The sequence below is a fragment of the Sylvia atricapilla genome, chromosome 3, assembly GCF_009819655.1.
Source record: "Sylvia atricapilla isolate bSylAtr1 chromosome 3, bSylAtr1.pri, whole genome shotgun sequence".
In the NCBI taxonomy this organism is placed as follows: domain Eukaryota; kingdom Metazoa; phylum Chordata; class Aves; order Passeriformes; family Sylviidae; genus Sylvia; species Sylvia atricapilla.
The window spans coordinates 56681987-56825291 of NC_089142.1; the positions used below are offsets into that span (position 1 = coordinate 56681987).

The 143305-nt window shown below is 41.7% G+C and overlaps 4 protein-coding genes across 5 annotated transcripts in view; 1 reads left to right on the forward strand and 3 right to left on the reverse strand.

Moving 5' to 3' along the window:
• Positions 1–310: 310 nt before the first annotated feature.
• On the forward strand, positions 311–22234 carry LOC136359109 (plasminogen-like). Of its 2 annotated transcripts, none has more exons than XM_066315437.1 (19): positions 311–430; positions 3177–3312; positions 5492–5598; positions 8213–8327; positions 9225–9364; positions 9940–10060; positions 10192–10310; positions 11184–11346; positions 11969–12099; positions 12857–13022; positions 13781–13947; positions 14874–15022; positions 15715–15808; positions 17277–17403; positions 18132–18206; positions 18562–18702; positions 19787–19893; positions 20718–20863; positions 21616–22234. In XM_066315437.1, the coding sequence occupies exons 1-19, from the start codon at positions 382–384 to the stop codon at positions 21775–21777; spliced, it is 2415 nt and encodes an 804-aa protein (XP_066171534.1). In that variant the 5' UTR covers positions 311–381; the 3' UTR covers positions 21778–22234. The 2 variants fall into 2 exon arrangements, with proteins under 2 accessions (XP_066171534.1, XP_066171535.1); XM_066315438.1 differs by having other exon boundaries at positions 9943–10060.
• A 656-nt stretch (positions 22235–22890) lies between these two features.
• On the reverse strand, positions 22891–52858 carry SLC22A3 (solute carrier family 22 member 3). The gene is made up of 11 exons (XM_066315439.1): positions 52292–52858; positions 42737–42840; positions 40545–40699; positions 37925–38090; positions 36808–36925; positions 31738–31835; positions 31385–31599; positions 28927–29035; positions 28567–28679; positions 27297–27396; positions 22891–26548 (listed from the first exon to the last, which is right to left on the reverse strand). Exons 1-11 carry the CDS (start codon positions 52703–52705, stop codon positions 26491–26493), a joined length of 1650 nt encoding a protein of 549 aa, XP_066171536.1. The 5' UTR covers positions 52706–52858; the 3' UTR covers positions 22891–26490.
• A 27888-nt stretch (positions 52859–80746) lies between these two features.
• LOC136359111 (solute carrier family 22 member 2-like) lies at positions 80747–91213 on the reverse strand. Its single transcript, XM_066315440.1, has 11 exons — positions 90697–91213; positions 88343–88446; positions 87199–87353; positions 84990–85158; positions 83898–84012; positions 83687–83793; positions 83356–83570; positions 82991–83099; positions 82505–82617; positions 81390–81489; positions 80747–80896 (listed from the first exon to the last, which is right to left on the reverse strand). The coding sequence occupies exons 1-11, from the start codon at positions 91105–91107 to the stop codon at positions 80830–80832; spliced, it is 1665 nt and encodes a 554-aa protein (XP_066171537.1). The 5' UTR covers positions 91108–91213; the 3' UTR covers positions 80747–80829.
• Positions 91214–93697: 2484 nt separating this feature from the next.
• Positions 93698–143305, reverse strand: part of IGF2R (insulin like growth factor 2 receptor) — a 56922-nt gene continuing 7314 nt past the window's right edge. The window contains exons 2-48 of the mRNA XM_066315441.1: positions 142687–142820; positions 137248–137372; positions 135500–135598; positions 134963–135092; positions 133830–133950; positions 131746–131863; positions 131197–131359; positions 130865–131045; positions 130024–130127; positions 129468–129632; positions 128632–128772; positions 128117–128269; positions 127104–127235; positions 126552–126699; positions 124971–125148; positions 124298–124413; positions 123751–123913; positions 122075–122254; positions 120949–121050; positions 120014–120115; positions 119143–119317; positions 117671–117838; positions 116988–117131; positions 115573–115751; positions 115125–115212; positions 113446–113652; positions 112945–113075; positions 112186–112283; positions 111236–111372; positions 110456–110646; positions 109762–109888; positions 109272–109394; positions 108021–108283; positions 106177–106389; positions 105110–105259; positions 103928–104089; positions 103249–103450; positions 102703–102849; positions 102335–102569; positions 101227–101363; positions 100291–100405; positions 98844–98990; positions 98257–98441; positions 97669–97855; positions 96473–96637; positions 95793–95862; positions 93698–95395 (exon numbers count right to left, since the gene is read on the reverse strand). Of these exons, the coding sequence (XP_066171538.1) occupies positions 94994–95395; positions 95793–95862; positions 96473–96637; positions 97669–97855; positions 98257–98441; positions 98844–98990; positions 100291–100405; positions 101227–101363; positions 102335–102569; positions 102703–102849; positions 103249–103450; positions 103928–104089; positions 105110–105259; positions 106177–106389; positions 108021–108283; positions 109272–109394; positions 109762–109888; positions 110456–110646; positions 111236–111372; positions 112186–112283; positions 112945–113075; positions 113446–113652; positions 115125–115212; positions 115573–115751; positions 116988–117131; positions 117671–117838; positions 119143–119317; positions 120014–120115; positions 120949–121050; positions 122075–122254; positions 123751–123913; positions 124298–124413; positions 124971–125148; positions 126552–126699; positions 127104–127235; positions 128117–128269; positions 128632–128772; positions 129468–129632; positions 130024–130127; positions 130865–131045; positions 131197–131359; positions 131746–131863; positions 133830–133950; positions 134963–135092; positions 135500–135598; positions 137248–137372; positions 142687–142820 (7303 nt within the window). The 3' untranslated portion in view covers positions 93698–94993. The remainder of the gene's footprint in view (positions 95396–95792; positions 95863–96472; positions 96638–97668; positions 97856–98256; positions 98442–98843; positions 98991–100290; positions 100406–101226; positions 101364–102334; positions 102570–102702; positions 102850–103248; positions 103451–103927; positions 104090–105109; positions 105260–106176; positions 106390–108020; positions 108284–109271; positions 109395–109761; positions 109889–110455; positions 110647–111235; positions 111373–112185; positions 112284–112944; positions 113076–113445; positions 113653–115124; positions 115213–115572; positions 115752–116987; positions 117132–117670; positions 117839–119142; positions 119318–120013; positions 120116–120948; positions 121051–122074; positions 122255–123750; positions 123914–124297; positions 124414–124970; positions 125149–126551; positions 126700–127103; positions 127236–128116; positions 128270–128631; positions 128773–129467; positions 129633–130023; positions 130128–130864; positions 131046–131196; positions 131360–131745; positions 131864–133829; positions 133951–134962; positions 135093–135499; positions 135599–137247; positions 137373–142686; positions 142821–143305) is intronic.

A 143305-nucleotide genomic window follows, 5' to 3' on the forward strand; every position in this document is an offset into this window, starting at 1 on the left:
TACTATTGGGACTCTAATGTCAAGAAAAATTCAGATCCTGCCTGGACACATGATTTCCCATGCTTTCCAGCAACATTATTCCTGTCTCTTTCTCTAGTAGAGAAAGACCCTAGCCATTTGAGAACAAAACATATCCTGCAAAACAAGAAAGTGCCTTTGCATTTAATAGCATCCAGTAGAAATGATTGAATCTGATTTGGTAATCCATCCAATTCAAGGTTGTTTGAACGGCCACACCACGGCAAGGGGGGAGCAGCACGGGAGAATGATTAACTTAATCCTCCTGCCTTGTTTGTTTGATGCTGCCTCACTCCAGTGGGAGTCAATAAAACTTTGAGCACTGACACACACAACTTCCAGCACTCTCCAAGCTGGCCCAAAATGGGTATTAGCAAAGCTGCCTTTCTCCTTCTGCTCCTTCTCAGCTCAGGTAAGAGTCCTTTGCCTTCTGCTTTCCTAGGTGAGACTGGGGCAGACATTTGCAAGTTCCAGATGATGAAGGTAGGTCCCCAAATTCCTGTATCACAACTTCCCTGGATTATAATGGATTTGGGGCTTGCTGGCCAGCAAGAGCTGCTGCTGAATAGAGTGAGAGCTGTCACTGCCCCAGGGTTGTGTTCATTAGAGACACCAGAAAAGGCACAGCCTTGGTGTCTGCATGGGCAACTAACTAATGGTTCCCAGCAAACATTTCCCATGGCCAGAAACAGGGACACCCTTGGGAAGCAGCCTGTCAAAGGCTGGTACAAAGGCAGCGTTTCCTCTGGTTTCAGCAGCCTTTGATCTTAGGTTTGGAGATTTTTTTTTCTGTTATTGCCAGCTACCGTGATGCTTATGCTGATGGTTTTAAAGTTTGTTAATGCTTGTGCAAAACAAAATCACAAAGGAAAGTGAAGCTGCAGTTTCAGTCTTTTTCATAACCACATTCTTAACAGTGAATTTTTCATTCCATGTGATAGGGAGACTAAATCTGACCAGGGTTAGTTTCTGTAATATTTTTGGTATGATAAGATATTTTTCTGGAAGATGATACAAAAATATTTGAACACACAGGAACTGAATTGGGCTCTTTAGATATATTTATATGGGTTTCATACATATGAATATTGTCTGTCCTGAAAACCTTAAACTCCAGTGGACTGTGAGATTCAGACCACACATCTTCCAGGCATCTGTATAACCACGTAATATGTTGTGATTGCAGTAAAAAATACAGTTGTGAGTGGGCTAATGCATATATAAAGCTGCAATAAAATAAATGTTTTGCAAGTGCAGTTTTAAAACATAAGAAAAGGTAACAGTTAGGAAAATATATGGGTAGATTTTAGCTGGGAATATTATGGACATGCCCCAGCATTAAAAAAAATCTGTTAATGCTAAAAGTTTTTTTCTTAGTTTAAATTCTAGTTTGTAAGCTTTGTTTTTGCAAAAGAATAGCCTCAGTAAGATCAAATGCCATTCTTAATAAAGTAAGAATTTTATATGGGGGAGAAAAATATACAGTTTGGTCTTTTATCTGAAATACTCTACTTTTGCTTGCAAATTGTTTATCAAAAGGTAGTAAATATTTGCATTTCTGAATAGGATAGTAATACATCTTTCTGGGACTGTAAAACACCACAGATATAGGGAAAATGGTAGCATGAAAATTTACTGCTGTTTTTATGTGTATTTTCTTTTTTTTTTCTTAAAGTATTATACCCTGCCATGTAAATATAACAGAAAAGAGAAAAATATTTTTATGATCCAAGTCAATTATGACGCTGTCAATATTTCTAAAATCAAATGTTGTAGTAATAATGACAATGCAAAGTGTCAAAACAGAACAGACTTCAGTTTGAATGGATGCTGTACCATAATAGGAATTCTTTACTTGTTTTCCTTTTCCCTGTGGAGACCATTGCAGCATCCCTATGATATTGTCTTAACCTAGTTTAATGTTTTGTCTCAAAACTCATTTCTTCTCAATGTTTTTGTTTTGAAATGACTAGCGGAAATTTCATTGGACTCTTTTTCACTTATTCTTTTGTTTTCCAGCAGCTATCCTTGTCTTCCGTGCATACTGCTGAAGTAACTGTCAACCCTTAGGGACAAACTCTTCCCTTGTCTAAATGCAGAAAAACCCCTACAGTAACTTCTATGCTTTTGCAGTTGTATGAGAGGAAGCATAATTTGTCTCTTCTCCCTATTTCACCAACTTCAACTTGTAGATGCAAAATGATCTTTAAGAAAATACCCAATTGCAGGCTGAACTATCTCTCAGGTGAAGGAATTTAATGGCAGGACACATAGGAGCATGCTTCACACTAAGGAGTGTTACTCAGGAAAGGGAGAAGCTGTTGCCTTTCTCAGCTGCAAAGACATCACTGAACAGTCCGGAGGAGCCCCTGCTCACAGGCCGTGGGTCTGAGCAGGACAAGGAGGTTTTTTGTCCCTCCTGCTGGCAGGGGCCATGGCTGAGACTGACAGGGATTGGAGAAAGTGAAGAAGTTCCTCTCTGCAGCATGGCTGTTATTCCTGAGATTCCAGTCATGGTCTGGTTCATCTCCTGTCTGCCTTCTATTCAGCGATTGCGTAAGGCCAGGCACAAAAACACAGAGCCGGGCTGAGATGTCCTGCAGTGACCAGGGGCCAGGGTGTCTGTCTGGGGTTGAAACCCTATGGAACAGGTAACTCCCAGAGCCAAATGTTCGTCAGAAGAATCACATGCTCCACTGATAAAGAAGCTGTAAAAATCATAGGACTCATGCAACTCCATGACCCTGCAGCTGGAAGTCATGGAAGTCACTGTGCTATGCACTAATTCTGAGACTCCAGAGCTGTAACAGGAAAATGCTAAATACCAAAGTCCTTTACAAGGAGGACTGTTCTTGAACACTTTTTGAGTTTATCATTAAATATAGCTGTACTTTTTCATACCCTATGTATTTAACATGCAGCTGTAGCCCAGAGGTTGCTGGGTGAATTTCTCTTACACTGGGTTTTTACTGATGCTACCTTTTACCATATCAGGATGGCATTTTAGATTTACCCATATTTTGTCACATTATCCCAATTATTCCAGCAATTAAGTGATGATGTCACATGGCTAGGTGACAAAGAATTTAACATGAGAGTTTGAAATAAATCAAATCATCATTCCCATTTTCATTCCTTTCTCTCTTTTTTCCTTTCAGTGCAAGGAAGCATCCTGGATGGCTATGTGAGAACAGAGGGAGCTTGGTTGCTCAACCCAATGAAGCAAGTTTATAAAGCAAATAGTGAAGAAGAATGTGCAGAGAAATGTGAAAATGAAGATAAGTTTGCTTGCAGGTAATTTCTACTGGTTCCCACATATATCTTTCTCTGCAGGTGATGGAACAATAAGCCTTTTTTACCAGCAGTCTGAACTTCCACGGATTTAATTTATGACTATGTGGGGGTCTGAGGTTTGCTAGAAAAACAAACAAAAAAAAAGAGTAGAAACTGAATGCCTGGGACATATAGACAAAAACAGAAGAAATACGGAAATTAAGAAAGTTATGTTGAATTTTTATTGAAAAACATTACAATATCTTAATGCACAGCTTGAGATGCTGCAAACCACCTTGGCATGGTTTTATCAAGACTCTTGTACTCCTTCTGCAACAAGGAGTCATAATTAGTTTCTTGGAAATTTAGGACACCAATAATGGCATTGCTTATTTTCACTGCATTGGCTATCTTGCAGATAAATCCGTTATTTGGGATTTGACTAGAATTCAGACTTAGGTAACTTCTATTTACTTTGAGAAAGAGATAACCACCTAAACCTTAATGATTCTAAACACTTCTTTCAGCCACGTCCTCTCTCTGCACTTGCCTTAATCAGCCTCAAGGGGCTAGAAAGCATGAAAGATGTTGATGAGCCTGTATCACTGGTCTTTGCTCGATCTTCTGCCCCACTGAAGCCTATTGCTCTGAGCCTGAGGCTTCTGGATCTCCTGTCCCAAAGCCTTGCAGCCTGCTGAGCCCCAGCAGTACAGCGGGAAATTGGGGCAGTGAGGAGAGGAGTCCATTACTGCCACGGGAGGCAGTCCTCCATTATTGGGCAGAGGAGTTTTCTCTTCCAATCTGCCACTTCTGCAGCACACCTTTTGAACTCAGCAGAGTGATTGTCTGAAGTGCTGTTTCAAGCACTTGCTTCTACTTAATGCTTTTATTCAAGGCAGGGATACACTGGTGCTGACTTCTTAAAAGTGGTTTTTTTAACTATGTGTTTTAACTCAAAAGAGAAAATGACACTTACTGTAAAAAAGTGTAACCCTGAAGGATGACAGGAGTCTGCTGACTGAAAGAAATACTACCAATTCCCTTTGATCCATCTTCACTCTGAGAACCACAAAGAGGGCAGAGCTACTTCAGGAGAGTAGGGAAGGCAGAGAGGGCAAGTCTATATATTCAGGTTATATATTTTACCTACAGTTTGTAGGGAATTAATGCTCCCTTTTGAGGCATATTGAGACACAGTATCATTCCCTAGCTTCTGCCCCGTGGTCTAAGCCTGCCATCACTTGGCATTGGAATGACATCCGGTTAATGCCTCCTTAATTAATTATGTGAGATCTATTACAATCAAGCAAGGACAGGTGCTATCTGGCAGGAAGGATTTGAGGGAAGAGAGATAAATGTTAAGATCTTGAGACCAGGCCAGCATTGCAGCATGCTCACATTAATGCTTCAGACCAATCTGTTCAGATCAGTGCTTCAGACCTGTTATCCCACCTTAGAGGTGGATTGGGCCATGTTCCTTGGTTACTTCCCTATGTACAAATTTAACATTACTTACAGCTTAATTGGTTTAACTGGAGGTAAGAGCTTTCCTGGTATGGATCTACCCACTGAATGCCACACTGTTCTTTTTTTTTTTTTTTTGGTTCAAAAAAGCCAGCTGTAGGAATGACTTAGCCTGTCAGAAGGTTTTGTAGATGGTATTCTAAAGGCTACACCATCTGCTTCAGTTTTGCAATTTACAGCCTAGACACTTGCTGAAAAGACATTACTCTATGATTTATAAAGTGCTTACAAATGCTCAGAAGAGTTACCACAAGATAATTTAAGGTTGCAGACTGTGTTTTACCTGCTCCTTGGTAACTGCTGCATGTTGTGGAATGTCTCACTCTTTGAATGACCACTAATATATTTGAAATAAGGTCAAGGTGCTTTGTGTATATGTCCCCTTCAACATGAGGTCTCTTGAACCTCTGGCAGGTTATACACCTTTTATCCCTTATTACAATTTGTTCTTGTAGCTCCCTTTCAACTTTAGTTTGATATTCACACTTAGAAGTGAAAATCACCACTGAAAATGTGAGCTGCAATACTCATTAATTTGAAAATATTTCTCAGTCATAAGTATCACTGAACTGTAGTGTTTTATAAAATGACAACTGAATACTCAAAACGTTTTCAGGAAAATAAGCATATATTCAGTATTGTTTCTTACATTACTCTCTCCTCTTCATTTCAACAGGGCTTTCTTATTTACTAGTAAAGACCAACAGTGTTTAACATTGACTGAGAACACCAAAACAGCGATGATATTCAGAAGAGCAAATGCAGTTCTTTACGAAAAAAGAGGTATGTCTATATCTTTTTTATATTATTGGACTGTGGTTTAGATAAAATGTATCTATTTTTATAGTATTTGTTTATTGTTGTATGTTGGTTGTATTCTTCAGTTAATTAATTTGGTGACATTTTTATCCTATTCTTATTTTTATGGTGTAATTAGTTGACGTGGTGAATTTTTGTATTCCTCTTTTGTACGTATTTTATTTATGAATATTTTTCTCATAGATGAGAATTATTTGACAGATATGGTCTCTAATTCTTTCTGAAAATAGGAAGTATGTCTCTGAGAAATGGCAGCTCTCCAATTTTTCATCCTGTTTCAAAAATTATCACCTTATGCCAGGTGCAAGGAAACAATTTGGTTTAAAGGCTGTTTTTGAATTACATTATTGATCACGGAGCTCTTGCTACATACAGGGAAGAAGGAATGTGGTTTATTTTTAATGTAACATAAATTTCATTGTGTTGTTCCCAGACTTTAGTAATACATAAGGGAGAAAAGATCTCCTTAGGGATCATTCAGATGTAAGATAATGTGGTAAACTCTGAATAGAATTACTTCTGTTCTGTTTTAAAGGACTTCATGAACATTGTGTTCAACCGTTTGTAAGTTTGAAAAAAAATATTAATACATTTGAAAATATTCAGAAATTGGAAACTATATTATCTCAAGGCTTTGGTCTCCTTCAACAAAGAAAGGTGCATCACAAGCTAAAATGAACCAGGTTCTCAGCTGCTGAAAATCATTAAGTGGTTTTGCTGGGCCAGTTTCTAAGCAAAGGGCAAGAATCTCAATAACTTGACAGTAAATACCCATGGGCTCCAGGGAACTGCATCTTTACTTCTCTGTTGACCTGCCCTTATCCCTTCCTATGGAATTAGACAATGCTGTGTGTATAGCAGCTGCAAGGAGATTTTAGATAGTAGTTCAACAGCTTTAGCTGGATTGCAGCCAAACATCCAAATGAGATTCTATTCAGGCACTGTGAATATAAGGAAGTAATTTTTCACAGAAGTGTGGGTACGTACAGGGCTACATTGCCCAGAGAGGCTGTGGAGCCTTCACCCTCACAGATATTGACTGGACACAGCTCTGAGCAGTCTCACCCACCTTAGACCCTGAATGTGCTATTTCTGGGGCTATGGACCAAAGGCAACTGAGGGTCCTTTTCAACCTAGGGTTTTCTGAACCCTTTGGACAGCTGCATTTTTTCTGTAGGTAATTTAATGTTTAGAACATTAGGTCTTTCATTGTACACAGAAGCTGGTGGGAATTTCCATAAATCACGATTAAGTGACACTAAGAAATCTTCTGCAGTTCCTATTTAGAAAGAAAATCGAGTGGATCAATTAATAAGTAACAAAACTAAAGGACTGAATGAGTAAATTATAGATAAATCCTCGTATTGGTTTTGCTTGCTGTGATCAGGAGCTAGATTGCAATTTTGGTTTATTTTTGAGACATCCCTTGGATTAACTGAGGCTAGAACCTGGTCCTGCAATACTCATTGGCGATTTGTTGCTACATGTTTTGAGGCCATAGACGTGATTTAGTTTCTTGAAATAACACTACTAAAGGTGTGAAAAACTGTTTGACAAAACCCAAATTTCCAAAAATTGCACCCCTACTTGCAGAAACCAAAATATGGACCTTGGTATCATAAATGTCAAAACCACAACCTACTGGGTGTGTGTCAGATGGTGTCTTTGTTGGTCATCTTTTTATTTGCAGTAATTTTTTCAGTCAAGGCAATGACTTGAGACATAGTTGCTATTTATCACTGCATTCAACAAAAAGGGTGGCAATTACTATAAACTGACAGTTTCAGAAGTTACTTCTTCTATAGTATGTGCTATGAAAGAGAAAGTTAGTCTTCTCTGACTTATAGTAAAAGTAGCAAGAATTAAAGCTGCATTTTGGGAGTTGCTACCTACATATCTGTTTGTGAATAGTTAACCTAAGGGACACGGGTTGAGTTTGAGGATCAAAGTTAGTCATTTCTCATCAGAAAGGAAAAGTCCTAAAGGTTATATAAACGGTCAAAAGCTTACAAAACAAGAAGAGTCAACACTTGGCTGATTCAATGTTCAGTAATTGAGGGGTTTAATGTTATTTTATTGCAAAATTGTTTGAGGGATCCAAATGACTTCTAGCTAAAGTTTCTAGAGTAAACTTGCCTCTATATATACAACTTGAAATAAAACATGCCTCAAGGTCCATCTATAAATTCAGGTGCATAACTATAATAATCTCATAGGAGGTAAGAAAAATATAATGTGTTTCTATTTTGTTATAGTATCTATTTAAATGCTTAAAGCATATTTTAGTATTTAAATCTACTGTGGCATGTTTCCAAAATAATTTGGTTGTGTTACACCTATTCCTCTGGTATTCTGGTGTAGAACTTTTTTTGCTTTCACATACATTTTTCAGTCCCAATTAAGTCAACTTAGGCATCAGTTAACTAGCAGGTTTTTACAATGTAAATGTCCAGTTTTGAGAAAAGAAAGAAAGTCAAGTATGATCAAACATATTTAAGTGTGTTAGCATGAAAATGGATTTTGTATGTTAGAATCCAACGGATATGTCATGATACTGATTAAGCACATATCATTTCAGTTTATCTTCTAGAATGCAAGAAGGGAATAGGAGTGGATTACAGAGGAACAGAAGCCAAAACTCAGAAAGGTGTGCGCTGCCAGAAGTGGGCTGATATTTTCCCACATAAACCAAAGTAAGGTCTTTTCCTATCTGTTTATATGTTTTTCTGAATTTTTTTCAAGCCATACATATACGCTAATTTGTCTTGTAAGCAGTTTTTTTGGTGTTAGAAATCTCCTTATAAAATATTTTTCTATACTTACCTAGAATAAGATAATTCTCTAATCTGGATTGTTACTCAGAGACCTCTAAGTGGTGCTACATGATCAGAAGAGACACTGTCAGCCTTGGCAGTCGCATTTAAATTTTATGGTCTTTACATGAGCAAAACACTAGACAGGAGAACGTCTGCTTCTGCTGAAATCAGAATTTTTCAGTAATCTCACCAGAGCAAGAACAACTTCTCTTGTCCAAAGGTATAACCTGGGGCAGATGAGATAGAGGTGCATAATTTGATCAGTGAATCCACAATTGACGAGGCAGTATTTCTTGTATTCAATAACAAATACCTAACTGGGTTTATTTAGTACCCTTCTATTCAGAAGCTATAGCATTCAGGTTACAGAAGACTCTCACATTTCAGAAATACCATTCTCGTTGCATCTCCCAGGGAACGTATCCCAGAGGAAATAGTTCACTACATGCCCTGACTGAACAATAACTGCTGGAAACCAGTTATTGTTGGTTAAGAACTAAAGAACTAAAGAACTAAAGAACTAAGACTAACTAAGACTAAAAACTAAAGAAAATGCAAGTATTAAAGGCATAACTGGCCATAGAGGCACTATATTTCCTGAAGTCTGTAATTGTAGCACTTCTAACTTAGCAATGGCACACAGTAACAATTAGGGGCCTTCTAAAGACCAACATCTACACAATTGTCTTCAGATAAAGATTTTATTTTTAGAGCCCTCAGCTGAATAATTGAGACACTTTCCTTATTCTGTGATCCCATTTAATTCCGTTCTAGGTACACACCTGAAAAATATCCCAATGCAGGACTGGAGGAAAACTACTGCAGAAATCCTGATATGGATGAAAAGGGACCCTGGTGTTACACAACAGATCCTGATACCAGATTTGACTACTGTAACATCCCTGAGTGTGAAGGTCAGGATACACATCCTTCCATTTTTTGCAAGATATGTTCAAAAATGTGAAGTTATTCAAATATTTTTATTTTCCATTGAGCATTTATTTCTAACTTGAATTTAGTTCAACATGAAACTTTCCAAAACATTTTCAAATTCAACAAGGAAGATATCAAAAGAGCCTGAAGACAGCTATACATAGTCCTTTTTTTCCCCCTAGATAAAGAAAGGCATATGGGTGGATTCATATATCATAAAATTAGAATCAAGCCCATGAGAGTTGCTATTACAAAACTCAATAAAATATGACAGTAGCAAAGCACAGATTTTAAATGATATCTTAATAGATTCAATTTAGCTCTTTTAGAGTCTGTAGTATTCTTTTAATTGAATACTACAAATGTAGTCAACTGGTTAAAGTCATCTTACCAGGGAAAATAAGCTTTTACTTTTCAAAAAAAAAAAAAGACTGTACTTCAGCCTTGTGCTCTGATCAGGCTCCTGTGCTTCATGTGAGATGAGTGGGAATGTTTCTGGACTGGTTCATCAGGGGCTTTCTGTCTCTCTTGTACTTATTCTGCCTTGTTCCTACAGTAGAGTGCATGCACTGCAGTGGAGAAAACTACCGTGGAGTAGTTGCAACAACAGTGTCTGGGCATAAGTGCCAGCGCTGGGACTCCCAGGAACCTCACTCTCATGGATACCTCCCAGAAAAGTGAGTCAGGTTCTGTGATGGTCTCTTTGTGATCAATGGTGGACTGAAGACCACCCTGCACCAGACAGGATATTTGTTACAGCTATTAATAGCATATCTGAAAACTTAAAAATCTTATTTTTTTGATTCAGTTTTCCAGAGAAGGATCTGAAGAATAATTATTGTCGTAATCCTGACGGGGAACCTCGGCCCTGGTGTTTCACTACCAGTCCAACTAAACGCTGGGACTATTGTGACATTCCTCGTTGCAGTGAGTCTGACTTCTAGACTTCTTCCAGTCAGTGGTGCAAGGCTCTAGAACAAACAAAAGAGGTCCCAAAGATAAAGAAAAGTATAAAAGACAGCTGAATTTTATCTGACTGAAAAAAATTAATCACTTTAAAATGAACCTCTGATATCTTTATTGAGGCTAGACATTTCTGTCATAGACATTTCTAAAAGTTTTGTCTGGAGCACATCTCCCTTCCTTGATGTATTTTTCTATGACCAGGCATTTCTAGTGTTTCTTCTGATGTTCTTCTTTTGATGTCAAGAAGTGTCACTCTTCCTGAAAATATTTCAGCTTTTGTTTTTCTCTTCCAAATTAATTCTCCACCTTTTCAGTTTTCTTTTCCCCTAAAGGCCTGTGCTTGCCATTATACTTTTCCTTCGGACTTCTCACTAGGCCTCATCCTTGCTGTCTCTCACCACTCAGAGGATGTCTATGTTACACGTGCACCTGTCGGTATCAGTGATGGGCCTGACACTTTCACCCTAGTTCTCTTCACAGTATTACCACTTGCTCACTTTCCAGCTCTGTTCTGATGAGGCTGCTAGCATTTTCATATCCTGACTTTTGTATCCTGTATTGTATCCTGTCTGCTGCAAAGGGGCAGATACAAATGCCCTTCTGGCAACCTGACTGCTCGTGCAGAACTCAAAATGGGAGAAAGAAGAGTAGAGAAAGATATCTTTAGATCTTTTCTCTGCCTTTTGGACTTTTCAAATATTTGAATATTTAGAATCTATCTGCAAAGAAATCAAAATAGCCCACTTAATTATAAAGTTGAGAGTTGTTTGTTGGTTTAGTTTTTTACTATATCTAGAAGGCGCTGATGAATTTCAGTTCCTTTTCCTGTAACAGCAACACCCCCACCACCTCCTGCACCAGGACGTCAGTGTCTCTCAGGAAGAGGAGAAGACTATCGAGGCACAATATCTGTAACTGAATCAGGAAATACCTGTCAGCACTGGAGTTCTCAATCTCCCCACAAACATGCTCGAACTCCTGAAAACTATCCCTGCCAGTAAGTGAAACCCAACTATCCCTGCCACTAAGTGAAACCCTTCTCTTATTAAATGTCCATGAGAAATACCAAGTCTCAAAATTACTTCAGTTTTCTTCATCTCTATTGTAAAATTCTTCAGTTGCACACCAGCATTCATCACCTGCTGGATCTCATTTTTCAATTTTTTCATACATTTCTTTCTATTGACTTCTTTGTTCTTGAATACTGGTGTCTCCTCTTCTGACTTTCAAGCTCTGCTTGACTGACTTTTTCCCTCCTCATTGCATGCTTTCACTATATGGTTGCTCAGATGAAACCACGTAAGGTAAGAAGGGTACAGTTAGGATTTTTGCTTGGGGCTAGATACTTTCACCCTAGATTCCTTCTGCTGTGCTACTCTTGACCTTGAAGTACTACAATCTCTTAATTCATCCATCAGTTGAGCAAATGTCTGGTTTAAAACATCCAAAACAGCAGTGAATTGCAGTTATTCATGTAACAGATGGTATTAGTAAATGAGAGCAGTGGTTACCTACCAGTAAATACAACGGTAAGCTAGGCAGCAAGAGATTCTCCTTTTGTTCATAACATTTAACAGATTTCCATGAGAGACTTTTATCAGTCAAGTTTTCTGTTTTAGGAGCCTAGATGAAAACTACTGCAGAAATCCCGATGGTGAGCAGAGGCCGTGGTGTTACACCACCAACACAACTGCCCGGTGGGAATATTGCAACATCCCCTCCTGTGATAATACCAAGCCAGAGGCCTCTGGTAAGAACAGGATACAAGTGGAAATGAAGGGTCACCATGGTATATTTTAGAAAACCTTGTGTGACTCTGCTCAGTTGCATTGTTGCTGTCACTGTTGGCATTGCCATGTCCAGTTGAACTCCTGGGTCTGATATGGAGGCCAGGCTGGTGTGTTCAGTCTGGAGGCCAAGTGCAGAAGGTTTTAAGTCAGATATTGACTCAGATCAGGAAATACTGCAGTAACAGAAGCCTTTTCATTTTGCCCAGTGGCGGTTACCTTCACTGACATATTTTTAAATGCTCCATGGAAAAGTTAGATTTACATGCCAGTTGCTTAAAGTCTGAATCTTGTAGCAAAACCTAAGATAATTTAGGAGCACTGAACCAAGACTCCGTAGAAAACAATGAGAAGAAAATTCTCCTTACACAAGGTAATCTTGTTCCATACGTAGATCTATGGCAAAGACACAGACAGCCCCCATCCTGAAAAAGATTTGATCCATATGTTAACTATTTGGCTTGTTATCTGAAATAAATGCCTATGTGTGACAGTAAAATGATGTACAAGTGCTTTTAATCTAGCATAACATGAAATTTTTGCAAACGTGTTTTGAAATCTTCCTTTTGATCTACTGTCTGAGAAGGATTCTGTTACATAGAGCATGCTGGGGTGGTCAATGGAACACTCTGGCTTGTTGTTTTCTGTTGTCTTTCTGTGGTCAAGTATAAATGTCAAAGTATTAACATGCAAGAGATTGGTTTCTGTTATTCACTGCAGATGTTGATGTGCCTGAGCAGGCTCAAATTACTGAGGAGTGCTATCAGGGCAATGGGGTGACTTACCGTGGTACAGCTTCTTTCACTGTCACGGGAAAGAAATGTCAAGCCTGGAGCTCAATGTCACCTCACCGGCACAACAAAACGGCAGAGAACTTCCCAAATGCGTACGTGTATTTCCCATTTCCAGGTTTCATTGGAAATTAAGTGGTTATTCATGTACTTGTTTTGATTTGCATTGTCATTTCACAAGGATTATAAAGCTGGGAAGGGAGTTTACTACATAAAAGTAATCCCTTCATTTTCTTCTTTTTTATCATGGAAACACTTTTAATTAACCTCATCTTGAAAAAAAAGCACATTTGTCACTATTATACTTTAGACTAATTAACTGTGTGTTTCTACATTTCTTTTAAGGCAATTAATAATTATCAAAAATTTTCCCCCGTGCAGAAATGAACTGTTTCTATGCATTAGTTTATTCATGAGTTTAAGTCTTTGCTTCCTAATCTGCAAGCCATTAAAACTTTGAGGAAGGGATAGATTGTTTTCTTATTCCTGATATTTATCACTTATTTTTTCCAAAATGCAAAAACTATTCCTTTTTAAAAGCCATTAACATACTTGAAAAAATAAAATAAATTATATCTTTGCTATACATGTATGCATTGTCTGGATTTTTAAATTACGTTCTACCATAAGTGGTAATCAGTGAATAAGTATTTGGCATATTTAAATATTCCATATATTTGTCCTAATTTCTTTCTGCTGCAAAACCGATTTCAACTGGCCATGACAGAATGTACATGATAAATGATATATGCTAACTCCATAGCAGATCTGTTCTCTAAAATGTTCTTTTGAGCTCTCCCCAGGGCAGTGGCATATAACAAGACGATATAATATAATATGTTTGCATTTGTAGGGACCTGAGGCAAAATTACTGCAGAAACCCAGATGCTGACAGCCGCCCATGGTGCTACACCACCGACCCCAGTGTGAGGTGGGAGTACTGTGACCTGAAGAAGTGTGATGGCCGAGGGCCACAGACTGTACCTAAGCCTCCTCAGACAACACTGGACACAAACTCTGGTGAGAATTCTTTCCACTTCCCCAGAAATGCCCATAAACGGGGAGCTAGTTTTTATGGAAATATCTTAAAGGATTTAATGAGGATGGAATACAGGAAACTCTAAATCAATATATTTAATATGGTATTGTATCCACTCAATTTTCTGAGCATTTTTGTAGAATTTTATAGCAGGGCTTCTGCATTAGGTTTTAGACTAATGTTGCATGTTTTACCTGCTACATCTGGCAATATTGGAAAGATGAGGAAACAAATGGCTGGTAGTCTCCACACTACTGTGGGAGGGCACCTATGACAAGCAATGACAAAAAATGGAGCAATGATAACATTTTCCTGACACTTGCTCCAAAAAATCTTTTCCTATGCCATGCTTTCACACTTCTAGTGTTCCATGTACTATCAGAGGACAGCTGGCTTTTTTTTGATTCAGTTCAGATGCAACTCTATTAAGCAGTTGATGCTTAGAGTACTGCAGCTTTATTTTTTTTTTTTATTTTTTTTTTTCCCCATGACACCTTTCACTGGTTAGAAGGTTAATAATTTTGGCTGAACAGGTTTTACTGGTTCTTACCTACTGTAAAATGTAGCATTGGACAGATACCAGTGTCTGCAAGGAAAATATTTTATGAATGCATGGTTTTTGTAGTCCTGATTTCTGAAGTCATGGAGGATTGACTGAATGTAAGCTTCTTTGATTTATGACTTCTGTGATCATGAAGAAAACTTTTAAGAAGCAAGGAAATTAAAAATATCACTGTTAGTCATCCTTGACACTATGTAGCTCTTCTTTCCTCATCTACATAATGTGTAGAACGTGTAAAATGCAGAAGTATTTCCTCAAATTTATCTCTGCTTCACCACCATCAAGTATGGACATGGCCCAACAGCTCACGGCTAACAACCATTTCCTTTCCTTCACCTTTCACAGACTGCATTGTTGAAAATGGTGTTGACTACCGTGGCACAGTGGCAAAAACTGCAAGGGGCAGGACTTGTCAAGACTGGAGTTCTCAGAAACCTCATAGCCATGAATATTTCACTCCCAAAACTCATCCAAGAGCAGGCCTGGAAAAAAATGTAAACAACTGTTCATTTAATACTTGTTGTCATTGAGCTTTGCCTGTCCTCTCCTTTTTTCTAAGACATGTGATATATTTAGGATAAGGAAGGGAACTAGAAAAGATACCTGGTAGCATGCAGTTGTGTGAGGTGTCTGTGCTGAGCAGAGATCAGTCAGTATGCCCAGGAAAAACCTAGAGAGTGATTCAGCTAACCAGCACCTGCATGAGGGTGAACACTGCAGCCCTGTGTCACCAGAGGCATCATCAGGTTGGGCAAGAGCAGCTTACACAACACTCCTTTGTCCCTGAGTCATGCAGCCAGAGTGGATATGAAAAGACCTCAGGAGCGATCCTACTGAGTCTATTAACTGCAGGGAAAGCAGGAGTAGGTATTTTCTGCGCTTTAGAAAGCTTAATCCAAAGTCAAGATCTCCTAATTTTTGAGACCTCAGAGATCCAAAGTTGCCCTTGGATCTAGTGAAGCTGTCTGAAGACAGTTGAAGAAGTCTGATTATCTTTTTCCAAACTCACAGAGCAAATGGAAAAATTTTGACAAAAATAATTGGAAATCACTTCTCAGGATGGAAATAAAAATAAAATTTCCCAATTTTTATTTTATTTTATTTTATTTTATTTTATTTTGAAACTTTAATTGGTTGGCCTTTTTATTCCCTGGTTAATATCTGGTGCCTTTACTCTTTGTTACAGTATTGCAGAAACCCTGATGGAGATGTGAATGGACCTTGGTGCTACACAACAGACCCAAGAAAAGCCTGGGAGTACTGTGACATTCCCAAGTGCCGTAATTATTCCTTTTAAGACTAGTGTCTACCTTTCCCTTAAGGACTGCGTGTCTCCCTCTCCTGTACCTTTTTATAACAGCTGGAGAATACTCCATGATTAGTCTGAAAGACTGATCTAAGTGCAATAGATTTAGATTAGAAATTAAGGCTCTTGGGAGCCACTGAAGCTCATGGGGTTTTGCCATGTGTTTCTAAATGGGCGGTTCCAGCAGAAATTTTCCCTGGCCCACCCTAATCTCCTGGCATAACGCTGTGTGTGGCCTTGCTGAACAAGGCATGCTCTTATACCAGCAAAATTTTTGCACACCCTGCTTATGAGGCTCTGGTTCTGTTCTGGATGACAACCAGATTGTCCCTCCTCTGACATTGTACCATATCTGATGTCTGCAAAATGTATCTGATCCTAAATATTTAACCCAATGCCATTTGTCTTTGTTAGTAGTAATCAAGCTCTGAATGAGGTGGTGCAACAAAGCGTACAATGATAAACTTTTATAACATTTTGGGTTCCAGTCCCTTCATGTCTATCAACAACAAAAATTATGCTAGGAAGAGAGGTAGCTCTCAAAAGAAAGGTGTCTTTCTTGCTGCTTTATCGTCTCAGCAGTAAGCAGAAGAAAATGTGCTCAGATAAAACGCAAAGATGAGCAAACAAAAAACAGAAAATTGTTGTGTACACACTGGAGCTGTGAAAGTACTATTGCGGTGAATGTGTTGGGCTGGGACTCTTAAGGAAAAAATTATATTTTCAGATGACTATTGTATTCTATTTTGATGACCCATTTCTTCTTTAAATTAATACTGTTTTACTGTTGAGATGGTAATCTAAAGAACAGAGGAAACACGGCTTTTGCCTTTAATTTCACTAGTTAGCTCTTTTTGCTTATGAAATTCCTAATTCTGTGTTGATGAGAGTCAGTTCACCAAGGCCAAATAAGAACTACTTTTTTTAATAACTCAGAGACATCTGAAGTGCCAAATGATCCTAAGATAAGAGCTGACAAACTTTTGATCCTCAGAGAACATAAAAGTCATTAGAATTTCACATGCTGTACTACCAGGATTAGTTTAAAACATCTTCCAGTGCAACTTCTTCACTGCTGATGTCCATATGAGTCCATTTAAGAATGTTAGGAGAATTTATTTCTTCTTTCTCTTGCTTTTCTTCTCCTTCCCCTTCTGTTTTTGTTTTGGGTTTATTTTTTGTTTTCTATCCGACTGTAGAGCTACTTGTGTGTAATTTGCTGGGCACTGAGAACTGTATGCGAAAAAAAAAAATTACTGCGCATTTTTAGGTGTTCCAGATGAGGGTAACCTAACGAAAAACATGTAATATATGGGATAGAAGAGAATCAGAAGCTGAAGTGACAAATGTAACAGGCTCACCTTCTAGTTTACTCAATTCATAGTGAATGTATAGCAAATCGCTGAAGTTCGTTCTAGTGATGTTTTTTTCTTATTCTGAAGCTCCTCCTCAGTATCCTTACGAATGTGGAAAATCCAAGTTCAGACCAAAGTTGTGTGCTCAAAGGATTGTCGCAGGGTGTGTTTCACATCCACACTCCTGGCCCTGGCAGATTAGCCTCCGTACCAGGTATGGTTATTCCCCATTACATTAGACTCTACATGCAAAGAAACCTTGTCTCTCAGACATTGTTACAGTAAGTGGTTTAAGCATTCTAAACTTGATTTTGATTTAAAAATAGCTCAAGGCTAAATATTGTGTGTGCTATTCTTAAAGAAGGTCATTTGGACAACCAAGAACACTCTGCTTTGTGACAAATGGGGAGATGATCAATTGTTAATTGTTAATTTCAAAAAGATGAAGGCAGAATGACTTCAAATCTGTCAGTATATTCTACAATAGAATCAGTTTCCAATGAATAAAAGCAACAGTATAGCTAGTACACCTCTTGATCAGTCCTTTCATATAAGTATTTGATTGTACTGGCAAAATTATTAATAAAGCTGGGAATCAAGGCCAGTTGCAGAGCTTTATGACTGTGATTAGAGTTAGAAAAAGTCAAAATCTCTAAAATGGTGAACCTCACTTCCCGCAGGGTATTCAGCTACAGAAACATTGACTAAGAATGAAGATTTAGGTGTTTTCATACAAGGCCTCCTAAAAATGACCACAGAACCCTACTGCCACTATAAGAAACATTATTCAAGGAAAGCATAACATTTCTTAATAAAATTGTGGAATAATGTCTTTAGTTTGTAAAGGCGCACATGTTAGAAATATTACCTGATAAATTACAGTAGGATTAACTTCCCCATCTTAAACTACTGCCCTTCTCATGACTTTTTGCTCTGTTACAGTATGGGCATGCACTTCTGTGGAGGAACTCTGATAGATCCTCAATGGGTTCTTACTGCTGCCCACTGCTTAGATAAGTAAGTATCTGTCATAGTCTGCACCAGCAACTTCTTACACGAGATAGAAAATAACATGAGAAACAAGAGACCCAATAACCAACCCAAGCTGGTTGCAAACAGCTTGCAAGCAGTTGAGAATTGAGTCTATTTGTCATTCATTAAAGCTGAATTTTGACTGTAAACAGAGTGACAGTGATGACTTCTGCGAATTTGAATTCATGTGCCATTATAAGGGATTAAGTTTACTCCAAAGCTGACTATCTGGCTTTAATAGAACAAGGTGCTCAGCAACATTGTAAGTGGTCTCTGCTCTGGTTGTGTATTCATCTCATGGTTGTGTATTCAGCTTACCATGTTCAATCATTTCCAATAGGTCCCCACAACCAACTGCATATAAAGTATACCTTGGATTACACAAAGAAGCAGCAACAGAGCCATCAGTACAAATACGAGATGTAGAGAAGCTTGTCACGGAGCCACTCAGGGCAGACATTGCTCTGCTCAAACTGAGGAGGTACCTTTTCACCTGAAGCACTCCTTTGTTGTGATGGGACAAGAAGACTAACGAGTGGTTGCTGGTGTTGTAGAAATGAGTGTCCCTACACACTCTGTGTTCAATTAGTGATTTAAGACCCTCCCTCTTTCTTCCCTTTCTGCAGAAGCTTCAGGGTTTCAGGAAGGGAAATGCTGCCTTTTGGAGGGGAGGAGGGCTAGGGACAGTTAGCCAGGCTGCAAGTGCACTGGGTGTCAGCTGCTGGAAGGTGAGGCAGTGGCAGCAGATAGGAGGAGGTAATGCCTAGAGGATGCTTTCAGTCTGTGTTTCTACATGCCTGTACCTTGATAAGGAGATGATGATTGAAACCTGCAACATTAGCATGATGATGTATGCTGCTTCCATGCTGTGATGGGGAGATTTCCTCTTCCAGCAGGGCTGTCCAGAGGGCAGGCAAAGAGTTTGATGTAATGCCCAGTATGGCCCTTCTCGCATCTGTTTCCATTCATCAGAAATGCTCTCTGTGGAACTGTGCAATCAAAAGGAATTTGTCCATGCAGCTGCAACCAGATGTGGTTGTGTGGTGCTTGGGCTTTCATTGCTGTGGCCGCAGTGCATGGCCAGAACAGATGCAGGGTCAGCTTAAAAATGTGGTCTCCTAAATGAGCTTTAGCTGCACCCAAAGGCAAGTCAGAGGGACTCAGGTTCTGCTGTGTGCTAAGTGTCCTGACAGAAAGTGATTTAAAATCAGACTGGATGTGGAAAGAGCAAGGTAACACCTTGATGTTAAATGCCACTAAATCATGCTCTTTGTAATAGTTTGATAATTGGGTTCTGTTATCCATGCATTAGCCTAAATCAAAGCATTCTCCTGAATTAATGTTGAGGTTTTTTATGTCATTCTCCATTTCAGACTTTTCTCTTTTGTGTATAACTTTCTGTGGGTTTAGAGCCTAAAAAATACTTTTGCATGTCAGAAATAAACCTTAACTGAAACTAAGGATTTAAATGATAAAAGGCTAAATATATAAAAAATCTTTTTATAAACCTGAAGGTAGTATTAAGTATAATTGTGCTAATGATTGTTCCCCTTTGCTCATTTCAGTCCAGCAGTCATCAATAATCATGTAATCCCAGTTTGTTTACCAAAAGAAAACTCTGTGTTAGGAGGAAGAGAGGAGTGCTATGTGACAGGCTGGGGGGATACAAAAGGTGAGACAGCATTATCACATTTAAAAGCTCCATGTTTGCAGACTGGTATATACTTGTATCCAAAGTGTGCCCTCTCTTGAGCCCCACAAAAGTTATCGATGAAAAACTTATTTCATCAAAGTTCATCAGGTGCTGCCAAACTTTCCAATGTCTCTCTCTGACACTGATTCCCCTAAATCACTCAATGCCATGTAAACTGAAACCCTCTAAATAGATGTTACAAGAAAAGCAGAGCTAAGGAGTGTTTTCTCTCTCAGTCCGTATGCTTTTCCACAAAGTGGGCTTTTGCCCTATTAGATGGAAGGTTTTTCTAGATTTAGGTTATTTCCTAGTCCCATAAATGTGAATTTGCTCATTCTCTTGAGCGATTCTTCCTCCCAGCCAGGTTGGTTTGCCTCTCACACAAATAAAACCCTCATTTTCAAAACCTCCCACTCTATCTTGGTTGAGAAGTGCATTGGTTCTCTGCCTCCTTGCCCATCATGTCATTTTCAACTGTTTGCTTCCTACCTAATTTCTTCCACAGAAAATTCAGATATAGAGAAATAAAATGGCTTGGGGATGACTCCCACAAGTATCTGTGGGTACTGGATCCCCATGGATGTCGTGTGAGAACAGGAGGGTCAGTGGTGGGTGGTAATAAGTACCATAATACTGATAGTGTTACTGACTTTGGTATATCTTCATATTGTGCCTGGGAAGTGTATGCTCAGTGCACACTAGGATGATTTTACTGCTTATCCATATCCTGATATTTTTGTTTTGAGAGTATGATAATTGCCGTTGTCATTCATTCTTTTTTGGTTTCATTATTATTTGCAAAGGTACTTCTGGTCGTGGCTACCTAAAGGAAACTGGCTTTCCTGTAATCGAGAATAAAATATGCAACCGCCGGGAATTTTTGAATGGTAGAGTTAAAAACCACGAGCTCTGTGCTGGGAATATTCATGGTGGCACAGATACCTGTCAGGTAAGAAAGTCTGTGAGCATCAGAGTCAGTTGTAAGCACATTCAAATCAAATAGGGCATTGCTTCTTGGGCTATAGAGGCCCAGAATTGTTCTCAGGATGTTACCATACCACATGGTATTCGAGCTGAAAAATGCCCATGTATTCTGCTCTTTCCTTGCTCCCTTGGCTGCTGCTGGGAAGTGGGGCAAGTTTTCAGGTAAGTCTGAACTGCAGAGCACATGGTAACACACAGCTGCACAAGTCAGGAGTGTGGAAGCCAACTTAGAATGACTGATTTTCTTTAATGAGGTCCCCTTGCTAGCCTCAACCAGATTACCTCCAATGTCCAAGCTAGCTTAGTTAGCAGTAAGGAAGGCTGCAGTGGGGCCCGCCATCCAGGCAAAACAAGGGCCAAAGTAACTATGAATTTCCAAGCATCAGTGCCACTGGATCATCTAGTAACAACAGGAACCCATGAAGACCTCAGAAAAAAGACTGAGGGAAGAAGTACAGTTTAAGTTAACAAGGGCAATCAGATTCTTTCTCAATAAATCCCCTTATTTCAAAAATAAATGTAATGCCTGGGTGGCATGAAGAGGACTTTACAAACTGTTCAACAATTTGCATAGAAAACTCTTGCCTTGCCAGAATTCCAGTGTTTTCTTAAAGTACTGTGTCTTTCACATGTAGGAGGTACTTCTGTTTCTGTGCCTCCTGTGGGAAGGCCACATATCTGTCCAAGAAGGAATCATCCTGTTCTTTCTCTGTTTAGGGGGACAGTGGAGGACCTCTAGTCTGTCTGGACCAAGATAAATTTGTCCAACATGGAGTCACCTCTTGGGGCCTTGGCTGTGCCCAGCCCATGAAACCTGGTGTGTATGTTCGAGTCTCCAGCTATATTTCTTGGATTAAACGTGTGATGGAAAGCAACTGATCCTGGGTATGGACTGCCCTCTCCTGGAAAGCAGCACGCACATCAGAAATACAAGATTCCAAGTGCAATATTAAAGCTATAATCATTTATAAGAAAGCAAAATAAATATGATCATCCATTTTAAATTGCTATAAATTGATAGTCATTGCCAACAAGCCCTGCAGACAGTCTGTTATCCTCTTTCTATATGTTCTATGGTTTGTTTGCTATGTCTGACAAAAGACTTGCCCACCTCTGAAATACATGTTGAAAATCCCAACTTTAACTGTAACAAGACACATGCATTTTAATTATTTTATTAGCTCTACAATGACATTTTCTTTTAAGGTCTTCATTTTCTAGGTGTTGTGCTTCTAACATATGAAGAAATGAGAATACTTTTTATTTTCTGTGAGTTGTCTGAACCTATTACCAATTTGATGCTGCAAACCAAAGAAGAATATTCACATGTCTTATATGCCTGTGAAGTTTTATTAGATATATTTGATAGCATTAAATACATGGGACGGGAAAAAAAAAAGAAGGAAATACATTTGGTTTGTGTTTTCATATTTTTTATAATCATGGAAATACACCTGGCAGCAAAAGTATAAATGTTGCATCAAAGATCTAAAACAGTGAATTAAAAAAAGCAGACTCACCCTGAAGCTAGTCCCTAGTAAAGAAAAGAAAATAGCAATCAATAGTTACCACAAATAGTGACAATGCATTTTATATTATAAAATCGTGTTGTCCATAGTACACATTCATTTCTTTGTATAACATCATCTAAGTAATTGTTAGATGTACATTTTTCTCCTCTAAAAGAAGTTATGTACACATGTGGTTATAGGGAGTGTAAGTTTACCTCTTTAAAAATGCTTCCCAGGAAAGCTTCACTCATGCCTGCCAAAGTGAAACAATTGCTGACAATGAACTCCTGCTCACATCCTGCCCCTCTGGCATATAAACCAGGGAGCTCCCCACAGGCATCTGGAGACCCCCAGCTCTGCAAAGGGTCCTTCAGGCATCCGCAGGGTGTGCTGAGTCTATTCCAAGTAACACAGCTGCTGCCTGGGAAGGGATTGGTCTTGTCCATTTTCTGCACTCCCAGACAAGCCAAGCTGCACGTCATTTTAAATTTTTCTTTATTTTTTTATGTGCTTGTGCATGCAGAAGGGATGTGTTATCCAAACATCCTAGGAGCTTTGATTTGGTTTTTTGTCCCATTGCTCTAAAGGAAGATGAGAACTATTAAGCATAGTTAGGTTGCAGGGTGATTTCTGAAGCTTCTACATCTGGAGTCTGGTTCTGGGAGATGAAATCATCTCAGGGCATTACCTTCCTGAGCAGGAGCAGCTCTGATAAAGGACACACCTGTCTAGTCAGAAGGATTCACTGAGCACAAATACCCTCCTGCATAATTTCTGTATATATCCACTTTGATCATTAAGCCAGCCACGAGTTTTGTGCAATGCTTCCCTGACAACAGAAATTCTCTGTTGCAGCTTGGACTTTGATTTGTTAAGCTCTTTAGATGTGAACTCTTGAAGGCATGGTTAATACCTGGCTTGGAGACAGAAAAACCATTGGCCCTGCTCTTCTTGCCAAACTGGCTAGAAGTGCTTGGATATGCCTGAGTCGCCACAAAAATCCCACCCCATAACCCTTTAAACAGTGCTAATTGTGATCTTTTCCTTCTGCAAGACTGCAGTGGCAATAAAAAATTGCCACTTTTTGTGGTAACCATTTGCACAGACTGAATAGAGTAACCCAGCACATGTGGTGGCAGTGTAACATTTGACCCAAAATATCAGTTTCATCTGTTTGTTGGTCCAAGAAACCTCCTTGCCAACAGGAAAAATACAGCTGGGTTCCTGAGGTCACATTGTTTGTGTGCCTTTGGTGATGGTACAGTGACCCTTTGTCTCTTGTGAACCTCACATCTCTCACTGTGCCTCTGGAGGATACACATGCAAGGCAATTACAGATGACAGAGTTCAGGCCCTCGTTGAAGAGGTGGCTTTCACTGAGTGAGCTGGGTCACAACAGCCATTTTAGTGTCCACACATGCATCTTAGGAGGACACTGCTGTGCCTCCTGAGAAGCTTGTAAGACTTCCCTGTAGTATTAAGCAGTTTGAGGCACATATGGATTTAGAATAACTTTTTTTAAACAAACAGCCTGTCCTGTAGTCTGCATGCCCATGTGCATCCACCTCCATGCAGCTAGTTTTGCTTGGGGTGCTCCCTTGCTGAAGCTCTTCATCTGGTACCACCACCTCATCTGTCCTCTCTCCCTCACAAGAGTGCAACCCCAGCATCACCAAACTGCTGGTCATACACCACCTTACATACCCACTGCACCTTCAAGGGACAACACAAAGTCTCATAGAGATGGAAAGATTTTTCGACTTACAAAATCCTCATGAGGGATAAGAGTTAGCACAGGAGCAATTACCAAATACAAACCACCTGAAGTTGATAAGCACTACTAGATTAGAAGTCAAAACATACACAAAAGCTTTTTTCTGCTGTCCTTTACAAAACAAATTTTTAAGAAATAAATATATTCAAACATCTGGCACTGCCCCAAGCCACTTTACCTACTGAAATTTATCACTTACATTATATTTTGAGCAACACATAATGCTATACAAAACAAAGCATAATCTGAAAGGAGGAAACAAGTCTTTGCATTTCTCAACACATTTTAGTCGGCACAAACTGAAGAAGTTGTCAAATATTATTCACAGTTTTGGCAGGTCATAACTTTGGAAGATCTCTGCAGTCTTTCTCAAGCTGCTGAAGTGTTTAAGACACCAATTAAAAAAAAAATCACAGAGAAGAAACACAAAATGGAAGAGGGTGGGTCAGCTCATCCAGCATCACATGTGATCACTTCGCCCTGTGAATCACTTCCAGTTCAGGGCTGGTCTCTGCCAGCCAGCCTTGGGCTATTGTCTCCAGCTATCTACAGATTGCATTGGTCTAGGAGAAGTTTTCTCCTTGCAGCAGTAGCTCCAGTTTTGTGTGGTGTCTTCTAGATTAGTTGTATGTATTGTGAGATGTTCATTTGGTTTCATATCTCTAAGTCATTACTGACTTCTGCTAAGCATACCTTTGACCTCAGAGTAGGTTAGAAACAGCCTTGAAAGACAGGCCTTTATCACTAACTGCCTAAAGTGTGCAAACATTAGGCTAGGATTATTATTAAAGGTCCTGTTTTCCTCCAGAAGGGCTGGTGATAAGGGCAGTTGCTGGGAAAAGGCAGGGAGAGTTGGGAATTGTTGAAAAGCACAATATATTCCTCACCACAGGAAATCCTGCTGTTCTTTTAGGATGATGAGACTGGAGCAGTAGTCGTTCATTTTCACTGACTCTAGTGCTACTGATTTGTGGTATAAACCTTCCAAACTCATTTGCTTATGCCAAACGTGGGGTTTTGTGAGCTTATAAGGCCCTTTACAACATCTCATTGACTTTCTTTTATTTATTTCTCTGTTGGTAACAGGATACCTTTTGAATGCCAAATCTTTCAAGTCCTTCCCTGCAAGGAGTGTATTGTTCACCAGTCAGTGGCCAGGACACAATTCTTGATGAAGGTCATGCAGGAGAAAGGAAATCTGCTTGCAGAGCCAGAGAGTTATTCTGTTACATGTCAGCTTCATAGGACCAATTAACACTTAACTTCCCTCCATAACCAAAGCTCCTGGCTCACCCCTGCCCAAGACAGCTTGACATCTCTGTCAACAACCCCAAAAAAATGTCCCCAAGACAGAAAGATGTCAAAAAGTGATAATGAACAGATGACAGAAATTGTAGGTCATCTAGACAGTGGTGAGGGTTGAAGGAATTCGGTTTGTAGGGATGGGCAGAGAGCATGATTTGCAAAGAAAAGAGTCAGCATGCTGTTGAAAGAGGTGTTTGAAACAGCATTCAACAGAGGAGAGCAGGCAGAAGCCCTTCCCTTGAAGATATGAGGCGTGTCCATGAACCCCCTCTGTGTCTGAGGAAAGGCACTAATGGGCAGCAGGACAATCTGTCCTGCAGAGCTAATGCCCTGTGCAGGGTATGACACCTACATAAAGCTCTGGAAAGGTGAGGAGGACTGCTTCCACATTTCAGAAAGCCCTTGAACAAGGAGGGAAGCAAGGCTTTTGTTGAAAAGGTTCCCTGAGGATGACAATCAGACCAGAGAGAGGTTCATTCTCCTGATGCACACTGCTGATTTCCACCCCTCTCAACCAGGGAAAGAGACACCCTGATCAGTACCCTCCTTCTTTAGTCATCATAACTTCTATTGGTCCAGATTCTTCAGGGACAAAGGAGGACAGATTAAAATAGTCATCTTCTCCTCCTCAAGGTCATCTAAATCTCAAACAAGTGCTACCATTTAAATTCTTCCCACACAAATGTAAATCCTAACAAAACAATAAACGAATGTCTCAGATACAGAAATAAATACGAGGTCACTGAGGTGGACATTCCATATTTTTAAAGCTGTTCTGCTCTCTGTGAAGAACCACAGTCCCCCCTTGCAAGGAGTGTACTCAGAAAAAAAGCATTTATTCCATATTCATAGAAAAATACACTACTTGTATTAAATGTCCTTATGCTTAGAAGAACATGAAGTTTAATTCATATTTTGCAGCAAATTTTGAAGTGGTGGCAGGTGGAGAACAAATTCCCAGTATGGGAACAAAGTTGTTAGCTCAGTGCTGTCCTTCAAAAGTCAAATATAAGAGTTGGTGTCCCGGTGTTTCTGTTTCTTGCCACATTTTCCAAAATGACTGTTGAAACAGAAGGGGAGAGAAGTATAAGTGTGAAAAAACAGGAAATTGTGTAGTTCAAGTTGTAGTCCGAGCTGCAGTACTGAAAGATTATTTTTTTTGCATAGAAAATTTCCTCTTTCTTTAGTTTGTACATTGAACCAGGCAAAAGTTGTTAATGTAATATCCAAAGCCTCTCCTTGAAACATTAATATATAGCACTAGATCCTCAAATTATTTAGCCAAAGTGTAAGTATTCCCCACATATCTGCAGGGCAGTGAAGAGTCTGGCTTGTTGCTGTGTGCCAGGAATGGGAAAGCTGTGCCTACAACTCTTCAGCAATAAATCAATCTCAAATGTGATTTTTAAATGACTTCACAAATTGTGGGATTGCATCCATGATAAGGGACCCTTCTTCACAGGATGAGGTAATGGCTGGTTTGCTTGAGCAGAGAGCTGCAGGCTATGCTTTGCAGCACCTCTCTTGTGCACTATTGCTTTCTGCTTCCAGAGATGCACAGGACAACTTTGTGTCTATGAGAAAAATGCAGATTCTATCACCATACATTTTTTTAATAGCCTTCCTTAGTGATACTGCAAAGCTCAGATTTCTATTGAGGAAAATACCACCTGCTCATAGCATCAGCTTAACTAGGGAATTTACTTTGACACTGGAAAATGTCAATAATTTATAACAGTTGGTAAAATCAGAGGAGGACTTCCTCAGGATACCTCACCCAAGTATAAGTAAGAAAATACATCTCATACCTTGGAAGCTGCTCCACATCCTCCAGTGTCTCTGGTAATGAGATTCCCTTTGTCTCTGGTAAAAGCAGCACTAGGAGGCCACAGACAGCTGCAAGAATACCTACAATGGACATTGAATAAATATAAAAGCAATAGGAACATTGTTGCTTTCTTTTATTTTCAGCATTTATCCACTGAAAAAAGTTTATTCAGATTGAGTTTGAAGTGAGATGTTTTAAGTGCATCAGCTAGTTCCGATTAACCTACTCTAACCAAATACCTCTGTGTTACGTTGATTTAGCCTGTTACAAAATCACTTGAGGGCCAGGAGCTCATTTGCAGCCTGATCTCCCCAAAGGGAGATCTTAGAAGTCAAAAACCTGAGATACGTGCACATAGCCAAGCGTATAAAAACAGCAGGAGAACCAGGGTGGTATTCCTCATGTACAGCAAATCTGCCTTTTCTCAGATATTTCATCTCTCATGTAGATGCGTCTGTATTTCCTGAAACCACTGAGATTTTCCTGAGATACTCTCTTCCTTTATCCATGGCCAAAGTAAATTATGTATTTCAGAACAAAAACTCCTCCTTGGGGAACAGCATCCAGATACAATCTGAATTAAGAATGGATATTTTGGAATAATTTCCTGCATAGATATAATTTACATAATGGGTTAAGTGAAAAATAGATGGGCAGCAGCGAAAAATCAAATGTTCTCTGACTGTTCCACTGTTCACTCTGATCCTCTCTGATTTTGTAGCTGTTTACTTAAGAGAGGGAATTTATATGTTCCTCAAAAGCAGCAGAATTTAATAATTACTGTACTTCTGTGTCTTTTCTTGAAATAATGGTAATCTTTTAAAATGTCTTTCATCTTTCTAATTTTGTTTCCAGCTCAAGTTGTCATTGGTGCAAATTTCCCTTCTTATTCTATCCTTTTCATTTTGTTTTTTTTACAGTCACTTCTATCTCCTAGAAGTCTGGTTTAGCCACAGACTCCCATGCAACTACAGAACATAACTGTGAGGCTTCTTAGTCTTACACCACTTTACATAGTTTCTTTTCTGCTCCTTCAGCAGAGTTACCTAAACAGACCTGAGCTCTCTTCCATATAGCGCAAAGAAATCACATTTCACCTATTTGCCATTCAGCCTCGTGCTCCAGGCATAGGGGTGGAGAAGCACTAGTCTGAGGGGGAGATAAGGCCACATACTCCTTTTGCTCCAAAAGAAAAGCTCTGTTAGGAGAAGGATATTTAAACCAAAAGTATAGTGTAAATTAAATCTTACTGAAAATAATTAGAGGTAGCTCCAACCAAATGGCTGCTAATCGGAAAAGCAGGAATGGGGCTATGATCCCACCAAGATCACACAGACTTGAACACAGGGAAACACCAAAGTTTCTGCAAAACGCAAAAAGTACCAGATATTAGAGAGGTGCTACCAAACAGAATAACAAGCAGTTTAAGAAGCAGAATGTAGACTTAGCCCCAAAATTATCTCTTTCAGTATATGCCATCCACATTAGGCAGCGGCTATTCAGCTGGGAAACTCTGGAGAAAACAAAGTTTAACTAAAGGACAGTGAAATAGGAAATGGGGAAAACCCCAGGAAAAAAAGCTGGAAGATTCCTGGGAGCTTTTGACGTACCTCAGTGTCGTAGGGTACAATTCACTATTCACCAGATAGACAATTTCAAAAGCTATTGTGATGCTCAGTCTTCCCAGCGTGGCAACTGTCGTTTTGAGCCATGGGATATCTGTCCATACAAAAAGAAACACTTCTGTGTGAAATGTGCTCTGCCACACCAGCAGAGCATTTCTGAGAGCCCCAGGCCCTGTCAGCAGAAATTCTACCACAGGAACACTGCAAATCAGACCGAAAGGACAGTGCTGTACTTATCAATCTATACTGGCATTTATTTCTTTCAAACATTATGTGAAGCTGCTTTGGAGAATTAGAAATCACTAGAGTTGATTGATTCAAAATGCTGATGGGGCATAACAGCATGGGTGGGAGAATAACCATCATAAGCTTCCATGATCACATCCAAATTGCGCTCCAGAAAGGAGTATTTTACTATATAGGCATGTTATGCCGTAAGAAACACTGTTGAGTCACCTCCCAAAGCCTTCTGACCACAAGGAAGGTACCTCTAAAGCTGCATAGAATCACAGAATCATTTAGGTTGGAAAAGGCTTTTAAGACCATTGAATCCAACTGTTAACCCAACCCTGCTACTCCACCACTAAATCATGTCCCTAAGTGCCACGTCTACACATCTCTTAAAAACCTCCAGGAAGGCTGCAGCAAAATAATTCTCCCTAAAGCAGTCCACCTACCCTTTGCAATTTTTCTAGCCTCTGCACATTAGACACACTCCCAATTATGCTGCTCCTCATCATGCTCCCTTCCCTTTCCATCATACCTGGCAGGACTGGCACAGGCTGTACCTCACATTGCCCCGTTGGCTCTGCCCTGCTCTCCCAGCTCCACTCCAGCTCTGATGAGCAGCCACTGCCTTGAATACATCTGTGGGAAGGCCTTGTACATCAGCAGGGGTGTGATGGTCACCCGCACGTGGCAGGACAAAGCTGCCCCTCTCGTTGTGAGCAACGCCTTTCTGGAGAGCTGGTGCTCTTTGCAAGTGCATCACAAGAAATGTGACAAGCACGGTCACACTCTTGGGAGAGGACAGTCTCCTGCATGGTCTAGCCATGTCTAGGCAGACAGGGAGGCAAGTGAAACAACAAGCCTGAACTTGGCACAAAGAGGAACTCTGCCACTGGAGAGGGCTCTGGCAGTGATTGTGTTTTTTCAAACCTTCAGTGGAAGAACAAGAAAACATTTCAGTTTTCTCTGAACCAAAAATGAGACACTTGGGTTTATTTTCCTTCCAAAACAACCAAACAAACCACCATTAAACTTCATCCCATGTTGCAAGACACTGCTTTTGCCCTGAAGAGTTCTGTTTTCAAAAACATAGAAGAAAAACAAATGCTGGAAAGAACAAAACAAATCCACATCATCTCCATGGCACCCCTTCAGTCCATCAGAGTCCCAAGGTGATGGTGACGTCCATGTGGATCCGCCCTCTGCCAGGGGACTCAACCGTGTGAGCAACACAGTATGATGGGGCTCACAGCTGAAAGCTGCAGTTTTTTTCCATCTGTGTAAACAGACTTCTTCAAAGCAGGACTTGGATCTTTAGTGTCCAATCTGCAAGTATCTTAATCCCAAGGCTGTCCTCTCTTACTGAGAGGAGGCTATTGGCAGCCCTATGACATACCTTGAGAAACTAAATCCTCTTATGACGGCCAGGACTGTCCCTCGCTTTGATAGGAACAGCTCTGGGGAGGAATAAGCCTTTCTAAAGTCCATTGAGCTGCTGGTCCCCAGCTACAGTAAGGCAAAGCATAATCCTATGGTTATACACAACTCAAAGCACCTCCAAAGCCACCCTAGGGATTAAAAAAAAAAAACCTAAACAAATAAACAAAAAAACCCTACATGGTAGGGAAACAATTTAAAGAAAGAAGTGCTGGGAAGCCTTTGTGCAGTATCAGACCTTTTAGCTGTCCTTGAAAGCAGATAAGAATGACTTAATCAAAAGATATATCTTACTCCCAGCCTCTTAGCATTGTCCAAACCCCTGGGAGAGTGAGGGCAAGGCAACAATCTCTGTGATGCCTCCCACAGCCCCTACATTGTGTTGTGGTTCGCATTGTTTTATTTCTAAAGGAAAAGACTACCAAGATGACTCACCACAACCACTGATTTCTTACATCACGAGGTGTGTTCCAGGTCAGGGAGTGTTTTTTCCCCATTACGTTTGTGTATTCTTCCCTTGCATTTGCCTTTAAAGAGAGTACAGGGCCTTTCCATACCTTTTCTCTAAGACTACTCCCAGCTGCTGTTCCTAACCCATCCAAGACACGGCTGTTCCATGCCCCAGGGGCCATCTCTATGCAAATACGGTGTGCTGCTTGTATCACCAGCTGCTTTTACTTTTATCTGCAGTTTTGTGTGTCTCACTGCCCTCGCTCAGGGGGTGCCAGAGAGAAGCCACGGACCTGAGTGAGGAGCCTGACACAGGGAAGGGAATTACCTTCTGGCAGGAAGGCGGTGATGAGACAGGCGACGCCGGCCACGATGTTGCTCATGGCGAAGGGGAGGCGCCGGCCGATGCGATCAATTGTCACTATAATCAGGAAAGCGGCGGGCAGCTCCACAGCTCCTGAGATGAAGAAGTCCAGATAGAGGTTTCCTCCGATAATTCCCAGGCGCATGACAAGCCCTTGGTAGATAAGGGCACTTGTGAACCTAAGCAGCAAAGGGGGAAAAAGTGTTGAGAGGCAAACAAATGATTGCAAGCCCCTGGAGAGACCCTCAAGGTCACAAGGGAATCCTTCCTCAACACCCCCCACCCAGGTAAGAAGTTGGACTGACATGGGCACTCACCAGGCGTACATCAGGATGAGTGTGTTCCTCCTCATCTGGGGAGTCCTCACCAGGTCGAGACAGGAGGGGTTGCTCACCTCCTCATTGCTGATAGTGATCTGAGGAGACAAGTGAGCAGTAGTCAGCTGTCAGGAGTCAGGCAGGTGCTCAGACAGTCTCTGTGTAAATGATGCAGAGTCTCTAAATGCAGTGATTGGCAGTATTCCAAGCGAGCAAAGGTGCTGACTAGCCAGTTTGCTGCTCATAGCACTCCAGAGCAGTGCACAGGTGTTGGAACAGATAATAACTGGATATGGCTGTGAGCTTTCCTTTATGATGATTGTACAAAAATCCGTTTTAAAAATCCCCAATCTTAACTTGAGAATGGCAAAAATTATTTCCTCCTTGTTGACCTGGATTTTCTTGGAAGGTAATAAGCAGTCATTGTCACATCAGGACCACTGGGCACAGAATTGCCTTCTGCCAAGGGTGGCAGAGAGATGGAGACAGGGCAAAGCAATGGGCTGAGGGAAGCAGGGAGAGAGGGGCTGAGCAGCAAGCAATGGGCTTGGGAACATCACTGATAGCACAGGTGGGCAGCAAGAAGAAAAGGGGAGTGAGAGGAAGAGCAGATCTGTGACAGTGTGTGGCTGCTGTTGGGTGCACAAAAGGATGAAGCAGGCAGCAGGAGGTCAAGCAGGAAAGCTTCAACTTTATTTTTCTGACTCCATAATATATACAATTTTACAGACAGGCCAAGATTGGCTACACAGGTAGCCACCTCTTTGACCTCCTTGGTGAACATCACCATCCATCATCTTTCTCCTCCTAGAAACAAATAAACATACATAGTTTACTTGAAGCTGCGTGAGAACAAAATGCAAACAGTGAAAAGCAGGCAAACTGGAGGCAACAACAGTGCTCAAGTGCTACAAAATATTCAACCAGTGAAATTCAGGGGGTCCTAAAATACACACGCACTGCGCTGAACATGGCTTTTACCCTGAAAAAATAACCTGCTAAGTATGAATTAATGGTCCTCATACTGCATACAAAGTATAATAAATATGTTGTCAGCTGCCTCCAATACAATCACAATGAGACACTCAATGAAATTACTGGTTAGAAAGTTTAGCACTAACAGAAAAGAGCAGGATTTCACACAGTCCTGTCTTTACCCATAGAAATTCATTGTTGTAGATGCTACAGAGCCAGGATATTAGCAGGGCCAAAAACAGAAGAGTTACATTGATCTAGGCTGCTTTTAACTCTGGCCAGCAATTTTTAACCATGCTGTCCAAGCCAGGTGGCAACCCTTTGTTCATATGGTCATGTGCCAAGTGAGGAAGAACAAGGAAAATAAGGCAGAGGCAGTTTTAGGCAGAGGCCACAGTGATGCTGCCCAAGAACTGGCAGCCACAGCTGAAACTGCTATCAGTTCTCAAAGCAGCTGTGGAGAACATGGGGTTAAACCAGCTGTGCCATTTTTAGAAGGATTTTAGGCAGCCTTGCTGCTTTAACTCTCCATTGTTGACCCTTCCTGAGAAGAGGCCTAAGAGGGCAAGGAGAGGAGCAAACCTCTCTATTACCACAGCACCTGCTGCTCACACAGGTGCAGGAGCCCAGGTCAAAGGGGAGACAGGAATGAAAAGTCAGAGAAGCTCGAGGTAACGTGCAGATCCATGATGAGAACACAGGTAAAGCCATAGGCATTGCCCTAGGGGTCTCATCAGCTCAGCTAGAGCTGAGCCCAAAGCTTTCACCTTTTATTTGTTTTTTTTTATATTATAAGGTAGCGCAGCTGCTTTTCAGTGAGATTTGGCTGGGTGTATTTACACATGACTTTTTCATAACTCACTGACACAAAGCTTTGTAAGTAAGACAGAGAAACCCCACATTTGTTTGAACTTCCTTTCTACTCCCTCTCACTTTTCTTCTGTAACCAGAGCCAAAAGTTTTCTTCAAAGCACTGCCACTTGTGCTGCATGCCAGAGTCCTTAGTGAGGCAGGCTGAGGTTGCTGGGTTTCTGCACTGCTCTTGGACTCTCTCATGACATGGTTATAAAGCTGCCATGTCTGTTGTTTATAAGAACAGGCTGCCAGCCATCAGTTGTGACTTTGTGCAAATATGGTTTTGGATTTCCAGAGGACTAAAGATAAATTCAGCGCAACTGCTACTTGTATTTTTATGTCTTAATAAAGTCAAAATAACCCCAAGCATGACTGAGCACTTTTTTATAGATGAAGGAAAAAAGCATTATGGAGAGTCAACACTTAACAGGGAAAAAAAATCCTCTTTTTGTTCTTTGAAGTCAAGGAGAGCTTTGCTATTCATACCAAAGCAGTTGGGAATTCAGTGACAGAGCCCATGTTTCCAAAGATACCCCAACTGAAAACCCTGGATGAAGTTTTATAACTTCCCTCATATTTTCATGTTCCAGCAAAATTACATATCAGTTTTCCCACAATTATTTTAGTGTGTATAATTCTATACATGGTCAATTCTTCATGGGCCATGGAGGTTTACACATACATGGATATATATAACATTTACATATGTAAGTTAATGTGTGCAAGAAAGTCTAGATATGTTCTATAGGGTAGGAAAAAATCTAGATAAAGGGACAAGTTTTGATCCAAAATTCTCTTAAGAAGCAGCTCCTACTCAGAGGGTTGCATTTCATTCTGGTTTTGGACAGAGACCAAAAATTAGAAAATTAGTTTGAAAAAACTCTCCGTGGTAGAATAAATATGAGCAACTGGGGAAAAAGAGTTTATAATTTACAATTAATTTGATGAGTTCTGGCTGGGGTTGACCTATACCACTGTCATAATTCACAAAGCAAAAGCAGCAGATGTTTATCCTTTTTCTTGTAAAGGTCATCTGCGGTTTCTGCATGCCAACAAAAACCCAAAGCTGCAACATCCAGAGCTGTGTAAGGGACTTGGCTGATGAAATTGATACAGACATCCTTTAAAATCTGAGCCCAAGTGCACTGAGGGATAGTGCCTCTCACTTCTCCCTGAGTCTCCACACCTAATTTCACTTAGCCTGAAATTCTGGAGCTGCTTCATGAAAGAGAAGTCTGATATCAGTTAATGTGAGAAATACCCTTGATCCATTACCCATGCACTTCCTGGAGATGCTCTCTCTCCTCTGGGCACAGCACAAAGGACTCTATGTGCAGCACAGAGATTCTATATTAAAAAGGTCCAGGAACAGATCCAGCACAAATCTGGATGTGTGGAGGTTAATCTGCTGCAGCTGTGAGTAGCTTAAGGTCATAAGCATGGGTACTTTGGGAAAACAAAACAAAAAAACCCAACACAATTTTAAACAAAAAGCAATGAAAGACACATCTTTATGATATGATGCCTTGAAAATGCTGATGTTTAGAGAGGAAGTGGGTGTAGGAATGCAGGGCTGAACATGGAGGGGAAGCTGCAGTAGCACAGACTTCCTGCTAAATGACCTGGGGAACGGTCGGCACTGCATAATTCCACTGGATGTAGGAATCACACTGCAGTACATGCCCCAGTAAAAGACAGTAATTCATAGAATCATAGAATGGTTTGGATTGGAAGGGGTACTAAAGTTCATGTAGTTCCCTTGCCATGAGCAGGGACACTGTATACTAGACCAGACTGCTCAAAGCCTTGCCGAGCCTGGTCTCGAACACTATGTGGTATTGGGGCATTTACAGCTTCTCTGGGAAATCTCTTCCAATGCCTCATCACTCTCACAATGAAGATTTTCTTCTTAATATCTAATCTAAAACTGCCTTCTTTCAAATTGAAGCCATTCCCCCTTGTTCTGTCCTGTCATGGCCTTGACAAAAGTCCTTTTCCAGCTCTATTGTAACTCCCCTTTAGATACTGGAAGGCAGCTCTAAGGTCTTATGGAAGCTTCACTTCTCTGGGCTCAACAATCCCAGTTCTCTCAGCCTTTCCTCACAGGAGAGGTGCTCCAGCCCCCTGGTCATTTCATGGCCCTCCTCTGGACTCACTCCAACAGGTTTATATCCCTTTGTAATCTCATGAGGTTTAACAAGGTGCTGCACCTGGGTCCAGGCAACCCCTGGTATCAACACAGGCTGGGAATGAACAGGCCGAGAGCAGCAGTACCCAGAAGGACTTGGGAGTTCTGGTGGATGAGAGGCCGGACATGACCCAGGAATGTGCACCTGGATCCCAGAGAGCCAGTTGTGTCCTGGGCTGCATCCAGATCAGCATGGCCAGCAGGGCAAGGGAGGGGATTCTGTCCCTCTGCTTTGCCCTTGTGAGACCATGTGCTGCATCTAGCTCTGGGGTCCCCAGCACAGGAATCGTAGAATGTTTTGGGTTGAAAGGGACCTTAATGATCACTCCAGATAACCACATCTGTTCTCACTGAACCATAAGTCCAATGCTGCGATAATCATGGTCTGAGAGCCAAACACTTGCTACCAACACAGAACAAGCCAAATCCTGCAATGTCACAACAGCATTATTTGAATTGCATCAGTCCTTTCAAGGTCTGTCATGACCACTGGCCAAAGGACTGTAACTAACACATATCATCCTACTTTGTGAATAGTCATCTCAGACAGAGCTTCCTCGGTTGCGAACTTCACAAGTGTATTTCTCCCTGTTGGGATGGAAGCAAATTCATCCTTAAAATGTCATTTCCTTTTCCCTTAGAGTTGTAAAAGGAACTTCTAGAAAAGGGGCCAGGAAAGTGGATGCTGCTATCTCCACTTGCTCTGTCAGATAAAATGGCAACTGCTATGAAATACCATTGCCCCTCAGGTTAGCTTCCAATATTTCCCACAAGTTTTTAAAATAGGAGTGTTACAAAAGAAAGACCTGATTCTTTGCTTCACAAACGGTTTTTTTCAGCCTGTATATTTCCAGCCAGTTCACTTTTCCCATTTTGCAATTAACAAAGTAGCTATGTGACTGAAAACAAACTGCTCTGGTGTGACTCTGCAAGAGTGTTGTCCATTGCTGAAAGAGAAAACATTTTAACACCACTGAACCTTCAAAAGAAGGTTCTAAGCTTTCTTAAGAAAGCTTAGAAAAAAAATCTCTAGCTCAAACATATGACTGTACCTCTGAGTAATGTGGTGAGAGAAATTTGCCATTGTGTTTTGCAATGTTGCGCATGATTTTTAAAGCCTTCTCTCCCTTTTTGCGTGTCAGGAGCCAACGTGGAGATTCAGGAACCACCCTGTAAGAACAAAAAAGTCATAAATATGGCTTTTACTCTGTGACATAAAAAGTAAACCAAAGACTTTTATCTTTTACTCTGTGTTAACACAAAATACAGATTTTTTTCAGTCTTTTTCAGTCAAAAAACTCTTTTGTGGACTGCTTTTTGACTCAGCCTCCTGTAAAGTATTTTATACTAGTGGGCAAGAAAGAAGAAAATAAACTACATCAATACTCTGCAAAGCTGAAAATCAGAAATCTAGATGTTGCATCTGCACAATGGTTGTCAAAAGTATAACCAACAGGCAAAGAAGATTCTTGTAGAACAGCAACAACGAAAGCAAACACTAAACATGTAAGAGTAGCCCACACAGGCAGATCAGGAAGCTTGTGGCTGTACCACTGTAGGATATACACACACAAATGTATACTTCTTTTATAAACTGAACACAAAGCAATACCACTGATGGGTGTTTCAGTTTCTGCTAGCCTAGGGTTAAGATAATTCACTGTGTTAAAGTTTACAGCAGGCAGCATTTCAGGAAGCAGTGTTCAAGAGGAGGGTCTGTGGGTTAGTCTATTTGGATCTATCCCATAGGATTGGCTGCACTGGGACAGGTGTTTACCACGACTTAGAGCTCTGCTTTCTCATCAGCTGTACAGCCCTGATCAGGGGACCTGAGGGCAAGGTCAGACTTCAGCTAAGTAGATAATGGGAGGCAGAAGTGGGGTGTCATGGCTGATGGGAAAAAGAAACTTTGATCAAGTTAACCTTACAAACAGAGTGGGGTTCTGTGAAAGGCCAGTTGTGGCTGATCAGAGAGGCAAACTATGGGCAGAAGAACTAAAGTAATGGGTGTCTGTGATTCACTAAAAAGGAAATACAAATTACAAAGTCAAGAATACAAAATTATATTCTTCTACATCTTCCACTCTGGAGACTTGGAGCCACAGTAGGACTCTCAAGCTGCTCAAACAGCAATAGCAATAATGACAAGAGCAATGACTGCAACATTACCAATAGTAGAGCAGGAAGAGGAAGTTGGGCAATGAAATGGCCAGCTGGATCCCCTGCCAAGTGGGAATCAAGTATGCAATTCCAGGAAGAATTATAATTCCCAGGGTAAAGAATATCTGAATCACGATTCCAACGATCCGCTGATCGGAACCAACGATCTCCGTCACTGAGCAGAGACAAAGCCAAAATAAGTAACACAGAAACAAACCCAATTTGAAAAAATAATAATAGAGGTGAAATATAAGGAAGGCTATGCCATATCACGCCACAGGTCTGTCTAGACCAGCATTTTGTGTTCATGCAAGCACGTCACTGAGGCTGTCCAGGGCAAACGTGAGTGATGCCTCCTCACCAACTCAGCCACCCTTTTTCAGCCAGAGGGGTTTCTGGCTGCATGTTTGCTACTCGGTCACATAGGGCCACAACAGGAGTTTGAGACTGCATCATGATCATGCTTGGTGGGAAATCCTTAGCACCCTCCCTGATGCAGCTTTGCCCCAGACAAGGGGTTCCTTCAGGCCAAGGCTGAGCCCAGCAGGTAATATGGACAAGGTGTCTGTGGGGAAGAGAGTTTAACCATATCATGCTGGTTGCTCTGAGGGTAAGGTATGACTCAGTCTGGTTTGTTTATTTATTAGGAAAGTTTTAGCTTTTGTTGTTTGGGGTTTTTCTTAGTCATTTGGTGGAGTTTTTATTTTTCAAATGTGTCTAATAGCTCTGAAATCTATGCTGGTTTTTGGGCAATATCCCATGGCCATGACATCCTTAATTGAGGTAAGCAATGCATAAACAAGTGTCTCCTGTTTGTTCTAAAACTGCCTCCACTACAACACCTTCAGAGTAAAAACAGAGGGTTTAACTTTAGTTTGCAACGTGCAGAAAGCCTTTTATTTAAAATTTATTTATTTATTTATTTATTTAGCCAGAGGAGGCACAAATTTACAAGTAACAATGGTGTTTTTTGGCTGTCAATGTGGAGAAATATAACAGGATGGCCATTTTTATTGGCAATCCATCACATCTGCATAGCTCAGGGGCAACTCTGTTGCCTAAAGATAGCTGATTAGCACTGTCCCCAAAGGAGGTGGATTGTATGTAAAAGCAAAAGGAGGTTATTGAGGCAGCCTGAAACACACAAACAAGAGCTTTGGGAATGTATTAATAGCAACCACCCTCCTGGTGCAAACAAATCTATGATCTGTATATGTTTCTTAAAAGATGTTAGGTTGGTAAATACTCTGAGTGATCCCAAGAGAATAGAGTTGATCCCTGAAGGGATTTGGAAGGAATCACTCTATCCAAGAGTTAGGCACCTTGCTTAGGTCTGCAGCAATACAGTGTACCTGATGTTCTCAGGATCCCTGAATCTTTCCCTAAAGTCAGGCAGCCTGATCCGAGCATTGAAAAACATTCCTTTCAGTTAAAACTTGGCCATTTTAAGGAAGCCATGGGTCTATCATAAAACATATTGCTGGCATTTGCCAAAGTTTCAAGATAAGATCTCAGTTTAAAATTAAGCCATGTGCATGGAAGTAAGAAGAAAAACAGCTTCTGGTCCTTTCACTGGATCTTGGACAGGAGCTGTTCAGCAGAGTAACTTGGCCCAGAAAAGCAGGGTTCTTCTGGGTTTTAGATGCTAAAAGGGCTCAGCTGGTATGTTTGCACATACATCATCACAGTGCTCCCAGGTCTCACTGTGTTTATGTCTGGTTCCAATTCTGCTCCCATTCATCTAAATTCACTAGGAATTTTAAACATTTGTGACAGGCCTCATAGACAACAGCAATGACACAAGCTTTTGCCCTATATAATGACATTATCACTATGTTTTGGTCTATAAATGTAGGTCACCAAATGGTTGGGGGTTTTTTTAGGTATATCTGACATCCCATCTCTTGCAGGATGTCTTCCTCAAAATCTTTTCATTTTTCATGCTTTACGACTGCTTTACTGAACCTAGCAGTCATTCAAGACACCACAATAATATCCCTTCGTTGTCAAAAGGAAAGGAGCCTCCTATGAGGCTCCTATGTAAGGAGCCTCACTGCTATAGACTATAGACTGATAATTATAACCTACCAAAGATTCTCTATCCCTGCTGTTTTGATGCTATTTATAACAAAGTTTCCCTTTCTTTTCCCTTTTCAGAAAAATAGCTATCCTAATATGGACCCTGGTGTCCAGCCTGACACTAAGCAAAGTCTTCCAGCTAAAGAATGAAAGCAGCCAGCCAAGCTGTCCTCCCAGTGAGGAGAGGCAGCTAACTCCACTGAGCATCTGTGGAAGACATTCAGACTCTGCCAAAATAAACCATCTCCCCTGTTTGTGTATCCGGTTTATTTGGGTCTTGCTCTGTAGATTTTTATCATAGTGGTAATCCATGTAATAAAAAACCTTCATATGTGAATAATCCATTCCCTCACCTCTTAATCATTGGGAAACAAATGCATCAACTAGGATGGACTTGAGTTACTCTTTTTCTGCTGACTCCAGAGCCAGTGCTTTGTTCCCAAGAAAAAAATATTATGACAGGTAGATGCAGTCAGTCAGTAGATGGAGTCTTTGTCCTCCAAAAATCCCTAACTTTCCCCAGCCAAGAAAAAAAGAAGGTAACTCTCACCAATCACGTAGCATGTCATCCAGGTTCCCTTGCCAAACATGCCTTGGAGGAAACGGAAGATCAAAAATACAGTAAAATTTGGTGAAAATGCCACTATGATACCACATATCCCAACTCCAAGGCAGGAGAGCAGGTAGATGAGGATTCTGCCGTATCTGTTGAAAAAGGAAAAGAAAGTGGAAATCATGAAAAGACACAAAGGTTTTTCCTTTTTCCCCCAACATTTCATTTTAATGCCAGATCTGACAGTGCCTTTTTGAGAGCAGCCTTTTTCCTAAAGCTGGTTCTCTGAAACTTTGTAGTATTGGTTCTTGGGATATGGAACTCTTTTCCCTGTTGTAGTTATCACTATCTTTACATCACTAATTCCAAAATTTGAAATGTCCTCACCAATCCCCATTTTGTCTCAGAAAACTGTTTGTCTTTTTGTACCTTATCTATGGCTCATATGTTGCAGTTTAAGTCTTTGATATGATCAGATTTTTGATAAGGGCAATTTTTGCTGAGAATTTTGGTTTCCACAAATTAGTGTTCTAATAATAATTACAGCCAGTTGTGTGAAAGTCATTTCTTCTTTAACTACTTTATGTAATTTTCTAGGTTCAGTTTAGGTTTAGATCACATTTTTTCAAAATGTGTCTAATGTATTCAGGAGTTTCACTTTGTAGCAAGACACATAATTATATGCCATAAGCCATAATTTAAAAAAAAAAAAATGTTTCTGTAGTTTCACGGAATTGTGTCTTTAGAGCACAACTAGGTCATTTCTCCATTGTTGTTGTTGTTGTTGCTGCTGTTTTAAGAAGAAACTGTGAAAAATTATGTAGCTCTTTATATTACCATAAAGTATTTACAATAGTGTTTGTCTGTTCATTTTGTTCAAAGGGTTTCATGAAAAGAATTCATGCAGGACAAAACCCAGGCAATTTTCAACCAGATCCATTCTTTCGAGCGCTGTCAAGGAAAAAAGAGTGAAATGATCTGGCTGCAGCACATTTCCCCAGTTCTGTCAATATACAATATTCACAGCCATACAGTAGTTTCATTAGGCTTACCACACAAGCACACATAGGCATATTATTTTATTTTAAATATCTCTGTAATATCTCTGCCCTTTCACAGTTTTGTGGTGCTAGTATCACAATTGCCTGGCCAGACTGAGCAGAGATATCTTAAGTTAGTCTGTGCCATGGCCTCTTTTTTCCTTGCTTCTTCCCTTATTACTATAATCCTTGGAAAGATGAAGTTTTCCTTGAAATTACTTTTTTTTGCTAGTTCAAAATTTTCTATCAAGATACCATTAAGGATAACTTTGCCTATGAAGAAATCATACTCCAAGTTATTATTATTACCAAAAAAAAAACTCCCCAAAAAACAAACAAACAAAAAAAACCCCAAAACAAAACAGCAACAACAACAACAACAACAACAAAAAAAACCCAACCAAAAAAACAGGCAGAAAAATGCTCTGTCATTGAAACCATCAGTGGTGCTGTCAGCCAATGGACAGGTTGACTATTGTTCAATAGCAGCACCAAGCACAAACTAGGCTCCCTTCTTTACTTTCAGAGCAAAGTAGAGCTTGTGAGAGCTCCCCACTCTGGAGCAGGTTAGCTACTCAAGCCTGAAAATCGCCCACACCTTCTCACAATGAATCACGGAATGGGTAAGATTGAGAGGGACTTCTCCTTGGTTTCATCTCATGGAGCTGAGGACTGGGTGGCAGGAGCGATGACCTGGGAGGTAAGCATGAGTCCAGACTATGAATGGAGAGAGTTACCACACTGAACCCCTTCCTTCTTTCCTCAGGTAGCAGCTTTCTTCATCAATAATGCCTATTAAACATTCTTCAGTAAGCATCAGTCAGAAAGTTCCTCTGAATGCTTCCTTTTTGTTTCTGTGTCCTTCTGCCCTTCCTGGGTCCAGATGTGCACAGAAAACTTTGGAAACCACAAGAAAAGCTCGTTTCATAGCATTTTAAGGTCCAAATACAACCAGTAAGTACAATTGCAAAAAGTTTCCAGCCCAAATCAAGGCAAAGATTACATTGGCTGGGTTTTGTTAACTCAGTTTGGGGATATTTATCCCAAGAGAATTAAACCTGCAAAATGTTGACACATGCCTATTGCAGGTGATACTGAGAGTGGTTTTGCCTCCCAACAAACCAAAGGACAGCAGAGCTCATACTGTACCTGTCAGCAGCATAGCCCAGGATGAATGCTCCAACCAGGAACCCCAGATTGAGGATGGCCTGTGAGAGATCCAGCATCCAGGCATTGCCACACACAAGATCGTACTGTGGGAACAAAGGAGAGGCACAAACACCCAGGTGGGTCATTTGTCACCCTCAGGGCAAAACATTACAGAACTGCATAGGTCACACGGGAAAGGGAAGGGGAAACTCAAATTTGCTTGCTCAATAACAAGCACCAGTGGGCCCATAGCAAGCACTCGCGAAGTGGTCATGAACAGGGAGAGCTCCTCCTTGCCAAGAGGATGCTGCCTTTCATACATTATTATTTCCAGATTTGGAAAGCAAATCACGCCTCTGCAAACAACGCTGTTAAAGATGGTGCCAAGGCAAAGTCCTGACTTTGTTCAGTGCAGAATAAGGGTCCACAGCTATTGCCAGTGAAAGCGGCATCTTATAGAAATGGTTTAGTTATGCTTCTTAGTGCCCTCTAGATAAAAGCAAAAACGTGTAGTCTCTGAGGAAACTGAAAACAGATCTCAGGTGAATTTCAGACATACTAAATATATATTCTCTTGGTTTAGCTTTCCCAAACTTTTCTATTCCTTATACTGCAGCATCCATAACTCCCTAGCAGGGATGGGGGTGGGGATGAGTGGAGGCAAAGGGAAGGGAAAAGTGGTTGAGAGGAAGGAAGGGACTAGGAACTAAAACTAGAATGAAACTAAAACTGAAGTAATTATATAGACAACATGGCATGTGAAATTATTTTAGAGGTTCCTGGAGAATAAAGAAAATTAACCACTGCAGACCATATGGGATTTGGGAGACTTTAATCCACACCTGGGGTAATCTTTGCAACACTGAGGCCTCAGGACCAAAGGAAGCCACAGACAACAGCAGCTGCCACCATTTACCTAGAGAGATCCTTTTGCTTTCGGATGTGAGCTAAAAGAAATTTTTAATTGTCAACTATTTGCTGGTTGCTGAAGCACACAAATCTGTGCTCACCAGCACATGACAACACCAATGCTCAAGCACTGCTTGAGCAGAGTGGCCACAGGGTGGGCTAGAGAGATAGCAGCCTCTTTGGCCATTCACAGTTCTCCAGACCCTAAAACAACAAGAGCACTTTGTGTCGTGTGCCCGAGCTGCATCCCAGCCCATTTGCATGCTGTAATTAATGTCTAGAGTATTATCTGGGCCTGAGATCTCAGAAGACATACAAGGGGCACCTCACAGGTCTCCAACCTGATAGGTATCCCACCTGTGCTGACTTTAAAAAAAGTCATGGTTTTGATGTCAACCCCATTACTCCCACTGGCCACCTTTCAGCCAAGTCAAGCCATGAGCACCTGGCTTCCACTTCTCTAAATCTTGAGTAGAGACCTCTGAGAGGAATAAAACCTGCTCTCAGCTGTCGTACTCAAGGACAATTGCAATGCTTTCCTAAAATAGACTGAACATGGAGCAGCACTTTCAGATTTCAAATACTGCTTAACCTCTTGCTTTTCGAAGCTATGACAATGCTAGCAAATAGTATCAAAAGATGTATCTTTGGAAAACAGTGGGGATTTATAAGAACGACCATTAAAAGAAGATTTTTTTAAATCACAGTGTAATTGCCTGTGCTGATGCCAGAGCTTGGGACTCTCCTTGACCTCTTTTCAAAAACTGTATTTATTTTGAAATTACTTGATCTCTCTCTACTGTAAACAAGCAAGGAAAAAACCATCATGAAAGAAGTCAGGAGAACAAATGCATACCAGAAAGGAAGGGGAAAGTATCTTTAGCAGAGAGGATTCTTTCATCTCTACAGCAATTTCCCATGATTTATGCAGCAGCTGGAACTATCTCTACACTTACAATATAGTCAAATATTGTATATATTCTGGGAAATAGTAACATTTAGGAAACTTCTAAGGAGCTACGGACTCTTTCTAAAGATTAGTGAAAATATACTAACTGTTCTCCAAAGTTAGTCCTGCAGTTGGTCATTTTCTAAGTATTTAAATAAATTCTGATATAGATAAGCACTTCTGTTTGTTTGACGTAGCACCTACCATTGAAGTCATCACCCTGCTAATGTCTTGTTTTTCATTTGCAAACATAACCTTTAGAGGGGAATGTAACCTTTAAAAGAGGCCTGAAGACTCAGCAGAGACCTTTTCTTTATCCAAGCCGCCTGTCAGACCCACTTCACTGCTTCAGCTGTGACCTGGTTTGGTTGTGCATGAAAGTTATCCCTGTATGCATCCCTCGGATGAAAATCATCTGCAACAGTTTACCCATGTTTTCAGGCTGCCTCCAGTTAGTCCTTGGTCCCCCTGTACGACACCCCTTCCAGACACCTTCCTCACCAGCAGCCTCCACACAAGGCAGTGGCATGGTGCCCCCTCTCTGTTTCTGAACCTTCATACACCTGTCCATGCACGGGCTGAGGTTTACACTCCTAAAAATGCTAAAGCATTTACTGCAGTGCCAGAGGATGGGGGAAGAAGGATATGAAAAAGTAAAGTAAAGCCTTAGGGTTTTCTTCCCCTGATCTGAAGTCTATTTGTTACTCTGTACAGCACTGGCTACACCCTGACAGACCTTGTGGGTACCCAGCGAGCTGTCTCCTCACTGTAATCACCCAACAGGTGACCTGGCTCAGCCAACTCCTTCCCTGTGCTATTGCAGGCACCCAGCACAGCCCTGCATCTCACCTCTGCATTCAGTCCTGCCCCCACCTGCAGGATTTCTATCCACTGTAGGACACAAACCACTGTGCACCCGAACACAGACCCTTTCTGTTTAGGGAGCTGACTAAAAAACTGCCCAAACTGAGAAACGATCCACTTCCTCACTGCTTCTCTCTTAGCCTTGACAATGAGCTGCCATTGTAAGCAGAAACGAGGCCCTGCCATCACAGGTAGGCATCAGGAACAGCTTCTATAATGTCCTTAACAGATGGGAAAGCCAGTTCTGTCCCCCCTGCCAGCCTCGCAGTGTGTGCAGCCATCCACTGCTGGTTGGAAATACATTCCTGTCAGGAATGTCTGCATGTGTGCTGAGGCTTGGACACCAACGAGGTGCTCAGATTTACAGGAGCAGTGGTGTGACTGGAAGGAATGGCTCTGAGTGCTTCACTGATCCATAAAGGAGCAGCAAACCAGCTAAGTGAGATCTCTCTGGGAGAAGAAAGAGACTTTGCACTGGCTCCCTGTAGCTCATTAGTGGTGTCATCACTGTAAGGAGTGGCAACTGGATGAGCTTGTACATGACTAATGACTGGGAAATATGGAATGTGGCAACTTCTCATTTCTTCATGACTTTGGAACAAGGCAAACATTTTCCATTTCAGTTTGACCTAAAGACTAACCACAAGCTTGTAATTTCTAGTACTTGAGAGACCTTTATTCACTTCAGCACACGTATCCCTGTAGAAATATATTGTTTTAAATCACAACATGCCATTAAAAGCCCCTCAAAATGTAGCAATCTTGGGGAGGAGTTATGAAGAACTTTATTGCCTGTTACAATTAAATTACAAAACAATGGATTAAACTATATGGTCAATAAAGAATTTTACAGTGGTTCCCCAGTCCAATTGCAGCAGCATGTCCAGAGCCCAGACACACATTTTAAATGGCATTCATACAAGTGACCAAAAAGTATTTGGTTTACCCTTTCATTCCCAGTGACAAATGGTTCAGTGGAATATTCAGAGTTTGAGGAAACCTGGGGAGATGCTGACTGTTGCTGCATGCTCCTAATTTGTTGCTAAGCGGTTCTCCTCTTACCCACTGCCCTTTCAAATGACTCTTTCCCACACCCTGACGGCAACAAATCCCTCTGCAAATGCATGCAGTGGAAAGGGAGAAATCACCTTCTTTTTTGCTTTCTGTTAAAGCTTCTGGCAGAATGCTAAGGGATGAAGCAACTGCCTTTCTCCGTGTCTTGCTTCAAGTTGAGCACTTACCAGGACAAGAGAAGTCAGTCACTTCCCTGCTGCCCAAAGGGCAAGGGGCTCAAGGCCTGAGGGAAAGGTTAGTTTTGAAAGCTTTCCAAGTTTCCCTCCTGTGCATGACTGAAGGTCCATGAACTTTGTGTCCCTGCCACTGGGATCAGCTCATATGTTGGGTGTCCTGACACAAAAGGCCTGTTCTGTACTTCTCCTTTGTCTCTGTCTCTTCAGGGCCAAAGCAAGAGGGAGGTAAAGAAACTCTTCATCTCCTAACAGGGGAAAGGCAGCAGCTGTCCTCAAAATTGTAAGAAAAAGATTGAACCCACAACTAGTACCAGTGGGTTTGATGGCAGTGGAAGAAGCACAGCCTCACTGGCATAACCCCTGCAAGCAAGAGTTCCAGCCCCTCATATAGAGAAATCTTAGTCAGAGTTCAAGAAATTCAGGAGTTGCTCCTCCCTCTGCTCTCTGTATGCCCTTTTCCCTCCCCTAATTAATATTAACCCCACCATGACAGTGAAAATAAGACAGGATATAGTCCCATGTCAATAACAACAGCCACACTAGATCAACAGTTTGAGGGTAAAGGAGGAGGACAGCAGAAAGACCGGCTGTGCTTTTTGCTGAGTTTGACTGACACGTTATCTCCTTCTCTGAGGAACTGTAAAAACCACAAGACAAACATTATTTGTTTCCTTCCAGGTTTCTCTGCAAATGTTGGCTGGTATTTTCTGAGATGGCTGGCGAGCAGAGAAGGAAGAAGATTGGTTCCTAGCAGGTGCAATAGGCTACTTTCAGAGGATCATTTGTCCACCTCAGTGTCGCCAAGAAAGGAGACGAGTATCAAAATGCCACCCATATGATTAGGTTTTGATCTCTCCTTTATTATTTATTCCCTATATTTATAAGGTTACAGGTAGAAGCAGGCACAGCTAAACAACTTACGATTGGTTGAAGTCTTATGTGCAAGCATTTTAAGTAATTGTTCATTGGTTTATGTCTTCTGGCAGCAAGTTCTTCTTTGTCTTGTCTTTATGAATGGCATTTTTGTCTATATGCATCTATGAGAAGATACAGCAACTTGTTACATGTCTTCAGCTTCTGCAAGGAGGCATCCGCAAAAGGGCCCAACTAGTGATTACATTTGCTACTTTTTTGCTAATTCAAGGCAAAGCAAGAACAGCACACAGCAGGCACAGTACAAGACCTCATACTGTTCCCTGATAGCAGGGATTGTTCAACCCTTTGATCAATAAAATGTGGCCTCTCTCTTCCAAAAACTCCTCTACATCTCAGACCTCACACTTTGGCAACAAAGTATTGTAGGTCTTCCAATGATGTCGTACACGGTGTGAAGATTTGCTGCAGAGAGGGCATACAGAAATCTGTCCCTTCTGCTCAACTTCTGCTGACAACGGCCGAAATAAATGCTGCCTAAAATATGCGGATCTGTGCTGCAGCTGCTGATGACCACATACACATCCCTCTTCTTTCCTCCACCACCTCAGGCCATTTCACTGCAACTGCAGTTGTAACTCATACCCACGCCTTCAGGAGTCACCAACAATGACAGTGTCTGAAGAAAATGCTGCTCCCTTTGCACACTATTCCCAGCCACCCTGTCAGAAAGGGCTAGATTTGTCTCTCAGGGATAATAGCACATAATGCCAAAGCCCAGCAGTCTTAAAGATCAGTGCCCCATCTTCAGCACAGTTTCCTGGAAAAGTTAGGTTTGTTGACTTTGGTATGTTGGTATGTCCTCGATACATGGGTCTTTCACAAGGCTCACCCAGCAGGACTTGGCAGGCAAAACACTTTCTGTTTCAAGTGCTACAGGGCTCAGGGGGTGACCTGGGCTCCCCTCCAAGCCCCTGGGCCACGGCATGAGGTTGTGGCCACCCAGTCCTCTGCAGCCTCCCAGTACACTGGTTCCTCCATCTCCATCTGCTGCACAGAAATATAGTCCCTTCCTTCCCTCCTCCCTCTGAGGAGCTGCTGCTGTCACCAGCCCTCCCACCTGAGCAGTGCCAGCCACCTGCTGGGACCAGCATCATTTCAGCTGGCACCAGCTGGCATGAGTCAGGAATTGATCTACCTTGATAATTTACCCTGTCAGCTTCCCTCTCCAGGAAAAATCTGAGAAGCCACTGCATTCCCATCCTGCTGCTGATGCAGATTCACAGGGAGATATTCAAGGCACACTTAATTAAACCAGAGCTGATTGCACTGAGCCAAAGTCCTCTGCACCACCTCAGCACAGCTATGTCTCAAAATGATATCTTGAAACCTTTATGTCAACCCAGCTCCTGTTTGCTCACCTCTAGCACAGTGCAGGTTTGTGTGTGCAGCACCAGTGACAATGATCTCAAATCTGTATTGCCCTCACAGAAAAGCCTGACCTCAAGCAATAGAGCACAGAGACTCTTGGCCATGTCACTGCAGAACTAGAGACTTATTGTCAGAGCCCATTGGACACCAAAAGATCTTCAGAGGGAATCTTTAGCAATGCTGTGTTGCCCATCACTAGAACAAGGGACCTGGCTTTGCCATGTGTTGCTCCTGTGGTGATTTCTTAATACAATTTGCTCTTCTCCTCAAATGCTAAAGGAGGAAAGTCCTGTACATTCTCCCAGTACCTCACTGTACCCCAACACTGAGACTTGGGAGTCCTGCAGCAGCAGGTGATGCAGCAGGCACTCAAAGCAGTACTTAAAAAGAAGTGTGTGCTTTGTATCAACCCACACTCCCCTTTTTTCCTTCATTTCCTTGTGCTGATGCTACTGTGAACACTTTTGCATAAGACAACTATCCAAGATGAGAGAATGGCCAGTGATCATGAGAAGTGAAGTAAGGTACCACAATGCCATCCATTTCACAACTTCTTACAAATCAGCACATGATTTAGCTTCTGAAGAGTGCTCAGAACCCATTGCAACAGCCTGTGCTTTGGCTGCCAGACCTCCTGTGTGATATGACATCTATTCACAGAGAAGGCTTTATATCCCTGCTTTTGCCCTCTGAATCCCCTGTCATGCTGCAAATCCACACTGGGCTTGTGCTTGCCATAGGCCTGGAAGAACTCCTTCAGTACACTGACTTTTCTCCCCCTCCTCTCTCTTTCTCCCTGAACAGGCATCCTGAGACTGTTTTGTAACTCATCCTCTTAACTTTGTATCTGTGGTCACTTCCACTGCTGATTCAACCAAGACATGCCAGAAATCTTTAGCTGAAGGAAACATTTCTGCACACATGGACAAAATGAAGCATTTGCAAGTAGATGGATAAGAAAATCAGTCTTTGGTGAGCTAATTAAACAGAGCCTAAATTGAGTCATGGCTTGTTAGAGACTCAGCTGGGTGAAAAAAGACTAAATTACATTTGGGATATAAATTATCTTTGCTGGATCTATAACTCATTAATAAGATATCAAGCCCCTTTTAGAAGCTGATCTCAGAGCAATTGAGTCAGGACATGCATGTCACAAGCCTCCTTTTTAGATGAAGAAATTGAACCTCGTGGGATATGATTTATCCAGAAAATGTTGCAAAACCGGGAAAGGGTTCCAAGTGGCACAGGTCACAGCCCAGCAGCCTCCATCTGGGGTGGACCTGGCCAGCAAGAACGCCTCCAGCAGTTACAGTGACACCAATTGTGTGACCTGCTGCCCTGGCACAGGGCAGAGACAGTCCTATCCTCGCAGACTGTTACTCCATCGTTTTCCTAATAAGCACCTTTGGGAGCACAGGTGGGAGTGTTTGCCCAATTACCCCTTCATCCCTCCTCCCTTCCCTGGCCCTGAAGGGTGTCCCCAGCAGAGAAGAGCAAGAAAGTGAAGATGGATGAGGTATTTTCCTGAGAACATTGAACCTTTCACTCCCGTTTATTGGTGCAGGACAAATACTGGTTTCCCTTTCCCATAGGTGTACCCATTGCTTCTGGAGAATCACAGTGGCTCTGTTAAATACACAAAAGGCTGCCATAGAGGGACTCTGAGCACAATCTCATGGACACTGCCTACATGCTTACACCTATAGCAAGGCTGAAGAGGGAAGAAAAGGGACAAAACTAGAAAAAGAATCTCTGTGGTTTTATTTTCAAGATCTAACTCCTCACAATCCCCCAGCAGAAATACCTTGGAGACAGCAGCATAAACTTCCCACCACATCCATTTCCTATGGATTGCTCCAGAGCCAGGCTGTAGCTCCCAGACGTCATTTGTCCTCCCTCCGTGCCCACCTAGCCCTGCCTTCCACTGCCAGCAGGGGCAGAGGTACACTCTTATTAGGGACCAAAGTTTGACACCAACTCCCTGCATGTCGTTTGCAGCCCTCTGAGCAGCCTTGATTTCACTGATCACACACAAAAGCAGATCTGAACCTCTGCTCGAGGGCCAGTCGGGTGCTCTGATTTCCCTTCTCCTGAGCACAGACCCTGGCTAAAGCTGCTCAGGTTGCACGTGGTGGTCAGGGAACAAAGCTGCTGCTCGGGACAGCCTGAAGCCTGTGAGTGGATACAGCAGTCCCAGCCGAATGGGAGAAGGATGGTGAATTGGAAAGACGGGATAAGCATTCCTTGTGAGTGTTTGCTCAGGGCTTTGACTGCTGGGCCCTGCTCCCTGTTTTGGAGGACACAGCTCCAGTGCAAGCACCGAATTAAAAAGCACAGCAGGAGGCTCATGAGACAGAGGGGAACCAGAGCCCTCAACTGTGCTGACACGTTTTGCAGTGCACCTTGATTATTTCTGAGCCAATCCCTCTCTCTAAGCACACTTTGTATTTTTCATCACTGCATGAGTGACAATTGCCGTCTGAATGACCCTAAAACACACACTCCTATTGTGCAGACTGTATTTTGGAGCCAGACCCAAGCACACCCCCAGCACCATTACAGATCTCCTAGGAAAGCATCTTCACTGGCCTTTTGCAGCCTCCTTTAAAAAAATCACTGCATTTGCCAGGGCTTAACACTAGTGATAACAGCCTGCTGTTCTCTGACACTGGTATTCAGGGAAAGCTGAATGTTAGCTTTGGACAAATGGACAAAAATGTGTGTTTGCCTTTTTTTTTTTTTTTTTTTTTTTTTCCCTTTAGTAAGCACAATCACTTCTGCTGACTCCTGTCAGATCTCAGATAGGCAGTCTGCCACCTGTTGCTTTTTATTACCTGCAAACTTACATATTCAATACTGGAAATACAGAGAAGAGATAATCTACATTGATCCTGGTCATAGAGTGCGCTTGGAATTTACACCACCTAAGTTGCTGGCCCACAGCTGAGAACCAGAAGCCTCAGCTGCAAGGACTTAACTCTTTGTTTTAATCTAACATTCCTCTGCAGACAGAGCAATAACTCTGCAGGGTATCCGACTTCGTGTGGTCACTTGGCTTTGAACAGCCCCCTTTCATATCAGCTCACCTTTCCCTAAAAGCTCGGTGCCAGCACTTAATCGTGCTCATCGTCTGGATTTGCTTGTGACTCAAAATTAAATAAATCTGGAAAGACAAACCAGCCAGCAAAGCAACAACCCTTGGACTGGCAATCCCATTTTACTGCTGCAATCCCACACCGGGACAGACGCCGCTGATTAGAGGGTGGCTGTTTGCCTTACCTCGCTGACAATGGATGAGTGGGGCTGAGCGTAGACCCAGCTGTGGCGGCAAGGGGCGAGCGGCGGGCTGCCCGCGCTGAGGTTGCCGTGGCGGACCGGCGGGCTGCTGCAGCCGGCAGAGGCGTCCCAGGTGACATCCAGCCTCTCGCACTCCCCGCTCACGGACTCGTTCCCCAGGTGCAGGGGCAGGACCGTGAAGTTTCGTTCCTCCTCCAGTGTCCAGCCACATCGGTCACTTAATTCAGCTGCCCCAGGGATCCTGCACCAGAAGTTGTCTGGTGCTCGCCCAAGGAAAACTACGCTGGCGAACAGGGAAGAAAAAGTTATGCCTGTCTGGCTAAGGAGGAAAAAGACCCTCTTTTGAAATCTTCCAAATTCCCCGGCCTCCTTCAAAACCTCGTCAAAAGATGGCATTATGCGAGGTGGTCTGTCCACTTGCAGCAGCCCGAGAGACGGCAGAGTTTTCGTTCACACTTCGCATCGGCTGCCGGCACTTGCTACAGATGCGACGGTCTCGCCTCCGCTCGCTCCTGTCTCCTCATGTGCACACACAGACACGCCGACAGACAGACAGACGGACTCGGGGACGGGCGATGCCGGTGGCATGAGCGGGGCCGGAGCGGGGCACGGCTGCGGGCGGACATGCAGGAGCGCAGCCGGCACACGGCCGGGCACACAGCGGCCGGCTCCGGGCACGACGGGCTGACACACGGCCGGGAGGAGAGCGAGCTGGAGCCAACAAACACATCGTAGGAGAGGAGGGGCGTGCGTTTTCTATTCATCCCGAATGTTAAACTGCTTATGTAATAAACCCGGTTAACTCCTTCGGGACGGGCGAGCCGCAAAGGGCAGCTCCCGCAGCGGCTGCCATAAATTAATAGGTGAGAGGGTAAAGCAGACTTGAATGAGAAAGCTCACGGGAGCTGTTGTAAAAAGCATCAGTGAGTGATGCAGGCTCTCTACAGGACGGTAGGGGCAGAAAGGAAGTTGTTTCAAAAGACCTGTAGCCTTTCCTTCCACGAATAGAAATAGATACTCTGGCGAAGTTTAACTACTTCTCCAAGGCACTACTTCAGCATCTGCGCACACCTAATTCGCATGGACCTTTTCCTTCTGTAGCATAAATTGAGGGTCACAAACTGCAACAGACCAAAACCCAAGGTGTTTTCTGAAAGTTTGGTCTACATGTTCAACGAGGCTTTTATATGACCTTGTTAAATTGAGTCACACAAAATCAAATATTTAAAAGAGAAATGACAGTGTTTCTTTGTCAAAAATGAATGGAAAACAAGTTATGACACTTTTCTACTCAGCTGTTGGAGGAAGGGGGAGGAGGGAAGCGGGAGCCAGGACCAGGGTGCATTTTGTGTGCATGTGAGCTTATTTGGTGCAGACCACCATGAATCAAATCAGAGATTCTATAGTGGGATTTCTTGAACCTCAGGATCATGAGGTCCATGGCAACTGTATTGTCTTGGGAGAAGGAGCATCTATCAAAGAGAGAAAGCATCTGTCAAAGATGCCTCCTGCAATCCCTTGTCTTTGGTTACCTACAGCCTTGACTATGGGTGTCTATGGTTTTGAAACAAAGTATGATTTTAAAAACAGGTGCAAATCAAGGAAGGCTTTGATCATTATACAGGCTATTTGGCATGAAAACTGATGCTGCGGTGTGAGCTCAGCAAAGATGCAGGTTTCTAGGTGCACTCCTGTGCTTGCATCAGAAAATGCTTTTGAGGGAATTTGGTTTGATGCCTGGTTATGCTATTTTGTAGTACTCAAGCTTAGAGGCCATGAATGTATCATCTTTGGGTCCAGGTGGAGATGAGGAAAGCTCTGATTGCTGGTTTCAAACAAGAGAAGGTTTTTTTTATCCCAGCAGGTCAAACTGGGAAGTCAATCATGCTGAGCTGTCAAAGCTGATAGTGTTTATATTCCAACAGCTTCCAGTGACTGAAGAGGAGATTGTCTTGTAGGGAATACTATAAAGAAAAGAAATAGGGATAGAGCCTGATATTAAGACTGTGTGCTGCTCTCACAGATCCAACCAAGAGTGTATTAAACACCACTTCCAGCCTTACCCCAATAAAAAAATATTGGCTTTATCCCTTTGAATATTATTATAAACTCATAGAAAGGTTTGGGTTGGAAGGGACGTTGGAGATCACCTTGTTCCAACCCTGCTGCCATGGACAGGGACACCTTCCATTATTACACTAGAGAACATCAGCTCAACTCAGAATCATGAGGGTTAGACCCTTGAATGCCATGCACCAATGTAGCTGTGCCCAGAGTTCTTCCTGTTTCAGAAATCCACTGGTGTAATTACTGTGCCACCTCTTTGCTAAGCAGTGGAGCTAGACCAGTTCAGCTGAGGGAGAATTCAGTCCACTGTTGGAACCTTACTTCTGGAGTTACTTTCTTCTCTAAAAGAAAACATGCTCTAGTAGCCCATTGTCAAAATTTCACACATCCCTGTCCACACATGCCTGTCCATTATGCTCTGGTCATGGATAGCACATGCATCACAGTCTGTCAGACCAGAAACCAGAAAGCCTGAGAGAGACCAGCACTAAGGTCAAGGCAGAGGAAATCCGGATTTTCCCTAACAATCCCTGCAGCTATACTGCTGGTCACAGAGGCAAGGATTCATTCAGTAAAATCATTTCCACCACCTGGCATACATGATGTCATGGCAAACTTGATTTCTCAGTGTTAACCTGTGTTTCAAGTTCTCTGTCCAAAACAAGCGTATCGGTATTTGCCAACACATCAGTGTACTTCAAGACTCCAGTATGTCAAAGAAATCTAAAATATCACAGTGACAGATGCATGAGAGTGTGCATTACTGTATTTGTTCTATAGCAAGCAATTCCTGGCATCTGCATTATTTTTCTGCAACTTCAGCTTTATGTGCTGGGAGAGCTGAGCACATCTAAGGACAGGAAGATGATGGGATTGTACACAAAGCCTGTAACTGTAACCTTAAATTTTTGAGTAGAGATCTCTGGGTCACCATTTTAAACATTCTGTCCTATGCATACAGTAAAAAGTGATGCTCTTTGCTCCTGGGAAAAGCCAAGGAAGATGTTGACTGATGAGAAGAGCAGAAGAGGTAAAAATAGATTCAGAGAAGAGAAAGAAGGAGGGGGAAGACTGTAAAGGGATCAAGCCAGGGAAAGAGCATATGCAGAAGTGGTGATGAAAGAGGAGAAGAGAAAATAGAGATATAGAAGTACAACTAAATTACAATCACAGGCATCTTCCTTTGTAGTTCTGTTTAGCAGTCCAAATGTCACAGCTATTTTGTAGATGGAAGGAAAACCACGTAGTCTAGGGAGAAAGGCACATACACTTCCTGTACACATGTGGCGCTAGACTACCATTTCTATGTGCCTGGATGACAGCATGAGACCTTTTGATCAAACTTTTTGACCTCTGGCTGAATCCTGGAAAGTTAAAACTTTACTGCGACACCCTGAATAACCTCTGCCAGTGCATGAGATAATAACTGAAAAACCTCAAAGTCCTTCTTGGAACACTGTCAGCAGTGAGGCAGTAACATCACCCGGTTTGCAGACACTTGAGGGCACCATCCTACTTAACAGCACTGATAAAGTTCTGCAGAAAACCACAACCTAAGTTTAAGGGCTGTACAGACACATGCCTCTTGCTGAATAAAGGAGTGCCTGTCAACAAGCTTGGGCAGCAATCATCCACCTTGCTTGTGATCTCACTTGATGCAGCATCATATTGTACAAATACTTGCCCCCCAGATGAAATTGCTGACTAGATAAGCCTAAGCAGCAAGGATGCAAAGCAGACAGTTTCACACCTAGGGCCAGGAGACTGCCTGCACCAGCCTTTTCTTCCACTCTCCATGCCAGGAGAAGGGGTGGGGATCTTCATAGCCCTGCATTTGAGGACTACTTGAACATCTGCTCGCTGGAGACCCCACAGCAGAGACTGCAACAGGGAACCAAGTAGTGGCAGCTCAAAGTGCTTTGCACAGATGTTAATGACAAGGCCTTGTTCACAGCAAAAGGTGGCAAGAATTAGAAAGGCTCAGTTTTGGAGAGCTCAGTTTTGGAGATTAAGTAAATAGTGGATTTTTAAAGATCAGCGTGAGATCACTTTATGGGGCAGTTAGAGATGCTGAGGCTGCCCTCTCCCACACATGGTACTATTACATTACACCAAATTATATGTAGCTTTTTCTCTGACAGTTCCTGTATTTTGGCTTTTGTTGCTGTTGGCTTTTTTCCCTTCACTTTATTAATCTTTCTTCTTCCTCGCACACCCACTCTCATCTTCTTCTTTTATCTCCCCCTTCCTCTCCCAGATTTCCTCTTTTCCTTTCTAAAAGGTGGCAAATGTACTCGATAAAATACGTCCTTTCTCAGGCCTCCAGATCAACTTAGTGAGCTGTAGATTGAATTTGAGACATGAGAAAAGTCAATTCCAATCATCAGGGCTTCCACCTTTGGCAATTCATTAAAGCAATGCACAATACATTATACTCCCCTCCCTCAGTATTTCCATGGACTGTGAGCTATTTTTATCATCTTGATCCCAGGAACAAATATAAATAAATGTAGCACTTGGAACTGTAGAATACAACAACCACGGGAATCTGTACTCATTGCTAAGACAGCAGCTGAAACAGCAGAAGAAAATAGAAACATGGGGAAAGAAGGGAAAATCTGAATGAGGGGAAAAAACACAGAGAGTAAAAGGAAAATCAAAACAGTAGCACAGAGATTTCTGCTTCTCTTCTCACAGGATAGGAAATGTCAGACCAGTAGTGGCCACTTTGACGACAGCCTGTGTCTGTCATTATGAGGAAGCCATCCTAAATCTGCAGCATGTGCTTATTCATTCTCACACCCTCAGCTTTTCCTCCCACTGCCAAGGTGCAGAACGTGGCGGTCACATGGGGTTTAAGTGCCAACAGGCCCTGGGGCTCCCCAGGCTCATCCCCTCTGCAGCCACCAGGTCCCCCACCCTGACACCCCACACCTTTCCTTGCACAGGCTCTTTCTTGGGGTGAAGCAATCTCTGGTCAAGGCAAATGGGCTACTGCTGGGCCTGTGCTTTATTACCCAAACCCAGTGCTGTTTCACCCGCATGGTGGTTGCATACCACTCATCTTTGCCTGCTGGAGAATGTCAGGGACAGCACATTTGGGTACTTGCAGATGATAGCCTGACTCTCAGCTTACCGAGGGAAAGCAGCAAGAAACGTGTCTCTGCATACAGGTGGGAACCCCTGCTTGCCAGGATTTCAGCTCAGAATCTGATACAGGCTTGGGAGCCAAAAGGGCTCACCAGTTTCCTCAAGGCCAGCTAAAGGAAAGGCAGCCAGACAAAAAAGATTCCTACATACCCATTTTCACAGTCTATATGTGGCTTGCCTCATGATTTTTCTTTGCACCCAGTCACCCAGGAGGCCAGTGAAGGGGTTACATCAGGCTCTACCTTCCTGTTCAGATAAATATGCCATAATTCCACAGCATGTTTAGCAGGATCCTTGCTAATGACTCAGAATTAGCAAGCATTTCAGCCATAAGATAAGACAAGCCAAGTTCACCAGAGGATATTTTACACAATGAAACAAAAACAAAGTCTATTTCCAGGAATGGGTGTAAAGGCTTAATAAAATGAAAATGTTCCCTCTCATGTTATCAGACAGGTGTAAATCACAAGGTTGATTTACAAATCACAATCTTCTCTCAGCTGCACATGTCTCAAGTTCTGCTTGGAAAGTCAGAAGAAATCACATCAATTCTGTTTGTGATTTCCTCATTGTTGTGCATCCCTCCCCTATGACTCAGTTTCCATCAAGCTTGGAAGCCAACATTTCTAAATACTAATACAAGGACTTTGCTTTAATGTTTCTAGATCCATTTTATGAGAATAAAAGTAAAACTTTTAAATCCTATCAATAATGGTGTGAGTGCAATGGAGAGTTCTGAGAGCGCCCCTCTCTAGCTATATACCTCCCTAGCTATTTCTGAAGGGGGAATTCCATTGAAAAAAAAAAAAAAAAAAAGGAGAAAAAAAAGCCCTATATGAATAAATATGCATTTCATATTTATGCGAAAAATTATCTAATCTCAACAGATTTCTTGTTTCTGTCTTTCCAAGACAATAGCAATTTATTTTTAACAGCACTGAAAAAGAACAGAGAAACAGCTCTGCAGAAACTAAAAAAAGCTGCAGGATCAGGGTGAGTTCAGAGCAGCAGCAGAGACCCAGCACACTCCAAATGGACCAGCAAAAGTTCAAGTCATCCTGGAAGGATGGATGGGAACTGGCAATTTCTCAGTGCCTTTCTCTATTCTGCCTGTCGTTGTTTTTTGAAACCCTGAGCAGTTACAATCTATTTATAGTTCACTCTGGTTTTGTAGTTTATCTCTGCTATAACATCATGTCCTTTGTCCTGACTGCACAATACCAGCCCAAAGGAATTCCTCACAGCTGGGTTCTCACCTCCTGCTTTATTGGCATGCTTTATTAATAGGAAGAGGGACCAGACTACTCTCATCAGGCCGCTTAGCTGGATGAGCAGGCTCTCTGTTCATGATCCAGCTCTTAGCACACTACTTAAAATGGACATTTTTGGGTATGTGGCCCTACCACAGGGTACTTCAGTTACTCAGTTGTTTTAGTGTTTATTTGATTTTAAATGTCTTACACAGGATTTATTCTATTTTCCTTTCCCTAGTGAGTGTTCCTGAGTGTATCTGAGTGTATTTAAGAAAAAAACATAAAGACGTAAATATCTGACATGGAGGCACAAAGCAAGAATGATTCAACAAATTCAGAAATGAAGAAATTGTTTACATTGATCTAAGATTTTCCAAATCCTGAGTAAACAGATGAACTGAAACAAAAGCTGCTCAAGCTGAGTATGTCTGCAGCAGCTGTATCCATTTTCCCATGCAGTGACTGAATGGAAAATTTAACACCTGAATCATGAGGAGCTGGTCCAGGTAAAATAAAAAAGGTGGTGAAGGAAGTCCCTAAGATGAATTCCATATTTCTAGGCTGAGCTTTCAGTCACCAAACCCAGGCCTTGACAGAGGACCCTGTGTAAGGGGAGTGCAGTGACCAGGAAACTTGGAGAGGTGGTCCCTGGCAGTGTCACCACAATGCAGCAGGTGGGAAACCTGGGCACCGGGAACTGGAAGGCATGGTCTGCAAAAGACTGTTCTTCCTGCTGCAAGGTTGCTCACAGTGGCAGCTGGTCTCAGCAGAAGTGCAACCCTTGACTCAGCCCTTGCAGACATGGAGTAGCCAAGAGCTGAGGCTGCTGGATGATGAAGGGACATTATCAGCCACAGACAAGGGACAGCATCGCTGCTCCCCCAGCTCTGTGCTGGCCAGCTGCAGTGGAAAGGGGAAAGTGGGAGGTCTTGCAAAGTCTGGGATGGTGCCATTTGCTGCCAGGGTGGGTAGCATTCCTTGGGTGCAGGCCCACCATCCATCCTTCAGGGGGGCCAGCATTTCCAGTCCAACATATCTGCTGTTCTGCACCGAGATGAGGAGATGGGGAAAAGACCAATTTCTGTGAACAAGAAGTTTCTGGACTAACTGCCAGCTCCTTGAAACTTAGATTTAGGAGACTGATTCAGAGATGAACTTTATGAAAATATTATTTAGAGGGTTAGTTCATATGGTATTTTTAGCAAAATCGTAGCTGAAGAAAAGCAAAAAGGATTTACTTTGGGTTTGTTTAATAAATGAAAAGAGGAATGTTACTGTATGATTTCCATATATGTATCAGTACAGCAGCTGGCACCCTCCTGACCCCTCAAACTGCTATCCTCCTCCAGTCCTGTGCTACAGCAGCAAACTGCTCCTGGGCCAGTGGAGCCAAGGAGATATTCTTGTTCCTGCATAGCAAGCAGGCACCAGCATGGACCTCATCCTCTCCTCATCTGCAGCAGGGCTGCAGACCTCACCTGTAGACCTCACCGCAGGACTGCAGACCCTCCCGTGGGGTGAGAGGGAGCAGAGCCTACCCCAGACTCACAGCCCATCTGGCCCAGGCTGGCAGAGCAGGGATGCAGGGTGATACACATGTTGGAGCAGTTCGTGCGGCCGAGGAAGGCTGTCTGTCACACACATCATGCTTGGCAGGTCCTGGTTGTCACTCTCCCTGCCTTCATCTCAGCATGGGGGAGGTTTAAAGGCAACTTCACCAACCTCCTTCTGCTTCAAAATTATTCTTCTTCCTTCCTTTCAGCAGCATGATTAAAATGGCAATTTATACTAAAGTACCAGGAATGCCTCATTCACGTTCTTCCTGGTTACAGCTTTTGCTCAGACAGGTGGCACTGCTAAGCAATTTGTTAGCTTTCAACAAGGAAGATCCTTGTTTATCTTCTGGAAATCTGTGGTGTTCCCAGCCAATCATTCACCTACTTTTCTATATCCACCTACTTTTCTATACCCAGGGAAGTTCCTCTCTTGGTTTTCCCACCACATAATGTTTTGTTCTTATATTATTCTGCTCCACTTCAATTTTCCTCCCTCTGAGAATGAACCTTTCAGGGATGTCCTGTTTGCTCCTGGACAAAACCAGAAACTTGAAAACCTCTGTGTACAATATGAGAAACCCCTCCTCCCATTGCTCTCCTGTTCCACAGAGCCAGCAATCCAGGAGGAAACTCTAGACCAACATAAGGAGGTCTCAGGCCTTGCAACCACAGTCTCAACCACAGTCTCCCACAGTGATTCCTTGTAGTTCATACTATGCCAAGATTTTCCAGAGATTCATTGACTGAAGCTCTGTCCAGACTTCTGTGTACAGAGACTACAGAATTTTTCCAGGAGAGGATTAAAGCACATTCTTAAGAGGCATGTTTTAAGAGGCAATGGGCACAGACTGAATCACAGCATGTTCCCTTCAAGCACCAAGTTATATCTTTCTAGCATGAGGGTGACTAAGCACTGCAGCAAGTGGCCCAGAGAGCTTGTGCAGTCTCCATCCTTGGAGATACTCAAAAGACAACTGGGAGTGATCCTCCAACCTATTCTGGATGGCCCTGCTTGAGCAGGAAGGGCTGGAGCAGGTGATCTTCAGAAGTGCCTTTCAACCTCAACCAATCTGTGATGATTCTGTGTTTCTTTTTCCTTGCACAGCTTCAAGTGACAATGATCTATGTTACCTGTGCTAAGCCATTACCCTGGAAAGGCAAGCTGGGTTTCTCTGAATGCACCTCTACTTTCTTATGCTTTTGTCAGAAAATACTCTGTGTGTGCAAAAAAAGTACTGCACTGCCAAATAGCAGGAGGGGACTAAGGAGGTCACAGAAGTGAGGGGAAGCATGATTGCTCATCCAGTGGCTGTCACTAACAAATACAGATAAATGATATTGAAGCTCAGCACTGTTGACTGTTACGGCAGAATTAATGCTGTCACTACCTCCATATGTCATCTACAGAGACATGGCATTCCTGCACCCTCTCATTCAGCCTGTCTCTGATCACTCCTGGTGCCTGCTTAGAAACCTTGGCTCATTCCTTTGGAGCTTCTGAAAATTTTCAGACAGGTTTCAGTTTCTCACTTGGTATGCAGCAGTTTCATTTAGCAGTTCCAGGGCTATTAAGATTATTTTTTCATAGATTTCACTGTTCCTGGGAACGCCAAGAAAACCACAGTGCAAACTGAAGTTTAAACAAAGTTGTTGCGTGTTGTCATATGACTTCCTTGAAAGCTTTCCTCTTAACCATTGCCACCTTTAATTATCTCAGAGCACACACAGGTATTATAGAGTGTTCTTGATAAGGTCAGAGTTTGGGAGTCTGCAGTGCATTTCTCCCTGCTGAGATTTATTTTGCACTGGGCATAGCTCTGCTCTCTGTTGGAAGTGTGTGAACCATCACCAAGTACATCCACCCTGGGAAAGGAGTCTCTGCTGAGCTCTACCCTCCCAAACTCATTGAAACTCCTGCTTGGTAATGTCCTTGATGGCTGCATTTCCATCTGCTACTCCATTTGGCCTGTGGCATTGAAGGAAACGACTAGTGAAGTCACACGTCTCCCACACACCAGAAGTGCCTGATGCACAGGAGTGTCCATGCTCTGCCAGAAATATCAGGCAGAGATTCTCTGGTCAGGATGCCTGTAAGGCTTCAGTGCTGGGTAAAAGTGATGCATAAACATGCTCCACTGATTATGGTTTAGCCAGAAACTTTTGAAGGGACCTAACTGTATCTGTGCCAGCTGAGATCCCTCTCTATCTGCAGGTTGGGTATGACCTGTCAGGCTGGGGCTGGCCTTAAAACTGATGTAAAAGCAGAGCTGGCATAGATCCTATGTCACGTGCACTCATTTGACTGAAATGTGGGCTGGGCTCCAGGCCAGTTTTGAATGTTGTCTGAACTGGGAACCAGCACTGGTGTCATTGGTATGAGACAATTCTGCTGCAGGTTGCAGAGCAAACACACCCTGAAATTAGGAGGGAAAACTGAGATCACAGTATCTTCTGCTCTAACCAAGGGGCAGATGCAGTTAAATATTAACATTTCTGTGATATAGCTATGACCTGGCCCAACAGAGTTACATACATTCTATGTTATGTAAGTGTATTACATACATTGTGGTTTACATCCTTTGTTGCATACATGTCTAAGAATAGACATTCACCTGGGTGGGCTCGGCAAGTATGACTAACCACCCTGCCCACCCACTTTCAACCTTAGAGACTCAGACAGACAATTTATTGACAATTTAGGCTCACAATTTCCTGGTACATTCATAGTCTGCTTACTCTTGTATTTATGGGAGCAGCCCAGTAACTCAGAAGTTATCAGTAATCTCTTGTACTGAATGGGCAGCTTGGTCCACAGGAGGGTCAGGACATACAGTTTACAAGGTCACTCAGTCCAAAATACCTCCCTTGAGAGCAGCCTGTGCTGCTGTGTAAAAACTGTGTAAAACTGCCTGTGCTGCTGGCTCTGCAGTCTCAGCCTGGGGAAAGCAGTGGGCCCAGTGCTGTGGGCATGGCTGGCCCTTGTGCAGGTCATGGGGAGTCTGTTTGGCCATTGCCTGCAGACCTCCTGTGCACACACACACACAGGGACATGCTGCTGTTCCACTGAGGCTCCTTCTATGAATGCTGCCTACACTTTCTCCTCGGTTTTGTCTTGATCTGATTTACAGGCTGAGCTTCAGCAGTCACTTAACTTGCTTGAATTCATTCTCAGCCCACTGAGAGTGGCTCTTCTACAGGGAGTTCCCCTGTGCCTTCATTTAGCTAATTCCTCCCAAGACAATAGTGGACCTGCTCTGGCTCAGCAGTGTCCCTGTGCTGGGTTCATCTTTCATCCGTACAAAGTGCCAAGTTCAGTGATCTCATTCCACCCACTCCCTTAGCTGTAAAGTGGCTCAGTTTTCCCTTGGATATATCACTTCAAAAGATGTTTGTTGAAGAGCTGACCAACCATATGGTGCTCAAGGGTCACATCTCAGTGATGTACGTGGACAGCTTCCTCTCACCTACCACTGCTCCAAACAGGATATCTGGGGGTGACTATCACTGTCTCATTGCTTCTTCCACCACTAATGTCCACCCACTCACTGCCTCATTTCTTACCCTTTGAAGGGTAAGTGCCATTGTGAGGGCACTTACTGCAGCAGGGAGGGAAGCACCAAAGCCCACTGGGCAGCACAGACAGGCAATTAGCATGGGAAGACTCAGAAAACATTGCTCTCTGTTTCTTATTCCATGTGGTATGTGTTTGGATTCAAACTTGCCTGTTAGCTAGTGTCCTTATACTTGACTCACCCACCTACCTGACCAGCCCCTTTTAGTGTACTTCTAGCTAGCCCCACTGAAATTTCAGCAGTCCTGGGGCTAGAGTGGAGCAGGGCTGTCTGCATTCATATTGGGTTGGTAGAGTTCAGTCCAAATTTTCTACCAGAGATTGAATATTGGGTTTGTATGTTCCCTTTGGTCTTAACTACTGACGCCTTCTTCCCATTGCTCCTTGATGGTTTTCTTCACCCTTGAAGACCCTGAGAAGCTGTGTTTATTGTGTTTGTATTACCTCACCTGTAGCTCCAAATGGATTTGTGTCGTCAATATATTTCATTATCTCTCAGAAGTATAGACAGATCCCCAAATGCTCACAAAACCAAATTACAAGGTATCGAAAGCTGAACATTTACAACAAGGCTAAGAAATGGAAATAAAAGTTGAGAACAAGAACTCTTAGCTTGTCCTGAAGGGAAGACTTTGGAGCACCTGCCATGACAAGTAGTGTGGGATACCTGGTCCTCTACTGGGGCAGCACATCACTTCCAATCATCTTGGATGCCAGAAGCATCAGGCTTGAATACAAAATCTCACAGACCAATGTGCCATTTTTCAGCTACAAAAGGACTGTTTTATTAAGCAATTTGAGCAGAAGAAATAGCTTCACTTCCTGCTAAGCAGAAAGCTCTTTTAGAAACATAAATGTCCAGTCTAATAACAATTGTGTAAACAAACACTGATGAACTGCATCACGGCTGTGTTCTTATGATACTTAACTCCCCAAAGATTCAAGCTTGCAAAATATGTTTGAACTCCTTTTGCATTTGGAAAAAAACCTTCAAACTCAGGGTCAAGAAGGCTTTCCTTAAATCTGTTGCTTAATTCGGGTTGATCCTCAATTACAATTTTCCTAGGTCAGTATGCTTTAGTTCTCTTTTTAATAAGTGTTTTGTGTTTGATTCCAAGCTTTCTGTCAATTAAAAAGCAATTTATGGTGCCAGGAGATACAGGTGTGTTCACTTATTTCATAGAAATGCTAGAATGATGATTTAACTGAGGACCAAATGGAAAATCCAAGAATATTATTCATAATGACCCTGAAGTTGAAGTCTTCTGGCATGATGTAGTTGCGGGAATTCTGTAATTTCCTGTCTCTCACTAGACCACATTCATGCCTTAACACCTTAACAGCTGCATGGTGATATGCAAGGAGTAAGGCTGTCAGAAATTCAGAAAAATAAATTCTCATAGTGTTATACCACCTTTCATTCTGTTAGGGCTGGTTTAGACAACCCAGTCCTCTGGTTAATGGCATTTTGCTACCTAAAGGATCAAACAAGATTCCTGAAAGGGTTGGGCCAAAACCAGAGGTGGCAGGAGGAGTCAAAGGGGACTGTCACAGGTTGAGGCAGGGAAGAGAAGTGAGTTAGGGAACTCTGACGGGGAGCAATTGCTCTCGAAGGACAAGAGCAGTCCCTCCTCATGCCCCTCTGTTCCTGTCCCATCTTCCCATGGCCAGGACACTTTGCTCCAAAGCAGTCTTGTCTGATGAGACAGAGGGTCATCATCGTCTTCAGACAGCCACCCACCTCTCAGAGAAACAGCGTTTTTTCCTTCTCCCCCTGGGGCTCCTCTGCACAGCTGCCATTCCCACTGTGGAGGTGGAGAAAGGTGTGGGCCAGGACAGAGCTCCAGAAAGCAGGGATTTGGAGCCCCCTGATGATGGAAACGGTTATGAGATCCTCCCTTGTTACCTTCACTCCTCCTAGGCTGCTCAGGGCAGCAGCACTGGGAGCAGAGAGCTGCAGAGGTGGGAGCAGAACATCCCTGCTTTGGCCCCTTCAGGACAGCCTCAACCCCTGCCACCACTCTTGGTCCTGCTCTGAGCCTGGTGAGGTGCCAGGGATGGCCCCATGCCTCACCTCGGGCTGTGCAGCTGTCATACCTTGTCTGAGCACAGCAGTAAGTACGTGATTGATGTGTATAATCTACAAACTTACTAAGCAATCACACTCCCAAGACCTAACTGCAAAATTAAATGCTTGTAATTAACTACATTTTAAAGTCTTGAAACGGGGCCAGTTCCAAACTGCAAGCCTGCTAGCTACTTGCTGGTTTGCTTTCTCCTATTTCTTTTTTTTTCTTTCTTCCCTTCTGAATTCACAAGCTTTCTTTGAGCTGTGCTTCACATGACACCTATGTAACTTGCCTCTTCCTTCTTATCCAGGCAATGAAGCAGGTCCCCTCCTGCAGAGCTGGTGGTCCAAAAAAAGCTTCTACACATGGGACAGAAGGAGTCAATGTGTTTGAACCAACCCAGGAGTGACCATGTCCAGGCTGAGAGCAGTGAAATAGGCACCACCTCAGCCCCTGACAGGCTTTGGGTGCAGTTCCCCAGTATGTCATGACAGCAAAGCCTACCTTCACCACCAGCAGAAATGGGTGTTACCATGCAGCCTCAGTCTCCAGTTCACCCCAGCCTTGGTTGTTTATCAAGTCCTCTGAGCAGGATCCTGCCTTGTAGCACCCACACTGTTTGCACTGCTTGTCTCAGGTAGGTCCTGCTACCTTTGCAGCAGGTATCAACAATTTGATTACGCAAAAGAAATAACAAACCCAAGTCTAAGACTGCAACCTCTTCGGGGATGGGCCATGTTCTTTGCAATCACACTGGGCTGCTCGACAGGAAGCTGAAGCCCTGGGAGCCATGGCCTTCCCAGTCTGGGTGGCTGTGGTGTCAGGCTGGGTAGAGACACAGAGATAGCCACGGATGGTGTCTGCTGCACCTGTGCTGTGACATCCCAGAGCTGGGAAGGCTGGTCTGCCCAGCTCCATCCTTCACTCTGCTGATAGATGTAGTTACAGCTCTTGGAGGAGTTTTGTGAAGTGGATGGGTGGGTGGGCTCAGGAAAATTCTCTGATCAGCATTTAAAAAAACCTGTGTGTTTTTGCTGAAGTGCCTAGCACACCCTCCAGGCTCTGTGCCAGGAGTTACAGAGCTGCCTGGACTCCATTGCCCACTTTGGTAACCTGTTATCAGTGCACCCTTTGATAAGAGCGGCTCTACAAACCCCAAGCACACTGTGGGGTGACCTTGCCATCTCCTTGGGAAGTCAGAACAAAGCAACGTGACCCTACAGATCACAGCACAGGTTCACAACAAGCCAAGCTCCCCCAGGGACAATTCCCTCTCCCTGAGTAACACAAGCATCCTTATCCTGGCCCAAAGAGTGCTCACAGAGCACTCCAGCAGCCCATGAGGCCAAATGCCAGTGGTACAGCAGCTCAGCGTGCTCCTGGCCTTGGCAAAAGCCATGCCACCTCATGACTGCAGAAACGAAACCTTCAGAGGACAAACTCCATGAACATGTCGTGCTCTGTGCCACGGCAAAAGCTGAGGAGTAAGAACTGTGCACTGAGCTGTCTTTGTCACCAAGGGAGATATTCCTAGGTTGCACAATACCAAGTGGTAATTAATGTGCGAGGAACAAATTAGCTCAAGCTGTGACTTTTGGATCTAGATGCAAATAATTTTAAACTGGAGAGTTTTGCCAAATATAGCGTGATTATCATCTGAGAAAAATTTGTTAGTAGTATATGAGCCAACCATAAAGTACACTTGGTTTCGCTCAGTTATATAATAAGTTTTCATGGTGCAAATAAATACCAAGTGCAAACATGAGCCTTTTGAAATAACTTGAACAGCGAAAAAACAAGGTGCATAGGCTCCCTCTACAGTCAGTTCTTAGATATCTAGCTCTCAGTGCTGACTTGCACTGAGATCTCATGACCCCAAGCTCCAGCTGCTATTAGCAGCTTTGGGTGCACAGATCTGCCATTAAGCACCACTGTAGGCTCCTACAGTTTCACATGTGGAAATTTAAATCCAGAGGTAACTAGATGCTACATTTTCAGCTTTTGCGTGGCTGACACTGAAATTTCATGGTGAAATTTCACCATGACTGACATGGTGAAACCCTACCAAAAACTACAAGACAGATGGTTTTTCTATCACCACAGAGACATCCTGCTTCTTCCCTCTTCTTTCCAGCTTCCTTCTCCCAACAGATTGAGCCATGTGATCCTGTGCCTTCCTTGGTGCTGTATTTTTCTCATCTTTTCACTGAGCCCCTACTGAACCCCTACTGCAGATAGGATTGGCCTCTGTCTACTTAGCAAATTGACTCAATTTATGGTGTATGGGCCCAGCAAGTGCCACATAAGGCTACAGCTGATGTGGAAAGGGGATGGGACCTTTGCAGCAAGAAACCAGACTGACTCAGCCTGGCTGAAGTACCTGCATCCCAATGCACAGGCAGTGCATCTCAGTGGGTGCATGATTTGCTGTTTGCATGGATGTTTCCAGTGATTCTCCATCACATTCCTCTGAATGAAGCATGTCCTGCTCAGGGATGCAGTAGCATGTGATTATGACAGACAGCATGCTCAGAGCTCCCTGTTATAGGTCCATGTTCTTGATATATTCACAAGAAACAGAGCTATGATAAGATCCAAATAAGCAGGTAAGTACAGAACCAAAATCATCACTAAGTTGCAAGGATGAAAGAATGACTCACTAGAAGGGAATAGATGCAGAAGGGTTACTCGTGCAAGGAGGTTTGTAGCACACATCAGCATGCTCCTGGCGGGAAAGTCGGAATGGGAAAGTCTATCTAAGGCACCTCTAGCAAACTGTTTTAGCCTAAATTCTCAAAGATCTGAAAACCAGTTTCTCTGAAAAGCTAACCTGCTAGATCTCTCTGCTTCAGTTTCTCAGTCTTTATGAGTGATTTCATGAGAAGATGCTTTGAGATCTTTGAATTGGGGCTGTTGTTGGGCAGCCAACAGCTATTTATACAGTCATTATCAGTATGCTTTTCATCTGTGATCTTTTTACAGGAGTGTGGTAGGCTTGGCTTTGTTCACGTTTCACCAACCCTTTGAGCCTACATCTAAAGCTCAAGAAGGTCAGAGTACAGGAACGTTTGCCTCAGCTTTTGAATGCTGACTTGTTTTAAATCAGTTGTGGTAATGCTTCACTACTGCAGACTGAGGGGATTACTGATTATACCCAGCAAACCTGTCACACTTGACAGTGTTTCATGAACCTGCCACTGCAGAGTGACATGGGTCTTCTGTCAGGGGCACAGACACCCTCTGCTAACAGAGCTGCTCTGGTATTCTTCCATTTTCTCATCTGGCTGAATTACCTGCTATGGGCTGATTGATGCTGTGCTGCATCTGTGCTAATAAATGGGCAGGCTGGAGGCAATGGCTCACCTCTGCATACACCATCCCCAGTCAGGGTGATCCTTTCCCTCCTGACTACCAGAGACATCAGCTCCCCAGACCTGCCTGAGTGTTGTGAGGTGCTAACAGGAATCAGGCAAAACAGTACTGGGGAGGGTGGTAAAGATGAAGCACTGTGGCTGTGAGACAGTCCTTGAGCTCATGAACAGTTTGTTTAGTTTTTCAGTAAAGATGTCACCCTGACAAGCTCTCATGCTGCCTCCATTCACATGCACTCAGATGCACCAGCAGAACTGCATGTATGCTCCCTGCCTGCTCTGTCCCCAGCAAAGTGGAAAAAACCCACACTAAAAACATCTTAAAGACATCATACTCAGGGATATTCAGGTGACAAGAGTCACCTGCCTTTATATTGGTGGGATAGGCTACTCAGTTCCCTGAAGACTGGTGAGACCATACACAGGAGAGAGTCTAGTCAGGATTCTTCAAGGACAGCTTGGATGACAGTAGCCAGAACCTTTGGACATCCTGCAATATGTAAAGTTTCTCATGGTCACTCCCACTGTAGGACAACACTTTGCTTCTTGGTGATTAAAGAGAATACTCAAGTGACAGTGAAGGTTTTCCAGAAGAAATAACATTAATCATAATCAGAGATACAACCTCCTGCCAGCATAACTGGCATGTCAACACCACACTGGCAGCTCTCTTGCTTTCTGCAGCATGAAACTACCGGAAAGGGAGCAAAGCAGATTTCTACAGTTTATGAACTTCTTATTGCACTTAATTCAGTTTTGGCTGGGGCAGGCTTTAGCTGTCAACCACTGCATCAAATATGTGCACTGCTGAGTAGTCTGTGTGCAGGAGGGTGCAAGGTTTAAAAGCTGCTGGTGCAGTGAGCTCCTTGAACATTAACAGGGGGAATAGTCCTTTTGCTGCTTCTAATGAAATCAGACTGAACAGAGATAGGTGAACTCTTCAGTTGTACACAAAGTGCAAAAGATGTTTATTGCAAAGGAGTAGTCCCATTTGTGATTCATGACATTTCCTAGGAATGCTGGTCATTGTAATTAAAGAGTGCTTGTTTTTAACAGCTCTTTTAAATATTATATTACTTATCACCTCTGTTTTCCTCATTATCTAGTTTTGTGCTTCATAAAACTCAGAGAGGTCACGGAGTTCTCCTCAAGGGAAAACTAACCCAGGGACAGCAGGCTGCTCAGAAGTTCCCTTCAGGAGCACTAAGCAAGCTACAGAGTCTTTGTCTCAGAAAGAGTTGCATATGACAGAAAGATGGCAGAAATTTTTCAAGCAGATATGGTTGCCCATAGATGCTTTTTGTCCAAATCCACACTTTTGATGTTCAGCTGCACTGAACCTCTTCCAGTCCTCCATCACTGGAGGAAATGGGGAAGAATATGAAAGGATGTTATGCAGTCATGACCATGGGAACACGACATTAATCACCCTCTCAAATAAAGGAGGCTGAGGATGTCTCCATTGCTTAATCACACTTCTACACATTAGCATTGTCTAATAAATTCTCATTAAATAGCTGCAAACTGTTTGTGAGATCTGTATCTTGCTGTATCTTGGGGCTGTATCTTGGGGCTGTATCTTGCAGCAGGCTCTACCCTCTGCCACCCCAGGATGCAGGGCAGGGCAGGAGTCAAAGGGCAGGATGGGCATGCAAGGGCTGGTGACAAATCTCAGGGCCACTTAGTTCCCTGAGTGTGCATCAGCTGCATGTGAACCCCTGCAAGTTCAGTTTGGTCACCTTTGACTCAGAAGCCTCAACTCATACTGCAGTGACTGTATGCCTCCCATTTGAGGCATGGCACTATTCTTTAACCATTAAGTAGCTAAAAGAACTAAAACATCTAAAATCACTGTTGTGATTTTGCTGTGCAGTTTTCTCCTATTCCCTCAAAAGGGTATACAAGCAGTCATCTATGTCCACTATAATGTTAAGATTCTCCAGTTGCATATGCATGTGAAGAAAAGGATCATATTGCTTTAATAGTATTTAGGGCCTCTGAAAATACTGGACAGAGTAATTACCACCTGCCTTATACTGTGCACCGGCAGATCTCAATGACAGACTGAAACAGCCATGAGCTAAGACTCCAGATCTTGCATTTCAAATGTGTCATATATAAAACAAATTAGCAACAGAAGCCAAAAAGAAGAGCTAAAGTGTGTTTAGAAGCAGCATTTAAGAAACAAAGGTTGCAGTACGTGATTTAGCAATTGACAAAGTTGACTAATTGTATGTTTGTGAGTTTAAAGCAAACACCTCAGCTCTCATTTAAACGTGCAGTGGAAGTCAAAGCCCTTGAAAGCAGCTGAGTTAGATACCTTCATGATTTGTGACACACAAAGTCAACCCTGGATGACATTTTAGAGCAAGTTGAAAAATTTGCCTTCTATAAGAAGAAAGCCTGCTTTGTCTTACACCTGCTTTCTGCTACTTTTGTTCCCATTTAAGCAGGGATTTTTTTTTCCTGGGATTCACCGCTGAGCATCGGTGCTCCAGCCCCAGGGTGGCTGAGCTGAGCCAGCGGTGTGGCTGGAGCCTGGAGGAGCAGCTGAATCACACAGTTCCCGAGTGGGATGGCCACGGGGCCAGCTTCAGCAGCCGCTGCAGGAGGTACGAGGTGGACTGGAACACAACAGGCATCAGCTGCACCGACCCCCTGGGCAGCCTGGCGGGCAGTGGGAGCACCGTCCAGCTCGGGCCCTGCCGGGATGGCTGGGTCTACGACTCCCCAGGGAGCTCCATCGTCACAGAGGTATGCCATAGCTTGTTGTCTTGGGTTATGTAACCAAAAAATGTTCATTCCATCTGTTGAAACCGGCTTGGGAGGTGTTTTCTTTATCTCTTGTTACTCCAGGGGGAAGGGGGTGGCTGCCTTCTGGTAATGGGCCAGCTCTTAAAACCGGGTTGAACGTTGTTCCTTATTTCTTTCACAACACATCCACCCTCCGGGGGGGATATCTTCTGGTAGTGGGCCATTGAGGCTCATCAATGACATGACACATCCCATTGTGAGATGTTCCACCCAGTGGGGGGAGCCAAACTGTTCCTACCTAGATAAAAACTGAGACATAGGATAACCAGGCATCTAGTGTTCCCACTGGATTCCTGAAGGAAGACCAGACCCATCTCGCCTTTATTGGACCGTTTTCTATAGGACCATCTCTATTCCAACAGAATTACATCTGCCACTCCAGGAGGGCTTACTTTGCATTGCTTCCAACACCCTGACCAACAGGCTGTCAGGTTGTATTTCTGACTCTGTCAGGGTTTCTAGGACTTTTTGTTTGTTTTGTTTGCTTGTTTTTTGTACTACTACATTTGTATTCTTAATATTTCTAGTAAAGAACTGTTATTCCTATTCCCAAACCCTTGCCTGAAAAGCCTTTAATTGCAAAATTATAATCAATGGGGGGGAGAGGGGGGAGGCAGGAGGGGGGGTGTTTACATTCTCCATCCCAAGGGAAACTCCAGCTTTTGCTGGCAGAAACCTGTCTTCACAAACCAAGACACTTGTCCAGAAAAAAATCACTGCTGTCTGCACAGGTTGAAGATAGAATACACTGGATTAATAAAGTTTTCTTTTGGTGTGCAGTCTGACTGTTAATAAACACTCAATATCAGGACCTGCTAGGTACTTAGGGCAAAAGTTCGTGTACATAAACAAGGGGAAATGATTACTTTTCCTGGCAGTATAATACTGCAATCTTGTAATCAATGGCTATCCTCATAATTATTATTTCCATCACCAAACTGAGGGTAGCACCCCATAGCCCAAACTGAGGAACTGCTCTTTTGGGTGATCATCCAGATACTCATCCATAATGAACAAGAAGCAGAGGATAGGGCTACAGTTGTCACATAAAGCTTTAGCAACAGCAGTATTCCTTTATCTCAATTTACAGTATTTAAACTAGATAATCTAGAATATGAAAATCAATGCAAACCAGTACTAATTGTCTTAAAGCCTTGTAGAGATCTGAAGTATAGGAATGACCTCCAAAGAGATCTCTTCTACTTCCCCTCCACTGCCAAATCTGTATTAACTACACCTAAACTGTGCCCAGAGGTAATTGTGTAACTTGATCTTATAAAGTGCATTGCTGGAAACTTCACAGCTTCTGTGGGTAGGGCATTCATATTTCCTTGTTTCATTATCATCACCGTTACAAATGCAAGTCCATCTCATTTTCCCTTGGGACAGATGAGCTGAGGCAGAAGGAAGCACTCTAGCTGTCCTCCAGACCAGGGAAACTGAGTTGAGCTGTTTGGTATGGCCCCAGCAAACTCATCTAGGTTAGAAAAAGATTAAATAAGCAGCCAAATACATTCACGCTTCTTTCTGGGCTGAAGGCTAGTTACACTTGAGTGTAATAATTCCAGCCGTAGATAAGTTATTATCAATTTGCCCTCCTCCCTTTGTTGGGTGTGTCCTGACAACCTGTTAATTGTAAATCAAAAGCAAGTTCCCAGTTGCCATTCCCTTCAGAGAAAAGCCAGCCAAATTCTGGGCCTTTTGCCGGTGCTAGTGAGGTGAGGGATGCTCCAGCTCCTGGCTCCACCCCAGCAGGGCTCATGGCAGCATCTCTCTCACCAGGCACTGTTTTTGCAGAGAGGAAATATTTTGAAATGTTTTGAGGCAGGTCTTGGCATCTGGGAAGGAGACAATGCACGAAGTATCCTCCAAATTTTGAGCAGATGGGTGATGACAAGAGGACGACATTTTTCTGAAATTTTTTATTTGTTCTTTCAGAGTTTTCCTCCCTTTCTCACTCTCCTTACCTGTCATTATGCAACCATATTCCCACGTGCAACTCTCACAAGATTGGGGAAAATCCAAACAACATGTATTGCAGGTGTCAGCTCGAGAGGATAGAGGGCTTCTTTCCCTCTGTTTTCTAGTGGATGCCATTGGTTTCCTTCCGTCTCGAACAGCCATAGTTTGTGAGGAATGCCCTGAGCTTCTAAATGTGTTTGCCCTTACAGTTTAGTCTGGTGTGTGAGGACTCCTCGAAGCTGGACCTCTTCCAGTGGTGTGTGAATGCTGGGTTTTTTATTGGCTCCATGAGCGCTGGCCTCATAGCAGGCAGGTGGGTGGTGTGTAGGCAGGTGTGAGATGAACTCTTTCCTCTGGCTATTTACTTTCTGATGTTGTGGAACAGCATTCACAATTCAGAAAGAAAATAAATGCAACCAAAACCTGATTGAAAAGGTCTGTGTGTCACTTAAAAGGGAGATGGGTGGTGGTTTCTAAGGTCCTACTTTCAAAGGCTGTTGTGACCCAAGTATCCACAAAGATGCCAAGGTGTCACTCCACCTTTTACACCCCTGCAGAATTCGCACCAGTGAAGGGACTTTGTTTTCTCTCACAGGTGCAAACAGCAATGCAAGCTCAGGGTACAAGATGAAATTTCAACTCTTACACCAATAACTATTTGGTCATCTTTGCAATGAATTTGTTTCCCATTAATTTTAATAGTACCCAAATGGCCATAAATCAGTTTCAAAATAGGAAAGTTTTTCTCAGATACAGAAATGGAAGCAGTTGTTTCTTCCTAAATTTTATTTGTTCCTCCTTTTTCTCAGCTGAGTCTGTATTTAGCCAGTTGTAGACATTATTGCCCTTCATTTCCTCTTTTCCATCACAATTGTCATTGTGCCATATAACTGCCCAGTGGATTGTTTTATTAGGTTAGACTCTGAACAAATTTAGTGCTTTGTAGCTGATCTGCCACTGCATATTTATCAATTTTTTCAGTAAAATAACAAGGGAGGATGAGACTGGAATTTGAAGAAATGGAGGTAACAGGGAGTGAACAATCCTTCTTGAGATCCAGTCTGTCTGGAATTTTTTTTTTCTTGCTTTGTATTCCCAATAGCCTTTCCCTCCCAAGACCACCCCAATATTGTCTCTGTTGAACAGATATTGCTATTGTTCCCTTCTTTTCACTGTCCCACTCCTCCAAGGGGAAAGGTCTATGGGAAGGGGCATAGCCATCCCCTGCAGTACTTCTGCAGGGTCATGAAATTAGGATGAGACTGTGTTTGTCTCACTGGTCCCAGCTCCCTAGTTTCAGTGCAGGCAAACACACCATCAGTAAGGCTGTGCAAACAAATCTGCTTGTGAAGAAGCTCATCTATGCACAGATTGGACAGTTTGCTTTCCCACCCTCGTTAAATCATTACCATACCACCAGTGAACCAGACCAGCTTTTTTATAAGCCTTCTGCATAAATGGATTTTTCATCAGTAGACAGTGATTTATTGAAGTAACTCTTTGTGGCCACATCTTGTGCGTGGCTACACTTTAGGCAAAAGAAATTCTCAGGTGAAAGACATCAAACAGCTACAGCAATACCAAAAAAATCCTGCAACCAGTCTTCCGTCCTGGGATGGAGTTCTCTGTCTGATTTCAAGGACAAAAGAGGACAGATTTACGACCGTTTCAGCTTTTCTTCACATGCATTTTGGAATATCTTTGTTTTGATTTTTTTAAATCAGAAACATCTGTTGCCTCCCTCATCCTCTCATTCCCTTAAATCCAAGTTCTTGTTTTCAGGCTAATCTCCCACTAAACTTGAAAGCATTCCACCCTTTTTCCCAGGAATGAAGGTTGGGTTGTGATACACTCTCATCCAGGTATAACAGGACATGAAATATCAGAGAGCAGATTCCATGTTTGTCAGAAGCACCACTCTTCAGATCACATTTCCAAGCAATCATGATCCCTAAGCAGAGGCATTTCTTGCCACCAGATGATGGTGAGAGCCAACAGAAACCAGAGCTTCCAAATTCATAGCCATTTATAGTCAAAGTTCTCTTCCGTCTCTGTCAAAATATTGGAGGATCTTTTTACAAAGGCTTTTTGTGGAGCAGGAATACGAAAAGACATGAGGGAGTAGGATATGATTTCTCCTAAGATAAAACACGTACATCTCAGAGTGTTAAGGGGTCTTCACTCTGTTCACACCACTCAGTCCCAGCTCGTTGCTGCTCCTGCACTGAGAGCACCCCAGAGCAACACAAAACACCATAACCAGGAGGTATTGTGCTCGGGGTAAAAACAGAATCAGAAGTCTCAAATGTGGTCTGATGAGGCTCTCATGGGCTGAACTTTAAGGCAAGTCAAAAATAACTGTGTGAGAGTATGAAATTTGAGTGATGGGAACTGCTGATGTTACTGTGGAAAACAAAAGACACTTATTTTGGCTGGTATTTATTATCATGTTATTTCTGTTAGCGGATGTTGACTAATCTAATGGCTTTTACAATTCATACTTCTAACCACATATGTATCTGTCAGCTAGAAATCAAATGCCATTCCAATGCTCAAGTTAGTTTGTTTCTTTTGGAAACCCTCCATGTCTGACTGAATATTAGTGAGTCATAGTGATAAAGGGAATGACAAACAACAGGGATGTACAAAACCTTATTCAAGAAGAGCTCAATACTCAGCCAGGGTTGATAAGACAATGTGAAAAGATCACAGTTAGCAAACAAATCCCCATTATAAAGCTATGGCAGGTTTGAAAGATGGGCTGGGAAGCCATATCAGAGCTATCCTGAATTCATTGGCCAAGTCCTTAACCAAAAGTGAGCAATGACCTGAAAACGCAAGACAGGGGAGCTCCCTGAAATTCCATACAGATGGTTAATATTGCAAAGGAAAGAGCAGATATAGACTCCTATTCAAAATTAACAGACACCCTGTCCAGCCTCTTCAAACCTTTTGGTTTGTCCCTTATCCTTGCAGGAGCTGAGCCTCTTCCTTCTCTTTTTTTCCCCCCACGGTGACATCCCACCTGATCCAGGGACTGGCCAGCAAGGGATGCTGGCTCACAGGCCATGTCCCCAGTTATGCAGTTTGCAATACACTTTCTGGGCAGGGAACCCTGTTTAGCAGCAGGGCTGACCCCCACAGATGCCATCTGATTTTCAAAGCACTGTGTGTAACAAGAGCAGACTTCCTGAGCCAGAAGCATTTTTGCTTCACTCCTCCATGGACTATCCTGTACATTTTTTCTATTTGCCTCCTGAACACTTTCATGTTTCAGTGTCCCAGGACATCTGGCAGCAATTCATGTGGCATAAGTGGGAAATTCACAAAGAAACACTTTCTTTTGCTTCTTCTAAAACTAAAAATCTCTTTGGGCTGCTCACTCACAGCTCATTTCTGTAGCAAGCAGGAGTCCAGTTATGAGCCCAACTCGCTTCCTCCAAACTGCACCTGCCTCTGCACTAAAGTAACCTAGAGGCAGTATCTGATTTACTGTCACAATTCTCTCTACCTGCCTTAAAATCTTGATTCTTGGCTGGTCTATAATTCAGCTCCTGCCACCCAGCAGCGAGCACTGCCATTGTAGAGCCCACTGGGGGAGGCCAAGCATCCACAAGCCCCTTTTCCCTCCTGGTTTTTCTCCTCTTCTGCCAGAGAAATAAATAAACACTTCTAATCCCAAGCTGGCTTTTAAGATCTGGCATTCCAGAATCTGACTAGATGTTAGGCAAGACGAAAAATGAAAAAAAATAAAAAGACAATGAGGAATAGGAGGCAGTGAATCCTCAGGACATGTTGGGCCATGTACAACTGCATCAACATTCAGGATCAGTGATGGGGAAGGGGCAGAAAGCCCCATCACAGACACCCCCTGGGACCAGCACAAACAAAACCAGGACACTGCCCTCCATATGCTTTAAAGTTTGTGTTTATGCATGAATGTTTTCCTAATTCCCTGAGCTTGATTATTTACATGGCCAAACTCCCAAACATCTGTCAGAAATAAGTACTGAGCCAGGGGGGAACAATAAGCCAAGAAAGGATATGGCTTTTAAAGTAGTTTTCCCTCCATGCCATGATGGAAAATCACTGCTGTGGTGCTTTTAAAGATTGAAGAGTTGTCTCCACATCTCTTAGGAAGCTGTGATTCTGATCGTATTTATCAACTTATTTTTATTCTCTGGATTTGAGTTTGCCTCCTGACCAGTTCTAGTTGTGGAAGAAGGCCCAGTTTCTTAATATCTTAAAATATTAAGGATGTAGGATGACACAGTGCTGTAGAGTAGGGATAGGACCAGAAAAGTGTCCAAACAACAGCTATGCTTGCATATTGGCATTTGTATTTAGGTGTTGACAGCAACAGCAGAGGACAACAAGAACAGCACTTAGAAAGGTGCAGCCCTTTGCCACAAGATCATCTGCCTGTCAGATGATGCCATGGAGAAAACCAGAAAACTTGTAAAACCAAAGTTAGTTGGCCAAAACCCCCAGCTGATGAATGCTGATGTGTATCCCATTATGTTCTTTTGTGTTCTCTTCAGGCACAGTTGAAATAAAATCCAGGTTTAAGTTATTAGGTGAGGGGCAGGGTCTTCTTAAGGGGTCAGTCCCACTTTCATTAACCTGGCTCTGTTACTTGCTCCCGGGTTCCTTGCCAGAGTCAGATCGTGCTTGGTCCTGAAGTGCTCTTTCCCAGGCTCCAGGGGCAGCCCTGGCACTGGTTATGCTCCAGCAGCCTCAGGAGCAGACAGGTGCCAGCTGCTCTTAAGGGGAAGGGAAGCTGTCAAACTGTGTTACCTGAGGCAGGGTGTGAGCACCATAGCCTGGGGATGACACACTCCTACCACCCCCCAGGACTCAAGGCTGCTGCTCCCCATTTTGAGAGCAGCCTTTTGCAGCTGCACCAGCTTTTACATCTCTTTGGCAGCTCCAGGAAGTAATTAATGAATGGGAAAAGGTCACCAGCAAAGAAATTAATGAAGGACATTTGCCCTTGTGTTTGTTAAGCTGCCACCAGTAGCAGATGCCACTATCACATGTAGCTGCCAGAGCCTGCCAGCTCTGTAGCTCCTGCTGGGGCAGTATCAGTGCTTATGGGAATAAATACCATCACCAGCATGATGGGCAAGGGTCTTGGGACTCAGCTTTTGTAGTTACTAGTTTATTCATCTCTCTTTGCTTTGCTTGACTTGTTGCTACTGCCCCCATTTTCTATCTGCAGAGTTTTCAACAGGTTTTATATCAAAGAACTGTAAGTCAGAAATTCTGACAGGGTTTTTTTGGTGGTGGTTTTGTTTTGGGGTATTTTTTTTTGTTTGTTTATTTGTTTGGGGGGTTTTATTGTTGTTGGTTTGGGGGTTTTGGTTTTGTTGGTTTTGGGGGGGGGGTTGTGGTTTTGGTTTTTTGAGGGGTTTGGTTTTTTGGGGTTTTTTTTGTGCAGAGCAGAGACTTGTCTGCAACCACAGCAGAACATCAGCTCTACCAGACACACAATTACACCCCCACTGTTCCTCTTGCCCTCTCAGGACAAGCTTATTCCCCTCTGACCCTGAAACAAATATTAGTTTTGCAACTGTCCGGGCCAAAGTCATGTCATGTCCTTCCTGATCTGTCCCTACTCTTCCCAGGGCAACTTTGCCATGGCCCTGCCTCACTGCACAACATGCTTCCCTGGCTTGGAGGCCCTCATGGCCACACTGAACATTAACTGAGGCTCAGGGCAGTTGACAGCAGGTGCAAGGTCACTGGGATGCAATCCTGGAGGAATTTCACCCTGTCGGTTAGAGTCCAGCAGTGTCTTGTTCAGCTGTGGATTCTCTCCCTGCAGCTGATTATCAATGGGCAGAGGTACCTTGTACCCTGCTCACAGTATCCCTATGGAAAACCAGTGTGCTCCAGCAGAAAGGAACCAGCAACACAGAGAAGGGGAGCCACAGAACCACTGTCCCTGTTTTGTCCTGCAACAACAGGCCTGTTACAGTCGTTCAACAGGATGGACTAGGAAATTTCTGAAGATGCTGGGTATTTCCTGGAAGACCCAGTGCTGTTCCTGATTCTCCTTGATGCACAGGATCCTTGGTCAGGGTTCTGCAAATCCCCAAGCCTGAACCCAGCTCACTCCAAAGGAATACCCCTTCAGAGCATGTCTGTAATGCTATTACCTTTTGAAGGACTATGAGTGTTTCTCTCCTGCACTCTTCCTCATGCTCTGGAGTTGCAACATGCCCATCCTTGTGAGTAGCCAATTAAATAGCAGAAAAAAAAATCAATTTTCTAAAAACTCTGTGCAAGTTGTCACACAACTGAATCATGTTTGTATTTACCTGATTCTACAATGGAGATAAATCTCTTATCCTGTGCTGCCTCTTCTTAAGAAAAACCAACAAAGTCAAACTTTACCGAGATTTGCAAAGTTTTGTTGGTATAAATCCCACCATACTCAAGACCTCTTGAAGTCCACATTGAAGTCCACACAGCTGGTACAAAAATTTCCCAGCCCTAAAATAAGTTTCTCTTAGTTTACAGAGCAGGAAACAGCTATGCAGCAATAGGGACAATCCCACCAGAAAACCCCAAACACTGTAAATAAAGGACATGCATAGAAATTGAAATAATACAGGCAAGGCTTTTTGTGAGGGTATTTATTCTAAATGGTATTTCCATGCTACTGCCCTAAAGCAGAGTACCCAGCAAGAATTACACCTTCTTCAGCCACGTGCTACTTCTGATCCTTGGACATAGAGATAGATATTTTTGGCCTTTGGAGCACTTTGCCTGCAAGAGTAATAAAACATAAACATCAGCCAGGAATGAAGTTGTTCGGGGAGCAGCTAACTTCAAGTTCTTCACCTGCTCTGCCTTGGCCCCAGCAAAATTATCATATATATTCCCTTAGGTTTGCTCTGGCTCCTCAGCAGATACTGGTGCTCCATGCACCACATGTGAAGCTGCTATCAAGACTGCCCTTTTTCTGTTCAATAGTTAAGGGTTTTTTTTAACCCAAATACCATTTATAATGGTGTTGCAGCACATTTTAGAGACTAGTGCAGCTATTCACAGGCCAGTAAAGACCTAGGCTACTTGTTTTCAAGATGTCTAGGTAGACATGGGGTAAAAGGTCTGGAATCTGTCCAGTGAGAGTCTGGAAATTACCCAGCAAATCCTTGGGAACAAACAAGGCGGCCAAGTAACCCCTGGGATTCCCTCCGGACAGGGATTTTGCCCAATTTCAAGTGAAAATGGCTACAAATTCATCATCATGACTCACTTGTGAAAGTTTTCAACGTCCTCCACAGTTTCAGGCAAAACTCTTCCTTTGGTTTCAGGCAGAAGCAGCACCAATCCACCCGCAATCAAACCAAGCACAGCTTCAAAACAGAGGCACAAAGATCTTGTAAGCATTTATCAACCACTTGCTACTGCCAGACAGAATGGACTTGTCAATGGAATTTTGTTTTGTTTTTTATACAAGATGTGCACCTCACATCTCTATATGCAAAACTGGAGAATGCAGCTGCCCTGTGGAGACAGCACCAAGCCAAGTCCTCTTGTGAGTTATGCATGAACTAGGACACCTCAAACTGGACAGGTCATTCCTTTATAGAGGAAAGAGCTCTTCTCAGTGCTAGAGCATCCAGGAATCACATTCTATCTTTATGCTATTCACTTAAGATTAGAAATTGTATACACAAGGTATTATCTTCTAAGCAATTTGATCAATTCTCCTGAAACTTGTACAAGTTTTCACATGTTTGGCATGTATTTTAAATCTACTAAGTGCCCTTCTAGATGTCCTGTCTGTTAAAATATGCATATTACCATTCAAGGTATTTTTCTATAAATACTGCGCTGACCTGATTCATAAAAGTGTTACAGGCCCTGACCTGAGAGTTCAGTCTTCAAAACTTTTCTTGCATTTATTTACCAGCCACTTTCCAAACAGCTGTAGAAGAACCAGTTAACAAAATGTCAGAAAAGCTGAAGCATAACAGCCACACTTCTATTCCATTAAATAGGCAATTACATGAAATTCTACAGTTTGACTGCTGGACAGAGACAATATAACTCACAGCAGAGCAGTATATCAGCTTTAAATCCATCAAATATTAAGCTCATCAAAATTTTTCTGAGCTCTATGCCATCTGTCAAACATGTATTCGACTCTAACTTCCTTTAAAATGCAAGGAGAAATCAGAGGGTCAAGGGAGACATGAGTGCATAAACAAATTCCAACTTGTCATAAACAGAAGGCTAAGGCCTTGTGGAGAGCAAGGGGCTTCTGCTGAACTTAAAGCAGCTGTGATGGTGGCTCTCCCCTCCCTTTGAACTTGGGTCCCCCACTGCACCTGGAAGGGGTGGGCAAGGAGGTCGGGTGGCACTTACTGAAGACAATCAGTGGCAGATCGTGCCAGATCTCCGCCAGTCTGTAGACAATGAATGGGACGATGACTCCACCAATATCACACAAAGAGGAGCAAACCATCACCCCAAGATTCCTGGTTTGGCAGCAAAGGGATCATGTCAGTGTCAGGGTACTGCAGCTGGAAATGGATGGATCACAACTCTCACCCTCAGACAGGATGAATCCAGGCACTGTGTGGAAACTCAGAACCCTCATCCACTCTGGTTCTCCCAAATTTTCCCTTTATTTCAATTATGTAAGTTTCCCCTTGTCTAAAAGTACATTTCTTTTCTTTATTAAGCCATCTTTTTAAGGCATTTTAATTGTGCTTCACTTTATGTTCAACAGCACCTGTGTAGTTCTGACACATTTGAGGATAACTTAATTTAGCATAAAACATAGCATACACAGCAGCCTCAACTATTTGTTTCCAGGCCAAATACCAACTGGGAAGAGGAGGCACCTACCTGATGTAAGTTGGATACAGTTCTGTGTTTACAAAGCAAACCATTTCAAAAGCCATTGTAATTCCCATTCTCCCAATGCAAGCTGCAATCACTTTTAACCAATGTATGTCTGTAGAGAAAATACATTCATTTAAAAGCAGTCCAGTGATTTAACACTGTTGAATTAATTGGCACCTGCTATTTTGTGGGACATCTCATCCCATGTCAGTTGATGTTTTTAAGGGACCTCGTTTCACCCGTGTGAGGGAGGGAACGGGAGCGGTGAGGACCGCAAAGGCAGCAGCAAGGGGACCCTCACAAAGCAGCATGGAGGCTCCAGAGGACAGGGTGGGAAGCCCCCAGAGGGCTTCATTCAGCTGACTTACCCTCCGGGATGAGGGCTGTGGCAAGGCAGGCAGCCCCAGCCACCAGGTTTGAGGCAGCCCAGGGGTAGCGCCGCCCGACACGGTCAATAGTGATGATGATGATGAAGGCAGCTGGGAACTCAACAAGTGCAGAATAGAGGAAATCCAGATACATGTTGTCAGCAGCCATTCCCATGTGCATGATGAGCCCCTGGTAGAGGATGGAGCTCGTGAACCTGGGCAGAGAAGAGCATCCTGGATTTGTTAGGTAGTAAGAGAACAGACATCCATGTCCTGATGGAGATTTCAAATCCATAGCTCCAAAATCATCTCTCTAGTGTTATATTCTTACCAGTTGTACATCAAAATGACTGTGTTTTTTCTTATCTGTGGTGTCCTGAAAAGGTCCATCAGTGAGGGACTCTGCTTTCCACAATCTTCCTCTTCAAATTTAATATCCTATGGAAGAGCCAGTACAGAGTACATTAAATTTCTCTGGGAGGAACTGATGCAAGGTGCTGTCATGATGCTTACTTACATGCACAAGCAAACCTTGAGCTTACCTCAAAATGGGAAGGCATCTTTTTCTGATTTTTTTTAGCTATATCTCTGACAATTTTCATAGCTTTGTCATTTTTTCCTTGAGATATCAGCCACCTGGGAGACTCTGGGAGGCACCTACAATGAGAGTGGATGCCATTATACAGCAAAACATGAAGCCTAAGCCTATCTATTCTCCCATGAGTGGAGACTTTGGAGGGATTAAATAAAGGTAGGTGGATTTTTTTATATATATATATATTTTTTTTTTTTTTTTTGGGGGGGTCAGGAAAAGTAGTATATCCCGTGACTGAGATTGGAAGAGGAACACTTGAGGCTAACAGGCTTTTTAGTCAAAGAGGAGTTTACTAAAGATAAATCAGAGAGAAGCTTTGAGTGAGAATAGCGCTCTCATCCATCCCATTCACCACAAACCAGCTCCTCTTAGGGAGCTGTTTTTCACTTCTGCCAATACAGGTTAAGAAGTACTAATTAAGTTAGAACTGCCTTACCAATTCAAAAATATGAAAAAAGGAAGGCAACAAATTTCTTTCTATTCTTCCTGACCTCTTGAACCATCCAAACAATTTCTCAAATCCAAAGCACTCAAACCAAAATGTATCATTTGAAAAGAGGAAAAAGTAAAATGAAGGAGTACGAAAGTGCTTTTTTTCAGTTGGACCACAAAAACCTACAACTTTTCTGCCTTAAAAGAACATGCTAACAACCTGTTACAGTTATGTTAGCATTATGCGATCTGTCAATAAGCATATTTTCAGTGCAAGACAAACTTATGACAAGTTATGCCAAGGTACCTAATTTAATTTATGAATTGCTTAAAGAAAATAATAAATTATACTAATCTGATTTTCCCCCAGTGTTTGTCCAAGTAGTCTGTTTTTTAAACGCAAGGTCAGGTGAGGTGTACAGCCTGGGATTCAACAAGATCTCAGTCACCGAGGGGTCCTATTTCCCTCTCCTTTTTGCTAGGAACCTCCTCTCTGAGGTGTGCACACCAGAAAGGAGCTGCCGGCCTCTCTCAGCATCCAGCCTTGGGAAGCAGGAGCAGCCGGGTTTTTTGGGTGGCGGGCAGAATTACCTCGGGAGGCACTCACCAGTAGTAGAGCAGGAGGAAGCAGGTGGGCAGGGTGACGGTGAGCTGCAGCCAGCGCCAGTGAGGGATGGCGTAAGCGATGGCGTCGAACACCAGGAGCCCGACGGAGAAGGCGGCCTGGTAGAGGATCCCCACCGTCCTCCTGTACTGCGGGCCCACCACTTCTGTCACTGCAAACGTGCACGAGGACAGTGAGGGCCGGGGTGCCCCACGCAGCAGAAACCTGCTGGGGGACACTGGAGCACCAACACCGTGGTAACACCCTGGAGAAACCTTGGTAATCACGGGCTTCCCGGCATGATGCCTCCAGCCAAAACCCCTGGTTCCCTTTTCTGGCACCAAACTCCAGCAGAGAAGAGAACACTGCTGCTAGCATTCACTGGCCTGAGATACCCAGGAATGTCCTCTGCTGCAGAGATCTCAGAGTAAATCAAGCATTCATCAAAGCGCACAGGCAGAGTTTGCTGTGAAATCTAGTGCTGACTTACTTACATAATATCTCCAACCCAACAAAAAGGCTGAATATTTTGTTGTCAAAGCACAGGCTTTCAGCCTGCATCTCACTCCAAGTACATAAGGAAAACCTGTATCACAAGATGGCACAGAGCTCCTGGGTCAGGTGGGATCATTAATCATCTGCACTTTGCAACTCCACACCACAGCACAAACCCACACATTAAGTCTTGTCGATAAGGAGTCAAAAGCAGCTATTCCAGCAGACAGGCATGAGCACACTCAACATTTTGCATCCAGTTGTGCGACTTAAAGAAAGCAAACTTATTACAAAGAACAGTAAGGAACTAATTAGCAGCCAAATTAACTACTGAGGTTTGGAACCACAGATTAGCTAGTGCTGCTCTGACAAATGATGCACAAAGACATCTCCTCAGGCTCAGCACAACTGAGCCAAAAGCAGCTGAAGGGTAGACAAGTGCCCCAGCAGAGCAGGATAACAAGGTTGTTCTGTCCTAGTATACTTCCCTAGATATTCAGTATTGGCCACCCTTAGGAAGAAGAACAAATTTAAGGAAGCTTTGGGGCTGGTTCAGGATCTTTTTTGTAAGAGAGTTTCAAGTGAATTCAGCAGTAACAAGATGTAACAGAGAGAAAATATCAGGATAGGGCAAATCATTGTCCTGAAAAGAACTTTGTGCTCTAAAACAGCTTAAAGTTCCCCAGAAGGGATGGAGACTTCATGTGTGCCAGGAAAAGATTTAAGAGGCCAAGCAAGCATACAGAAATGCACAGGAAGGAATAATCGTGTCTTAGCAGAAGACAGTCTGGACCATGGGATAGGTGGTTTTATTTTATTTATATCAGACATCTGGATAATTGAATTAGCAAGATGCCCACAGTGAAAGACTTAATGGAAGTTTAGGGCACTGACTTGTACATTTTTACTACCACAATGGACTGCACTTCTCAGAGATATCTGGTAGACCTGCCACCCTAACCCAGTTAAGATTCTGTTGGTCAGCTTTTAAAATACTCATGCTTGCAGTTGGGTATTTTAGACAAGAGACTGAACTCCACTCCAGAAAAACCAGAGAAGTCCCAGGCAGCTCTACCCTGAACCAGAAAGTGGTCCTGAGGTGGCCTCAGACCCAGCCTGGCTGCACAGCTGTGTCTCACCAGCAGCCACACAGGCTGGCCCCTCCATAGCCTCTGCTCAGCCCAGTGGATATCCACAGGTACACAAACACCTTGTCCTGTTATCAGCAAGTGCATGCTGTTCTTCAGTTAGGTTTAGGTTCTGAAGCCTCTGTTTGCCCTTTAATGCTCTTTGTGTCATAAAAATGTCTCAAGTTTTCCCCACCCTCTGCCTGCTTCATTAATGGCCTCCTCTATCAGGGCAGGAGGGGCTGTGTCTGCCTGGTCACCTTCCCCAGCCAGAGCCTGATGGAAGGAAGAAGAGCCATGTGGCCCAGACAGATCTGCAAGTGTGATCTGCAAAATTAGGGGAAAGCCTAACTCCAGGCAAGAGCCCTAATATATCACCATTTGCTCAAGCTCTGAAGGCTACTATTGTTTCTCCCTAATGGCCGTGCTTGAAAACATCCCGAGAAGTCAAAGAGGGAGAAAACTCCTTAATGAAACATCGTAGGAGGCATTTTTTAAATGGTGCCTTTTTTTCAAGTTTTTTGGAGTTGAGTTTTGTTCCTTCATCTTCTGCAGCTAGTCTTGCTCCTGGGAGAAGGTCCTGAACTTACCCAGGATGTAGCCTGCAGTCCAGCAGCCCTTGCTGACCAGCCCTTGCAAGAACCGGATGATGACTATCCACAGGTAGGTGGGCACAAAGACCAGAAGGATTCCACACACAACGTTTGCAAGAATTGTTGTTAAAAGGCAAAATTTACGGCCAAACCTGCATTGGAAAATGATAGGCATGAAGCAAATCACTAGTCATAGAAGCATTTTACTAGTAAGAGCTTTGTATATCTTCAGGGGGAAAACAACCCAATTTTGCTATGCAAAATAGAGACATCCTATTTTTCTTTGCCCATTACTCACCTGCTTTTCTATGCCATGAAAAGTTACTGTGCCAGTTCCTCAGCAATTCCACAAAAACTTCCAGGAAAAAAAAGAATAGTCCCATGTTTACATATATTACATTGGGACTGAAAAATAAGCATGGGTTAATATGATGATTCTGATATTTCCACATGCATCTGATTTATAGGGTATTTATTTACCACAACCTTAACCTTTAAAATACTAGTAACATATGGATCTACTTGTGAGTGGGCTGCATTTTGCAGCTGGAGCAGCTCAGAGCGTGCTGTACTAATAGTCCCAGGCAGAAGGGGAGCAAGGGGGGAAATGGGCCCTCCTGTACTGGAATTTGTTTGCCTTTAACCCCAGGTGCCTGAGCCAGGGAGTCTGACTCTGCTGGCTCTGAACAGGGAGGGATTGCCTGCTTTTTTCACAGTGACTGCTGCTGTACACATCTGGCAATCCGTGCCAAATATTTCTAAGCTTCTCCAAAAGAAGCAAAATGTTTCCAAGCTGCAGCCACACAGAGTTCAACAGATTAAGTGGGAGACACAAACCATCAGCATTTCCTGGCTTTGGTTAACACCTACTGCTCTGATGTGGCACAGTAGGAAGTTTGGGGTGTACAAATCTAAAATAGTCCTTGTGGGCTCTGCAGGGCTCGCTGAGCAAATCTGTGCTAACCAGCAGGTACAACCTACAAGGCAGGATACTGGCTCATGATGCAACTGAACATCCAGGGGATGTTCAGTTTACTTTCAGAGGAGCAGAGATGGTACTGGTTGCACAACTTTTATCTAAGTTTGGGTGCTGAACACGGATAAGGGAGGTCAGAGGGTTTTGCTGTCAGCCCACACATACCTGTCTGCAATGTAGCCAATGTTTAGGGAGCCAATAAAAAACCCAGCATTCACAGAAGACTGAAAGACATCCAACTTCCAGGAGTCCTCACACACCAGGTTGAACTAAAGGAGCAACCAGAGTCAGAGACAGGGGAGTGAAATGAGGAGCTGGCTCATATCCACAACTCTCCTTCACTTCAGTTAAAGATTTAAACTTGTTTCTGGGTCAATGTCTGTTTTGTCAGCACACAGAAATCCTACCAACTTAACTAATTGTCCAACATTAAAAACTGGAACAAGTCCTTGAGGAGTTTGCTGGAATTTCCCATTCATGTCTGATCTCTATTTTCTGCAAAGAGCATAAGTGAGTTATTAGCTGTCAAAAATGGCATCCAAACCTGTGTTGGCCCTCATCGATCAAATCAGCAGGGAGCTGATGACCACTCCAAGTTTCCAAACAGCTTTTTTTTGTGGCTGATGGTGAACATTTCTAAGCAGTTCTTGTTGCCTCATACCCAGGCATGGCAGAGTAGTCCCCACAGACCACTCAGGACTAAGTGTGAAGTTCTTACTAAAAGCATCTTAGATGCTTTCAGGAGCCTGCCTTGTCCCACATCCCATGGAGCACTGGCCTTCTGGAGGAGGGTGGAAGTATCTACATCTGCCCCAAGGCCACAGCAATTTCTCTCTGCTCTGGTCTTTAGCTAAACTATGCTGTTGTGTGCACCTGGGGAACAGATATTTTTTATCCAGGGCCAAGCTTTATACCACATAAGTACCCACATACATTTGCCATCTAGTCTTCTCCTATCTTACTTGTAGAAAAACATAAAAGCTACCAGAGAAAAAGTTTGTGCAATAACTTCTCCTAATATGACTGAGAATCCCTTCCCTTCTTCCTGGTAGCTGGGTTTAATTGAATCTATTCATCCATAATTAACACAAAATCAAATATTTGTTCTGATGCTCTGTGGGACTTTCCCATGAGGATGTTCTTCCATATGCAAACCTTTCCTTTGAAATAACACAGTTTACACTGCACTGTCCTTTCCTTTTCTTAGCTATCAGAGCAGGGAACAACATAACAGAGCCTGAGAAGTTTCACAGAAACAGTCACAATCAGGAACTCATTAACAAAATGTGGAGTTATGTGACATATCTGGTTATCCTGTGAAGGAAGAGGTCCATGGGCCTGGTCTCGCACCCCCTTCAGCAGGAAAGGGGAGACAACTGATGTGAGAACATGACTGCATGAGCCCACACAGACTGCAAGTGCTCAGCTTCCCACAACCTCAGGAGATGATGTTGGGGCATCTGGACCTCAGGATTTTCTGGAGGCTTTTCCAATGAGATGTGCCTGCTGAGCTGCTGCACAGAAGTCCTGGGTCACCCTGTGTTGGAGGGTGACTTCCTCACTTTCATGCCTCACAGCATGTAACTTGCTGAAAGCAGTACACTTAGAGTGCAATCCCTTACATCTAGCGCCAATCTCTTACAAAACTATGAATGTTGAAGTTGCCACAGCAGAGATTTCAACTGCTCCTGTGTTAGACATATGGGGGAAAAAATCCTGATCACCTCTAAACATTTGGTGAAACTTTCTGTGATGAGATCAAGCTTGTCATCCCAGTTCTGGTTTAATCCTAAAATTAAAGCACCCAAACTGCTAAAGTACAGCAAGTAGCTTACCACTTTCAGTTTATTCACACTCCTTCTGAGAACACAAAAGTCATTGGTTTTTTTACAGTTTATTCCTGACTTAAGCTGTTTAATTGCAGGACGCCTCAGTTCCTCAAAAGGAATAAATTTCCCCACACTGACTGCCATTCATTTTTATTTAAAACCAACTTTAAAATACTTTCTTTATTAAAACAAACAAACAAAAAAACCCCAAAAAACCAAACACCACCCCCCTCCCCCCCAAAAAAACCAAAGAAAGAAAAAAGAAAAGGAAAAAAAGAAAAAAAAGAAAAAAAAGAAAAAAGGGGGTGGGGGAAAGAAGACCTTTGCATTGGCCTGTTTTGTTTGCAGCACCGCTAGCTGCACTGTTTACACACCTTCACCAATCGGACCTCTCATGTGACAGGAATTTCATTCACAACTGGACTTTACCTACCTGGGGATTTATTTGCTGAAATATGGTTTGCTCCCCAGCTGGAGATATAAGCCTCCTGAGCAGCCAAGGCAACACTTCACAGCAAGGACAGAGGGAAGATGACTTGTACACCCCCAAGCGCAAGTTCACCGTAAGAGACAATCCCTTCTCCAGGTAAGCAGGGGATATTTTAACACAGCCAAGGCTCCACCGACCCTCTCCTCCAACCCTCACCTTGACTGTAACAGAGGGGACAGGGCAGAGGGGGCTGTTTTTACCTCTGTGACGATGGAGCTCCCTGGGGAGTCGTAGACCCAGCCATCCTGGCAGGGCCCGAGTTGGACGGCGCTCCCACTGCCCGCCAGGCTGCCCAGGGGGTCGGTGCAGCTGATGCCTGTTGTGTTCCAGTCCACCTCGTACCTCCTGCAGCGGCTGCTGAAGCTGGCCCCGTGGCCATCCCACTCGGGAACTGTGTGATTCAGCTGCTCCTCCAGGCTCCAGCCACACCGCTGGCTCAGCTCAGCCACCCCGGGGCTGGAGCACCGATGCTCGGGGATGAACCCAAAGAAGACGACCCCCACGTACACTGGGGTGAAGGAAGCAGATAACAAACATAGGACAAAAAAGGTTTGCTTCTGGAACCTGTCAAATTCTCCAACGTGCTCTAAAATGTCATCTAGGGTTGGCATTTTGGTATCAAAACCACCTCAAAAACCTCAACTAGGTCTTCTCCGCAGCACTAATATTTTTAGTTGGCAGCAAAGCTACTTAAGTAACAAAGATATTTGACCAAAAGTCAAGACTAACTCTATAAATTATTAAACTACATGTTGCAAGCCCTATTTTTCAGGTTTCATTTGAAATCAGACCTTAATTCACCCAGGGAGAATTTGCCTTTAACCCCTAATTAGAGTACTTATACATTCCTGCTCTCTGGAAAAGCCCCTATGGGCCACAGCCCTTCAGTTTTTCTTGGGGATTTTGGGGTTACTTTTAAATTAGGCAAGTCAGCTCCTCAAATAATAGACATTTTTAAGGAGCAAACATAGATGGAAAATTCTACCAACATACAAGCAACACATGGGTTTAGTGCAGAATGGCTGGGCACCACATGTGAGCAAAGCCTCTTAAACAGGATCTGTAAAAAATAGGTGGGTACACTCTGAAAAAGAAGTGTCTATACAGAGAGCCATATAGCAGTAAGGGATCAGCTTTCCTGAAAACTCCAATATCATGTGTGCCTCACCCCTCACCCTCCACACTCTTCCATTCCCAAGGAAATCCTCTCCCCACCTTTATCAGGGAACACAGTTTTCACCAGACCATATTTCTGCAGTGATACAGAAGAGAAAAAAACATTCACTACAGAATCCTGCAGTGGGAATAGTTGTGGAAAGCCACAATATACAGTATCTATGGCCAAAACAGCTATTTTTTTTACCACAGAAGACCTATACGACTTTAGGTAGACTTCATTGCAGGCACCTCAAATAAATGCAGTTATAATAGGCTCCAGTGGTACATTGCCGTGCCTGTGGACAGATACCAGCTACTCCCATATCTTTTGCTGACAACAGCAGCCTTCTATCAGAAAGAGAAGGTAATGCTTGAAAGACATTAAAAAAGTGAAAAATTGTCTGGAAAGAAATTGGAATAGCTTAGGAGTCAAGGAAAAAAAAAACCTAAAGATGCAATACACAAAAAACCCAAACAAACAAACACCCCACAAACCACACCCCCCAAACAAACAAACAAAAGCAGAAAAACAGCAACCCAAAAAAACCAAAAAAACACCAAAAACAATTTATAAGGCCATTCCGGATCTGGCATTGAAACAGAACTTGGCCTCACTGCTCATCAGCTACAGACCAAGACTGGCCTGGGCAGCTGTGAAAGCTGCTTTGCAGACCAACACTCCAAGATCATTCCCCACATCACACAGATGTGCCTTCTCTCCTGCTTCATCCTCTTCTGTCAGGAACATCTACACCAAGTTTACAAGACCTCCTCTCCTGGCCACTCACAGCTGTATCACCCTCAGCCAAAGCATAGCACCACCCCACACCAGACCTTTGCTTCCCCAGCTGCAGGAATTCCATGTAGAGCTGGGGAGAGGAACAGGGATACAAAAGTGCACAGCAGTCATCACACTCAGCCAGCCCCTGCAAACCTTCCTCAGCAGGAGGATGTGTGCAGTCAGCTGGGGCCAAGGGAACTGAAGCCTGCCTGGGAATTGGGTGAAGCTAAGGCACTGCACCTTAAAAACACACCCCAAACCCCCTCACATCACTTCTTTTCCAACAGTTTTATTTAAACAGTTGGTAATGGTGTGCAAAAGTTTCCCTTGAACTACAAAACTTCGATCCAGACTGGGCCAGTTTTCCCTGTTTCCCACCATTTCTCTCTGCAGCCAGCCCAAAGGGGGCTGTGTGGGACTCTGCCAGGCAGGTGGATTTCTCAGGGACACTTCCCAAGGAGTCATGCGGCGCATGAGCTTCTGCTCCTGTCCAGCCATTTGTACATACTCATCTGGGCCCTGCTATGCCCAAAACCCTTCCCTCAATACAGTTGAGTATTCTTCTGAAAAAAACAGCTGGTGAAGCTGGTTTATGCATGCAGCTCTCTATGAGGTGAAATTCAGCCAGCCTACTTACAAATGCCTAGGTTAAAAGTGGGTAATAGCTCCAAGACCAGGCAGTGAAGTCACTCACTGCTGTCAGATGCAAATTATATCATTGATATTGCTCAGAAAGGCACTCCCAGACAGAGTAACCCTGTTCTACCTAAGCTTTGTTAGGTACAGCCCAAACAAAGAGACCATGTGATTTTATACAGGAGAAATGATGTCATGCAGTTGGTCCATGGATCAAACAATTCCAAAATGCCAGCCCTGATGACCTGGGGAAGGGAAGCAGAACCCTCCAACATGCGTTGAGAGAACCATTGTAATGATAAGAGAGAGTATTAAAAATACACCATCAAGCCTCTCACTTCTTCAAGCTCTCCTAATCATAAATATGAAAAATGCTGATTTAAGTTTGAAAAGATGCAGCTTCAGCCAAACTGACTTATACCTTCACTGGTAACAATACAAGAGGAAGAAAACCAAAGTGTGATTAAAGAATACACCACCAGGGCCTACCTACATAGTCTGATCTTTGTCATCAAACACTGGTTCTCATTTTGAGTGACACGACTGAGGTATGAACCATCACAGCAGGAAAGGGTCTCACCAGGCTGGTGAGCAGCATACAGAATACTGTAAGAAAGATTCCAGACTTGAGAAGTGGGGTTTAGAATACCCACTTCATATCTTTTATTGAAATTGCTTAATACTTTATATTACACTATTTTGATTCAAAATGGAGGTTTTATAAAAAGAAACCATTGTTGAAACTGAATAAGCCAGCCAAAAGGAACAACAAAACGTTTCAAAAAATTCTGACCAATGTATGTTCTTGTACAATGCTTTGAAACCGTATCATTGTCCATAATTTTATTTAGGAAACACCTGGAGAGGAGCAAAACCGCTTGAGAAAAACTGACTTGCATTTATTACCAGCAACATTTCAAATCAATAACCATGGCCAGAATCATAGCACATGGACTAGAAATGAGGCTATCAGAAAATATCGGCCCAAATTTATTTTCTTGACACTAATACCAGAGAGAGGCATTATGTAGACTAGGGCTCCTCCAGTCCTTGGGTTTTTCTTGGTGATGACAAACTGGGTAGTGCAGATTGTATTATTGGAACTCTGCCTCTACATCCTTGAAAACTCTGGTTCTCTGTGCAGTTGGCCTAGTCCAGCTATAATTAATGAAAAAAAAAAAAATCTTTGGGTGCTTCTCAGCTGCTTAGGCAAATACTGATGAAGTCAGTCATATGACCAGTACCAAAAAAAGAACAAAAAACAAAACATGCGAAGAATAGCAATCACTTCAGGCTAAAGCTATACAGAATTGTACCTTTCAGTCTACACCTTTCAACCAATGATCTGTTTAAATTAGAAGGGATATTCAAATTTACAGGATAAATTAGACCAGTTCCAAAATTTACATCAAATCATCCCAACACACTAAAGTTACACTTTTCCTTGTCTCACAATGGGTGAGCCCATAGAAGAATACCCTGCCGGCAGGAAGAACATGTTACTATTAAGCAAACCTGAGTAGTGAGGATCAATAAATACAAGGAGTTAAAACCATAGTAGTCAGATAACTTGAGTCTCAAAAGCCAGGGGCTTCATGGAGCCTTAATCCTTTCCTTTCAAAGGTTTCTCTTTTTTAAGCAAGCATTTAACATCTATGCTGAGACTTAAAAAAAAAAAAAAAAGTGTCCTGGCTAGAGAGAGTCAACTAACTCAGCCAACTGGATATCAGAAACCCAGTCATTACTGAACAGATCATTGTAAACAACCAAGAAATCTTTCTCTTCTTCCCTTTTGAATGGTTTCTTGTTAAAGGCAAAATTCAGAAAAATCTTTCAGGCTGAAGTCCTCATATTTGGTTGGAAATGTTGTCCCGTTATATATAATCTCTCTCTATATATTTGATTAGGCACAAGAGGGGTTATTAAATATTCAACAAGTCCTCATCACTATCATCATGAAACGATGCTGTATTTGTAGAGTTCTGTGCCTGCTGCTGGCCTGGCTTGGCTATTGCTTTCCTTTCCTTTCTTCCATTCAGTAAATAAGATTTGTTATCACTGCCAAAATTGTGTAGCTTCTTTTGTGGGTGCTTGGTCTTGTCTAGTCCTCTTCCTGTTTCAATCTTTACATCTGGAATGGTTAACACTTCATCCTCACTGTCCAGGTCATCCACATGGAGAGAGGTAAGGGCTCCAGATGTAACAGACTTGGTAGCAATGTGACCATTCTCCTGCCCTCCTTTTGCAGTTCTTGGATTTGGTGCTGCGACTTCCTCCATAAGCCACTCTGTCTCATTCTCATTAGCTTCTTCTTCACTGTTTATCTGTAAGAAAAGAAAAGAGAAGATGCTCACATACTCATCTCCCCAGCTGTCAGGCCCCACAGCATACATGCCTTGGTTTAAGGTAGCTGTGAGAGAGTAAACACAGCAAGAGCATCACTTTTTACTGTGCTGAAACAGACTTTGCTCTCTTCTTGTACAGTTACATGTTATTTGGTGATTTAAGGACTGCTCTTGATTTCTTCAACTCTATCTTCCTTTCCCATTTCACAATATAAATTTATATAATATATATCAGCTATGTGGCTTTTCTGATGCCACACCATATGGTTTCCATGTACTAACGGAACTAGAATTAAGGAGGCTATTTATGTATTAACAAAAGCTTCATATTAAGAAAACTTGACAAGAAACAAATTTGATTTTGTCACTGTATTACCTTTGTGTATTTGTAGGAAACACCAGATGATCTTCTACAGCAGTTTGTTATCTTGTTTATTACAATTTCCCTATACAAAGGAAAGAATACTACATTAGGAACACTATATCCACTTATTAGCCCTCTTGTCTTCACTGGATTTTTAACATCAATAAAAAGCATGTCAACAAATGAGCTTTGAACTATCACATCGACCCTGAACCACTCTATCAAAATCCATTCTGGGATGATGTACATCTTCCCCCTTGCTACAGCTTCAGGGTGACTGTTCTGAAACCTCTGTGGCCTTTATATCTAAGGAAAAAACACCCCAAAAGTTGTCTGGATAGCAGAAAAACAGCAAGACTTGGACTTTTTCCTTGACCCTGTTGTATGGATCTAGCCTGACTCCATGAAAGTGGAGGGATATCAAATACTAACAATATTATCATACTGTTTTATGCTCCTCAATTAGCAGTTGCCCACAAGAGAGGCTAGACCAACTCAGCTGTACACCCCAGTCCTCTTTACATGGGCCTTCAGACAATAATGGAGAATTTGAAGGACCAGCAGTTTAATAGTTGATGCTGACAACTGATAAACAGTACCCAAATCTCTTAAGTTTACTATTTCCTTTTCATTTCTGTCAGAAAATCAAGTCCTGACAAAGAACCTTCTGAAGACTCTTAATAATTTCTTACCTCCTCTCTTTTTTGTAGAACAGCAGGATTATGAGACATACAGTGAGAACAACCAGGAGAACACTAAGCACAGCACCAACAGCCTGGCTTCTCCTTGAAAGACCTTTATGTATTTGGGTCTCCTCATCTGTCTGTTGCTGACTGTTTCCTGGATCATTGGTTGATCTAGCAATGCAAATTGAAAAGATATGATCTATTGATAAATTTTGTTAAACTGGATTAGAAACAGCAGATTAAAAGAAGACATGCCACACCATCGTGTCATTCCAATCTAACAGCTGTATGAACTGCATTTAGGGGATTTCATCTAAGTAAAAAACAACTTGAAAAACACATATATATGTACAGTGCCTACATCCCAGAATGCTATCAAATAGTGCATGAAACTACAGTTAAGACTGCAGAGCACAATTAAGCACTCCAGAGCTTATCCACACAAAGCTGCTGTTTTAGAACCAAATCTGCACTTGAGCAAGCTGAAACAGCTACAGAAATTATCTACCTTTCATCTGACTTCAGCACTACACACACTAAATTCCCTCAATAGGTTTAAATCAGAACCAAGAGTTTGCCTGTGCTTTCAAGCTAGCAGCCAGAAAGTAAACACTCCCAGAAACAGTCACTCTATTTTTCACAGTGAGGCTGCCTACCTGTCAAGAACCTTGTAAGCATCTAGATACAGACACACTGTTTTTAACAACACTGTCCCCTCACTAATCAGTAGATTACCTGATCATATTTAATTGCAGAAATACTTCATTGTTCCTTGAAAACCTGTTATGATTTTCCATTCCAGGCTAAAGTGAGCAGATAGAGGGGGAAGGTCAGTCTTTGTCACAGCTTCAAAGTTTTCCAGACAGCAAGGAAAGGAGGACCAAACACCACATCCACAAACTGTTTGCTCCTCTCAGTAACATGAAACTGCATGTTCTGTCAGCTAGAGTAGGTTTTACTTAGTGAAAACAGTGATATTAATCCCACTGTGCCTCTCTAGCTTTAGGTCCAGATCAATTTGGCAAGTTTTAATTTAATAGTTGTGTGCCAAACACTGGATACATGATCATCCCTTTATCTATAAGCCTACTGCGTTTTTAGCTTTTCCCTTTTCCCCAATCACTGTGACAAATAAATACAAAAAAGCCTTTCATTGAGAAGTGCTGACAAAAGCTGATTTCAGAAAACAGTCAGCTACTCACATTAATGGACACACAGCAGATGTGTACCAGGTAAATAAATACTGGCAATCTGCTGTCTCATGGAGGAACTCAGGAATGCCTTCCTTCACGTCTGGATTGCAGTGGAAGAAAACGGTTGAAGATACAAACTTGGATTTATCTTTACCACATCTGGAGTCAGATGAAAATATGACATCCAAATCATCATCTACAATGAGAAGAAAAAATTGTCGTTTACGTCATCCTTGAGAACAATCCACAAACACTAGACCCTGGAAAAAAACTAACTAGCTAAAGAAAATCATTGCTTATGCAGCACAAGCACAGATGAAAACAGGAGATTAAAGTCTTCTATCTTGCATTGTTTTTACCAAATTCTTTCAACTTCAAGTCTTTCAGTCTGCAAGTGTCAAGCCCTAACCCCTATTAAAGCCATACTTGCAACAGAGCTTACACAGCAAAAAAAGAGAAAGAAATCTAAATTATGCTAGACAGATTTGGATAGCTTTACAGAAATAGATTAGCACAGATGTCATGAACCAAGAACTATTTTCTGATGAAGCAATTCACAGAGTATCAAGCCATTCTGCCTGGTGAGCACGTACTTACCATCGACGTAATATTTGGCATTTCTGGCAGAACCAACTCTCCGAACACGCCGTTCATTGGTTTTCACCTGGCAGATGTTTGCTCCAAAGCATTCCGGGAAACTTGAATTTGTGATACCAGAAAGTTGAATTTGATACACATATTTATCACCATTTGTCCGTTCATCACCAGAAGCTGTGTACAACCTGAGGAAACAGAGGAAACATCTATTCTTAAGTCTTAACTCACAGGTTGGGGGTATTCCCAAAACATAAGACTGGCAACAGTAGTAGATGCTATCACTGGTTGATTCCAGAGCCAGCTGAGTGATATTTAGCATAAATATAATCCTCAGCAAGCACTGAAAGCAGATTTTTCTGGCTATACTGCCATCAATGTATGAGTGAACATGTAAATACCTCCAAAGGTTTCAGGTAATATGAAGCCAAAAGCATGATTCAGTGGCTCATACAAACTACTGACTGTGAGAATCACATGGTGTGCTCTGCAGCTATGATAAATGACACAGTTTAGCAATCTTCTCCAGAAAGGTTAACTAGTTCTACCATTCTGTTGTTTTGGGGGGCATTTGAGGGTTTTTTACTCACTTGGAATAAACACTCCCTAACGAAAAGTTTTTCCCAGTTGCAGGATTAATGACTGTTCCATCCACCACCTCTACCTCCTGCTGCTTCACAGCACAAGCTGCACGTGTGTCCCACGTGATATAGTAAGCACAGTTCTCTTCATCAAACCTACCAAATAAAAGAGAGAGCTGATGATTCCAGGAAAGAGTAACAAGTTTTAGCATCCTGAGAAAAGGAAAAGACAACTGCTAACTCCCATGTGACAAATGTCCTAAGCATCACACCTAGGAATAAGCTAAAATAGTCAAGTAGCACTCAAAAAAAGCTACCTGAAGAATTATATTGGATTTCTCTGCAGTTTCATGATTTTAGAAGACCTGGCTGCACCTGAACTTCCTACTGAAAATTCCAGAATTGCAATAGTGTATCAAAGGGTTTTATTGATATATTTTACCTAGCAAACATATCAGGCTTCTTTTCTGCAGCATGTTAAACCTGCTTTTTATTTAAGCAGGAGAGGTATAAGCTAGTGTCCTGATTCTAGCCACAACAGGCAATATTTTTGCAGTAGACAGGAAGGGCCATGGCCAGGACCCAGAAGTTACTCTACACCAGCTCACCTCATTGCCAGGGACAGGGGGAAGGACATCTTTTCCAGGGAGAAGGGCCAACATAGGATGGCAGAGGGACCGCAGTTATGTATTGTTGTCTTGTTTGAATCATCCAACTCCTTCCTCTGTTATTGGTATTGTTACTGTTACTTTTCTTATCTCATTTACAGATTTCCAGTAAATTGTTATCTCAACCCATGATCTTTGCCTTTTGTACCTCCACTTGTCCTCACCAGCCTTTGGAAAGGGCAAGGGGGAACAAGGAGCATGTAGTTTCAGTGGGATCACTGAATTAGAGAATACCATTCCTAAAGCGTGACAGCTAGTCAGACTTTGCTACCTAGTTCTTTGACTCACACAGAGCATTTTGTTCAGTTTTCTAATTCTTCAAGCAATACAGAGTTAATAGCATCAAGACTAAGCAAAGAGTCCCCAAGGTTTCTTAGTATTTGTGATCATGCATATATACCTTATTTTAGAGGTCTTCTGGTTAAATACACCCTACAGAAAATGTTCTTTAATACACAAATTTTAAACAGAGTTAAGAGTGGTTGTACAATGACATTGGCTACTGATACTGAAAATAACAGCATCTAAGCCATTGTCAGATCTAATTTGGAAGCAGAATGCTTAAATTTGTTCCCAGAAAATTTAAGATAAATATAAAATACGATGTTTATGGAAATGAACAATTGCACAAACTCCAGAAGACCCTATGGCTTGCAAGTACAGACCATGGATTATTTTAGGGACTGTCCAAAAGAGCAGACAGTCCCTGTCCCAAGATTTAAGGGTTTTCTAGAGCGGTACAAAAGAACCAGCCATGAAGATCAGTGGTACATAAATTTATTACTCACCTCTGCAGCATGGGCATGCCAACTGTTCTTGCACATTTCAGTTCTATAATAGTTGTTACTTTCTTATTTTTCCTACATTCTTGCCCACTGGAATAACTAATATACACTGTATCACCTAGAAGAAAAAAATGGTGAGGAAAGGTTTTTGTAAGCAGCTGTCAGAAATTTCCTTTGCTCATTCCCTAGACTTCCTTACTTCCAGCATTCTTTTTCCTTGCATTGACCATATATCATATATATCATATATCAGTAATTTGAGGCATTCAAAATTCTGATCATTTAAAAAACACAAGGCAATACACGTCTGTACTTGTAAATGGATGGAAAATTTCCCTGAGCACCAATTCAAAAAATATTCCTTAAACTAGAAGCTTTAGTAGAATTGAAATTGGTTTTCATTCATTTTCCTAAGAGTTGAGCCAATTACTCATCCTTCACAGGCTGCTTTAATTAAAGAAGTTAGTAGATCCAAAGTCTTTCCAAACTGGATGATCAAAACTTACTTCCCCTCTCACAACTACAGAATCACAGACTGGCTGAGGTTGAAAGGGAACCCCGGAGGACATCTGGTCCAAACCCCCTCCTCAAGCGGGGTCACCTGGAGCCAGCTACGTCCAGACAGCTTTTGAATACCTTCAAGGTAGGAAATTCCACAACCTGTACCAGTGATTGGGTATCCTGACTGCAATAAAAAGGTTTCTTGATGTTTGGATAGATAATTAATTTCTTACAGCTTTAACAGCAACACAGTTTATTTGCTTCAGTGTTATCTCATGGCTTAAAGGTAACATTCTGTTTTCATTTTTAAACAGAAGATTCACCGATAAAAATATTTCAAAATAAAGGTTTCAGCATAATTTAAGAACCACTACAGCCAGGCTGTAAGATTTAAACCTTTAATCTCTAGCTCTCTACAAGAACAAAAAATAACTCTACCTGTCACATTCAGCTTCTGCGTGTGAACAAGTCCAAGAACTTGAACATCTCCATTGTCACTTTTCCTGCAAATACTGGCTCTTTCAGGGCAGCCTGTGGGTCCCTCGTGTACCCTCTGACAGAGGTTCACATAGTATCTATGCAGAACATGGTAGACAAAACTTCTTTAATATCCATTTAGGCTAAACCGAAGAGGTGATACACAAATTTGTGCAACTTCATGGGAAGCGAGACAGGTTTCAAGAAACTAAATCTCAAATTAGCTGACAGAATACGACATGTACTAAGGTTTGGCAGATTACTTCTATCATTTTCAGGTAAAAGACTGTACAAAAAAAAAAATAACTAATCATTTACCAGATTAGGTCACTAGTTAATTTTGACCTAGGTTCAAACTAAAAATTGGAAGAGTCAAGAAATGTTCTAAAGCTTTTTCATTTATAAAAGTTATAGCACTACCCTAAATCCAGCATCTCCTGGGAGTTACACCAGCTCAGATATGTTAGAACAGAGAACTGCTGGCAAGATGAATGAATGAAGAGTTTTGTTACCCCACAGTTTGTCGTAAGTTCAGAATTAGATGCTGTCATCCTTGCCAGTTCATTTCTATTTCCTAACTGGAGGAGGGAGGCTGGAGAGGCTGACTATTTCCTGACATCCATATTTTCCACTATGCTAATACATCAAGGAATATGGGTGAAAAGCCCCAGTTAAATATCAAAAAATAAGTTATAAATTTGAGTTAAAGGAAAGCAGCTAAGTAATTAGGACTTTTCTTCAAGAAGAATCAAAAAACCAGCATTTAAACAGCGAAATGACATTTTTAAGATAGCAGTTTAAATAGAAAGCTTTTAAATAGCTTTTAGTTTAGACATATTAATCCTTTAAAATGGGTTACCAATAGATGGAAAGGGTGAAATCAAGAATGTGATTATTTGGTCCCTTCAGATAAAATGGGTTCCTTTCTCAGCTTTTTTTTTATTTATATTAAGTGCTAAGTAAGCACTGACAGTTTTGAGACACTGAGCAGGAACTAAACAGATATACAATGCCACATTACAACTGTACTGATAATCAAGCTGCACCCTGTGAGTTGCTCATTACTCACGAGTTGCCATTGTGGGAAAAGTTCCATGATCCTGTCAGGGAAGAGAGCATTCTCAAGTCATATGTCCTGTGTTTTTGGACAAACTTGCACTCCATTTTCTTGGGAGGACAAACAGCTTGAGTCTTCCATTCAAATGTCACAGTACAACCAAGAGTCTCACTGAGAAGGTATGGGCTCCCAACACCAGCATTTTCATCACATGTAAAGATAATGGTAGATTCCTTTCTTGCAGTTGCTGTAAGGGGAAAGGTTGTAGAAAAAAAAGAGAGCATATTTTACAAGAGGCTTGCAGGCATGTATGGATTTTAGTGCAGCTAAATCTCCGTGTTAGCTAAGATCCTTGTACATAAATTATAGGAAGTACTTACTGCTACTACAGAATCCCCACTTTTCATCTCCTTGGTAATTTTCAGTTGTAGCACACCATGGCCTGTTCTTCCCTTCTGTAATGCATTTCTCATAGGTCTTCCCTTTGTACTTGAAGGGGAACACACAGAGCTCTCCCTTGTCAGTCACTGAGAAGGAAAGGTATCATTTCATAACTACATGCAGTAGAATAGGAGGCATATCCATATTTGGAACCTTATTCCAAGCCTGTATTTCAGCACTAAAGAAAGGTCAGTGGCAGACAACAGAAATACTGAGACACTGTATTTAAACCCAATTAGAAAACCAGATGTAGCATACAATCAACTACAATCACCCCTACAGAAAAGTTGCACTGTCTCTTCCAGGGAAATACATGTTCATGCTGCAGATTAGTATGATGCTTGTGATTTAGCAAAACTACATGTTTCTATTGCTATTATGTAAAATCTACGTTGCTTTGTCCTGTCACAACAAAACCTCATATTTTTAGGGAAAAACATCCTGACAAGTTCTGAACATAAAGAATGGGTCTACTCTGATCTCACCTGGAGGGCACTGATCACCTCCTGTATATTGCAAGATGACTGTTTCATCCTGGTGGCTGTAGTCCATTCTCATTTCCTTTATGTTTCCAAAAGATGATATGCCACTTTTAGATGTCAAACACACTGCCCCATCTCTGCATTTTCCCTGGGGCAAGCCTACACTGCACACACCAATGTGGTAATTGTTTGATCCAGAATATACCTGTGTAGACAATAAGAAGCATCACAGCAAGTCTACAGTCAATGTAAAATCACACAAGTGCTTAATAAACCAAGTCTCAGGCAGCACTTGCATAATGCAGGAGGAAAAGGTAACTAATTTTGCAAGTCTGGCCTTCCTTAATATGACAAAATTGCAGATAAAGCACACAGGACTACAGATAAAAGATGTTCAGCAGACCTGCTTTCTCATTCAAGATTCTGTCAAAGGTGAAGATTTCGCATTCCTTTACCCATCACTGTGTCCATTAACTTCACTCTCAAAAACATTAAAATGCTACACCCTCTAATAATATTCCCTCTATCAGAAGCCAAACAAGCATCAATACTGACCACAGCACATTTCAGCCTTTTCTCACATGGAATGCTTAAAAGAAACCCTTCCTGTAGTTTTAAAATGTTTATAGCAATAGGCAATTACAAATAAATAAATAAATGTAACACCACAAGAAGGCATTACCTCGAATGATCTTCCAGAAAGGCTGGTCAGGTTAAAGGTATAGTGTAGCTGTTCATCAATCACAGAGCAGCCTAAAGTCTTCACTTTATCAGGACACACAAGGGGAGTTTCCCACTCAAACACAAATGTGCAGTCAAGTTTTCTTATCATCTTTGGCTTACCCTGTTACCAAAGAATACAAGATGACACAGTTAATTTTTGGAGAGTTTGGTGTTATCTCTGCACTTTACCCCTTCCCCAACAGTTAACCTCAGTTACTACCATGACTAGACTTCATTGACTGTAATACAAACACTGTATTTATAACCAGTACCAAAAAAACCTTTCAAGGGAAGTGCATTCTACCCAGCTTCAGAAAACAATCAAGGTACACAAGCTTTCTTCTTAATTAGGGTTGAGATTTTGATGTTCAGCTCAGTTGCAAGCAGCAAATGTGTGAGAGCTGCGCTTCTTGATGGCAGAGAAAGTTAAGAAATTTTACTAAGGTTTAGAGAGAATACTATTCACTTTATCATATTTCAATCTTAAGTATTAGTACAGTCTGTGTAATATTCAGAGCTGCCTCAAATTTCAGCTCATGCCCTGTGTTGATGGAAAATGGTTTCATGATCTTCAACAAGCTCTAGTTTGACAAACATATCCAAGTGCTTCTCTACAGTTCACTGAAGCATTTAAAAAAATCCAAAAAATGTTACATTCACATCACCATGCAAACTCAATTTAGTGTTTGGGTGTTGACAAAAATAAAAACATAAGTAACTAAATGCAAATTTTTTTTAAGCTATGTGTGATTATGGAAAAGATTATAGCATAGAGGGAACACTTCACAGTAATACCTGTAGAGTTACTAGGGTTCTTGTGTTAGCTTGAGGTGCAAGTACAAACTTTAGGATCTAAACAAGGTGCAATACCACATTAAGGTTAAGGTCAGCAATAAATCATCATTACATTACTTGGAACCTGACCCTTGATTTCATCAGAACCTGTCACTCTCAAGCTTAAAGTTCATGCACTCAATAAAATTTTGGCCAGGAAAGAAAACAAATATGGTACGTCTTGAAACAAGTCCATCCATACATTACAGAAACAAAACCTTGACTTATTTTTAAACAAAGGTAACACTGGTTACCACTCACTTTCCATTACACTCCAATACCAATGTAAGTTTAATAGCAGTCTTACCAGACTAGTTCCTTGGCTGCAGTGAAATACAATAACAGAAGTATAGTTCAATCCACTGTTTATCTGACAAGGAGTAGTGCTGTTGTAAGTGATGTAAACTTCATTTACTGCCTTATTGAACTGGGGAGGACCAGTAACACGACCAATATCCTACATAAGCAAAAATACGTATTAACAGAATTACAGGACATACCTAGATATCAGATCAGCCCAGAGATTCAAATCAATTCAGATTCATCTGTTTGGTTTACATGGGAGCACAGCTATTGCACTTTCAAAAACTGCATTCTACACTCAAATAGAGTGTAGCCATTACAGCCATTACATTTCAATTCTAACAAAACACAAGTTGAGCAACTCAAAACAGTTTTTGACTAAACCTGACAAAAGCCAGGGAGTTTCTGCCTCTTAAAGGTAGATTCTTCTCTACATCAGTGTGCCAAATTACCAACACATCACTTAAAAATAGCATTAACAATGGAATAAGGTCCCTAGATAAATACAGAAATTTGTGGAAAAAAAATCACAGCATTTTATATCTCTCTTCTAGAGTTCACAGACAAGTCCTCAAAAGCAAAAGCCAAGATCTCTCAAGGTAATGACACAGACAATCCTCTGTAACAGGCTTGCTATTTACATAGCTGTCAAGGTCTTACATGAAAGACCTAAGTGCATTTTGCAAGCATGCTAGCAACTAGACTGCTTCCAATTGCAACAAGCTATCACAAGATCAACTGAGCCACAGAATGGCTAAGACATTCTGCTTCCCAGTGTCCATATCTGGCACACACAACTTTGGCACACAGGTTTCTTTCACTACATGAAAAAGATTCTCCGTAGCAATTTTTATATTTATCATGGCATTGAATCTTCTGGCATCCAAAAAGATCACTGGGGTTCAGTACAGTAAAAAGCAATAGAAGGGAACTTTGCAGAGATTTTAATTCTGCATTCCATTTCTTTAATCCACTGTCAAGTATCTGGTTCAAAACAGGTCTCTAGGAAGGGATACTATATTAAACCATTAAGGAAATGCACACTTCAGTGATTCCTGGCACAGTACTTACTATCGGCAATTCATTAACCGGAACCATGCAAACAGCTGCTCCAGGTGGGCAATTGACACCTTTGATAGGATTGAGAGGCTCACAAATGTTGATGTAGAAGTCTGGAGAAACATCTGTAATATCTTCATCCACAAATGCCTCATAATACCCAGTGCGATGGATCAGAGGAGACAGGTCAATAATGGAACTGTCATTCATTACTGAGCACTTCACCTACAAGAAGGTACATTTATTGCTATTATTCTTTTATTACTCTTTGATTAATTGACAAACAACTTATCCTGTAGCCAGAAGCATGGCTACATTTAAAAGTTTAAAATGTAAGCATTTGAAAAGTTTCAAAAGCAGCATTTGTTCTAATTTTTGCTTGTCTACAGATATTAAGCACCTACACGAAGCATATGAAAAACCTTGATCATTTAAATTTTCTTATAGAATGGAGCCCATATTTGAACAATACCATGACAAAGCTCTTGCACACATATTCCAGCATATGACTATGACTTTTTAAGATCAGGCCCCATGATTTCCTCTCCTCATCTCCACCACCTTCAACAAGCAAGCTTGATTATAACAACATTTTAACAACAAAGTTAGTCGATGGCTTGAGTACTACCTTTCCTCAGAACAAATTTCACACACTCTTAACACACACAAAGCTACTGAGAGTCTATGAGGAATTTGAGAAATCTATTCTTGTTTAGAAAAGGAGCAACTAACAAAATTACCATTAAATTTCAGGACAAATAATCATTGCTGCCACCTAGATATCATCACACTGAAATAGCTTGGCTAACTGTGAAAAAAGGTATCAGAAGTGCACTAAGGACCATCAAATGGAATTAACAGGCTAGAAAACACAGTGAGGTTGGGTATTGTTGATTTGTATTGCAGCATAGTACACCTTATTGAAGGGGAAACCAGAACTGTGTGTAGCTGAAAGAGAGGACTTGACAGCTCCTGTCAGGAAGAGAAAAATTGGAAGACATTTTCCTAAATGGAAGCAAGGGCTGTAACGGTATTGTAGGAACAGTGATGAGAAGGAAAAACAACTTGTTGCAGAGAATGATGGTCACACTAGAGGTAATCAAAGCAGTAAAAAAAAATGATTAGGCAGATTCACCAAAAAAAAAAAAAAATCAAGATAATAAATTAATCTAATAGTTCATTTAGCCTTCTCTTCCTAGTGCTACCCTTTACTCCATGCACTCCATGCCCTTTACTCCATGACCTCTACTGGTCATCTTTAAGTACCTAAAATTACTTAAGGACTACCTCAAAGCATTGATTGGAGCGCCAGCAACTAAACTGACCAGATTATGTTGTTACAGCATGTGTTGTACATCAGAAGCAGATTCTAAATTCATGGTGTCAAGGTTTATTGGGTTTTGCACTGAGGAAATTGAACCAGCACTTGCCTGGCCTCTAGTCACCTGCTTAGAAACAAAGGCTATCCTCATGCACAGAGGTGCCAGCCATCCTCAAGTCAACCTCAGCTCTGCTGGCCTGCTGCACTGGAGGATCTTCACCATCACTTGCAAACGTGACACACTATGGCTTCTATTTGAATTGTACTGAAAAGCAGCTAAACAGGTTCCACAAAGGGGTAATTCTCAAGTTAATTTTAACCTAGCTCAACACACCAAGCAGGAGTTTGTCAAGTATTGCTCACCCCTGCTGAAAACATCAATACAGAAAGCATTCAAGAACTCCTCTATGAATTTGGGTTCTGTACTACAAGAAGAAACCTTTCCCTCAAGGAATTTAAAATAAGCTGTTATTATATCTAACCCCCCTCAGACATTTTAAGTGCCACAAGTGTTTTCTGGAAAAGTAATTCTTACCTCTTCTTCACAAGCCAAGGAAGTATGCCAAGAGAAGTAACTGGTGCAAGTCTGCTCATCAAAAGACACAAAAACAGGTCGGCTCTCATCTCCAGCATCAGACTTGCATACAAAGCTAAAATAGCTTTTATGCTTCAGTGCAGGGTCTGCAGGGCAGGGATCTCCACCTTCATAGACAAGCTTTAACACCTGATCTTCATAACTTAAAGTTTTACTCTGTTTTCCAGCATTAACTGGTTTTTGGCCACCTGTGATGCAGACAGCTAAAGAGAAAAAAAAATTGAAAAAACAGATCAAGTCTGATGCAACTGCCCTGAAAAACTGCACCATACAACATAAACAGCAGGAAACTTAAGATTTTAGTGTAACTTTAATTTTCCTAAGAAAGAATGGCTTTGCCACACCACCCAGAGTTGTCATTAAACTGAGCTGAACTGCACTGACACAAAGACCAAATATTGCCTTTATTACTTCATCAACCAGCTGAATGTACTGCACTTATACAGTGATGCTTAAGCAGCCACAGAGCAGTGTATGGTTATCACTTCTCTGAAAACCAAGCAATTAACAAAAAATGTCAGACAGATCATATATAATTTCATTAAGAGGCCCCTTAAAAACCAAATCAATCCAATATTTTCTTCTAACTCCACAAAAATAATTTTCATGACAAGCAATATTCCTATTTTAGCATCAAAGATGCTAAAGTATTATTTCCTATTCAATTTGATGGAAGAGTTACCAATTCAACCTGCAATTAAGCAGCTTTAAAACCAGTTACTTAAGCAGAAAGTTAATTTCTACTGCTGTTTCAGAAGTACCCAGAACAGAAAAGAAAGCTAGAAGATTGGTAAAGGTTTGAAGTGCAGACACATTACAGCAACGCATCACTATGAAGTTCACTCTAGTTGGAAGACTAATGTCTCCATTTTCACAGCATTAAAGACATGCAGTAGAAGCACCTACATTCCTGCCCTCATGTTCAAAGAAATAGCCATTTAGTTCATTAGGAACTAAAGGGATTGGGACTTGAAGTGAGCCTATGTGAATGGTGTTGGGTAAAAATACATGGCCTCATTTCCTAAAACAGTTTTAGGTTCTTTTCCTAGTCAGCACAGCCATCATCTGTTCCCTTCACTCCTCCTGCATTTGCAGTAGAACATCACATTTTACAGTAAACTTGAGAATAAGCACTTCTTTTGGTTACCCTACAGTCAATTATTACAGTACCAGAGAGGATGAGTTGCTTACCAGCTCCATTAGCACATGAACTTTTAGCTTCAGCACAAACATTCAACTCAATTATTCTGTTGTGTGAATCACTGATGGTATAGCCAGACTCTCGCTTTAAAGGTGTCAAATCGAACAGGTGACCTATAGGGAGATGAGGGAATGATTTAATCTCTTTTTCAGATTCAAAATCAATACATTTCCTCATATCATAAGCTTTCAGTAACTTAATTTAGTAAGAAGGTTAACCAGACTCCATTTGCCTGCTAGCTTAGAAAGGCAAACAGTTACTTATTTACATTAACAGAGGAAAAACTAGTTTTGAACTATCAACTATTTATGTTCCAAGATATTGCAGTATGAGAGATTTCTACCATCAGTAAGCTTCTTAGCCACTATCCAGAGGATGTGCCACACTGCCCTTTTTTAACAAAGTCCCTCAAGAACACAAACATATTAGTGCTGCTTCCAGCAGCCTCTGCCACAAAAAATCCTGAGGCCTCCTCCTTACCTGTTGCAGGATTGGTTACCCGACAGTCATTTTGCACATTGCTTTTAAGAGGACATGCAGCAGCAGTGAACCATAAGAAGGTATATTCACAATCTTCAATGGCAGTTATAAGTTCTGGCTTTGATTCCTAGACACAAAAGAGGGGAGAGAATGACATTTCTATGGAGTGTAAGATTCCATGCCAGATTTATCCCTGCAGCCTGTAGCTGAGTTCAGTTCAAGCACTAGTCCTAAAACTTAAAGATCATGATGGACCAGTGAATTAATCCAAAGACAGAGCATTTAATTGTGATTATTTCAAATACACAACAGTACAGAATCATTTTCAGGAGAAATAAAATTCATGAGAGGAGAGCTAAAGGTCACCTAGGGCAATAGAAAATCCAAAAGGCAGTTCAAATCTCATAAAATGGAAGAGTACTTAACGGCAAGGCATTCAAATGTGCAAGAGTTAAGAGCTACACAGCCAATAGCATTATTTACTACCTGGAACACTTCCCAACCTGCACTACATTCATCTTCAAGATGTAAGCAGATAATCTGAAGCTATAACAGATGACAAAATTTGTGCTAACAGTGCATACAAAAAAAAAATCTCTTAAAAATTGCTCAGCATCTAAAATGAAAGTACTTATAAGTCCTTCTGCTTGCATGAACACAAAAAGTCCCAGCAGAAGAAAAAAAACCCACTTACAATTCTGTTTTCATCACACTTGAGGCGCAATATTGTTGTTTTCTTCCGAATTTTATCTGGACACTGATCTCCATTAATATATTTCAGGACAAAAGCGACATTTTCCCAACGAGGACCATCAGCAACCTCCCCAAGACTGGTGCATTTTGTACCCTCAATGAGGGAGGCAGCAGCATCAGAAGGGCAGGAACCTATACAGATAAATAAAAACCTGCATTATTACTCCACATGTTACTTGCCTGGAAAGAAGTCCACTACTCTACTTTCAAGTGTATCATGGCTGATCTATCTCAAAGCCATTGTGCAAACCATACCCGTTGGGGTGTATTTTCCCAAAGATCACAACTAGCAGCAATGGTCTCACATCACTTAAGGCCATGCAAAAAGTAGTGGCAGCTACCACAGGGGAAGTAGACTACTACAGAGTGGAAGGCTACAGTCTGGCCTTACATTGCACAAAACACAAAAAAAGTCAGAAGATGCCATATGAAAATTCTGAACTGATTATTCTAATCTTTAAGAGCTATAGCAAACTTTGGATAAAGACAGAAGAGATTGAGTGCCGAAGTTATCAAGAGAAGAGCTGCTAGTGAATCTCACCCACTAAGCAGATGGAAACCAGGCTCAAAATCTACCCTTCCCTCTGGTGCTAAAAATCACACCACTGTCTCCACACACTTTGCTTTGTGATTTATTTCACTCAGAACAGCCACCAGCAGTACTGTCCTACCACTTGCCTTCCCTAGCTATAGGAAGAATACATCTGTATTTTGCACTTACGTGTAGCACCATACTGTACTAAGGGCTTGCAGACATTAATATAATATTTCTGGGTAGTAGCAGATATAGCAATGGCCTCCCAGTTCTCTCTGTGTCGTGACAGGGATGAAAAGTCATAGAACCTTCCTTCGTCATCCCTATACCAAAGATTAAAGGCATGCAAAATAATTAAGCATTTTAAAGCTGTAATTCTTAAGTTACTACAATAATTTTAACCTGCTAACTCTAAGCAGAGTATTACACTAGAAAAGAAGTCTGCATCAGACAGTGATCCCCAGAAACTTCAACTTCAACAGAGGGGTATATCACTGCACCAGCTATCCCCACAGAAACTGGTCACATGCACACAGCTCTCAGCCAATGCAAGAGTAATTCCAACTTTTTATTCAAGCATGTTGGCTTTGAGTGTGTAGGGCAAGGATGCACACAGTTCAGTGCACTGTTTTACCTTAGGGTAGAGACCTATAATGAGGCCAGATGTTCAAATTCTGAGCCAAGGATTAGCCACATTTAACCCCACATCCAATCTTAATGAGCTAATACTTGGTTGTGGCAGATATAAACAACATTTTTCCTGAAGCACTGTTTGGTGGAAGTTCCAAACAAATAGTTGTAGTCTTACCTAAATTAGCTATTGTTAAATAACAACTAGACATTTGCAACAACCTAACATACTCAGCATTCAACCATAAATAAATACATACTAAACAGTTCTCTTTTATTATTCCCCAGAAGAATCTCCAAGTTTGGGGTTTTTTTCCCCCAGTGAAATTAGTTTTCAGAAGCACAAATTGCAAAAGTTATTTAAAATATTATGAATTGGCATTGAACGCTACATTAGCTGGTCAAAACACAATAGATAAACGGGCAATGTTGCACTTCATCACAAGAAGGCTATATTTGTCTCTCTCAACATAGAGCTCCATTTGAATTTTGTAGAAACAACTTACTTGTAGGAACACTCAGTAGATTTAACAGGTGGGCAAGCATACTGAGTATGCCATTCAAACATGTAGGTGCAGTCTGGAGTTTCCTTCAAAAATACAGGCTGGAACAACACAATACAAAATTAATTTGCTTTCTTATTTAGACACATTAAAACTATTAAATGCCTCAGTCATGCTTCAGGAACACACATATTATCTTAGAGCCACACTATGCCTCTGACCATCTAAAAAAGCATGGCTTCTCCCAAACCTGAGTTGATCCACACACACACTCTTCTGATAAAAGGGCAGCCATTAGGAATTGCTGCCTCCCCCATGAAATAAGAGCAAACGTTATTCTAGACACCACTGTTTAAGAACAGTAAGGGAATCACAAATGCAGACAGATACTAAAAGTAAGTAACCATCTTATTTTAGTCTGGCCACGCAATACTTGCTTTCCTGCACATTCAAACTTCTACCTTTTATTTCTTACAAAGAAACAGCTGTTATTTATGGAAGAACATCCCTTCCCAACTTGTCCAAGAACTTCGGTAATGTCCCTTAAAAAAACAACATGCACTGATCTTCCTGGGCAATGAGAAAGGTATCATCCTTCAAAACATTCCTCATTTTTTTTGTCCACTTACAGGACCTTTGAATCGCCTGTCTAATCTGTAAATGATTAGGCATCTTCATGTTCTTCACTCTAACTTTCCATACTTTGAAAAAGAGGGCAACTCTGGAAGACAGTATGCACAGGAAGTATGTTTTGAAACTAACCTCAGATGTAGTCTTGTCACAATAGAATAATATAGCAGTTGATCGTTCATATATTTTATGACATTTTTCTCCGCTGGTGTAATTAATCATTATTAAACCATTTTTGAAAGTCAGTTTGTCTGTACGTAAGCCTAGAAGCAAAGAATTGAAGAAAGTCAACAGCTACAGTAAACCCACAACTGCAGTAATGCCTCTGACAACAAGGTCACATAAAATGCATGACTAAAGAATAGATAGACAGATTTACTATCTTGGATTTACTCAACCTTCCTCTAAAACCTACAATCCAGTTATTGAGGGACTACTACTCCAGCACAACAAGGCTGAGCTCATTCATAATTGAGTGCCAAGGTAGCTACACATATGACATATTATCTGCACACTGAGCAAAAGCAGTGAGGTCTTTATCTCATTAGATGTACTAGATTAGCAAGAACCCTTCTTCTATCACACCCTGGTTAATCTTCCCATTCCCTAAGTTTGTTTAGGTAAGTGCAGTACCTGCTTCTTTTCTGAAAGTAGAGCCCGTCTTCTTTACTTGACATGATGCAACATGGCGATTATCTGCACTGCAACGTTCTGTTATTTCTCCACAAACTCTGAAGTAGTAGTCATACTCATCTGTACTCACTTTGACATCTTTATCAGAAAGTGGCTTCAGGTTAAAAATGTGACCATACCTTGGATCTTTCACCTGGCAATCGTTTCCTTTAAGGAGAAGTTAAGAATTTAAAATACAACTTAACAGATTTATTAGCCTTGCCAAATACACTGGGGACAATTGAAGCTTACTGGACAAATAAGGCCACAAAAATGAGTAGCTGCTTGAGGGCAGTGAGACTGAAGAACCACCTTAGTTCAATTAAGCAACTCATTTTGGGAAGTCACCAATATCCAGAACTATGTAACTACATATAAATGGCACATTTCTTTTATAACTGCCACTAAAGCAAGATGCAAAAGTCACACTGTAGTTCAAAAACTACCTCGAAGTGGTCTCAAGTGCTTCCTTCAGCTCTGCTGAAGGTTAAGTACAGAATCAGAGACAGTAAGTCCAGAACTTGCTTAATTATCTGGAAAAAACAGCAAGGTCACAAAATCAAAGCAAAATGTGCCTTAGACGTCAGTTTTATATCTTCTTTTAACAGCTCTGGAGTTTGCCAAGTTAAGAAAATAATTTGTCATAGGAAATAGTCACTCCAGCTTATAAACCTACAAAGATGCACATAAAAGAAGATTTAAGAAAATTCTAGTTTCATGAGTCTCATTAGCCGATATACATCAGTGACTTTGCTGTTGATCAAGTCTTCAGTTTTAAAGTAACCCCTTTGCTCAATATTCTGAAGCTTTTTTAAAAAAAAAATCATCAGATTGTATCACTTGAACATTATGCACTTCTCAATCATCTAAATTGGTACCAAGCTAAAGACATCAGTTTTCCTCCCTTCAAAACCACAATTCAGTCACCAGTGTCATACACAGTAATCACATGCTACAGAGCAGTAGTTTGTGAACATTCCTCATGCCATGTCAGATCATTGGCAGTTTCAATAATGTCTAGGACCATTGCGATGGATCCTTTACAGCAAGTCCAGATATTTTTTAAGGAATTACCTACAAGCTGCAAAACAAAGGCTGCAAAGGCAGAGAAGGTGCCTACACACTCAATCTTCCATCTAACAGACAATCAAGTACCAGAATTAGAACTTGTGATTTCCTGTTGTACGTCCTGGAGTCAAATACAAACTGAGACTCCCCCACTGGCCTCTGTCCCATTGTCTAACTAGGGTCAAGTTAAGTCTTGCTTCCAGTCTTTATTGAGGGACAGGGAATGACTTGCCAGGCACACAACCAACTCTGTTCTCATGAAAGCTGATGCTTTAATATTTACTAGCAAGTCTTTCTGTGATTTAACAAGGTCAAATTTTGTTTTCTCAAAACAGCATTATAACTCTATCTTCTTTCCCCAGATAGGCAAGTACATTTGCCTGTCATCCTAATCTGGACTTTTAACATTAAATAGGATTTGTACTTAGTTTGAAGCTCAGAATAAACATTCCTCCACAAGCCAACACTTTTACAGACAGATTCACAGGGCAAGAAACCAATATAGTTTCATTCAAGTATTTATTACTTGTACAGTTTGACTGATACTTTAAAGCTCAAATAACTATACTTACCTTCTGCTCTGTGAACAGGACATGCTGCCAAGGTCCTCCAAACAAAGACAAACTCACAGTCATTCTCTTGCTCCAACACTGGTGATCCCTAAAGAAAAGAGCCATACAAAGGAAGCTTATTAATAATTACATTGCAAGTCTCAAAACATACATGCATGGCTTTTTTTTACTGCAGTTGCACAGTTTAAAGTCTCCACTGTCAAATTTCAGTATTCATGTTCAGCAAAGAGCTGCTTTTGGTTGCTTCCAGGATTCCATGATAGTTCCATATTGTGCTCCACAGGTTCAGTACAACAGACAAAGCTTTCTTAAGAAAAGACCAGGAAAAACCCAGTATGTAAGATTTTACTTTTTAGAACCAGTCTCTCCATTTTAAGAGAAGTAAACGCTGTCTGTTTTGGTACAAGCACTAAAGCCCTCACTAACAGCAAGCAGAACAGCAATTTACCGTAGTTTGATCGCACTGGAAGATGATCCGTGTAGAGTAACGCTGATTGTCTTTGCACATGTCACCATTCAAGTAGAGAATGCTTAACGACCCATCAGTAGCAGCCTGGGGGTTTATCTGAATGACTCCAAGGTTCTTGCTTTTATCAGTGTATTTCACACAAGATCCTACAGCACCGCCTACAGGAAGAGAACTGAGGCTTAGTTCAATGCTTGGACAACTAGAGTTAAATTGATTGTAAAATAATATAACAGGGTAGCTTTAAGAGAGCTTTGAAGTAAACTGTCTCAAACCCCTGAAGCAGAACACAACGCACACATATTCACCAACACAGTTAGAGACATTGTGTACCTCAAGCCCTCGAGGAATAGAACAAGTTACTCCTGCATACCGAAATCTTTGAAACTGCACTAATTATCTGGTTCTACAGACTCATAAAAGACTACAGTACAGTTCAAGATATTAAACCGGCTAGAAATGCAGTAAAACATGGCATAAGCTTTTCATTCTGGCCTCATGCAGTTAGGAGGCTTCAACAACATTTGACTTTCTCAATTAGTTTCAATTGGGTAGAGTAAATTTTCTTCACAATGGTGAGTATGGGGCTGTGTTTTGGATTTGTGCTGAACACAGGGTTGATAATTGATTTTTGTTATTGCTTAGCAGGGCTTACACGAGCCAAGGCCTTTCTGCTTTTCCTACTGTCACATGGCAAGGGAAGTTGGGAGGCTGGGAGGAGACACAGCAGCAGCAGGTGACCCAAACTGGCCACAGGGATATCCCACATCATGCTCAGTATATAAAGTAGGGGAAAGAAGAAGGAAAGAAGGACATTTGGAATGATGGTGTGTGTATTCCTAAGTCACTGTTACATGTGATGCAGTCCTGCCCTCCTGGAGATGGCTGAACACCTGCCTGCCCATGGGAAGCAGGGAATTAATGCCTTGTTTTGCTTTGCTTGTGCACCCAGCTTACCCTTTGCCCATTAAATTGTCTTTACCTGAAAGCACGAGTTCTCACCTTCACCCTTCTGATTTTCTCCCTGATCTTGCTGGTGGGGAAACTGAGCAAGCAGCTGCATGAGGCTGATTGCTGGCAGAGGTTAAACTATGATACTTCCCTATCTTCTTTAAAAAATAGTAATAAAATCACAGATCCTGGCAAATACTGCCCTCAATGCAATTTTCCCAAATGCATGAATAAACATCTCAATGTAAGAGTCCCGATAAGCATTAAGACTGCTCTCAGTTTGCAAAAGTCTGTTTATTAATACTCCTGACATAGTCACTCAGGTCTATGCTACTTCTGCAATTAAAAGGACAGGAGGCAATAAATCTTACTAAAATACCCAGGGATATCATTCTGACTATAAGTTCTTGCATCAGCAGACATAAGTTAAGAAGCACTTGGCTTACCAGGACATCCAGTCACATACGGCAAAGGCTTGCAGACATTCAAGAAAAACGTTCGCTTTTTTGCTTCCTTTGAAGTGTCTATAGCAACCCACGGCTCACCCTCTTTGCTCAAGTCACTTAAGTCATACTCATTGCCAGCAGCATCTGGAAGAAATGCAGTAAGCTGAGAGAACTTAATACTTGCAGCAGAATTGGATTTGAAATAACTAATTTCACTGACAAATACATAATTCAAAATAACTTTCAGAATCACAATAGATATATATTAAGAGAATGTACTGTTGCCACAAAAACCTCACCATGCCAAATGTAGAGTACAGTTCCCCTGACAGTTACTTCCCAAATGTAGCTTCTCCAAAATTCATAGATGAATTTTTACAGACGTCAATACTAAATGAATTCCTTTCCTTCAGAGTTGGGCTGAAGCAGCATCATTCACAATAATGATTAAATGTTTTCAAAGTATCAGCTTTCTAGTGCATACAACAAGGTTTTAAAATAGCTTCTTTCCCTGTTTTTGTAAGTTAAGCCTGCTCCAAACAACCTACAACTTCTACAAAGATTTTAAGTCTTACAAATGTCATTGCAATAGGTATTCTTAAAGCCCTCCACCAAGCAGAAGTTTGCTGTTCAGTTAGTCCTTCCAATATGGGACAGAGCCCACCTAAATTCCAGGTACTTACCTGTAACCTGACAATCTACAGGAGCAGGAGCACAAGCCAGAGCTGTGTGAAACTCAAAAAAAGTATCATGGACTTGCAGCACGCTGTTTATCTCCTCACGCACAAACTTCAGCTCTCCAGGATATGAATCATTACAAATGAAAGTCACTCTGAACATGTCTGATGTTCCTATAAAACAAACATTTATCTACTGATGGTTCTGTTCGCAACATTTGAATTTACATTCAAGCTAATACTTGATTTCAAAATTTTCTAACAGTTTCTTATTACTAATTGCTTTGAGGATAACAGTACCTTACTGCTTATGGGGTTTTAGCTGTAAATATGCAAGCCTTCTTTAGAGAGCTATGAAAAATTGCCCAGCAACCACCACTATCTCTACAAACAAGAGACCAAAATGCCTTGACATTTCAAGAACATAACTACTTTCACGGACCTCTGTTCCCTATGTTCTTTGACATATATGAAGAAACAGAAACCCTTCAAAATACCAGTTTACCAGTGGTAACAGCAGCTTTTAAATTACATCACACAAAGTTTTGGGTTTGGGAGTTCTGTTTGGTTGTAAGAAGTTCAGTGTAATGACTGTAGAAGAAATAATACTGGTCCCATCAAAGCAGTATATTAAAAGCTAAGTTCTGTTTAGTCCTCAACAAGTTAAAGAATTATGTCAGGGAGTAGTATTTGTCATCAAAATGCCTAGTAGTGTTTTAAAAATTGTAAAACCTCTCAAAGCAAAATACATAAGAGCATAATCACTGTTACAGCTTATGCACAAAAATGTCACAACTGAGAAAATAAGAGATAGCATCCCAGCAATTTGTACAGAGGACAAGCACACCGAAGCATTTGAGATTCCCAAATCCAAAAAGTTTTCCCAGGGTCTTTTGCTGTTAAGATGTCATATTCCTTTCTATGAACCTCAGTTTCAGTATAATTGGAGAGCATCTAATATTAAAAAAACTAGATACACGTTTTTCGTTTATTTTATCTGCAAAAGAGACTTAAATTCACGAAGCAGATGTACATGAAGGATTCGAGCACTAATTCAAAAAATTCCATACAGGAAAGTATAAGCTTTCTGAAAACTGACCTTTCAGATATGAAACAACTTTAGAGAATCTTATCCATGAAACTGAAGCTAAAAGTTATTACTTCACTTAGAAAAAGAACCTGAGTTAATTTTGTTTTTCCAAATTTGACTATCCATTTCTCCATGCAAGGACCAGTATTTTTCATCTGCTAAGGAAAAGCCCCTACACTGTATTGAGTCACTTTTCCTAGAGTACATGCATTACTGAAAACTGAGCCATTACCTTCTGTGTAACTTTACTTCTTCCTAAACTTTCCATATGAGCCAGCTTGTTTAAGTAATTAACCCCAAGCCAAACAGAATTCAGTATATGAACTAAAGAAGCAATGAGGATCATTCACACTAAGTTGTTACAAGACACTGTATATCCTGAACTCACCTGACTCCACACGAAGAGGGCCTCTGTAGGTAAGAGTCAGAAACCCTTCGCTGGATAGATAAAGGGTTTTGTCCAATTCCAGCGGCCTCACAGGCATCAGATTTTCTCTTTCACACCCAGCAGCTGTTTTGCCATTGATTTTACCACAATATGACAAGTGTCCACAAATGTTTAGCTAGAAGTTTTGAAAACAAGTAGATGTACATAGTATGAACTGCACCAGAAAAACAAGGTCTGCATAGCCATTTCCACATCAGTGAAACCCTTGCCGAGAACTATTTCAAACAACACAGTTGTCTTGCAGTCTGGGAATGACAGACTTTAGTTCAACTATAATACAGTAAGAGTATCCTCAATCTTTAGATTACAGGGTCCACAAATTCTCCCCAGCAGAAGTACAGTGTGTGGCTCAGCAAGTTTATTCTTGGCCTAAAGATATCACTATGGTATTATCTGTGACAGCCTAGGATTACTGGAACATGCAGATTACATTAAAAACACTGATATAGACAGACTAAATCCCTGATATAGACAGACTAAATCTCTTTTTAGGCTTTCCCTGTCAATTTCTTCAGAATCAGCAGATAAATTGGTAGCACACAACAGAGTTCAAAAGGGGAAAATCATCTCAAAAAGGCAGCCTCAAAAATGTGGCTACATTATGTTCACCAAGAACCAGAAGTTTAATGCTTTTAAGACCATCTAAGAAGAATGAAGTTATTTTTCATTCCTTCCCTCAACCACAGTGCTTTCCTGCCAACTCATACTTCCTAAGAGGACTGAGTGAAAGCGCCACTAGATCACTAAGCAAGACAAAAAGAAAAATACAACAACAGCACTCATAAACAGATTGTACAGTCAAAATCCTTACCGAGAAAGTCTTCCCATTGCCAGTAACTGTATAGCCTTGCTCAGAAGCTAATGGCTGCAGGTTGAACAGAAAGCCAGTATTTGGATCTCGCACAGAGCAGGACTGGAAAAAAAAAATACAACAAAATTATTTTCTCCTTCTGCACTTCTGTTCAGATTTTACCTCTAACTTGTTTCAAGAGCCAAAGTAGTGATTTAGATGTATTCCTAGCCTGTATACCAGAACACCAGAAAACAGCTCTGATAGTAGCTTCCTTCATTTCTTTTATACATTTGTTCAATTCTTTTTGTCCACTGACATCAGCCACACCGACATATCGAAGTGGAATGTAACAGATGGCATTTATCATATTAGCAAAGAGCAAAGAAATTTTAACTGAGGGTTGTCTTCACACTAATATGTTTATGTTGAGACCTGTAAAGTAGAAGCAACTGAGTCAACTTCACAGAATATTCTGCATTAGAAGGCACCCACAAGGATCACCGAGTCCAATTCTTTAATGTATGACTCATACGGGGATCGAAGAAAGATCAAACCCTCAATCTTGGTGTTATTAGCACCATGCTCCAGCCAACTGAGCTAATCTCAGGGTTTAGTGTGAAAAAAGAAGTCTCATCTGATGATCTGCACAAAACAAGGACAATACATATCCTTACCTACAAACTCAATTTCACTAGCAGCACAGAAAGGGAATGAAACATTAAATGAAGCATTCAAGAGCAAGTAAACTGTTCAGAGAGAAAGTGTGACCTGAACACTTTGATCAGAAGGTAGACATTCCAGAAATACTTCAAAATAACGCAATAAGATATTACAAAACTACACCATGATCAACTTAAGAATTCACTTTAGTTATTTTTAAGAGCAACAGCAACCAAGAGTGCTAGAAAAAACCACTGTACATTGAGACTACAAATTACATGCTCCTTTCTCACCTGAGAATCATCTTTTGTTTCCTTGATTGGGCACGCAGCCTCAGTTTCCCATAAGAAAGTGGCCACACAATCCAGAATAGCTATAAACCGTGGGCTGCTACTCTGGAAACAGATTGCAGAGGAAGACCAGAGTAAGTGCAACAGCTAACACTTTGTCATGTTTGAGATTCCACCTTATGAGAAACTGTCAGGTTCTTCTAAAAGACTTCACTACAAAGGCACACAATTCCCACCCCAATTTATTTTGAAAGTCATCACTGGAAACTGTCTAGTTAAACACTTAGCATGTCACCAAGCATTAGCCAAGAACTGAATCTGACACCCAAGTATACAGATTAAATTCAATATTTAATCTAGACATGCATAACTAGATCTTTTCTCAGTCTAAGCTTTGAGGAGTTTTGGGGTATAATACACAGTTCATAATTTAAAAAAAAAAAAAGCAAAAGTAAAGCAACGGAAGTCTGTTAGGTGATGTAACAAGGTAACAGGAATATTAATTATAAACACTTCATGTCAGTGTTTTCAGACAAAAGCAAAGCAGTTCATAACTGCTCCATGTCACAGATTTTTCACCACACCTCTTGGGCTAAAGATCATGTGGGTGAGGGGAGAATAAGACCTGCAGATTCACAAAACCAGGAAGAAAAAGTCTACGCAAGCTAAGTCTAATAATTCCTTCAGTCTTAACTTCAGTATGTGGAGTTGTATACCCAAAAGCTCTATAGAAGTAAGAATTCTAGAATCAAAAATCTACCGAGAATGCAGAACCTAACACTGAGAATACATATTACAATATTTTTCCACTTGAGTGCCCACAATGTCTGCAGTTTTAAGCATTCACATATTTTTCATGCTAATTAGACTAGTCTGAAATATAATTGTACATCAAGGCTGTTAGTTTTTATCTAGTTCTTGTTTATGATAAAATACTCAGACACATGCTTCTCTAGCATCTAAATCAGCTCTGTTTTTACATCTCTATTTTAAACCCTCAAGAAGTCTCCCTTGCCACAGATCTGCTATACACTACACATCTTCATGTGGTTTCATGTTACAGGATGAGAAACCCACTATGAAGAAACTACTATGAAGAAATAACAGCTGGAAGATCATTTGTCCTTACAAGAGTGCCTCTGGAACAGACAAAGTGGATGGTGGTGGTGTACGTAGTTGTCTTTCCATCAGCATTGATGCACACAGAGCCATTTGCATAGGTTAGAGAAACATGTCCAGGTCTTTCAATCACTAGTTCTTTGCTGGCAACACCAAGATTACTAATAGAAGTGACTTCAGAATAAGAAGCCTAGAAATAAAGAAAAGTATGTTAACAACTTCTTAAAAAAATAGATACAACCAAAAAGAAGAGACCTACTACAGTAGTCCTGTACACAGTTTAAGAGTTTTGAAGATAAAGGTATAGAGACACCTCTACATATGTCTCACATTCTGCAGTCAAGTTTAACAGACAGCCTCAACAACTAGGTATGGTTTCATTTTTGTTGTCTTTGTTTTTAGTACAATAAGGTACTTGTAGTACCTTTAAAACACCCATCTGCATCTCCCAGGCTACACAGCTTGGCAATTTAGGGAGATAAATGTCTTCTGCAGTAGGTAGAATTTATTGCAGAGCTATTTAAAACAGTATGGGGAAGCCTCCAGGTGTTTTCAACATTGACTTCAGTGATCTGCCACACTTAGTAAAGGCTAAAAAAATCACTAACAGAAACTGAGCACTAGACAGTAGGTGCTACTACCAAAGTCTGAAGTCATCGTCACTTCAACATAAGTGGTGTTTCCTAGCTTTAAGAAACTACTTTAAGTCAATAGCAGCAACAAACTGCAGAATACACCTCCAAAATAACTGTCCTAAGACTTCTGCCCTTCAATAATTTTTTAACAACTCTGTATTTAGATTGACCCAATGTACCCACTTTTTTACTCCACTATCTCAAGCAGTGAAGTAATAAAGCCCTTAAGTGTTTCTACATGTAAAGTAAGCAGCCTTGCACAACAAGAGCTATTGCAAGCACAGGGAGTAATAATTATCTCTCAACTGCTGTGGTGGCAATTACTGGCTTCAGTCACTAACACATCCCCTTTAACAGTAAAGAGGGATGGTGTTCTCTCTGTTTTACAGAAGGAATTAGGATGGCTTGATGAGCCTCCAGTTCAGCTTTCCCTATAGCTGTGAGCAGCAACGAAGTCAGGCAGTGGGAAATGGGTAGATTCAGCCTGTCAGCTGTTATCACTTCCATGATAAATTGTAATACTCCAGGGCAATACAGAAGTAGAAGCCCTTAACACCACCAGACTTTTTTTTTTTTTTTTTTTTTTTTTTTTTAGTATTAAAACAACATCATCTGCCTAATCTACTCAGATCCAAAAAAACTTCAGGGAGGGTAGGGGCACAACAAAGAATCTTCAAATAATTTTTTTTCCACAGTTCAATCTAAAGCCAGACAAAATATCCAGGAGGACAGCCTGTTCTTAAAAAACGTGTATTCCTAGCAGTCTTTGAGATTCTGGCAATACACACAGAAGAGATGCAGTTTGTCTGCCTCTGAAACACAGGGCAAAAGATCATGAGTGTCAAACATGACACTGGTAAACATGACACTTGTAAAAATTAAAGCTTTGGTCTTTGAAGAGGTGGGCAGGAGCGCTACCATTTTGCTATGGTTATGCAACCATTATGGTACACAGAATATCCCTCTGCACAAGGAGTCAGAATTCACATGGCTGTCTTAACCTCACTCATGTGGCAAACCAGCTCTGAGCTGGGATGGGAAGGGTACTCACAGAAACGGGCCTGTATTCCATCTGACAGACAGACGCTCGCCGGTCACATCCCGGGACAGCAATCAGGGGCCGACAGACATTGATGTAGTACTTCTTGCGCTCACCTGCTCTTGAATTATCCACGGCATACCAGTTTTCACCTCTCTTCTCTGATTTTGCTAATCTGAGCAGAAGGAGAAAGTTCTGCTCTCAGAACACACATTCTTCGTAGACTCTATGCTTTCTCAGTCTCAAGAAATAGAGCAAACCTAAGGCATTCCCAACTAACTTTTCCCCTTCATTTTTAAGTGCTACAATTGGAAAGAATATTCCTGGGATATACAGCACAGTTGACAAGCTAATGTGTTTTTGTAAGTAAAACAAAACCACCCCAAAAAGTCAGTTTACATCCTGGGAGGAAGTCAACATACTAGAAATATTTCAACATACTTGCTGTCAAGACCATCACAACAGGTGAAGCTTCTGGCGCTGTCTACACAGGAAACCAACTTCAACCAGAACACCAAACTAGAACAGCTAAGTTACACTGCATGTGTCACTTTCCTACCTTGACAAGTCGTATTGGTCCATGGTGTCAGGATCCGTCACAAGACATTCGAGAGGAATTTCTGGACAAGCATGTTCAGTGTACCACCTGAAGTTGTAGGTATAGTTATCTTCTTTCTACAAATGAGCAGAATAGAGCCTCAGAGGGGCTTTCCACACTGACAACTTTGTGACCCACAGCTACTCCTTTACATGTGAAGCTTGCTATCTCCCCTTTGGGATATACCTTTTCAGACTGATTTGTGTTGGTCTGTCCTGTTACAGATATTGTCATTCCCTGTGTCACCAAAGATGCTCTTGCCAAAAAAACACCTGCTCTTGCTCTGTTAAACTGCTGTCTGCTGTGTACACAGTCCTACCATTTGTTACTTCTCAGCCAGTTTGGTTTTTTCCAGCCAGAAATACAAGATGATCAAAAGCACTAATAATTACATGGCCCAGGGACTAGAGCAAAGTGAGATAAGAATCTGGATCCAGGCAAACAGCTTACTGTTCACTGGTCAAGGAAAGCTTTATGGCTGCAACAAGAGCCAAATATACCAAGAGAAATAACTATTTCTTTAAATCTGCTTTATGGATAGTGGATATTTCTACACCCTGCTTGTACTTCTCTAGTAGATATTGTCCATATTTTAGGATGGAGATCCTTCCTTTCTTCATATAGAACTCCTTACCTGATATTCAGGCTGACCTATTCCAGCACCATGGTCGCACAGGAAAGTTATAAGTGTAGAGCGCTGTGTTTTATTCTCATTGTTGTATGCTGTACCATTTTTGTAGGTCAGCTGAATCAGGCCATCATAATAGGAAAGTTTGGAACTAGGCAGTCCAAGACTCCAAGACTGATCCTTACTAGAAAAGAAAAAGTGAGTTTTGAGAGGGACCAGAAAGCAAGAATAATTGTCTCTAAGAGAAGTTAAACAAATAATAACCACATAAGTTTATACAAGACACCATAATAGGACATAAATTTAAAAAGGTTGATTAGACCTCAGTGAGCTGAGATAAAAAGAACACTGCCAAAAGGAAACTTAAAACCTGCAGATGTCCAAATGTCCATCCTCCTTTCAAAAGGAAAGTTACATATTGCTTAGCTCTTTAGAAAACTTAAATATTCCCTTCTCTAAAAGGGTGACAATACCATCAAGTTCTCATTCTCCAAAGCAGAAGTCCGAGTGCAGACATTCATCTTGGGGTCAAAACTGGCCTCATCCAATTACATATGGCCAGTGAAGACTTGGCACTGCCCAACGGCTCTCTGCTAGGTGTCAGCTTTGGCTCAGGAATGTTTCTTCACTCTGACTCTCAATCAGATCTAGCTTGATCATCTTTCTCTGAAGAGCATTTTTAGGATCTGCAGTGAACTGTCCTTGGCTAGAGAGTAACCTGGAGCCAGTTCATGTACAGCTGCAAGTGTTTGCACCATACCCCCTCTCTGGCAGCAGACTGACCTGGAATCTGAAACGCACAGACAGTACCTCATACATAGTTTGTAAGAGGTAAAAGCAATGATGCTGTCAGAGTAGCAGCACACACTGGGACCACACCTGCAACAGCCCATTTAGTAAGGGAGATCACAGAACTGTTAAGGTTGGAAAAGACCTCCCAGATCATCAAGTCCAACCATCCTCTTAGCACCACCACCAAATCTTCACCACTGAACCATGTCCTCAAGTCCATATCCACACATTTTTTGAACACTTCCAGGGGTGGCAATTCCACAACTTCCTTGGGCAGCCTGCTTCAATGCTTGACAACCCTTTCCATGACAAAACTTTCCCTACTATCTAATCTAAACCTCCACTGGCACAACCTGAGGCCACATGGTACAGCATCCAAGCTCTGGGTTTCACCTCTACCTAAGGCAGCTCCCACTCATCCCAAGTGCAGCAAGCTCACATTCTTTAGGCCAGCTCTTAGAATACAGCTAACCCTCAACCTCTGGATTGCAGGTTGCCTTAATACAGCTGCAGCAGTTAATCTAGAGCTTACAAACCTTAGACTATGGATAACAAAAAGGGAGAGCAAGGGGCACATTCCATCTCAAAATTAGCTGTAAGTAAGATTACGTATATGCACATTTGGCTTGAAACAGCTGGCAGTACAATTACTTCAAATTATATGCTAATTACCTGAACCTGTTACAGGTAGCCCAGTAATTACTTTATATGCAAATTGTTCATTGTTGCACACAGACAACACCACATCATGCAACAAGGCAGCTTCTCTTACAGACAACAGAATTAGTTACTCACCTTCGCGTTACTTGGCAAGCTGCCGATTTTGTCTGACACTTGCCATCAGGCACACTGCCACAGACACTTATGTAAAATAAGTACTCCGTAGTCTCAACTGTATAGTAACTTTTTGCCTTGGCCAGAGGTGATAAATCAAAAGAAAAGCCTAATCAGAAAAGAATAAACTTTATCAGTTCTATTTTGTCCTGATATCTCACAGGTTTTGATTCAGTCAGTCACATGGCTAGTTCACCTCCCCCTGAGTAAGTCTTCTTCTATGTAATTACTGTTCCAGAAACAAAATTAACAAAGTAAAAGCATAGTTTCTTATACAGAGATATTTACTTCAGTAAAATACACATTACATCTATTTTCCTACATTCACTGGTGGAGTATTAAGCTCATGCTTAATACTAAGCTCATGCTGTTCTGATCTTCCATACACATGTACTTAAAACTGAGTGCTTAGCATTGAGTTGAACTCACTTTGCTCTTGAGTATCATAAGGACTTGTTATGGCATAAGTTTTATCTCTAATGACCTTTTGATTTGCTGAACAGAAATACATACCTGCCTGAGGATCAGACACCTGACAGTCATCTCCTTCAGTTTTAGACAGGACACACGCAGCAGCAGTATACCAGTCAAATGCATATGAACACTCATGCTCGGCCATCAAGATTGGAGCACTTTCTAGATCACCTGGTATCACAAGAGCAACATGTTACACACAGACATAGCCAGGCTGCCAACAGGAACTAGGAATCCACCTAAGAAACTAATTTCTTCTCAAAGCCAGACCAAGACAACCGTTAAAGTACTACTTCTTTGAAAACAGAACCAAAATTATTTTTCACAAAATCTTTGTATCCTCCTCCCCAAAATAAAAATTTACCGCAGAGGTAAAGGTGCAGGGCTCAATCTGCTCCTGAGAACCACCATAATATTTGAAAAAAATGTCTACTTTGATACACAAAATCAGTGCTTTACTACAAAGCAATAGTTATATTAGCAAATAGTGCATAATCTGATCCTAACAGTCAGCACACTTGGAAGTTTCAACTTCCTCAGAGGTAGAGGAACGCAGGTTTTCTATATTCCTGAGAGGTAGTTAACTAGCAGGCTATTATAATCAACATGAACAATATTAACTTGTGTAAATGTTTCCGCCTTTCATAAACTGCCAGCAGTTTAGATAGAAACCGTATTTATTGGAAAAGAAGGCTCAAGTATCTGATTTCAGTTCAGAACTACTCTTTCCAATCAAGACAATACAGAGAAAGAAAGTGCTTCGTATAGCTTCCAGATATTTGTGGAGTTTTAAACATTTAGGCATACTTTAATCATGTTTGGAAGAATTTGTCAAGAGATTTATTTCAAGAGTTTTTAAAGAGTACTTGCATAAAAGGTAAACAGAACTAAATACCTGCAATTACATTGCCATCATCCTAGTAAACAAACCCCAAACACTTCAAGCTTTTGCACAGAAAGAGATGGAAGACATGCTAATATTTAGCTCCCATGTGTGGGCTTATTAAGTGACCTTCAGTTTTTAACTGGATCAATGAACAGGATGTTCTCACCTGGTCTGCATATCAGAGTGATGACTGTTTGGATTTTTTCTTTTTCTTTAGAAGGACAGCTGTCTCCATTTGAATAGATAAGTTGAATATTTTCTCCAACCTTTTTTGGAGAAGATACAAATGCTCCAAGATTCTTACTGTTGTTTTGCTTATCTGAAAAGACAGTAAATTCAGAACTTCTGTTTCTCTGAAAACAAGTGAAGCTTCTGTTAGATACTAAGACTTTCCACTTATCTAGTAAATGAGAGAATACCATTAGGAGTTTGATTTTACCTTGCCAAACCATGCTACAAAGCCTACAATTCTTTAGTTACAAAAAGCTGCTTCCATTCTTTCTTCAAGCATCTCTGAGATCACAAGAAAAACATGCTGCTATCTTCTGTTTCCTCAAATAAATTAAGGCACTCGGGACAACCAACCCCATTTGCACAGGTAGTGCCAAGCCTTCAGAGGTTTAAAGAAACAATGAACCAAAAAAACTCCAGAAACAGCACCAAGAAAAACCCCTGACTCACCTACAGAGCAAACAGCAGCACCATCTGAACAGCTGAAAGCTCCTCCTTTCTTCCACACTTTATGGCAGACATTGATGTAGTAATGTTTCCTTCCTACCTCTGTAAAGCTACTGTCCACAGCTTCCCAGTTCTGGGCTGACTCTGAAATATAAAGGGTTGTTAAGAACACGTAATCTGGCTAAATTGTTTCAGCATCTCCATGCCAAAATGCCTTTTATTATAGAGTACCCCACACTTGTGTGATGACCTCTCTTTCAGAGCATCCCCCAGCAGAGATAAGCCCCAATTTCAGCTCCATTTCCCTACCAGCTGAGATCACCACCTGCATCTGTCCCATGAAGCCATAGCTGCCACATCCTGCCATTTTTGGATGGGTCCAAAGGTATCCTCTTAGCACAAGCCACTTGGTGGAAGCTGCTGAGCCATGGTGGATCCTGATTGGCACAAGTTGCCCAGAGAGATGGTGGATGCCCCCTCCCTGGAAGTGTTCAAGGTCAGGCTGGATGGGGCTTTGAGCAAACTGATCTAATGGAAGGTGTGCCTGCCCTTGACAAAGAGTCAGGCTAGATGACCTTTAATGGTCCCTTCCAACCCAAACTGTGAATCTGTGACTTAAAACCACTTATGATGGCAGCAACCACAGCAGTCGTGGACATGGCAACTTTCGTAAAGCGTTCAGTCTGTTCAGAATGAGGGAAGCAAACACCAGCATCTCAGAAATTTAAATTGTTAATAATAACAAAAGCTGGCTAATATTCAGCTAAAGAACTGCACTGGACATGGCATGTAAACTCAGGACTGTAAAAGTAACTGAAAGCTAGTTTCTATTGCCATACCTGAACTGCGGATAAGAGGTGACAAGTCATAGTGCTTTCGCTTATCAGTAACTCTGCAAAGGAGATCTTTTTTCTCTTTAATACATGCATATTTTGTATCCCAAGTGAAAAAATAGGTGCAGTCAACTTCACCGGTGAATACTGGAGTTCCTCTACCATCATTACCTTAACACAGAAAACAGATGGACAGATATGAGGTTTCTAGTGGAGGAAGGGGAAAAAGGCAAGGAGACATAAGGACTATGAGCAAGGAAGACAAAAAGTCCTTTCGCTGCAGAGGACTTGTGTTTCTGTTTGGTTTGGTTTTTTTTACCATTGGCTAAGAAAAAAAGGCTCTTTTATACTTCTGTCTTCTCAATCATCAGTGTAAATTTCCACTAGCAGTGCTACTACACAGCACAACCTGCCAGCCATCAAAATTACTGCTCAATGTAACATTAATATTTATTTTTTGTCCTAGCTGCAGCTCAAAGCAAGCACTCATTTCAGCATAAGGTCTACGAGCAAGCACAGGAGCCAAATCCTGAGCAGAGCTGTCACAGCCTGTTAAACTCACCTGCTGTTTCATTGCACTCGAAGTTTATGACAGTCATTCTCTGAAAGCCGGAACTACAGGGAGCCCCATTCGGATAAATTAAAGTGAGATCCCCATCAGAGTACCTGAGTAAGAAGTCAGTTTTAGATAGAAATGGGTGGTCAGAAAATTGCACAGTGCTCCTCACATAACAGAAGTCACATTCTGGTTCATTTATTAATTGTCTCACTCCAAGGGAAAACAAATGCTAGTGCACCATCAATACTGACATTTCTACAGCAACAAAGGCTTGCATCCACTGATTTTTCTGATCACTTTTCATTAACTTCTATAGAGATTAAAGAATGCTCTAAAGCTCCCCTAGGTATGGTGGGATATCTATTCCCACTAGTTTATTTTGTGGCTATTTCTGCAAGAGGAGAAAGTCATACTTCCTGGAAGATCACTGCAACAAACCAGTCACAGATAAAATGAAAGACTGTAAAGCAGAGATTGTATCTACATGAATTATCTCACGCAAACTCTTGCCCCTATATGCCACTTGGGAATCAGCTTCTTCTGACACTGCTTTACATGTAGAACATGTAAAACAGAGGTCAACAGGCAGTGCAGCACAATCGGCAATTGGGACAACAAAGTCAGTGGAAGTCTTTCTGTTTAGACAATGGCCTCTGCCAATTTCACTGGCTCCTCTGTTTGCTAATGCTATCCTGGTATACTATTTCGATTTTTCTAACAAAAAAGTGAGCAAAAAAGTTTGCATTTTGTATCAATTGCTGATTATGTGACAAGTAAGTAAGCATCAAAGCAGGAAACAAAGACCAATGAGACCAGTTAGCAGGGCTAAAGACCATTTACACACCTTAGGGTTTGGTTTGCAAATCTTCCTGCCACTTTTTGCTGGTTATTTGAACGTTTTACTTGGCAAGATGAAATGTATCCTGTATCGTCCTTGCAGTTACCTGCAGTGGTTTCCCCACATACATTCAGGTAATAGAAATACTCCTCTTTGTCATCTTTGGCTGAATATGGTGTAACATATTCTGAATGAATAAAAAACAAAAAAGTTTTTTAACACATATCACGACAGACATGAAGCTCCAAATATCAACAGAGGACATTTTTTTGTCCGTAAATAAGAAAATGCAAAACTGGCTAGTAAAAGCCACAAAAAAAGAAAAATACTGAGCTTACCTGAAAATTGATGAAGAGGACTTAAGTCAATGGAGATATCATGTTGTTCATTAGTCAGACGACAGTTCTTACTCTCCAGGTAATCCCTGTGACAGGCATACTCAGTGACCCACTCAATTTCATACCGGCAATTTGTTTTTGCTGTAAGTTTGGGACCTGCACTCTAAAATGGAAGTGAATAGAAGTTAAATTATAAGTAGACTTACTTGAAATATAATCTTTAAAGCAACAGTATCACATTCCTTTAAGATCAGTAACAACTACTTCACCTGTAACTTACTTAAAATGCAAACATTGTTTCTGGCCTTGAACCTGGAAACGGACAACCAAATTCACCAACACAAGAGACAACACACTCCTGAGGAAATTTTATTCAAGTTCTTGTTATTTCTTAAGTTCTAGAAGACTTTAGGAGTATATCTAGAATCTCACACTCTTCACAAACTATAAGCCAGGAATGCTCTCTTCAGGTCTCAATAAAAATGAAAGATAATGCACACAAAAGTTAAAGACCAACCAGTTAACACAAAGTGAAATATTGATGTTTACCTCTTCTCCCCTCTTTGATGGGCAAACAAAAGTGATTGTCACTGCTGGATTGTGGCCTAGGCAGAAGCCTGGCCTTTCTTCATCCTGCTTGTATTCTCTCTCATAACTCAATACAAGCCTAGAAATAGAAAACAACAAACCAAAAAGACAAGTAAGACACCACACTGTACAGAAGAAGGATATTCTTGAAACATTCATTCTTTGCTAGACACTCAGGCAGAATATATCAAGGTAGCCCTTGCTCCTGAATGCAACTTTTATGGAGATCCTCATTCCTTTAACCTTAGAGTTAATAAAAAAAAAATTAAAATAGTCCCAGCAAGTTTACTTAATACAGTATCTTCTGGTACCCTACTTAAGACTATGCTGAATGCCTTGTGACTCATATTGTAGCAAGAATTTAGCTGATAATCACAGGAACACAGGATAATTGCAGTTTTGCTCTCAAAACTACTGCTGGAGAGCAGACGTGGCAAATGTTCTTGCAACTTTTAAAGCAATACCCAGTCAAGTTTTGCTACATTCCTGTACTTTATCACCTCTCTACATACAAACTCTTCCCATTCTGCCCCCAGAATTAACAGCAAAACTAACTCATCGGCAAATTGACAGGAGCAAGGCAACTGGGTCAGATCAGGTGAACAGAAGTAAGAGAATAAAACACAGTAATTATCTGACAGGGAGAGACAAATAGCAAGATGACTTGGATGAGAGAACAGGAAGAACGGCTTCCAGCTAAGCATCATTATGCAGTTTAACAGGCATAAGACAACAGCTCCCAGGGCAGTGACATTCTGGCTTCAGACAAGCTACACCTCTAGCTGGCCTCTCTGTACCTCAGGACACACATATCCAATCACCTTACTCCTTCTCAGGCCACCCTAACATGATAGAACACATACAGTGAATATTCCTGAAGCACCAAAGAGCTCTTCAATCCCAGCAGGGGCAAGCTCGCTTGCCTAGCACTTTTCTAGAGAACTAATAGTTGCACTTCAGTATGATAATAAGTTTATCCCTCCTCAGAGGTAAGCTACTGCCTTGGTACAGAACACCTCAGTCGCTTGTTTCATACTGGGGATAAGCCCTGCAACAAAGGACTGACAACTTCATTTGTAAACTGAAATAAAACCCTCAACTTCATCACAGATAGGTCAGATCCTCCCTGATATTAATTTATTCTGCTTGTTTTCTTCAGGTGGCATCTGAAATAACAAGAGTTCTGCAGAAATCAACTTGGGTGCTATTGATGCTACAGACAAGGCGAGCAGGCTCAGATGATCTGACGCTCAGAAATATCAGCATATTAAGTTCCTTGAACCACATTAGTCCATTTGGGTGGTGCTTTAACATGTTTTTTTTTTTTTGACTGTTTACGGTTTTCTTTAGTTGGTGGTAGAGATTCTGGTGGTGAGGTGGTTTTTAGGGGGCTTTTTGGTCGCTTCATTCTTTTTTATATTCATTTGGGGGGTATTTTGTTGGTTTGGTTTTTTTACACTTACAACACAAAAGGCAGTAAACATAGAGTATCATCAAGAAAAGTTTCTTGTAATTCCAGCTCTACTACCACAAGGAACACTAAGTCTTGCATTGCTTATCTTTTTTTTTTCTGCTAAGAACTCATTAATGCAAAGAAAAAAAACGAACCCACAGAAGGCAACATCTGGTCCTATTCTCAACTTTTAAAGTACTTCTGGGGAGTAGACTGAGCCAAAAGCAGTGCACAACCCCACAGTGAGCCAAATGCATTTACCCTGTGGGCCTCAGACAGGAGACGGACAGGACCAAATCTTACTCTACTGCTTGTGGGTCAAGAGCACAAATCACCCCTTACTTCTAAGAGTTCTGCAATTCTGTAAAAAGGAGTCTCTCACAACAAAGGAGAAAATTTGATCTATTATGGCAGTACCACAGAATGCCTGACAGACTGCTCTGACAGTATTTTTGAATAGTTTTCTGCGATTGCTTCAACACTAAAGAGGGATTAATGTTAAATTTTAGGAGATTCATCTGCGGCCCAGAGCACTGTTTCCAGGCCAGATGACTGAAGTGTCCACAGAAGTATCACCACAAAAATCACATACCTGTCTTCGTCTTGAAGCTTCAGCTGCTCCTTTGGACGGCCAACATCATATGCCAGACCATTGTGTAACAAGCAAGCAGCACTGCCAGCAGGGCACTTTCTGGTCTCTTCATTTGATCTTCCTGGTTATAGCACACAGAAAAGATGTTACAGGACAAAGTTTCTGAGCCCTGCTCTACCTTGAAGATTCTTGCCATTTTATCTCTTGGTTCTTCTAAAAATAGTTTTAAAAATATGCTACCTGAGAATGTCAAACTGACAAGACAAATCTTGGAGTGCTAGTGGTAATTTATGCTGCGTTAGTTGGGGACACCAAATTCATCCTTCCTGACAAAGCAGCTGCTTCTAGTTGCTAATACAGCTTCTGGATACATAGGGCTTTGAACCACTTCTGAAAGCGTGCCAAGTATTTATTTTTTTCTTCCCCCGAAACCAAGCAACCCCTCCTTGCAGGGAAGGTTTTATCCCCTTTGTTTCTTATTAACCATCTAATTCAAAGTTGCTAGCAGAAAGTTTTATACTAGTCAGATGTTTAAAAGAATAGACCTCTCACTAAAACTAGAAGCATTAAACCTGTAACAGGGGCACAAAACACATATTTAACTGCAGAGTAAAAATTGCAGTGGGAGTATACAGCTAAATTAACCTTTTCAGCAAGTTTCAAGTACATGATTTTGCTGGTTTAATTCCTTATATACACAGCTCTCAGCTGAGAGGAAAGTGCTAGCTATGCATCAGTATTTAAGCAAGGACCTAAACAATATTTTAGATGCACCTCAGTACATTCATCAGGAACTGGGCAACAACCTGGAGTCCAAAGGAATAAATTTAGAGCACACAAAGCCCTGTGACAACAATATTCGTCCAACTTGGCAGCAAACAAACGCAGATACAAGACAAGCTGTGCTCTCCCACTTAGAAAATGTGACTTAAACTGTACTAACAGTACTTGTGCATCCAGAAGGGGCATATCTCTGCACACCTCAATACTTGGAGGGTAGGGAGTTTGAAATAATTATCTAAGTCTTGAAATACTGATCTTTGGACATAGGACAACTTTAATGGAGACAACAGCAAAGAACCACACAACAAGAAATGTACACACTGACAGGTGACACAAGAAACAATTCACACCTATGTCCCTGCAGACATTTATGAACAAGGAATCATCATCAGAATCATCCACCAAGTAGTGTCCTGAAATCTGGATGAGAGGATTCAAGTCATGTTTCTTGTGATCTCCATCAAACACATAGCAAGGAACCTAGAGCAACAACAAAAAAAATTACATCCAAACAATGCAACAAAAGTAGGGTGAAGTTATGAACAGGCATGAAGCCCAGTAAGTATGTGGAAAAGTTTTTTACTTCTGGGTGCTCAAAGCTAGACATACTGATTAAAAGGAGGCATAAGGAGGCATCCAAAGTTAGACTATTTTGCTCCAGCTTTTAGAAGAGTTTTACCATAAACAAGCACCCAATGTACAGAAAAAGTTCAAGAGTTATTTAAAATTCTCAGCTCCACCAACTTCCAACATTTATGCTTTACATACGTATGAAAAACATACATTTATGGAGGTTGTTCAGATTAGCTTGGGGTGGGGACAGGCAATTAGAGAAAAATAGTCATTTATGTGAAGAGTAAGTTCTGCATGGGTAGTACATAGATTACCTCTTTCACAGGTTTAAACAAGTCTTTCTTGCAAGCCACAAAGGTCCTCCATTCAAAATAGTGCACACATTCTGTTGCTGTTACAAATTCAGGGGTACCCTATTTAAGTAAGAAAAAATATTGCTTTGAAAAATAGACTGGTTTTATTTTACATCTGTAGACATTAGGAAGTTTATTCAAGAGATTAAGAAAAACAGGATACAGCACAGAACAAGGGCATACAGTTTCTCAATGGCACTTGTAAACAGCAAGATTGTTATATAACAGCTTTGTTGGGCAACTCAGGAAGATACAGGATGCCAAATCCTTAGTCTGCATATGCATCAATACTCAACATGTGCCAGTCCTAATATGCAGTAACTGTACTCCTTCTTTTAGAAGTGCTTGCTATGCCAGCTGATAATGACAAAAGCACCAGTCATATCTGCTTACTAGAAAGGAAGACACCGATAGAAATGCATATAAATAGGTAAACACAGTGAGGCAATGCATGGTTTAATCAGTCCCCTTTTATCCTACAGAAACAACTGATTAGCAGTCTTTTCTGCTACACAGAAAGAATATCCCTGACCTTAGCTGCCTATTTTTATAGGCTCATGTCATACACATTTGTATATATTTCAAACTGGGGGTTCTACCAAGGTTCAGAACTGGATGTTGAACTGAATGCCTCTCAGGGAAAATACAATTTTCACTTTGCCCTCCATCACCTCAGCTAGAAGCAGTTTAGCATACCTTAACTGATCCCCTCTCTCGTCTAATGCTGCCATAAAAGGGGATGAAACAAGTTGTTCCAGACACTATTACAAAATCCTTTTACTGTCAAAGTATTGAACAGGTATTAGAATTGAGTTAACCAAAGAAGTCTGAAGATCACTATGATCTGGTGTTACAGTTGAAGTTGAGCAACGATTTTTAATTTAGTTTAAAGAGTCATCTGCTGAAACAGAACAAGAACCATTTAAGCCTCTGCAGCACTGGCACTTTGTTTGAATTGGCTGGATTTCCAAGAGGAGGTGTGCAATAGCATTGTCAGCGCCAACAGCAGCACCAATAAATACTTCTCCCGGATACACAAATACGTGAACCAACCACAGCCTGTACTGAGCTCTCGTGTCTGTGAAGTGTGTGGAGGGTGTAACTCCAAAAGCACTTTGGACTGAACTGCATGCACACAGGCCCCTAGAAACTTCTCAGGGATCTCCCATCACACTTCAATCACATTCTCACAAACGACTATCTCCTCAGAAGCCCAGCTGGCTGTATAAGCACTGTTAGCTCCACAACATGCAGATCAAGCCTAAGGCTTACTGTTGTCAACTGTGCTGCCCCATAGCAGAGGTCAGTCATTTTCTTCAATACTGTTCTATTAAACAGTCATGCCAGGTCCACAGCTAAGGCACAGCCAACAATTAAACAACAGCTTGCACTATTATGGTACCCTGTACACTCTTGACTCATTCCTCCATATTAAGCTAATAAAATACTACAGTGGCAATCATGCAAAACCATTAAAGACAAAGAGCCCATAACCAGAGCTAAGCTGCAGACCTGCAAAAATTTTCTACCAAGACTGGATTTTGAAAACCACAATAAATCATGACCTTAACAGCAAAAATAACTGGCTCTTCTTTAAGCTATGAAGCTCAGTAATCAGTACATCCAAAAGTACAGCAAGTCTCCCTAAAAAGCAAGTCAGAACTACTTGTCATTTCCATTGAAGATAACAGCACATTATTTAGACTTACCAGTGTTTTCCCACACAGGAAGTTAATATTGCTTTGAATGTGGTGTTCACTGCCTTGCTGCAAGCAGTTGTGCGTAGTGTTGAGCTCCAGAAGACTTCCAGAAACCTTTTGCAAGGCTAACTCACCTAGGGTTTAAAAATGAGAAGGGGGAAAAAGGGTGTTATAATACAACACCTTCACAGAAGCTCAACAGACAGCATTCAGTTTCAACCACTGAGCAGCACAAGACATACCAGTCCACTTGAAGACAGTACAACTGAAGATCTTTGTGAATTTTCTGATTTGGAAGATCAGATCCAAGTTAAGATAATGTTTGACATCTCTAATCACACTTCTCATTTCTTAAAGGTTTTTAGCAAACACTTTTTAAAATAAAACAGCAGGTGCTACTATAAACTAGTCACCTCCATAAGAACAAGGAAAGCTGTTACCAACTAGTTTCAGTCACAATTCACTCTTCCCTCCTACGAGCTTTTATTTATCCATTTCTCAGTCTTTATACCATCTATAATAATAGCATCAGCACAAGATGAGAGAGAGTCTGTCATAGAATGATGTTGCTTAGAAAGGGCCTCTCTGCAACAAGCAGGGACATCAGCTAGATTCATTGCTCAGAGCCCTGTTAAGCCAGACCGTGAACATTTTCAGGATGGGGCATCTGCAACCCCTCTGGAAAACTTGTTCCAGTGCCTCACCACTACCATTATAAAGAAATTTATTCCTTATATCTAGGCTGAATCTATCTTCTTTTGGTTTAAAATTACCTCTTGTCCTATAACTACAGGCCCTGCTAAGTCTGCCCTCGTTTTTCTTATAAGCCTCCTTAAGTACTGGAATACTGCAATAAGGTCTCCCTAGAGTCTTTTCCTCCTTAAGCTAACCAACCTCAACTCTCTCACTGTATTTTCACAGGAGATGTGCTCCAGCCCTGTGAATATTTTTGTACCCCTCCTCTGTACCTGCTCCAACAGATCCATGCCATTCCTGTGCTGAGGACCCCAAAACTGTATGCAGTAGTCCAGGTGCAGTCTCACCACAGGGAAAGGAGGGCAGAATCGCCTCCCTCGACCTGCTGGCCACATTCCCTCTGATCCAGCTGGTTTTCTGGGCTGCAGGTGCACATTGCTGGCTCCACTTAATCTTTAATCTACTTAATGAAGAACACACTGGTGGCCGTGCACTGGCACTGACTGCAGACAAACCCAGCACAGACCCATTGCCTCCGTGCAAGTCGCCTGCATCTCCCATCCCCTTTAGCACAGCTCACATGCTGCATGAAGAGTGGGGTCAGTGCTTCGTCACTGCACCCTGTTCTCCTCCTCAGCACTTGACATGAAGGAGAAAGGTGAAACATTTCAAGTCATGATGAACACCAGCTCAGGCCACTGAAACGTTCCTACTCAAGCCCATTTTGGTTAATATTCAACACCAACCACTTCTAGATCTTACATGCTAACTGCACACTGTTCTTTTTTTCTTTTTCCTTTTTTTTTTTTTTTTTTGAGAAGTAGATTTTAATTCTGCAAGTTTGGTTTTAACTACAGAAAATGCTATAAAGTGTGAACATGGATCAGCTTCCCTCTTTCCATTTTAGTTTACGTCTACACTAGAGAGAAAGCAAGTCAAATCTGTAATCATTGCAGATAGCAGCTCTGCACCTAGGCCAGATGCTGTTCCATTTAAAAAAAACGCACTTGTAGTAACTTTGCCCAGCCTGTTACCTCCTCACTCAAGGCAAGCAAAACCACACTGCACCATGTAATATAGCCTAGAGAACAGTAGAGGAGCAGAAGTCAAAAGACTGGGCAGAAAGATGATACATGTCATACAGGTGCCTTTTTTATTTCCTGTGTTATCGAAAGAACATCTTCAGATTCTACAGCTTCCAGCAATGATGCTAACCAAAGTGCCATGCAGCTCTCTTAAACCTAAGAACTACATACCACTTTGAGAGCAAGAATGTTACTTATCACATGATTGCTTAGAAGATACTGTCAAGGTGTCCTCTTTTCTTCCACAGATTAGCAGAAGGAAGCCAACACAACTTTCTAGGCAAGAGATGTATATAGTAACAATATGCACATGACTTAAAACCTCTCCAGTTATAAATGTACACAGCTACAAGCTCCATTTAGCAGGGAACTTATGGCAGCACCATCTGAGGACTTAGTGCTCTGTAAGCACTAGCTTCTCTCTGTGCTAAAAGTACATTGGGTTGAAGGCACTTGTGAGCTATTTCCAATTTTCTCAGTTGAAGTAATATACAAGAAAAAAACAAGTTCAGCCAGTATATCCTGTTTACTACAGGCCAATATGTATGCTCTCTTCCCCCTTGCATGCTTACAATTAACTTGTGAACTCACTAAAAGTTTTACTAAGAGTCTCTTCAGTGGTACCTGCCACATCACACTCTTGCTCACAGGGCAAGGAATATCAACCCCTCACATGAACAGCTTCCCTTCCAGAGCTCCAAACACTTTTACTGTAACATCAGGCTCCCTCTACAATCATCACTCATGTTTCCTCATGACTTCAGAGATACGTTGCTTCCACAAAGCAACACGTGACAAATCAGCTAGTACTGTTCACAAAAATTAGCACCAAATACTTCATATTACACAGTTGAGCTAAATCAGTATCAAAGGCCCTGTCCACAACACCTTCTGCTCACTGACTCCATCTGTTTAGCTACTCAGCAGGAAAAAGGCAATCATGGAAGATATCTGATCAGTTGTCCAGAAGAAAGCGGCATTTAGGTGGCATGAAATTATCATTTCATGTCTACTCATCCTACAGCAGCTGGACAAAGTGCACATTTCACCATCAAGGTAACATCAAGACACCCAACATAATATCTCCATTTTCTAGGAGCACATGGCACATGAGTCACTAGGTATCACGGTACGTTAAAAAGTTAAGTAACTACCATGTCGTTTCCAGCCTCACTGATGTTGATGAACTAAACACTTGCCTACCCTTGAAAACTTCTAGGATTAACCAATAAAAGTGCAGAGGAGAGGCCTTTGGGGTCTCCATGCAAACTCTGGTACATCACTGACACACACTTAAGATTAGCCACAAGTCTGGGATACAGACTGATTACTGACACAGAGCATATGGCCTTAACACCCCTCAAAGCTGGGAGCAACAAATATTCTGACAGCTGTCATCCTTTGCACAGCTAATATTTAAAAAACAAAACAATTGTTTGCATTGGGGTTTTGTTTTTTTTTTTGAAAGAATGAAGAAGAGAACTGATTAAGCCCATATTTGAAGAAAGCTTACAACTTAACAAAATTTATCAGTTGACAAATTGCCCTTCTTCCCCCAAATAAAAGTCCTTCATCTGCCCATAGCTTTGGCATACAGGTAGCCTCATGTCATCTGGATTGCTTGAAGACAAGTATGTGGTTTAGCTGGGTCAGGTAATTGGGAGTCTACACCTGCCTAGACGTGGAGCAGAGATTCCCCTTTTCTCACTAGGAGTGATTATTTCTTATTTTTTAACAAACAAGCTTGATAACCCACTAGCATGATCTAAACTCATGACGAAGTGATGAGTGATGAAGTTCCAAGGCATTTAGAGGCATGAACAAGAACATGCTCCAAAAACAAAACTTGGAGAATTTGACCAGTAGAACAAAGCAAAATTCAATGACAGTGTTAACTGCTCACCTTGATTTCTCACTTTATTGCAGGGTAGTGAAAAGCAAATCCCACCTGAACAAGATTCATGGCTTAACCTTTGAAAGTCATTTCAAACTGCCTCAGCAAGACCACAGTATCTGTTGCCAAGCCCTCTGCCACCCAGTAGCACGGAGGCACTCAGGAATTCAAAATTTGCATACAGGGGAATATTTGATACTGCTCAGTCATCACCCATCTCTTTTCTCCCTTCCTCTCTCCACAAGAAGTGTGGAACAAAACCTACAAAAGCCTCTAGTTCTCACACTTCCCTGGGGAGAACAGACTTCCTCAATCTCCCTCCACCTGCCACATTCCAGTCTCACCCAAAGCAGCATGTTAAAACAGACGCTCAGATGCTGCTTTCTTTTCTAATCCACAGACAACTGAAGCCTCAATAGCATATGAGCTGAGACCTCCATCAACAGGAAATAAAAATGTGTTTCATTCCTAAAACATAAAACAAGAATAACAGCATTAAGTATTCTAACATGCCATACTCCTCAGAGAAGATGCTACACTACATGCAGTTGCACTATGAATGCAAATGCAATCTAACCAGTCATCCCAGAGAACTCTGGAGCCTGAATATACCTTTATTCATAAACTCAATGATTCTGTAAGCCTGGGTCCCAATATTAACAGTTTGTTTGAAAAGCACTGATTAACAACAGACTGAAACTAAAGTATCTCTACTGTTAGTAGAGAGGTGTGGGGAGAATGGAAGCTAACTTCTGTGCGTTGGCATCCAGGTGAGAAACACCTTCCTCCTCACCATATTCTGGCAGTTCAAGCTGAAGCAATTCAATGAAGATTCATAGCTTCTTTTAAGAGACGTCTGCCAGTAGCTGGCAAGATTGACAATGTTAAATCAGACTTCAGATCTGCAGATAGTATGGAGCAGTCTGAAGAGCTACTGCTCTTCAGAACACTATTACTTTACTCTACTAGAAGTTACAGTCAGCTACAGGAAAGCCTCTTGAACAGTAATCCTATATTATTGTTTTGTTAGCCAAAACACAAAAGCAACCTTGAAAGCAACAAGCATCCACAAAAATAAATAACATGAACTAATGGAACAATACTGTTCAGAGCACAAGGCCCATCTGACGGATGAAATCATATAAATGTGTACAGGAACACGCCAGTTTCATATTTAGATCAGCATGCACAAGTCAGCCTCTCCTCAGAATACCAAGGATATCTGTGAACTGCTGAAGCCGTCACCAGATTTGACAAGTGTGACCACAACCAGAGAACTGCATGTAATTAACTTCCTTTCCATGTGGAACAACTTGAAGACATCACCCCAGACCCTTAGCCATATTCCCAAGACTGCATTACAGAGTAACCTGCCTCTGAACAAAGACCCAAAATTACATCAGGCTACTGAGGATAGTTTAGAGCTGTAACTCAAGCTCTATCCTGTGTTCAGTATTTACCAAGTTGTGCACAGCTCATATCCTGCCACAGGTAGATGCACTTATTCTACTGGAGGTAGCCTTGTATACTTTCACACTAGATTACAGTTAACTAGAGCATAAGATACATATCACTGTCCCAGAAGTCATTATCTACAATTAGATCATGTTTTATCAAATCTCCCTAGTAAATCTTCAACAAAACAAAGTTTTACATAGTTCCAAGAAGGGGGCGGGGAGGGGAAATCTTTGCTTACACATCAAACTTTGCAATAGTTATAAGACCATCCATTAATTCGGCTCTGAACTACCTACAAGACACTTGTTTACTTACCTACAGACAGATGGGTATTCTTCTTGATGTCATATGCACAGACTGCACTTGTTCTTCCACACTCTTCAACACCAGAGCAGAAATTTATTTTATAAAGCACCTCTTTGTCTGCATCAATTGCTTCCCAAGTGTAACTGAAAAGACAAAAATGCCTATCAGTTGGTATTCAAGTTGTTTGCATATTATCTAGATACCAGTCCCTGAAATAACCAAGTTTAAGAGTACCACTAACTTAAATTCCTATTCATGTTCTATATTTGTAAATACCAGAAATACTTGCTATTTTGTTGGGACTAAGAGCAAAACAGATTTAACCACTTGTGCAATGTAACACCGAGTCCATTTTTCCCTTTCTTGTACATCCAATTATCCATTCTGCCCCATCAAACCTCTGTAAAGGCCTCTGTAAGGACCATCACCTGTGATATGTTATCCTTGACAGCCTGATAAATTTCTCAGACGTCTTTGACAGGCTGGACACTTACTGCACCTTGGTGTTCTACCCAACAACAGCGGCAGAAGTGCTAAGTCTAAGTGGAGTAGAGTAGAAGAGCGACCCAGTTTCAGGGTCAAAATTGGGGCTGAGAGTCTTACAGTATTCAGACCAAAAGATGCTAAG

Bases quoted from the DNA above. Each gene is read 5' to 3' on its own strand.
- LOC136359109 (XM_066315437.1), top strand. From the start codon at position 382: ATGGGTATTAGCAAAGCTGCCTTTCTCCTTCTGCTCCTTCTCAGCTCA. The intron at 12,100-12,856 runs GTAAGAACAGGA...TATTCACTGCAG, and splicing joins TACCAAGCCAGAGGCCTCTG to ATGTTGATGTGCCTGAGCAG. The intron at 13,023-13,780 runs GTACGTGTATTT...TTGCATTTGTAG, and splicing joins GCAGAGAACTTCCCAAATGC to GGACCTGAGGCAAAATTACT.
- SLC22A3 (XM_066315439.1), bottom strand. From the start codon at position 52,705: ATGCCATCTTTTGACGAGGTTTTGAAGGAGGCCGGGGAATTTGGAAGA. The intron at 42,841-52,291 runs GTAAGGCAAACA...TTGTTCCCACAG, and splicing joins ACTCATCCATTGTCAGCGAG to TACGATCTTGTGTGTGGCAA. The intron at 31,600-31,737 runs GTGAGTGCCCAT...TTTGCTGCTTAG, and splicing joins CTCATCCTGATGTACGCCTG to GTTCACAAGTGCCCTTATCT.
- LOC136359111 (XM_066315440.1), bottom strand. From the start codon at position 91,107: ATGCCAACCCTAGATGACATTTTAGAGCACGTTGGAGAATTTGACAGG. The intron at 85,159-87,198 runs GTAAGTTCAGGA...GCACGTTTGCAG, and splicing joins GACTGCAGGCTACATCCTGG to TGACAGAAGTGGTGGGCCCG. The intron at 84,013-84,989 runs GTGAGTGCCTCC...CTCTCATTGTAG, and splicing joins TTCCTCCTGCTCTACTACTG to GTGCCTCCCAGAGTCTCCCA.